We start from the raw sequence: 121,896 nt of genomic DNA on the forward strand, positions 1-121,896 counted from the left end.
TTCCTTAATGAGACTCCTATAGCACAAGAATTAAAATCAAGAATCAATAAATGGGATGGATTCAAACTAAAAAGTTTCTTCTCAACAAAAGAAACAATTAGTGAGGTGAACAGAGAACCTACATCTTGGGAGCAGATTTTTACCACTTGCACATCAGATAGAGCAATAATCTCTAGGGTATATAAAGTACTCAAAAAGCTAAACACCAAAAAAACCCAAATAATCCAATCAATAAATGTGCCAAGGACCTGAAGAGACACTTCTCAAAAGATGATGTACAATCAATACATGAAAAAATGTTCAACACCTCTAGCAAATACAGAAATGCAAATCAAAACTACTCTAATATTTCATCTCACTCCAGTCAGAATGGCAGCTATTAAGAACACAAACAGGGCTGGGGTTGTGGTTCAGTGGTAGAGCATTTACCTAGCTTGTGTAAGGCCCTTGATTCCATCCTCAGCACCACATAAAAATAAATAAAATAGAGCTGGGGTTATGGCTCAGCGGTAGAGTGATCACTTCACACATGCAAGACCCTGGGTTCAATCCCCAGTACCACATAAAAATAAATAAGTGAAATAAAGGTATTGTGTCCAACTACAATTAAAAAATAAATATTTTTTAAAAAGAACACAACAATAATTGTTGGCAAGGATGTGAGAAAAAAGGCACATTCACACATTGCTGGTGGAAATTGGTGCAGCCAATATGGAAAGCAGTATGGAGATTCCTTGGAAAGCTGGGAAGGAACCACCACTTGACCCAGCTATCCCACTCCTTGGTCTATACCCAAAGGACTTAAAAACAGCAATATTACAGTGACTCAGCCACATCGATATTTATAGCAGCACAATTTACAATAGCTAAATTGTGAAACCAACCTAGTTGCCCTTCAATAGATGGATGGATAAAGAAACTGTAGTTAAAAAAAAGAAAAAAGAAACTGTATACACAATGGAATATTACTCAGCAATAAGAGAGAATAAAATCATGGCATTGCAGGTAAATGGATATAATGCTAAGTGAAGTGAACCAATCCCAAAAAAGCAAATGCCGAATGTTTTCTCTGATCTAAGGAGGCTGATCCATAGTGGGGTTGGGAGAGGGAGTATGGGAAGATTAGACAAACTCTAGATAGGGCAAAGAGGTGGGGGCGGAAAAGAGTGGGTATGGGGTAAAAAAGATGGAATGAGATGGATATCTTACTCTAAGTACATGTATGAAGTCACGAATGGTGTGAATATACTTTGTATACCACCAGAGATATGAAAAATTGTACTCTATATGTGTAATATGAATTGTAATGCATTCTGCTGTCATATTAGAAATTAGAATTAAATAAATAAATAAATAAATAGGACTGGAATAAAGCTCTCTTGGGTTCGATCTCCAGTACCAGAAAGAAAGAAAGAACATTTAACAAGTAATTTCAAGCTGAATGTATAAATAACAAGATAATTTTTGAGCCATTATTTTTTTCTCTCTTTTTATTTCCCTCCATCAGTGAAGGTGCAGGCTCTGTTTCCTTTCCTTAAAGTTAATTTCAGGATGAAAAGCAATAGTCACCTGCAAGACAATGGTTTTCCTGGTGTCCTGGCTTGAAAATAATCCCCATGTCCCAAGAGCAGCATGGGAGAACAGTAGGCATCTCTGCAGTCATCAAGGTTATAGGGCCTCAGATGAATGGAACTGCTTTCTCATTCCTAGACCCTAGAATCTTGGCATGGGATTGGGGCAGCAAAAATAACTGAGACCCAGCTTTTCATAAAGGATACAGATTAATTTATAGAAAAAAAATTAAATAATATTTCTTGTATATCTGAGTTTATATAATGTGGTTTATATCCACATTCTAAAACAGAAAGTATCAAGCACTTGGGAAGATAGAGCAAAAGACTTTAACCTAGTGTTAAAAGCGCTTTAGGTACCTTTTCTATACTTGCTCATTCTCTCATTTAAGAACTATTTACTTGACTACGACATGTCAGGCACACTTTTAAGTCCTGAAGATAGAACAATGAATAAAATAAAGAATATATAATCCTATATATAATATAAAAACATATTATTATATATGTATAAAAATAACTGAGTGACTAGAGCAGATGCTTGAAGAAAATGAGAAGTTTGCCATGAAGATGGCAGAGGGGAAAACATTCTAAATAGCAGATACAAAGGCCTAAAGTGGGAGCAAGTTTGCAATGTTTAAGGAAGAGCAAAATCATTGACCTTGTAGCTGTGAGGACCCAGGGAAAAGAGATCATAGAAAAAGTCAAAAGGGCCAGATCATGTAGGGCTTTGGAGATCACTCTGAAGATTCTAGATTTTACCCAGAGTGATATCTTCATATCACTATTTAAAGGTTTTAGATAAAGAGTAGCATGATTCCACTTATGTTAAAAGGATCACTGAACCAGGCACAGTGGTGCATGCCTGTAATCCCAGCATCTTGGGAATCTGAGGCAGGAGGATCCAAAGTTCAAAACAGCCTCAGCAAAAAGCAAGGTGCTAAGCAACTCAGTGAGACCCTGTCTCTAAATAAAATACAAAATGGGGCTTGGGATGTGGCTCAGTAGTCGAATGCCCCTCAGTTCAATTCCCAATATTTAAAAAAAAAAAAAAAAAACATTCAACTGCTCTGTGGAAAACTGGATGCCAGGGGCAAAGACAGAAATAGACTAGTTAAGAGGCTCACTATAAAAGATTGTGGTTGCTTGGATCAGAGTGATAACACTGAAGGTAGTGAGAAACAATTACTTTCTGGATAGCTTCTGCTGGCATACTTTTAAAGCCAATATGATTTGTCATTGGCTTGGATATAAGTTGCAACAGCAAACGAGAAGGTGTGGCTGACTTCAAGATTTTCATGGATCTAATTGATTCTGGGAAGATACAAGAGATTTCCTGTTTAGAACAATATGAAAGAGAAAGCAGTGGATATTTATCAAATCAGGATAACGGCCACTTCTACTATCTTGACTAGGATTAACTCTGGATGGAGTCAGGGGATCTCTTTAGGATGTTAGAGATCATAAATACTCTTGAAGCTGTGGAGCTGACAGAACTCTCCAGAGATCCACTACCTTTGATTTCTGCTTCCTCGCAAAGTTGCCTCTCCCACAGGTCAATACTTGTGGGGATCTTTGGAGGCAGAATTTCTTTTGTTTCCTAAGAACCTTGTTTCTGTTTCTTCACACTTTCACTATTGAAAGTTTCTCTAAATATAATCAAATTATTAATTATTATCCTTTTTCACAAGTTTAATGGAAAAGACCAGTTGGTCATTTACCCATCTTCAAACAAGTAATCCAAACATTCCTCATAGGTCTTTTTTATTTTCTTTTACTTACTCTGGGTGTTGGGGATATTTCTCTTTAACATTGCCTTGTCTCTTCACATTTACATCTGTTTGTTAAAGTGCAGGGCCACTAGTTGGAAATACCACCCAGGTCAAGGTATGACCCGTGTAATATGGCAGAATTCATAGAATGTGTATAAAATGGACTCAACAATGCTTTTTGGGGAATTGGGTCCTGGTCAAATTTATTAAACCTAGATCTTCAAGCTAATCTATCCTGCTGAGCTTTTCCAAACATGGAAATAAAGATTTGTCACTTTATCGATGCATCAACAAATACTGGTTAAGCATTCTTAACATTTCAAGAATTGCATTCAGTTTTAGATACCTTTACATATTCTTGATACGTGAGAAGGGTATTATGGAAGTTTTTTATTTGTTTTGGAGAATAATCCTTTGGGTTAAGAACAAAAACATGTAATTTTAAGTCAGTTTTGAGATGTTACATTACAGAAGAAAAGAAATAAGTCCAACTAGGCCATTATCAGAATAAGGAAGCCACGTGTATATTGGTAATTTCTCCAGAAAAACAGGAAGGATGTTCACAGACACCACCAGGTACTCCTGTTCCTTACTTCTCATTCTCCAGTGCTCAGTCTTACTTGGCCCCAAACTATCCCCCCACTTGCTTATCTTTTTTTGGAAATGATATGAGTTCAAAATGAAAATTAAAATTCAATTATGTCCCTGCAAATTCCAAAAACACATGTGACAATGATAATGGCATAAACTTATTGAGCATGAATTTTGAGCCAGATTTATTTACTCTTCAATGCAACAACTCTGTGAGGTAGCAACTATTTTATAAGGCTGCTCTAGAATTCAACCACAGAATACCAGACTTCAGAGGCCAACACTTTACCCCTATATTTTGCTACATAATATTATATTACAGCTGATCTATAAGTGACAGGGATAATTTATTCGGGTCAACATTTAAGTCAACAATTTAAATAATAAAAGCAGAGTACCACAAAAGATGAAACTTAAGTGTGGCAGTGTAAATCAAAATGAAAGGGGAAAATATGAACCAAAGGGAAGGTGAACCTGAAAAGGAGAGTAGTGAGGAACACATTTACACAGCTGTCATACATACCTCCTCAAGTCTCCTTCCAAAGATTCAAATTATAAAGAAGTTTGCTTTATTAGAATCAATTTTAAATGACCCCAATACAAACAGGACATTTAACTCTCCAGCTGATATAGTTTCCTATATTTTATCTGATAATTATCATATTTGGTTTCTTGCAATTACACCGTAGTTTAAAAGTAAGACTCACACTTACCCTCCACAGGGTTTTTGCGTTTGGTGCACATGCTAGGAAGTGCACTGAGCTACAATTCGGCCCCCTGCCTAGGTTTAAACCTAGTGTTCACCTAACAAGTTCTGTCATCTTGAGCCCATTTAACCATTTGCAGTCTGAATTTCTTCAATCGTGCTTTATACGATTTGGGAAACTAAATGAGGTAGAAATATGAAAGTTCTTGGCGTGGTGTCTGTCACATGGATATTCTCAATGTTAGCTTAGTAAAAGAATCAGTTTAATTCGAACAAAACCTAATAAATGTGGGGGGGGAAGCTTACTAACTAGACTTCATATTTATTAATTGTTAACTTTTGGGGGGGCGGTTGAGGGGTGGATACTGGGTATTGGATCCTGGGTATGGTAGGGATGCTTTACCACTGACCTACATCACCAGGACCTTTTATTTTTATTTTGAGACAGGGTCTCACTAAGTTGCTAAGGCTGGCCTCGAACTTGTGATCCTCCTGACTCCACCTCCCAAGTAGCGGGCATCACATGCGTGCCCTGCCGCACCCAGCTCAACTATTAATTATCTAATAATTATTAATTTTGATTATCCTTGGCGGCCTAAATCTGATTTTTCTCATTATGTCTTTTTATTTCATATTTTCCCCTTTCCACTACCGGGAAACAACCCAAACGCAGAAGTCTCCAGGCAGGAAAACAAGAAATACACCAAGAAAGAGTATTCAGCAGTCTAAGGCCTGCCCCCGCTCCGCCCCCTTGATTTCCGGTCCTCCAGCTGATTATGTCTGAACTGCAGCCCAGGTCCCGCCTACGTAGGGTTTCTCCTCGAGGAGATTTACATATAGACTTCTCATTGGCTACTAGTAAGTGGTCGCCCTTCTCATTGGTTGATACTGTCTCGCGCGAAGTCCGCGGAGCATGCTCACCGCGTCGTTGGGCGTGAGGGTCACCGGCACCTACAGTTCCGTTTCCGGTTTTCCTCCAGAGCCATGGCTACCGTAACGACACTGAGGTTCCTATTGACAGTAGGCAGATGGCGCCGCAGCCGTGGAGTAATTTTTCAGTTCCGAGTAAGTACCTACTTCCTTTGTTCTTGGAGAGACTGGGTTTCCAGAGACAGCTCCGGTTGAAGAAGGAAAGCTCTCGGCAGCCCCTTCCTTTTAGTAAGCGTGTAAGCGCCTGCCAATTTCATTTCTGGCAATCAGCTTTTCTTTCCCGGCCTGCAGACGCTCGCCGTCCTCGTGCCCGGTGTGACCCAGATAGATAACAAGTCCGATTTTCTGGGGAAAAAGCCCCATCGTAAGCACCCCGGCATCCTACAGCTTCCGTACGTGCGGCTGCCACAGGCTCTGACTAACGCCGCCCGGGTACTACTGACTGGTGAGTATCTGCGTGAATGAAGGTCTGAAGAGAAAAGCCACTAGGTCTGCACGTGTGTGATTCCGCTTTTCATATTTGGCCCATAGAGAGCTCAATGTCCAATGTAGAGAAGGAGGTGCATGCACTGACCAGTTATCTCTGGAGCCGACGTTTGCCTGTAGAGCCAGAGGAGTTGCAAAGACGGGCAATACATCTTGAGAAAAAATTCTCGGAAAACCAAGGTAGGGTTTAAGAATAATTAACGAGTAAGCCAGTTTGAAATATTAGTGGAAAAATGAAGAGCAAGGAATAATTTCACAGCTTTTCAAAAAGACGCTGAAGTTTGTTTTGATTTTTCCTTTATCCAGGGGTGCTTTACTGCTAAGCTACATCCCCAGCCCCTTTATGTTTTATTTCTCGCCAAATTGCTGAGTGTTGTCCTGAACTGCTAAAACTGGCCTCAAGCTTGATGATCCTCCTGCCTCAGTCTCCTGAGTCCCTGAGATTACAGGAGTATGCCACTGCTCCTGGCTTACATGCTTTCTTTTTGGCAAACCATTCCTTATGATGATGCCTTACTAGAAGGTAGATTAGTCCAGTGTTTACCCGGGGAGTTTGAATAAAAGTTAAAAAATCCAGATCTTTGGGATTTGGGGTTTTGTCGCCCACCCACCCACCCACCGAAGTCCAGTGGATTAGGACCTTCAACTTTTTTTATTCAGTTGAAATAAAGTCCTTGTATGGCTCCCTGTTCAATACTGAAACCTTCAGGAATAAGAAGAATAAGTATAATTCAAATTATTTTCATGATTGTGAGCTTTTTTGGTATTACAGACCTGCCTTTTTTATTTTGTTGTACCTGGTTTAAAGTAGGCATTCAATAGATACTTGTTAAATTATAAACTGAGAACAGTTGTGAGACTTAGATTTTTTCAAGCACTTTTCCTCCCCATGGGAACATTGGAGATATCACAATCTTAAGTTTTCAGAAAATGAGCAAATCCACAAAATATCATCCTTATCCTATCCTTTTTTGTTTGTTTTAGTTGTAGAGAGACAAATGCCTTTATCTTTTTGGGGGGTGGGTACCAGGGATTGATCTCCGAGGTACTCGACCACTGAGCCACATCCCCAACCCTGTTTTGTATTATTTTATTTAGAGACAGGATCTCACTGAGCTGCTTAGCACCTCACCATTGCTGAGGGTGGCTTTGAACTCGTAATCCTCCTCTTTCAGCCTCCCAAGATGCTGGGATTACAGGCATGTGCCACCACACCTAGCTTACTTTGTTTATTTTTATGTGGTGCTACGGATCAAACCCAGTACCTCACATGTGCTAGGCAAACGCTCTACCACTGAGATACAACCCCAGCCCCTCTTTAAGTTTTTAACACACTTCTCTTTAATGTAAAATAAAACATTTTGGATAGGATTGGTTCAGTTGAATAAACTGCTGTTAGAGGCAGAATGCTATTTAATACACACTGATGTTGGTAGTCTTTATTGTTACTGTTACCTGGAGTTTCTCTCTAGGTTTGACTTCTCATCGTGAGCTTTGAAGGCTTTTGTCAGGTGGGGAATAAAGGAGGATTGAGTGGGCATTTTATTCAAATATTGGATCTGATCCCTATTCTCCCTAGGTCCTCACTTCCAGTCCTTATTCTCACCGCAGACTTACCTCAGACAGAGGAGAAACTTCGTGAAGCAGTGCTACATGTCCTACGCAAAACTACTTACCACTGGCAAGAACTGAGGTAAGGAAGGGCCAAAAAGGGTGCAAAAGAAAGAAATGTTGAACTTGAAAAGAGGTGGAGGACTGCATTTATACAGTCAATTGGTGTTTGAGAAAGCTACCTGAACCTTTCTATATTTGGAAGTAAAAGTACTGAACTGGAAGGGACAATTCCAGAGATTTCATTTCCTTAAAATATAATAGATAACCAGAGAATTCAGATCATTTCCCAGTAAGTGTGACTCTGGTTTTTGTTTTGTTTTTTGTTTTATTTTGTTTTGTTTTTTGTGGTGTTGGGGATTGAACCCAGGGCCTTGTGCATGCGAGGCAAGCACTCTACCAACTGAGCTATGTCCCCAGCCCTGATCTGATTTTTGTGACAGCTACAATAAGGAACTGAGTCTGGTGTATATGGCAGCAAGACTGGATGGTGGCTTTGCAGCAGTCTCCAGGGCATTCCATGAGGTAAAAGTCCCTCAACTTCCAAACTGAACCCTTTTACTATCAGCTTCCACATTCATAAAGTAGTCTTGTAGAGTAGATTCTTGGGACATTATATATGCTTTTGTTACGGGGGTGGTACCAGGAATTGAACTATGGCACTCTACCACTAAGCCACACCCCCAGCCCTTTCAAATATTATATTTATTAGAGAGAGGGTCTCACTGAGTTGCTTATCACTTTACTTTTGCTGAGGCTGGCTTTGAACTTGCAATACTCCTGCCTCAGCCTCCCAACCACTGTGATTACAGGCATGTGCCACCATGCCCAACTTATACATACATTTTTTTAAAAGAGGTCTTATTTATCCTCTGGAAGGATTCTGTAACCCAAGAAAAATTTAGCATCATTGTTTTAGGAGCTTTCTATTCTCTAAAGTATTTATATTGAATTTAAAACACATTCACATCTCTATCATAGTCTCTTAATGCGTATTTTCTAAAACTCTTGAGTCTCTACTACTCTTCTGTGGGCTTATATATTCCTTCAGATCAGGATTCGGATTCCAGAGTTCAAGCCACAAACCTTGATGGACTTTGGTTCTGGTACTGGTTCTGTCACCTGGTAAGTAACTTTCTTTAGCCCTGTCTTTGTCAGTTTTATATTTGATAGCCATATTTGTATGCTTCATTATCAAGAGACTGGGAAACCAAAGGGAGAATAGGAAATTTGCAAAACTAGAATGTTTCTTCCCTTAGAGTAGGCCAAGCAAAAGAAAATATATAGATTGGGGATAGAACTTACATGTGAAGTGAAAAAAGACAATATATAGAAGGCTTTAAAAGGAAAGTTATTAGTATAGGGAATAGGTTTTACATATCAATCAAAAAATTTTTTATTTTTTGCCAACAAATAAATATTTAAATCTGCCCTTTACTCTTCCATTTTCTTTTCTTATTGTGCTTTATAGCTATACATAATGGTGGGATTTATTACATATTTTTACACACACAATATAACAGTATTATTTGGCCCAGTATCACTTCCAGCACTTCCCTGCTCCCTCCCCTTGAATCTGCCCTTCTTTTCGGGAGTTATACACGAAATAAGAAAATAACTTATAGTTTTTCTAACTACTTAACATAACCCTGTTTACCCAAGGGTGGGATTGGAAGTAGATGGATCTCTTGAGGGGATGACTCTTTGTCATGACAATTGTTGAGTTTTGTTTTACCATCTCAGGGCTGCTCACAGTACTTGGGGCCAGAGCCTTCGAGAGTATATGTGTGTGGACAGTTCAGCTGCCATGTTGGATTTGGCAGAAAAGCTACTGAAAGGTGAGAATAAGCTTTAAGGTAGGAGTTTTCCATACTTGGGGCAGGGCAGTTAAGGAAGCAAAGGACTAGTAGAAAGAGTATTTTACTGGGAAGTAGAGAGGAGGGCTAAGAGTTAATATGAATCTGGTCTCTTTCCAATATTATAGTCAAGCAGAAGGTATCAGAGAAATTTGCAGGATTGTGGTTGGATGATAAAGTTAGCAGGTGAGGGGAACTCATGATTTCCCTACCCTTTTTAATATTAGCATATTGCATCTCCTGTTTCTTTCATAGGTGGTTCACAAACAGGAGAGCCTTATGTTCCAGGTGTCTTTTTCAGACAGTTTCTACCTGTGTCACCCAAGGCAAGTAGCAGTGTTTAGGATATTCTAAATATGGAATGTGGCAGATAGAAAATTGTGGCCTCAGTCTTGCCATCCAGTATTGAATATTAGAATACAAAAGAAGGAGTAGAAGAAATAAAGGGGCTAGAACTTCTTGTATTCTTAGAATTGGGAAATGTCAGGTCTGTCGCTTGTCTTGGTCCTCAGGTACAATTTGACGTGGTCGTATCAGCCTTTGCCCTAAGTGAACTGCCTAGCAAAGCTGACCGAACTGAGGTGGTTCAAACTTTGTGGCGTAAGACAAGCCATTTTCTGGTAAGTTGAAATCCCCTTTCTCCTGATTTCATGCCTTCCTTCTCTCATTGTCTTTATTAAACATTTCTCCCCTTTGTAGATTTCTGTGTCCCTCTATTAGGGTCTCATCCCCATCTTTTGTATAATGCCCAGTTCCTTTTAGACCCTTACTCCCTCTTGAGTGCTATTGATGTTTATTTATGCTTTCATGTGATTCAGGGCTTCTGCTTATTTTCCCGTTTGGTGAACAGGTATTGTTGGAGAATGGAACGAAAGCTGGGCACCGCCTTCTTATGGATGCCAGGGACCTGGTTCTTAAGGTAAAGTTCTTTGCCCTTCCTTTTACGTTCCCAGCTGTCACCAATTATTGTTACTACCTTGAAAACTAAAGAGACTCTGTTGGGGGCTGGGATTGTGGCTTAGAGTGAAAGCACTCGCCTTGCACATGTGAGGCACTGGGTTCGATCCTCGGCACCACATAAAAATAAAGATATTAAAAAAAAAAAAAAGCCAATGGAAACCTTTAAAAAAAAAGAGACTCTGTCGCCTGTTGATAAGGGTAACTCTTAGGAAATTAGACATAAAAAATCATTATGATATAGGACAGTGGTTGGCAGATGAAGGCCTGTTTTTTATGGCCCATACATATTCATGTCTGTATTGTCTGTGGCTGCTCACACTACAAATTGCAGAATTGAGTAGTTGGGACAGAGATAGATTTTGCCTACTCTGGGCCTTTAAATAAAATTTCCCCACCCTAATCTAGAGCATTGCTGAGTCAAGAACCTTGTCTCTAGGGGAGATAATGAGCCTCTGTGTAATCATAAATTTAATTGTCCTGAAGTAAGATTTTTTTGAGAGTGGAGGTTGCTGACAAGGGAGAGCACCATAATGTGTGCCAAGTTCATGCCTTTCTACTACTGCAGAGAGAGAGTTCTTTGGCACATTAGTGATATAGCCAGCTTAACTCAAGAACTTAGTTGGTCATGATTAGAATTGAATGTTAAAGAGTCCTCAGTTCACCAAGTGTAGAAATTGAAACATGAAAATAGGCCCTGCAATCCTAGCTTTATTTCTTTGATTTCAGGGAAAAGAGAAGTTACCTTCAGATCCTCGGCCTGGCTTTGTCTTTGCTCCTGTGAGTATATTACTTCTACCTGTTGCAGAACATAGATCTGAACTTAGAGTAACCAAGAAGAATAAGAGGCTAAAGCCAAGCCAAGCCACTCTCCCCACTATTTTGTGTCCATATCCACTTTCTTTTTTTGGTACCAGGAATTGAACCCAGGGACACTTAACCACCAACCCACATCCCCAGCCCTTTTTATTTTTTATTTTGAGACAGGGTCTGGCTAAGTTGCTTAGGGCCTCACTAAATTGCTGAAGTTGGTGTTGAACTTGTGATCCCTTTTCCTCAGCCTCCAAAGTCTGTGGGATTATATGCATGCACCACTGTGCCTGGCTCTCTATCCATTTTCTGCCAACTGATTCCCTTGATTCTCTCTACCCCCTTCTCTTGTGCTGCCTTCTCCCTTGTTGGCAACCCTAGCAGAGCAGATGCCTGCTTGAAGGTGTGAACCAACTGGGAAAATGGAAAGTCCGAAAGTAATCAATAAGGAACAGAAGACAGCAGATAGAAAATAGTTTTAAAAGCTGGGTGTCTGGTGGGTCTTCCAGCCCTGATAGGAACTAGAACTGAACAAGGAAAAAGGCCCAAATTGTTTAAGGGAAAATAAAGCAAACGGTTTCAGTGTGGCAGGCTTCTTGGAAAAACAGGATAAAGATGGGAACAGCAATTTGTTTGGGGCTATGAGCTAAGGTAGGGTGTCAGCTTTAATCTGGGTAATCTGCAGCCAGTGGATTCATACCAGGATTTCTCAGAAAAGCCACCCCTGCCTTGTGATGGCTCAAACAAATCCATAATTCATGTGCACCTTCCAACACTTGACCTGTCTTGACTTTATCATTCTTGAATTTTACAATTAATAGCTCTTTTATCTTTTTTGTCTTATGTCTTTATGTTCACAGTGTCCCCATGAACTTCCTTGTCCTCAGTTGACAGCCTCTCAGCCCCTGGCCTGTAGCTTCTCTCAGGCTTACCATCCAATCCCCTTCAGCTGGGTATGTATTCTGAGAATATTGCAACAGAGAGAAGATAGCCTGGGAAAACAGAAAAAAGAGTCAGAGGTGGGAAGTTTGAGAATCCATAGAATAGCCTGGAGATATTAGAGCCTGCATTACAGAATAAGAAAAAGGGGACTTCAGGAATGTAGGGGGAGGGAGGACTAAAAGTTTTTCCTCTTATCTTTTTCCTCTAAATAGTCTGTATATTCTTATCTTAGAACAAGAAGCCAAAGGAGGAAAAGTTCTCCATGGTGATTCTTGCCCGGGGGTCTCCAGAGGAGGTTAATCGTTGGCCACGAATTACTCAACCTGTCCTTAAACGGCCTCGTCATGTGCATTGTCACCTGTGCTGTTCAGATGGACATATGCAGCATGCTGTCATCACAGCCCGCCGGCATGGCAGGTATAGAAGATGTGACAAAAATTAGTGAAATCTGGCAAAACCTGCAGCATACATTGACATCTCTTTCTATTCAATAGGGATTTGTATCGTTGTGCCCGTGTCAGCTCCTGGGGAGATCTTTTACCTGTGATCACTCCATCTGAATTTCCTCTCTCCCCTGCTCAAGATCCCCCTGAGAATTCCATAAGAGTTGACAAGGATATGTAACAATTACTTTCTTCCGTCATACCTGCCAAGGCTGAAGCTACCTGGTATCCAGTAAGAGAATGCCAATACGCCTGCATTTCTGCATTTGTTTGAAGTTTTAATAATAATAATAAATTTTTAAAGAATGGTAGTGGGTTTTGTGATTCTTAAAAGAATAGGGGTCTATTGTCCTGACTTATCCTGTAATGTAGAGAATCCTGAGATTTTTCCATGCCAAGCTTAGCACACAAATCTCAAGCTCACCATCCCCTGTAAGAATATTGCTGCTTCTGCTGAAAACCAGGAATTCCCAGGAAGATTATCTGAAATAGTGGGGAAAACCACCCTCAGCTCTCTGAGAACTGGCTCAACAGGTCTCAAGATAGTTGTGTGGGCCACCTGAATAGGGGAATCAACAGCTACCTAACTTCATTTTTTTATTTATCTCTTTCCCTTCCATTTTTCCCAGGGCCCATAAACTATCCCAGAGTTTGCCCCACACATTATCCTCAAGATTGATCCCTGTCAGTACTAAGTCTTGCATTTCTACCCCTGTGTACCCAGGCAGGATCCTTGTTTGATTCATTTCTGCTTTGTCCTAGGCCTTAGGGTTTTCATAGCTAGAACAACTTTATTCACCTTAAAACTTGAAAGTCCCTCTCCCACAGTTCATATAAAGAAACATTACCAAACCCAAAATAAGATTTGTGTGCCCTATGCACAGAAGCCAACCAATCACTGAACACTAATGCTTGGAGTAGAGAAAATTTAATAGAAGGACTAACCAAAAAGGCAGGGATATACCTCAAATCTCCCTACCCCAGGAAGCATAATTATATAAGCAGGAGTCCAGTGGAGGAAACTGATTAAAAGGTTTTTCAGACTTGTTGACACTGTAGTAGACATCTGATCATTGATCTATCAAGGGGTCTGCAAATCAAACTTGTAAATTGCCCTATGTGAAAAAAATAATAAAAGTGCTTATAGAAATGGCAACAGGGACATGGGTCACCTTGACCAGAGGAAAGCAAAAATGTGCTCTGCCTAGTTTTTTTGTTTGTTTGGTTCTGTTTTTCTTAACTTTAGGGAGGATAAATGGTTTACTTTCTTAACGAGAAAAATAAGTTAATTTTGTTATGGAGACTTAGTTACAGAAACAGGTACAGTCAGAAGTCAGAGCAGTATCAGTGTTGTAAAACTAGAAATGTCCACTCCCCACTAGACATTTCCATGCCTGAAGCTATTTTTCTGGAGTTACAGGAAAGGGGAGTCCCCTCACCAGTTCCCACAGAATGCGTAACAACAGCACTACCCCTCAGCCCCACCTCTTTGCCCCTGTGGCCCCAAATCCCCTCTGAAAGGGTTCTGGTTCAGATATCAACCTAGCAACTTAAAAAATTTGAGTTGAGGTGCAGAGGGTATGGAAGGCTTAGATCAAATATACTGAGTTAGGCAGGAGCAGAATGTCCCCAACACAAAATAGCTAGGAAGTAAGTATCATAGATTGCCCCATTTGGGGTTAGAGCAACCCAAGGGATGAACTAAAGCTATCCAGAGTTCTTGGATTAGTCATGGCATTGAAGAGGAGGAGAAGACAGCACTGAGCTATGCTGGCAGGGAGTCCGGAGTTTCTGGTTTTGAAGCTCAGGAAAGCATGAGCCAGGGGAGGGGCCTCCACATAGTGGGAGGGCAGGTAGCTGGGGCAGGGCCCTAGCTAGCTAGGCAGAGCTACACAAGCAGAATCAACCCAGAACGGAAAGAAAGCAACAGGCTCCTGAAACTCTAGCAAGTGGACACTCTCCAACTTTGACCACTAAGATACCACTATTGCTCCATTTGCCATTCTGAGGCCTCTGCTTATCCTGCACCCCAGAGATGGAGTCACTCCTGGGAGTAAAAATTGGCTGCCTGTTTGCCCTGTTGGCTATCACTCTGACCTGTGGCCTTATTCCCATCTGCTTCAAGTGGTTCCAGATTGCTGAAGCTACAGGTATAACCCCACCCCATCTTCATCCCTTTACGTCTTACCTCAACCCTTTCCTATTCCTTGCTCTTGATTGTTTCACCATGCCCAAGCTCAGGACATTGGGTGCTGCCTGTTGCTCCTTAGTCATCTTTGTTTACCCCCTCATTGCCAACTGCATTGTCACTTCTTGGTTATTAGGTCGTCACCGCCGGGTCCTCAGCCTCCTGGGCTGCATTTCAGCTGGTGTCTTCCTGGGAGCGGGGTTAATGCATATGACTGCCGAAGCCCTGGAGGGAATTGAATCCGAAATCCAGAAGTTTGAGGTGCAGGTGAGCGAGCAGCTGAATGCCAAACTGCAGAGCTGCAAGGCAAGAATGACAACTAGCACCAAGAGAAGAAAGCAGGGAGAGTGATGGAGCCACGGGCATGAGTGGGACAGCAGGGAAGATAGCTCAATGTGGGGCATGATGAGAGCCCCAGACTGGGCTTTAAGGAAAGAGATATTGCTGAAGGGACAGGACAGGACACTGAACTGCTCCATCTCCCATCTAATTTCTGCTTTTTCCCCCTAGAACAGGACAGAAATTAAGGGAAATTCCTCTGATGCTACTGATTCAGCTCTTGTAAGTAATCTCCCCCCAGCCCCTATCTGGAGACTGAGGAGACCCAGAGAGTCCTTTAACCCAGACCCTTTAGAGAAGAATATATGAGGAATACCAGGAATCCCTTCTCCCCAGCTCAGTGTAGAGGAAAGGAGGACCCACCACAGTCTTCTTGTGCTTACAGAACACCAGGAAAAGCTCCTCCTGCTTTACTATTTACTGCCTTTCCAGAACCCTCCAACATACTTCATATTATCTTCCCATATTTCTAACTCTCTTGCTACTGTGTCCCTGAGCCCCTCTGATATTCTCACTGTTGCATGTCTACCCATGACTTCATCTCCATACCCTTATTTTACATTATAGAATTTTCCCATTCTCTTCAATCTCTGAATCCATGTCCATCCAATGAAGTGTCTTCCCTTCCCTTCCCTTCCTGTCTCACAGCCCTCTTTATGTCCCTAGGTGGAGTATCCTTATGGAGAGCTCATCATCTCCCTGGGTTTTTTCTCTGTCTTCCTTTTGGAGTCGCTGGCATTGCAGTGCTGTCCTGGGGCTGCTGAAGGATCAACAGTTCAGAAAGAGGAATGGGGTGGGACTCACATCTTTGGATTCCACAGCCATGAACCTCTGCCCTCACCCTCACGGGGTCCCCTTCGAGCCCTTGTCCTCTTGCTTTCACTCTCCTTTCATTCCGTGTTTGAAGGTCTAGCTGTGGGACTACAGCCAACAATTGCAGCTACCACACAGCTCTGTCTTGCTGTCTTGGCTCATAAGGGGCTTGTAGTTTTTGGCATAGGACTGCGTCTGGTGAAGATAGGCACTGGATCTCGATGGGCCCTGTTCTCCATATTATTATTAGCTCTCATGTCCCCTTTGGGACTAGCCCTAGGGCTGACTGTGGCTGGAGGGGATCCTGAAGGGGGACAAGGCTTAGCCCAGGCTGTATTAGAGGGTGTGGCAGCTGGCACATTTCTATATGTTACCTTCCTAGAAATTCTGCCCCGGGAGCTAGCTGGTCCCGAAGCCCCTTTGACCAAGTGGAGCTGTGTAGCTGCTGGTTTTGCCTTCATGGCCTTTATTGCTTTATGGGCCTGAGAGATCTCTAATGGACCTACCTAGGAGGACCTCTCTACCCCAGTAGATACTTGCTATGACTGGCCCTCGGACTTTTTTTTACTGAGACTAAATTATATTCACTATGCATTCATATGCACTGGACCTCAGCTTTTACCTACATAAGATCCCATTTCTCACTCAGAACTAAGAAAAGGAGGTTTAGGTTGAGTGCCTATGTTTGTTTGTTTGTTTGTTTTTCCCCTGTCATTACAATTTTATTCTTTAAGTTGAGTGCTTGTTGATTGGAGATTTGGTACAAAGATCATTACTCCAATTTTGATTCTTGTCACACTTATGCTACTGTGTGCAATAAAATGTCTTATTTGACCCTTCCCCTTCAGCCATATTGTATTTCATTTCTCCTAATTGCCTAGAAGCTGCCTGGAACAGGAAGTGGTAGAATGGGGAATGGGAGGGATTTGTGTTAGATGCAATGTTTTCTTCTGGAATCAAAGCCTCTAGCCATTCTGTAAGTTGCAGGCCATGACCCCACACAGGGTAGCATTGCTGAGATTCCAACTGTCCCCTCCCACCTTACCCACAGGAGTCCAGAAAATGAGCCAGCACTCCCAGCATTTAGAAGGAAAGAGGTTTAAAAATAGAAGCCAGGGGGATTGATTATTTTCCTACACTACCTACCTCACCCCACTCCCAGTACCTACTATCAGCCACTATGTGCCCAGCAGACTCATGAGATCATCAGGCTAAATGGAGCTTGTTTTCTCCAAGTCCCTATTTTTCACACAGCCCTGTAAGGCTTCAGGGACACTAGTGGTGTTCTTTGAGCCTATTCTCTTCTGGCTGCTTCAAGCTGAGGGATTAAAAAGCAGTGTGTTTGGAAAGGTAAAAAGACACCAGATAAATACCTACAATGATTAATTGGCTCCTGCATGACTTAGTGGCTTTCCTTCTACCTGCCCTATCATTTGTCCTTCAGTTTGAGTAATTCCTACAATGTGTTGCTTTCCTTAACAACTGCTAAGGACACAAATAAAAGCAGGTTACCTGATACTGAGAAGGATGACTGTTGCCCAGCCTCCTACCAATGATAAGGAGGAGGCTTACTGGAGAAATGAGGAAAGAGAAGAGTTGCTGGTTTTGCCTTCATGGCCTTTATTGCTTTATGGGCCTGAGAGATCTCTAATGGACCTACCTAGGAGGACCTCTCTACCCCAGTAGACACTTGCTATGACTTTGGGAACTAACTCACTCTCACCAATTTGCCACTTCTCTGATTTTCAGTATGGAAGCTCAAATAGCCTTAACATGACACGGACTCATTCTTTGCATCCTTTTCATTTTCTGCTCCCCACGAAGTAAGAAATACAATTATTTTGACCCTAGTTTATACACCCAGGCATCACTGATAAGACAAGCTCCAGGCAAAAATAGATACATAATTGCCAGGTCTGGTGGCACATGCCTGTAGTCCCAGCAATTTAGGAGACTGAGGCAGGACGATCACAAATTGGAAGCCAGCCTCAGCAATTCAGCAAGACCCTTTCTCAAAATAAAAAGAACAGGGAGACTGTGGTTGTGGCTCAAGGGTAGAATGCTTGCCTAGCATGGGTGAGGCGCTGGGTATAATCCCCAGCATCACATAAAATAAAAAAACTAAATAGAGAAAATAAAGGTATTGTGTTCATCTAGAACTAAAAATATTTTTTAAAAAAGCAGGGAGGGGATGTGGCTCAGTGGTAGAGGGCCCCGGGGTTCAATCCCCAGAACAAAACAAAACATAATAAATGATAGATGGATGAATGGACTGATAGACATATAAAGAGAGTGGAAGAAAGATGATACATAAATATGTCTAATACAGGAAAAAAATTCCCTGAAGCATCATCCTGTTATGTCTTCTCTTCAGTATTAAATTCAGGAACATGTTATATACTTAGAACAGTGACTAGTGCATAATAATAATGATATAGTTTCTACATTGAACACCTGCTGCATGCCAGGCCCTGTGCTATTGTCTTCACATACATTATTTTACTTTCACAAACCTGACAGGTAGATATTATCCCTGTAGGAAGTCTAGGAAAACTGACATTCAGAAAAGTTAAATAGTTTAATCACTTAGCTCTCTGGGCTTCAAAGCTCTGTTTCTATAATTTTAAGAAAATCTCAGACTGGGGTTATAGCTCAGTTGGTAGAGTGCTTGCCTTGCATGCACAAGGCCCTGGGTTCAATCCCCAGCACCACAAAACAAGAAAAACTCAATATGTACATTCTCTTCTCCTACTTTACCTTACCTAACCTCCCATCCTATATGTTAGGATTCTAGAAGAAAGCAGATAGTTGCACACTGAATAATTGTTTATTCAAGTTTAATAAAGGGAGTATTGAGTAAGGGGTGGGCAGGATTTGAACAAAGCGAGAAATGATGTGGTAATACCCTGTAGCTGGGTATTGACAATGCTATTACCTAGGCTGAAGAAAAAGGAGGAGTTACCAGAAACTAAAGAGGAAACTAAAACTCAGTAAGAGCTGGGACCTTGATAGGCCCCAACAGGAGAGGCCAAGGAAATAATCTCACCAGCCTTCTATTCTTTGATCTGTGTCAGCATCTTACTGTGCAAACCCAAACCAGCCATAGTGCCTTGCAAACAAGTCAACCTCATAGGGCACAGAGCATAATAGAGAGATGCAGAGGTTCAAAGGGAAGATTTTCTGTTGTGTTCAATTAAGTGGTCTTGACTGGACTTCAGCAGGGATGAACTGAAAGGGATATGATTTTATGGAAGCTATTTCCAAGAAAGAGTATTCGCATGCCTACAGACATTAAACTGTTAGGACTCTTCTCCATGCTTCTGGTCACTGATGCTGTCAGCATTTGATGTAAATGAGGCAGAGCTTAGGATATTTCAAGCACAAGGGAGTCACACCCTTTTTGCCATCTTCCATCCTTTAGCTTCCTTTAGCTTCCTCTGCATCCAGCCTCAATACTTTTTCTTCTCTTCAGATCTATTTCCTTTGCCCAAAATTCTCATCAATTGGGACCAGAGCCATCATTAGTATAAACTATATTGTATCAGGAGCTGGAAAAAAGCTGGAGTATGGTTCCATATAGAGAGCACCAGGAAAAGAAAACAATTTTTTGATCATTTTCAAAAGACATGCATTTCCAGCAAGAATACAAAGAAGGCTATCAGGGAGCCAAAGATGAAGGAGACCAAATAAAGAAAGCTGAAATAAGAACAGGCGTAAGAACCTGGGGATAGCGAGATAGATGGGCTATGGTGACTAGAAGCCAGATGCAGGAGTAATCTTTGATTCACTCAGCCTTAAGAGACAGGTTGTAACAGAAGATAACCAGAATAATAATAGAAGTTGAAAAATAAAAATAGGAGGGGCCAGGTGCTTGAGCTCATGCCTGTAATCCCAGCAACTCAGGAGGCTGAGGCAGGAGGCACACAAGCTAGAGGCTCATGCTGGCAACTTTGCAAGACCCTATCTCAAAGTCAAATAAAAGGGCTAGGGTTATACTGCTCAGTGGCATATCACTCCTGGATTCAATCTCCAGTACCAATATACACACGTGTGTATGTTAAAACATATATGGTGTGTATGTTTAAATATATATTTAATACATGTAATATCTTTTATATATGAGGGACAATATGCAGACTGCAAAAAGGGATGAGGGAAGCTAGCTGGAATAATCAGGAGAGAATTTATGTGGGACAATGTTCACACCTCCTCTGTGTCACCCTTCCCCACCCTTCATTCTCTAGTCCCACATGTGTATTTTTTAGACACTTAGGAAGAAAATAGTAAAATGAGGCATCCAACTATCCTTCCGGGAGGCAGCTTTCCATTCTGTCACCAGTTCATTGTTCTCTGAAGGATCCATTTGGAACTCCCTACCTTTTCTTTGCTTCAAACTGAGGGTTTGGTTTGGATATTGCCATGATGAGGTGACAATTCATGAAAAAGGAGAGATCAGAATAGATTCCAAGAGAAAACAAAGTTTAGGGGATATGATGGAGCAGAGTGGAAAGTCAGTCAGAAATCAATATACAGGGACAAGATACGTTAAACAAAAAGCAGCTCCAAGCTAATTCCCATGAGACAATTTGTGCCACTTGGCCCCCTACCTGAAGGATAATTTTGGAGTGTCTTGCTCCCCTCACTGGAGGAAGTAGTCCCTTGCTCCTGGCTCTGGCCTGATGGAGTATAAAGAACAGCTGCCAGAACTCGAGTGGGTTGCTGTGTGTGAGTGTGGCAACCATCCAGACACTTTCATCTTCCCCCATGGACCTGAGCAGGGAGCCCATTGTCACTAGTAAAGGTGAAGCAAGAGGGGTACAGAGAGGGATTACACCCTATGCACTAGTCTATGGGGATGCTTATAACATGCCAGTCACAGATTAATTTTCACAATTTTAATTGTATTCTGAGTTACTGTCTTTAGATGTGTTGGATGTCAAATACAGAGTGCATTATATTTTTACTATATAATTATTCAATATGGGGGAAATTCTGCGGTTAGTAAAGAAAGAGAGTACAAATAATTACATGGCTCTGGACACCATTTACTCTCGCCACACCCATGGCCTCCAGTGAGAACTGACACTCATTTTCCAGTTAGTCCTAAAATCTCTCTAGAAAAATGGTGTCTCCCAGTCAATGTTTTCCCTAACCATTAGAGTGCTCTCCAGTGTTCAACGTCTATCCCTTCACTGTTTTGAGTGCACATTTACATTGCTTAATGACAGGACAGGTTCTGGGAAACGTTTCATGAGGTGATTTTGTCATTGTGTGAACATCATAGAGCATACACAAACTTAGAAAGTCATATAGTGTCACTAGGCAATATAATCTTCGGGAACCATTGTAGTACATATGCTCACTTTTTTTTTTTGGGGGGGGGGTGTTGTCCCAGAGATTGAATCCAGGGAAACCTAACCACTGAGCCACATCCCCAGCCATTTTTTATACTTTATTTTGAGACAGGGTCTTGCTAAGTTGCTTAAAGCCTAAGTTTCTAAGTCTGGCTTTGAATTTATGATCCTCCTGTCTCAGCCTCCCAAGATGCTGGAATTACAGGCATGCACCACTGCACTGGGCTCAAATGGTGCATTTTTTATCAAACCATTATTATATAGTTCATGGCTGTACCTTCAGAAACTTACCCTGGAAATTCTCTTTATGATATCCAGAATTTTCAGGCTAAGACCATAAAATCTCTTTTTTCACTATATTCTTCTAGTTTTATTCTCATTCCCATTGAATGTTCTCTTAGCTCTCTTGAGTTGTAAAGTCTAAGAAGTACTCAGATTCCTTGAATTAAAAAGAAATAAACAGGAGTTCTAAGCCTGAAGCACAGGGGAAAATAGGGTGTTTGTGGTTCAGCTTCTATCAAGTTATAGAAGCAACTGTGTACATATATACACATACACACACCTACCAAGTCTCTCAGCTCTGATCTTTTTTTTTTTTTTTAGTTGTAGATGGTCACAATATCTTTTTCTTATTTATTTATTTTCATGTGTTGCTGAGGATCAAACCCAGTGCCTCATACTTGCAAGAAAGTACTCTGCCACTGAATCACAATCCCAACCTCTCAGCTCTGATATTGAGAACAGATACAAGCAGTAGAATTTGGTATCAGGACCTCCTGATATAGCTACTGTTCAGAACTACAAGAAACAGTGGAGATGCAGGACAAGACAACTGAGGAAGGGACTTGAGAACTGGGAAAAGTTACTAAGAACCATGCCAGCCAGGTATGGTGGTGCATGCCTGTAATCCCAGCAACTTTGGAAACTGAGGCAGGAGGATCGCAAGTTCAAAGCCAGCCTTAGCAACTTCACAATGCCCTAAGCAGCTTAGCAAGACCCTGTCTCAAAATAAAAAATAAAAAGGGTTGGATATGTTGCTCAGTGGTTAAGTGCCCAAAAAAAAAAAAAAAAAAAAACCGACCATGCCAAACACAGGGGGGCACTGTGTCTCCATGAGCTAGACTAGAAGTCTAGGACCAACAAAGCAGGGAGGTCAGTCAAGGACAGCAAATCCCCCTCTTTGTATCTGCTGGCAAGCATTTTTCCTTCTACTTCTTAGATTTCTTGTGCAGAGACATCTAGTAGAGTGATACAAACAGTGACCACCCATTTCATACAAATACCTACAGGATATATACACTTCACACATACATATCTACACATAAACGTAATCTACTCCCATTTCTGAAGATTATCCGGCTAACACTGTTACTTGTGCAGATGAATATGCAGAAAAGATCTGGCTTCCCTTCTATAATGCCCAATAGCACCAATTACTAGTAAAGGCCAATGCTGCTGCAGTTATTTGCCTTTTCCATGTTTTGCCTAGGAGTTAGTTGACCCTAATGATTCCAACCCTGCTGTTTTTCTTCAGTGTAGTATTTTAGCACTCTTAGCTGCCTACTCTGGGCTCAAATGGTCCAAACAATAGTTATCTCCATAGCTTGCCCTACTTCTAACCCTGGCTTACTATATTTAAAATGGACTCAAGGCCAGGCACAGTGGTGCACACCTGTAATCCCAGCAGTTTGGGAGGCTGAAGCAAGAGGATCACAAGTTCAAAGCCAGTCTAGTGAGGCCCTAAGCAACTCAGTATGACCCTGTGTATAAATAAAATACCAAAAGGGCTTGGGATGTGGCTCAGTGGTCAGGCACCCCTGGCCTCAAACCCTGGTACCAAACAAAAAGGACTCAGGGCTGGGAGTTTAGCTCAGAGGTAGAGCATTTGCCTAGCATGTGCAAGACTCTGTGTTCAAAACCAGCACTGAAAGAAAAAAATCAAGGACATATCATGTCCCTATCAGTGTGTTATCACTAAACCAAGTTGCACCAATCAAATGATGAAAGTATATAATTGCCCATGGGGTTTCTATAAAGCAAACTCATATGATCTTGTAATATTCCATCCACAGTACTCCCGCCAAAAATGCTATAAAGTGCCTTCTCAGTTTTACTTGTGCTTCAAGAGCTCAAGAATCAGCCTTCAATAGCAGTAAGATGTTTAAATTCCTGATGGTTGTTATTCACATTTGTTAAAAAGCTTCTTAGAGAATCACAAATGTAGTCTAACTAGCTCCCAGATCCCTTGTATTCAAAGAAAGGTAGAGGAATTTCCAAGAGGAATGAATCCCCTTGTGACCCTCCCGAAAGTCTTCAGAATTGGATGAACTATGAACAGCCCAAGCCCTATATAGTAACTTCATTAATCCTGTTCTACTGATTATATTGAACCATCTATAATGGACTCTGGGTGACCTCTACAAGGATCCTGCAGGAAGGTGTATTGCAAGGCATTCTCAGATAGCTTGCTTTTTTTCTCAAAGATCATGATTTTGGTGGCATCTTTGAAATTCTATTACCTTTAGTAATAATCCACAACTAACAAGGCAGTCTTCTGAGATCTAAGTAATTCCTCTCTCACAAACTTGATATTATAGGAAAAACAATACCATTCTACAGGAACTGGGGCCAGTTCCCATATAGTCATATTTTGTGAAGTATTTTTGTTACATAAGCCCTCCCCCATGATTTATGTTACTTTAAGAAGAGAATTTTAAGGGTTGGGCAAGAAGAGGATAGGAAAAGAAGCATGATGCAGAATGTAGTCAGACCAAGAATAATAATGATGCTCAGATTTCTCTACAGTTTATTGTCACAGCAGAAGTTGTGGGAGACAGGAGGCCACCTTCCACGAATAACACAGTGTGGTCAGAGCCCCAACATAGCCCTTCCCACCCCTCTGCCAAACCCCAAGCATCCTGGCTCAAGCTTGGCTTCCTCCCCATCCCACTCTAGACACACACTGACAGCTACCAAAGTTAGTGCAGCCAAATGGCCCCAGGCCCCTTCCCATTGCCCCCAGCTCCAGACTTTCCATCATATCATTCATTGCCACCATCTCCCATTCCAACTTCCTCTTTATATGCTGGACATTTTATCACATTCTGAGGACCACTAACCCACCAGCTAGCCTCCTCTGACACACATTCATTGAGGCCCATTCCCTTTAGGGCCCTGAGGAGTTAATAAGAAGCCATATCAGCTTTGGTGAATGGAACCCCAGCCCCAAATCCCCTGCCCTTGCAAATATGGGATAAGTAGGGAGTCTGATCCAGGCACCATGACAGCCACAACAGCCTCTTATCCCTCATCTACAGACAACTAGGTCAAGGAGAGAGGATACATGCCTTCTCCTCCATAACACCAAAATGGGAGAGGGGATAATTTAGGGGTCTGGGTCCCTAAGAGATATTAAGCACCTCTCCCAGGAGCTAGGGGAATCACAGGTTAAAGGTCAAGGTTAGGGTAGCAATCAAAGATCAAGGTCATCTCCCCAACAGTGATCTGCCCATTTCCCTTGCTTAAGCTAGCCCAGTGCCCTCATGCGCCTCCCAGGTTAGTGCTGTGGGAGGTGAGGGCTGGGTCCCACACCAGGGCAACAAGGGTCATTCAACAGGAGACCTCCATGGTATGCCCTGGGGGACCTGAAGAAAGAGTTCCAGATTCACTGCTCTGAGACAGGGTACGGGAGCGGGACCGGTTGCCATCAATGGATGCTGCACTGGTCAGAGAGGCTGTGCGAGACCGGGAGAGGCGAGTCATGCAGGATGAGGCCACTGTGGAGACAGAAGGATAAGAAGGAGTCAGAAAGTAGTGGGGAAGGGAGACTGGCAACTCAGTGTGGGGTGCTGATGTGGAGACCAGAGAGTCAACGAGTCTGATGGCAGATGGTGGAGTGTCCAGGAATTTACTAACATGGTTCCACCCTCTCAGTGCCCATCCCTCCCTTGTCCTCATGATAGCTTCTCTCCCCACACTCACTGTAGCCCATGCCTTGCAGGAAGTACTTGAAGGCCTCAGTCAGCTTGCCTGGCTGTGGAAGTAAGATGAGAGAGACAGACAGTGAGCTTAGAGGCCCAGCAGGAGCCCAAGGCCATGGTGGGGTGAGAACCACTAATGTCCTAGCCCTCTTCCCCATCTCATGGACAGCAGGGTACTCACCTGAGTTAGCTGGGGCTGACCTCCAGAGTCCGCCATCTGCTCAGGAAACAGCCACCAAGAAAAAATGATATACATATAAATCAAATGATCCACACAGAGAGGTAGAAAAGGGTCTCTCTTTCCTAGCTTCCTGACTCCAGTCCCTTTGTTTTAGTCTTCATTCACTCTACTTGCTCCCATGCAGAAGAATCAAATAGACTTAGACGCTGAATTTAGAGAGGCTATATGGCTCCAGACAGAGGGCCAGAAGTCAGGCTGAGCTTGGAGTAGAATTACCTTGAGGAACGAGGTCTGGGTGGGGTCCAATTTTGAGTTACATTCCACCTGTAGTAAGTAAAAGGTTGAATGAATGAGATCACTCTCTCTGGGGCCCCTCCCCTCCCAAGGACCCTAATCCCAGTTCTTTTCTCTATCAGCCCCCTACCCAGTGCCTCCTTACCAAGAATCAAAGAAATCAAATTTTTTTTTTTTTTTGCTAACGTACCTTTCTTTCTTTCTTTCTTTCTTTCTTTTTTTTTTTTTTTTTTTTTACTGGGGATTGAACCCAGGAGCACTTTACCTCTGAGTTTATTTTGAGGCAAGGATTTGCTAAGATGCTGAGGCTGGCCTCGAGCTTATGATCCTCCTGCCTCAGCTCCTGAGTCACTGGGATTACAGGTATGTGCCTCCACCCCCAGCAAAGAATCAAATTCTTAATTTGCCCCAAAGTTGACCTCCCTGTCCCAAATTGAGTAGTTTGCCCCTCTCACCACCACCCTCAGACCCCAACTCTCCCTCACTACCCCCAGATTTTCTACTGACCACTGCATCTTCATGGGGTGCTTGGTCTCCTACCACCAACATCACAGGGCATCTACAGGCATAGTTGGGGAGAAGTCAGTAAGCCCCTGACACTCCCTCACCCACCTCTTCCTAGCAAAGCAGAAGGAAAAATGTCTGACTCTAAAGAGAAAACAGCCTCTTTCCCTCTGCTAACCCCACCAAGAAGATTCAAAGAGGGAAGACTTTACCAAATATAATGGGACAAGAGATGATAGAGAAATTCCCTGACAAAAACTCTCCTTGTAAGGGATACAAAGACCTAGGGAAGATCCAGGGAGAGAGGCAAAGCCTTATTTCTTAAGTCTTACTTGAGGGTGATTTCACCTCCACGCTCAAAGTTCAGATCTCGGCGGCTAGAGAGGGGTTCAAAGAATAGAAATTTTAGACAAGCAATGTGATCCATCCAGATATAAGCTCTCCCTCTGTGAGAAAGCCATCTTCCTTCTTTATGATCAAATATTGATAATTCAAGGTAGAAACCAAAGGAGAAGAGAGCCAGCAGATCCCAAGCAAAACTGCTATGGTCACCTATGCCCTATATCCCTGATCAGAGGGCAGCAAAGAGGGAAGAAGGGCACAAGAACAAGAGATCATCTTATCTCTGAGAATCCAAAAATCCATGGGAGGTAAACAAGAGAAAGGGGACAGTGCCTCACAATTCTTCCTTCTGGGTCTGTCCTGAGCTGCCCAAGCTGCACACCAAACCCTGCCCTCCTCCCACACTGCATACTTCTCAGACTCCCCTGTCTCCTCTGTACCTCCCATGCCCCCCAGTTCCCACTATTAATTTCTCTCACATGCACACACACACAGTCCACTTACTTGTTGTAACTGTTCCAGTAGAGTTCAATGTTCTCCAGGTTGGGTGCATGTGTAATGATATTCCTGTACTTTTGTATCAACTCTGAATTTCCAGACAACTCTTCCTGAAGGACAGACAGGAGATAACTTAGGGTTAAAAAGAGAAGCAAGCAACCACTGCATAAGAGGCAAGCCTTCTTCTTTCCCCAGATCATGTACCAGCTTAAAGAAGTCATCCTAGGCATTCAAGTCCCTGCTGGTCCCCCCTACTTCCTCCATCTTCCACAACCAACCTACCTGGCTGAAAAGATGCCCAAGGATCATCTCCGGAATGGAAGAGGTGAGGCCCGTTAACTACGAGGAAAGGGCAGGGGAACAAGTTCAGGACCTTATGGGGAAAAGAGACCAGGCAAATGATACAGCTTCACTTCCCTACCTATCACCCTCTATGTGAAGCTTGAGTCCATATGGTTGCTCCATAGAGCTAGGCCCAAACAAGGGGAGCCCCACCCTAGACATCCAAACAGAAGTCTTCCAAACCTTGTGGGCTGCCCAATCCATCCAACCCTTGGCATTGGGATCAATGTTGATGAGAACAAGACCTTCAACTGTGTCCGGGTGGTTAAGCTGAGGGGCAGTAGAAGGAAAGAAATCAGAAACAGGGCATGGCCTTATCCCTTTCCCACTGAACTCCACCCATCCTGAGGTTCCCTCAGGTGGGCCTGACTGCCCACCCTTGTCCCCACTTCCTCCTCTGAACACACACTAATAAGCAATATTCTTCTAATCGGTAAGGACCCTCCTTTTCCCCACCTAGAAATTTTTTATTTCTTACAGCGTATCGCGACAGGATGTAGGCTCCAGCTCCGACACCAACTCCAATTATTGTAGAGAAACTATAAAAAGGAAATGTATGTCTCATGGGCTCAGGTGTCTAAAACCTGTCAGAGTCCAGTAGTCTCCTCAAACTCTTCACCCTCCTTTCTGAGTTAAGAGGCACAAACGAGGACAGCAAGGGACCCTCTTTTGGGGGATATAAAGGAAGGTACTAAGGAGCTAAAAGCTGGTGACAAGGTTGGCACTGGAAGCCAGTGTAGATCTCTGAAGACTAGCCCCAGCGTCCTCTGAGAGAGCTAGTATCTTGAGATAAAACACCTATCTACCAATCTACCAACTACTCTTTCCTATATGCATAGCTCTTTGTATATTCTTTAGAGCTAGTTCAACTTGTTCTGCTTTCTAGAATGGAACTTAGCAAGAGGTGAAATCAGACACAACTGTAGTGAACAACATAAGGGGGAAACAGAGGCAAGGAGGTTCTTAGAGTTGCCAAGAGCCATAGTGCCCAGGAAAATCTAAGAACAGAACCCAGGAGTCAGCATCTCCCTGTGCATGTCAAAGAAACAAGCCTGTGTGGCCTTTTCTTCCTTCTCCCACTCACTCACACACAGGGCTCGCAGAGAACCCGCAGTTCACCAGGTGTGTGTGTGGAGGAGGGAAGAGTGGGAGGGGAAGAGACAGGTCTATCTGGTTCCTCAGTGATTAGGTCACCCCTACCTCTTCCTCTCTAGCTTCCAGATCTAAGAAGCCCCTCCCCAGCCAGAGACAGGTCTAAGCACAGACCACCCCCACTTTCCTCCATTCTCTAAGGCTATTCCGTAGTCAATTTTCTAAACCCACCACACTCCTCTCAACAATCAAGGTGGGGTATGAGGGAGAAAGAATATATTGACACCAGATACTAAAACTTAGCCCAGGAACTATGGTGGGCACAGTATTGCTAAGGGCCTCCTTGTACTGGAAAGAGAACTCTGGTTTAGAGGGGTCCCCAGGCCTCTCACTTTAAGTACTGCAGGATGCAAGGGATCATGTCTGCAAGCTGGTCCAGAGACGGGTACTGGTATCTGGGGAAGAGAGGAATGTTAAGATACTAATCTGTGCCCACACTTCCCATCTCAGGTGCCCTCCTTATCCTCTGCCAGAATCACCCCTGCCTTCCCTTCCTCCTCCCTGGTCCATTCTTCCCCACACCTGCCCTATACCTTACAAGTCTGGTAAACGGGTAAGGGGTTATTCTCACCCCAAAGGGAATACAGGAGCCCCCTCTTCCATTCCAGGGGCATCCACATGAACCCGCACGAAGTTTTGAATGATTTCCTGCATATCCCCAAATTGAAACAGCGGCTGGAAGCAAGATTTATCTAAAGAGAACCCACATCACCCCAACAAGAGAATCAGACAGGCAAAGTGTCCCCACATCAGAACCCACCCACCCTCTTGCTTTGATGCCACAATCAGGCTAGGAGAGAACTTCTTGACAAGCCCCTGGGCTCCCTGCCTGCCCACACTCTCTCTTCCCTCTACAATTGTACCCTTCCCTCAGCCTCTTCCCAGAAAGGAGGAACAGGAGAAAATAAAGGTCCTTACAGTTGAGTCCCACGTCATGGTACGTGAATATCGCTGGGCGTTTGGGTTTAGGGGTGCCATAGACAGTAAAAGTGACAGAGCCGTAAGGTGTCTCCACAGAGTGAGTCTGTAGGAAAACAGGTCACCATCAGGGAGGAGTTAGGCTGAGAGGAACAGGGGCCAGAGAAGGAGCTACACAAAATCAGGAAGATGGGGGTGGCAGAGAGAAGAAAACAAATTAAAAATAGGATCAGCAGGAATTTGGGGCAACATGATGGTGGAGATGGGTTTGAGGATGGAAAAGAATGATTGGAGAGCATCAGGGAACTCTGAGAAGGGAAGAAGAAGGAAGGAAGGAAAGAGGAGAGCTGGGGAAGGGAACTTAAGTGAAAACAGGAGAAAACCAGGTAGGGGCCCTTTCTAGATCCTGGGGGAGAGGACAGCCCCTTCTCCCACCCTGGGACTGCCCTCATGCTGTTACCTGTCCCTGGTCCAGGAGGATTCGGGCAGCTAACTCAGCCTCCTGGAGAGACACACATACAGACAGATACACACAGATACACACAAACATGAAGAGTCAGATGGAGTGACACACATAGGTAGAGAGACCAACAAAGACCAAAGAAAGAGATTGACAAAAAAGACAGGAGAGGATGAAGATTAGTGCAGTGATAAGACAAGGACCTGGGTCCCAGCTGCAGCATAAGGGATGAGAGATGGGTGGAGGTGGAGAAGCAGGAGTGCGCATTAGAATGAGAGCCACAGGCTTGGAAGCCAGGAGGCAAAGGGAATGCTTAGGGGGCTAGGATTTGGGCAGGGAAGCCAGAGGGTCTCCAGTAACCTTGGCCGCCTCAGGGGTCTGTCCTGGCAACAGCGGCTTCTCCTCTGTGATCTGCACCTCCTGAAGCTCTGCCATGGTGGCCTGGCAGGGTGAGGAAACAAGACAGGGTAGTTGCCTCCTCACCCTTACCCCTCCTCAAACACTGGGCTTCCCCTGTCAGCACTGGACAATACAAAGTATAGAGGAACCCAGGAGTTGAAGACTACTCCAGGATACCCATAGGACCTTTCCTGCCTCAGCTCCATTTCCAGACCACCTGGGAGAGGGGGGTGCAGAACAGGAATCAGGACACCACTCCTCTTCAGACTGCCAGCCTCACTGCTGCCCCTTAATACAGGCACCTCCAGACCCTACCCCTCCCCTATCCTGTACGGAAATACCAGAGTAGAACAGCAGTGTGGCTCTGGTTTCCCAGGCTATATTTAGGGGACACCCACACTCCCAGTTAGGTAGAGGGTGAAACTCGTGGCTCAGTGACTGGGTACTCTAAACATACAAAGGAGTAGGGTGATGAGAGTTCACGGTGGACTATAACCTTCAACTAAAGCCCAAGGTCAGCAACTCAAAGGAAAGGGGATTAAAAGTAGTCAGAGCAATGAACAACTGAGGAAAGGGACACTACAGCACAGGGACCTGAGTATCCAACCCAACCAATGCCTCCCTTTGTCCCAAGACTCAAGACTCCCTCCTGATTACATTCAACATCAGGGGCCAGGAGGGGTAGAGCACCAGGGCAGACCTGCAGAAGAAGGAGTTTACAGCTTGTGGGTGGGGTCACTTACTGGGCTCCTATTGGCTGGATTCAGTGGGATTAAGGGTCAGGGTTCTCACTCCTCCTGACTCTGGGGTCTGAGAAAACACAGTTACACGAGGTGAATGACATGGGAAACAGACCCTGGGTCTTTTAGGGACAGGAAGCATCAGCCAAGACCCAGACTCCCAGGGTCACTAACCCTCCCCAATCTCTACCCCTGAGTCCAGAGAACGCGTCCTCTCTAGGCTTCAATCAATAAAGGTTGGAGGGACCTGCAGGACAACACGGAGCTGGCTTCTGCCCAGGCTGGGGTGGGGGCTGGCTAGAAGGAAGTGCTGATGTGGAGGAGGAAAAAGCATATCTGTCAAAACCTCTGGATTCTAACCCTGGCTCTGCCACTACCAGTGTGACCTTGGCCCACTGGGTTACTACTCAAATCTCCTCCTGTAAACTAAAAGCGGGGAGTAGGGGGCCTCCAAAATTTCTGACAGCTCTCGTTTAAGATGAGGGTTTCCCTCCACCATATAAAAACAAAAAAGTCTCCAGCCTTCAGCCGGCCCTCTGTAAATCCTGTGAGTGGAGAAAGGGGAGGGTGGGGAAGGCGGTCCCATAATCTCCCAGCCTCCCCCGACGGCGAGCCAGGGCAAGCGCCAGCTGGGAAGGGATGAGTAGGATTTACGGCACTGGCCGGGCCCAGCACCCAAAGCCTGTCCCTACGCTGCCAGTCCGCGTGAGGATCGACACCTTTGGGCTGCAGGCGCCAAGCGTCGGGCACCGTGGACACAATCTCTCGCACACCCCAAACACGCCCGTCGGCTCGCAAAAGCCTCCGCCTTTGTGCGCAGCAGCCCTCTCCTTGCGGGGCCCCTTTCCCGGAGCCGCCAGCTTCAATAAATCGGGATCAAACCGCCCACCGGCCCGGCGGGCGCCTTCCAGGCCCGGCGGCCCCTCGCCTGCCCCTCCCCCTACCTGCTGCCGCCGCGGTTGCTTCCACCTTCACTTGCCTTTGACTCGGGCCCGCCCCGGCTCGGACTCCCCGCAGACCCGCCCCCGGCCCGCCCCGGCCCGCCCACGGGCCGACAGCTCCCAACAGATCCGCCCCAGACCCCCAGTAAACACACCCCCCTTTACCCCGCCCCAGACTGTCCTCGGCTCAGGGAGGGGCTGTGCTGGGGCAGAAGGGAGTACAAGGAAAGCAAACTGGGGGATGCTTCCAGGCTCCACTTGCGCTCCACACAACATCCCCCGCAAGGAGCGGTGTGGGGCGTGCGTGGGGACCCCTTAACCCTGCAAGGGATCCCTACGCCCGCTTTCGACACCGCCTCTATCCGTGGCCTGTATCTGCCTGTGGTACTCTAGCCCCCTTCGCCCCTAGACTCAGTTATGGGTTGGGTGGAGGGAGACCTACAAGGTACTGGCACCCCAAATTTTCAACTGCCGCCCCCTGGAAACAGAGAGCTAGGTAAAGGGAGGAGGAGGAGGGCGAAGCCGGCCGCTGAAGAGGATGGGGTCTCGCCGGCTGGGAGGGGTCGATGTGCCAGCTCCGAGCAGGGTTGGGGGCGTCGAGGACGCAGGAATTTCGACTCCCGGGTGCCCAGGGTCCTAGTACCTCCTTTCTTTGCTGCGTCCGACGCCTGCTCTCCGGCTGCTCTGCGAGAAGTTGGACAACAAGGAGCGGGGGCGGGGAATGCTGGGGGCCGCTATAAATAGAGGGTGTTCGCTGGAGGGGAGAGAGGATGGCCAACAGGGACTCCCGGGTCAAGGCCCCAACGAGGGAGGGCGTTGCTGAAGGAGGGGCCGGGGACCCCCAAGGGCTCTGACTCCTGGGTAAACAGGGGCGGAGGTGGAGTTGACCCTGCGGGGGTGGAGTGGGGGCTTGGGGAGGACGCAGTGTCCCGGGCTGGGACCCAAGAGACCCTGTGGCTAACCACTCCCAGTCCGGCCCAGGAAAGGAGGGCGAGACCGGCTCAGACTGGCTGAACGCAATCCCTACAAGATGGTGTCTGAGGGACTGCTGTGACTCTCCGTGCTTGGGTGGGTTTGTCACTCTACACTTCCACACACAGACACACCATAGATGGACCCTCCCTGTGCCCCTCAGAGGAATGTCGCCTGGAATGGGATAGTTGATGTGGCCAAGGAAATTCAAAGTTGTCTTATGCAAAAGGAAACCAGATTGAATTTCTCCCCACCTGCCCCCCCACTTCTATCTACCCTCCCTCCTAGGATCATCCCCACCCCATCCCCCTTCAGCCTGGTTCCTGAGCTGCCATTTCGGGGGCTGGGCACCAAGCCAGTTGGAAACAATGGCCAATGGAACCCGAGCTGCCAACTGCAACACCAGCATAGACTGCCCCCCCAGACCCCCAAACTGCTTTCCCCCTCCTGCTTGGGAACCACCCTCCCACCACTTCCCTCACCACTGGCAACCCCCTCCCATCCAAGGAACATCAATGCCCCTTTCATCCCCACTTGGCAGGTCTATTGGAAAGAAGGAGATGCCAAGAGGGAGGAGGGGACCCAGATTAAGAGAACTGGTTGGGCTCAAACCCAGGCTTCAAAACCCCCATATCCAGGGGCTCCTATGTTCCCGGATTTGGAGACCCCAGTTTTCCTGTTTCTTTCTCCCATTCCCTTCATAACTCTTTCTGTAGAAACTGGCACAAAAGGTTGGCACCATGGCTCCCTGCCTAGCCCCCTCAAGTCTCTGGATGCTGTTTAACACTACCCTAGACACGGAAGAGTCTGCTGAAATTAGGGTCATAATTTCAGAGGTATAGGACAAAAGACAAAGATCTCAGCTGCAATGATGGAACTTCAGTAGAAAGAGAACTTAGAGCAAGAATTTTGCCTGCAATTTTCTTTGATTTATCTAAAGTCAGCTTACTTGGAATGGGGGAGGGAGAGACCTGAAGGTTCCAGCATCTAAATTCGTCTCTGGGTCAGGATGACTCAGGGGGAACCTGATAAGGGGCCTAGGCAGGGGCTTGGGCCAGGCAGGAGGTGGGAAATTTCCACTGAGATCTATTTGCTTCCCATGCCTAGGGGTCCCATTCAGCCTACTGCAGGCAGCAGGAAGAGCTTTCAGAGGGTTCTTTCCTATTTGGACTGCTCAGAGACAGATCTGGGGGTAATTGTCCCAACAAAGACAGTACATTCTATATATTCAACTATACATTCAACTAAGCAACCGCTTTTAAGCACCTGCTATATGCAGTTACTGCACACATGGAATTCGAAGATGTGTGAAGTCTGGTCACACCCTCACTAGAAATTTGATCCAGTGGTCAGCAGATGGTATAAACACGAAAAAGTTTAGGGAAAAGTATGTATATATATATATAAGATCAACCTTTTGGAGAATAGATACTAGAGAATAGTTTTCCACTCTTTTAAGTAGATTAGAGACATATTCTTGTCTATTACATACCAAGACCCCCACTCTTTCCCTGTTGGGTCCAACACCCGGAGTCCTTCGAAATTGAGTTTGAGGTTGATTGGCCAAAGCTGGTGGGATTCTCCATGCTTGTTACTACACAGACTAGACAGAAGCACAGAGTGGACTGAAGTCGACCTGTTTTCATTTATCACTATTGTCTGAATGTTTATGAACCCCCAAAATTCATATTTTAAAATCCTAAATCCTAAAGTGATAAATTAGGTGGGACCTTCGGGTATCATGATTAAGTTTCATAAGGGCAGAGTCCGAATAAACAAGGGAGCTGTTTTCTCCTTTACCCCATGGTGTGAGGACACAGTAAGAAGGCATCATCTATGAACAAGAAAGCAGCCCTCACCAGACACCTAATCTGCTGATGCCTTGATCTTAGACTTTCTGGCCTCCAGAAATAAATTTCTGTTATTTATATGACAACTAGATTATATTTTGTTAACTGTGAGAACAAGCTAAGACACCTCCTCTGGGCTCTCCTCAGCTCTTTATTGTGGGGCAGAGCACCAGGCACTTTGATCAGGACCCAGAACTAGGCTGAAATGATGAAAATCTGAACAAGCCAGAAGGTTGGCAATTTGCTCAATTCATTGTGCAAGGTAAAGAGACCAAAAGCCCTTCTCCTAAGACAGGGATACAGCTGGAACCAGCAGTGATGTCACATAACCACTGAGATCACAGAAGCTTTCCTTCACGCCCCTTCCTGTCTCTTGGTTGCCACAGTCTCCCTAGCCCATTGACTCCCACATATCTGCACACACTTGCTTAAAAGGGTAGGAAGGGTCAGTGTACCATCCAGGCACTTTCAGGTACCCAAAAATGGTGGGAAAGGGGAATGTTCGGTGTGGAGTATTCCAAGTGCTGAGAAGGATTGACTCCTGCTGTTGCTGAGGCAGATGGAATGGAGAGGGGATGAAAAGAGAGGAGAAGGAAAGAGGGGAATTATTCCTGTGTCTGGTGAATATTAACCCCCATCCTCATTTTTCTTAAGTCCTCCCTTCCCCTCTTCCCTTATCCCCAAGGTTCCCCCTACTGCCCTCCCCCACCTTCAGCTGCTCATGGCATCAGAAGCAGAGAAAACGTTTCAGCGATTTGCTGTCTTTGGAGAATCATCAAGCAGTGGCACTGAAATGAACAACAAAAATTTCTCTAAACTGTGCAAAGACTGTGGCATCATGGATGGCAAGGCAGTCACCTCCACTGATGTGGACATTGTGTTCAGTAAAGTGAAGTAAGAAGACAAAGGTGGGGGTTGGGGCATAGCCAGAGCAAGGCAGTTGGCCATAAGGTGTTGGTGTGGACCAGCATTGGTACTGGGCTTACCAAGCAGCCTGTGAGGTTGGGGAGGGGACCTGCCCAGGCTGTTCTCTGCCCTCAAGACATTTGGTGATAGACAGGACAAAAGAGGCCAAGTCTGAGTAAGGGAAAGGTAATGAGTTCATATTCAAAGTCCCTGGATTTCTGTCTGACTCACCAGGGCCAAGAATGCCCGAACCATCACATTTTCAGAGTTTCAAGAGGCAATGAAGGAGCTGGGCCAGAAGCGGTTCAAGGGGAAGAACCCAGATGAAGCCCTGCAGGCTGTTTTTAAACTCATGGAAGGCAAGGACCCTGCCACCACTGGAGTTACTGTGAGTGAGGTTCTTCATCCCTAGCCCTTTATTCTACTTCCCTAAATCCCTACTGCTGCAGTCTCCCCTCCCATTCCTCAATGTCCTAAATCCAGTGCAACTATAGGAAACAGAGCATTAAGTCTGTGATGCACTGTTGGTACTGGCATAGACTTTACAGACCATGTAGTCATTCCAGAGGTGACCCAGAGAAGGGAAGTAATTTGCCCAAGGTGCGTGGCAATTGGGGGTTGGAGGTGAGCCACACCCCTAGCTGCAATATAGCTATTTTAATAGTAGAATTTAGAATCATTCCCAAGTCTCCAGGATCTGAGTCAGGCATCTAAGGCTTTGGGGGGACATTAACATAGAGGGTTTGGAACTTGATCCTCAGTCGTCCTGCTATTCTTACTTAAGATTTAATCTGAGATCCCTGCCAAGTTTGGTGGAGTATGCCTGTAATCCCAGTCACTAGGGAGGTTCAGGCAAGATTACAAATTCAAGGCCAGCCTCAGGAATTTAGCAAGACCTTCAGAAATTTAAGGAGACCCTATCTCAAAAAATAAAAAGGACTGGAGGATATAGTTCAGTTGTAAAGTGCTCCTGGGTTCAATCCCTAGTACCAAAAAAAAAAAAAAAAAAAGAGAGAGAGAGAGAAAGAGAGACCTCTTACCTGTCACCCACCATTTTACTTAATTGTACCCTCTATATGAAAAGCTATTTCTACTCTGTCCATTGGGTCAGAGGCTGAAGTTCTTTGGCAGCAGTCTGGTCAGAAAAACTCCACTGGAAACAGAAGCATCCACGCCCCCTCCTCACAGACCACACGCACTCTTACACCAGATTCCTCCTGCCTCAGAAGTAGATGGCTCTTGCCAGAGGTCCTGCCCACAGCTGCTTCTGGGCCATGAGGAAGCAGTACTGTGCCAGAGGCATAGCAAGAGCTGTGTGCTCTTGTTCTGAGGATCTAAAGCCATCTTTGGGGAAGGGCTGTGACAGTGCAGGGGAAGGAAGAGGGCTCAAACCCCTCCTCTGGCTTGCAGAAGGCAACAACAGTGGGTGGAGTAGATCGTCTCACAGACACCAGCAAGTACACCGGTACCCACAAGGAGCGCTTTGATGAAAGTGGCAAGGGCAAGGGGATTGCAGGACGGGAAGAAGTGACTGACAACACTGGCTATGTGAGTGGCTACAAGGGTGCTGGCACCTATGATAAGAAGAAGTAGAGAAGAGGCTCATCTTAGCCTGCCCTGACCCTTCATCTTTAACACCAGGGAGCTTGAGAAGCAATAAACATCTGTGTGTGCAGCAGTAAATAAGCTCAGTCTAATGAGGGTGAGGGACTAATTGTTGCACTGGTGGAGAGGGGGAATAGAGAGAGTCCAAGGAGTCAAGGTATAGCCATATGTCCTTTTACCCTGTCTAGTTTCATGATTATCAGCTGTAAGTTAGCACTCCCCTCAATTTCTAACAACAGGACAAGGAATATACTTGGAGATAAGAGATGAGCAAGATGTGGAAGCGTAAGTATTTATGTGTTCACATATCACTAGTATCCATCCCTTCTATCTCCAAAGGGGAATAGCATTTTCTTATTTGACATAATGTGACCTAGCTGACAATTATAGGAGCCCCCCCCCCTTTTTTTTTGGTACCGGGGATTGAACTCAGAGGTGCTTAACCACTGAGCCTAGCCTCATCCCCAGCCCTTTTTATATTTTATATTTTAGAGACAGGGTCTCGCTGCTTAGGGCCTTGCTATGTTGCTGAGGCTGGCTTTGAATTCAGGATCCTCCTGCCTCAGCCTATTAAGTCTCTGTGCCGGCTAATTATTTGATCCTTTCTTATCCCTCTAACCTTCCACATATAATGCAATCCAGGTTTTGTTGGGAGAGAAATAGTAACCAGGTAAGGCAGCCTGACTCCTATTACAAATTTGTTCCAGAGCTGGGGGAAAGGAGAATCCATTTTCAACACCCAGGTTACAAGTGAGTTTTACCCACCCCAACTCCATCATGGTACCCATGGAACGGAAGACCTCTGTGTGTATTAGGGGCTGGGAGGTTCTAGGGATCAAACCCAGGATCTTGCACATACTGAGCAAATATGCTCTGCTACTGAACTACATCTTTTGATTTCTAAGGGTAGCTGGGCAAGATGGCCAGAGATGGGTGGTCACTAGGACTTGGAGAGCAAGAAAAAAAGAATTAAATCAGGACTGATTCAGATGTGTTTTTAACTTTTTATTTTGAAATGATTACAGATCCACAAGAAGTTGCAAAAATTGGTATAATGAGGTCTTATGTACCCTACACCCACTTTTCCCCAATGGTCCTATCTTAACTCAGAATGTGGTTTTAAAACTCTACATGGCCAGAACCAGGCCCACCTCATCCACCTCATGCTTTATTAGCAGCAGACCCTGGAGTTTGGACAATGTTGGGAGCTACTGAAAATAAAGGAATGGATGAGAGAAGATAACTTGAAATCCCAGTGGCCCTCGATGAGAAGGAAGGCAGGTTGACAGCAGTGGGAGTGCTGGGAGAGATAGCTCTGGACTCATGAGGAGGAGAAAGGAAAGGGCAGGTGATGTAAAGGGAACTATCAATGATTTCCCAGAGGTGCAGAACAGAGACTGAGGAGGATTGTAGGGAAATGAGGCTAAAGTGGGTCTAAAGGTCTCAGGGAGGTTCCTATAGCTAGAGATACCCACCAGGTAGGTTTGGAAGGGAAGAAATTGTCAATTTTAAGTTCTCTTGTAGAGGCCAAGGATACCTATCGGTTGGCCCTCATACTTGCTGGAGCAGAGCAGGTAGAGCTTTCGGTTGGTTTCAGTGCTTGAGTAGCGGCAGCTGGTGGGTGGCTGTCTCTTGTTCACTCTGCAGATTGTGATGGGGAAGGGCTTCGTGGTGAGTGTGCAGTATTCATTGTAGTTCTCACAGAAGCTCTCACTATTCTTGCAGGACTTCCAGATGGTATTCCAGGGGGTGTGCAACACGTAATGTGTCTTAGGACAATACCATTGCTCCTTTCTGCCCCGCACGTAGGACATAAAACCATTACAGTAGCCCTTGAAATCATCCGGGAATTTCGCCTTGGGATAGTCCATGTTTAAGGTGCGGAAGTTCTGGACAGCAATCTCCAGCTGAACGGCCATGACCAGAGTGGGCCCTAGAACAAGCTGGAGGAAGAGAAGCTGGGCCACAGCTGGTGCCATTCCTCCTGCTGGCAGAGTTAAGGTGGTTGGAAGTAGGGTGGGCCTACAGTGTCTGTATGCCCCTTCCCAGAGCCTCCAGTATTACCCAACCTTCCCCATATGCCTTCCCTGCTCTTTTAAAGGTGGCCGTTCAGCCCAAGTCCTCATGACCCAGAGAGGGGAGGCAGGTGCCCAAGTCCACCCAGGTAATCTGCCATCTCCACCATCCCTCCCTTGGTCCACCACCAGGTCTCAGTCTCACCCAGTCTGTGAGCTGCAACACTTGTAGAATGAGCTTCAGCCAGCTTATGAGTGAGAAATGCTCCCAGTGGTCCCTGGCCCAACACCCTTTGCTAAAAAATGCAGAGCACTAAGAGGAACAAACTGGGCTGATGAGTCTAACAGTTCTGGAGGAAGAGCAGGAACTGAAGACAGCTGGGCGTGCAGGGATGCTTCTTGCCTGAGGCCAAGAACAAGCTAGAGGTAAGATGAGGCTAATAAAAAGTCTCTGGGTAAAGACCAACCTGGAAAGAATGAGTGGGCCCTGAATTTGGGGACCCCCTGTGCTGAGGGGGTTGGATGGGTGGGAGGAAAGAAACATTGCTCTCGGGTCGTCTCTTCATTGGTGTCCTCAGAACACTGAGTTCCAGCCTCCTTGCCAGAAGTTTCGAAGTTCCTGGGCTTGCTTTGATGTTTGCTCAGGCTCATCAGCCCTGCTCTCTCAGCAAGGTGAAAAGGAAAGCACCATCATGTTTCTGAGACATAAAGTGCTTCTTATTCCTGACCCTCAGAGAACGGAGGGCCCAGCACTCCCTGGTCCCGCTCACAGGAGCCCCCAAGGCCATGTGCACAGGGACCTCCCACCAAAATGCCAGGCTGAGAGTCAAGGACTACCTCAAGGACTCCCCACCGTCCCTGTCATCAACCAGTGCCCCTAATGTGTGATTCAGGCCCCGTCAGAGGACTCCTGGAAATCTATGCACGATAACTCTAAAACCCAAAACTTGACAGATTGTTTCCAACAGTATAACCTGGACTTAAAAGGTGGTGGACCCACTGAGCCTGGTCTGATCAGATTCTCACTCTCAGTTGATCTTTGGGTGGTTTGTTGTGCTGGAGAAAGGGCCAGGTTTCCTATTTCTCTTTTTACCAAATATCTGCCCCCTTCATCAAAAAGCAAGCTTCCCGGAGCCTGCCAGCCCTCGACCTTGATTTCCACAGGCCCCTCAGCCTCGTGTCGATGCAGGGTGTTGTCAACATTGTGAGATTTCGCTTAGAAATGAAAGTGAAAACCTTTTCACTTTCACCAGCAGGAGAGGAAGTCAGAAGGCTGAACACTGAGTACTCTGAGGCCCACTCTGCAGCCCAGGGGGGGGACAAAGGGAGACCAAAGAAAGAAGTTGCTGTTCTCTCTATGGCCCCTTATCCACGGCTTCCCAGACTTACCTTTCCTATTGCACAAACTCGAGTCCAACAGAAGTTCATCCTTCTCACAACTCACTTCTGTGTTTACCTCAGTTTCCCCAGTTACCTGTGCAAGAAACCTGAGAGTGATCCCAGGCTTATCTGTCTCCCTAACCCACCTACTGGGGGGTCAGGACTGTGTGATGGCTAAGATCATGGCTTTTGAGTAAAACAGACCAGGAACTGAATTCTGGCTTTGCAGATTACAGACTGTGAGCCACCAATCCCAGCTTACTCAACCACCATGCACTTCCAGGTCTTGAGGATACCATGTTATATCTCATGGCAGCATTCATATTCATTAAAATGTACATCAAGAGCTTTCAGGTCAGTGTCTGACACCTGGTGAATACTCATAGTGTGAGCGCGAATCCATCAGTTATGCAGCCCTCACAATCTTAACCTCCCCCCATATTTGCCCCCCTCCCCCATTCCTATTTTTTCCTCTGTTCAGGCTCTCTCCTCTCCTGGATACCACACAAAAGAGGCTCAATTCAAATGTATTTTTCATACAACTGTCAGAGTAAAAATGTAGTCTCCTCTTTTGTCTGACACACTGCAACGGCTCCCTCCTACCTCCCAGGCCTTGCTTGTGCTTCTCAACCCCGAATGTTGCCCCTGCTCCCCCTCTTTGAGAGATAGGTCATACCAACACTCAGCCCTGAGGTCTCATTTCAGAAGTCTCTGCTTGGTTATGAAGGAAATGCCCTGATTCTTCTTAATTTATTTTGGCAGTACTGTGGATTGAACCCAAGGCTAGTTAAATGCTCTACCACTGAACTACATCCCCAGCCAGAAGTCTGTGCTTGGAAGACCTCCCCTATTGTGCACATCCAAGAAAGTGAGGAAAAAGCCCACCAAAACAGGTGGCTCATCACTCAAGACAACACTGAATGGGAGCCAATGAACTGTGTGGTTCCTGAGCCTGGCTTTGAAGAAGCCGACCAGAAAGGCTGTGATCTCAACCTTGAATCATGCTACCTCTTCCCTAGTCCCTCATGGCTGCAGCTTCCCTGAGAAGAGAGAGGCTTTTTATGCCTCTTGGACTTCTCTCCCTCCATTCCCTACTCACCATTACCACTTTTACTCCTCCCCACACCTCCGCTCACCTGTGCACGCAGGACTGCAGAGCTGCAGAACTGAGCAGCATGTTCAGTTCAGGACTTCATGCTTGATGACCAACCCACAGAGTTTGTTTCCTCTGCTGGGAGGTGGGATACCTTTTTCACCTCAGAAGGCTGCAAGAATAAAATCAGCAAACATGAAAGGGCTTTTAAATCATTAAACAATACATAAATGGAAAACCAGAAGACAGGTCTCCAAAGTTTACACACGAAGTCACTTTCCACATTTGCAAAGTCTTGTTTATTCCCTAAACAAGCACTCCCACCATCCCCAACCCCTGATTTGCCCACATAGAACCCCTTCCAAGTCCTATCTTAGAACTCATCTCCATGAAGTTTTTGATAATTTGAGACAATTTTTTAAAATAATCAGATGCCTGAAAACACTTTGACAAATATTGTGGACTTATCTATAATTCAGTGGGAAAAGCACACATAAAAACACATGTTACAAAAGCATGTGTGCAGGGCCAGAGGAGTCCTGGCTGGAGACAGAGCAATGGGCCTTCCGATTCCCAACTGTGGTTTCTGGTGTACTGGTCTCTAAAATTCTATCCTAAGCTGGATGCCATGGTGCATGCCTGTAATTTCAAAAGAACTGCTGGGAGGTTGAGGCAGGAGGATCACAAGTTTGAGGTCAGCCTCAGCAATTTAGCAAGATCCTCATCTGAGTTTAGTGAGACCCTGTCTCAAAATTAAAGTCCTGAGAATATAGCTCAATGGTCAAGTGCCCCTGGGTTCAATCCCCAGTATAATAAATTAACTTCTATCCTGGAAGTATGTATCCACACTATTACTTCACCCATTCTGACATTCTTCTCATGGTTTTATGTTCCCTACACCTGGGATTTTGGGGATTGTTACTCCATTACACTGGATTTTTTTTTTTTTTTTTTGAGAGAGAAACTTTAATATTTATTTTTTAGTTATCGGCGGATACAACATCTTTTGTTTGTATGTGGTGCTGAGGATCGAACCCGGGCCGCACGCATGCCAGGCGAGCGCACTACCACTTGAGCCACATCCCCAGCCCCCCATTACACTGGATTTTACATATAAAGAATTATCCTAAAGATGAAGAAACAGTTCTAGATAGTAGAACTTAGATATATGACTGTTCAAGATCACATTCTAATTCACTGGTTCCCAACCAGGGCAATTTGGTAGTCTGGAGATACTTTTGTTTGTCCTAACTGGGAGTTGCTACTGGAATGAGGCCAGGGATATTGCTAAACACCCCACATTGCACAGGAAAGCTCCCACAACAAAGAATTGTCCAGACCAAGATGTAAATGATGCTGAGATTGAGAAGCCCTTATCTAGTTAATGGCATAATCAAATTTCCTAACAAGAGCAGACTTAATTGTACCTTGTATATTTAAAAGAGTTGATTAAGCCAGACACAGTGGTACATTCCTATAATCCCAGCAACTCAGAAGACTAAGGCAGGAGAATCTCAAGTTTGTTGTTGTTGCTGTTTGTGGTGCTGGGGATCGAACCTGGGGCCTTGTACAAGTAAGGCAAGCACTCCACCAAATGAACTATATCCCCAACCCAGAAGAATCTCAAGTTTGAAACCAGTCTTGGCAACTTAGCAAGACAACTGTCTCAAAAAATAAAAAGGACTGGGGGTGTAGCTCAGTGGTGGAGCACCCCTTGGTTCAATCCTCAGTAATAAAAAATAAAAATTTTTTAAAAATTGGTAAACATCTGGAATTTACAATTACTTTTATTAAACCCATTTTGATTGTAACAGTGCTAATTCTTCTATCAGCAAAAGTACTGATGGTCAGCCAGGTGCTGTGGTACACAACTATAATACCAGTGGCTGGAGAGGCTGTGCAGGCGGATCTCAAATTCAAAGCCAATCTCAGCAATTTAGTAAGGCCCTAAGCATTTCAGTGAGACTCTTTCTCTGCATAAACCATAAAAAAGGGCTGGGGATGTGGCTCAGTGGTTAAGTGCACCTGGGTTCAATCCCCAGTGCCACACACACACACACAAAGAGTACTGACAGTTCACCCTGGAAACGATATAACCTTGAGGTCTTTTGGGAATCAATGATCTAAGTTGGAGGAAAATAATAAATACATATGAAGAAATAACCAAAGATTCAAAGCAGAAAATAATACTTCTTGAAGACAGTAAGAGCTATAGGGATGTAGAGATAAGAAAGATCTCCCTGAATTGGGGAAGGTCAGAATAAGTTTTACTGGGGAGGAGGGTGATAATCCTAGGGCCTTGGGACAGGTCTCACAAGGTAGTTAGGAGTTAAGTGGAGATAAAGAAGATATGAAAAGCATGTTTAAAGCCAGCTGTGGTGGAACATGCCGGCAATCCCAGAAACTCCAGAGGCTGAGGCGGAAGGATTGCAGGTTTGAGGCCAACTTGGGCAACTTAGCAAAACCCTGTCTCAAACTTTAAAAATTGAACCCAGAGTCCCTGCGTGGATGTGGGGGGGCGGAGGGAGAATGAGAATGAGAGAGACAGGAGGGAGGAGGAGGGTGGTGCAGGGAGGAGGGAGAGAGAAATTGTGTTTGAGAAAAGAGAGAAAACCTGTCTGATTTTCTCTCACTAAGTGTGAGAAAAGTCAGAGAAAAAGACAGGTTTTCCAGATCATGGCAGGCCTGAGTTTCAGGCTAAGGAATTTATACTTTATTCTGTACATAAATGGGGAGTGGGGGGCTGGCGGGGGCTCATGAGACTGAGCCAACTGGTGAAGCGTCTCACTCCCAGACCAGGTCCCTCTCTCCTTCCCCCTGGCTTGTCTAAAGGCCTAGGTCTGGGAGCCAAGGATTGCAACCTCCTGTCAGTGCTGCCTCCTCAAACCCACAGCTGTTCCAGGAAAGGTCATGGGAATTCAAAGACCCGAACAGAGTCCCGCATCTGACCCCAACTTGCTGTATGTTTCACTTTCCCCAAATATGAAAATGATCCCATTACCCTTATTTATCCAAGCATCAACAAAATTAGGATAACAGAACTTGGATCTGCTCCTGTGTGGAGGGAAACTCCCTCATGGCTTTCTATTGGTATCCAGAGGCTGTGTGGAACTCCGGAAGAGAGAGAGGCCTGGCTCTGAAGGGTGGGCACCCGTCCAGGCCCAGCCCTCTCTCCCCTCCTCCTGGCTCCTTCCCCAGGCAGCCCAGAGGAAACAGCAGCTGTTGTCCTGTGGGGGACACAGGCAGAGGTCCACCTGGCACTGTTAGGATTTTCACAACACCCATCCCAACTTACATATACAGGAGCCTAGGGACAGGTTAGGCCAACAGCAATGACCATGATAATAGAGGGAGAAGGAAGCTGGAGTAGAGGTTGCTCTCATGAAGGACTTTCTTCCCATCATCTTCTCTCCCACCATTTTTTCTTCTGTTCTAAGTGTCCCTTCTCCCTCTGAAAGACTCCCTGACCAGCGCTGGTCTTATATCTAATCCTTCATCTTTTCCTTTCTCCTATGGATACAGTGAAGGTAAAATAGCAAAATTATTCCACCAAGCACAAAGTGAAGCAGATCTTGCAAGCTGGGTAGTTTAGGTAAACAAACAAAAATCCTCTTTCTGACCAAATAACTGAAGCAAAGCAAAGGTTTCAGCCCGAATTGTACAGATGGTAGGTTCAACTCTTCTACTTCGATTTTCATGTGCAAACTTAAACCTTTACTCCCGCTTCCCTTTGACCTGAGACAGTGGGACCTTGTTTACTTCATCTGCACATAGCACTAAAGCCGCCTTCTGGAGAGACCAGCATAATGGAATTGAAGAGCAAGCTAGGACAATTATAATGACAGGAAAACACAAGAGCAGGGGGCAGTTCAAATCGTGGTTTGGAAACATCTCACTTTAGGAGAATGGGAAGTAGAAAGGAGACTGGGCTAGGAATTCAAATTAGCTTGAAGTCTTCTACCCCCTCCTCCCACCCCAGCCTCCACTTCAAGGGCTGGACTGGCCAGAGCTAATATGCATTTGGCCCAAAGTCTGCTTTAAAACATGGATTTTATCCCCAAGCATGTGTGTTTCCACAGCAGCAGGGGCATAACACTCTACCCAGAAGTTCAGCCTGCAAAGATTCAAGCACCTTTACAAAGAAGCTAAGGCCTAGCTGAGGGCAAACCGGCAGAGCCCAAGGCCTATGTAAACTTGTTCTTGATTCTCTTTTGCCACCTAGTGGCATTTCACCTCTCCAACACTATTTTTTTTCTTCCAGAGTTCCTTCGTCCTCACCCATGCAACCTCTCTACTGTTATAATCTGCACAGCAGCCACGTGGCGCTTTAAACAGGCCCTCCCTGCCTCTGCTTACAACCCTGCGGGGCTCCACATTGTACTCGGAATGGAAGTCCCAGCCCTTCCAATGTTCTCTAAGGCTTCCTACAGTCTGTCTCTGGCACCTCTCTTAACCCCTCATTCACTTTCTCTAGCCACACTAGTCACCTTGCCATTCCTCCAGCCCACCCACCCCCACTCCGGGGGACACTTGTGTGCTTTAACACTGGTATTGGACTCCTCTCTCTCTCCCTCCCTCCCTCTGTCTCTCTCTGGAACAGTTTTCCTGCAGCAGAGGGTGACTGACTCTTCATCTTCAAGTCTGTGTCCCAGAGTCACCTACTTCAATGACCCTGCTCAAAAATCACTGCCCACCAACCCCTATCCTGTTCTATATTTTTTTCTTAGCAATTATCACTTTGAGCAAAGTGTAGTTATTTATTTACTTATTTTGGTACTGGAGATTGAACCCAGGGGCACTTTAACCACTGCACCATATCCCCAGCCTCCCCTTTTTAAAAAATATCTTTAGTTTTAGATGGACACAATACCTTTATTTATTTATTTATTTTAATGTGGCACTGAGGATCGAACCCAGTGCCTCACAAGTACGAAGCATGTGTTCCACCACTGAGTTACAACCCCAGCACCCCCAGCCCTGTTTATATTTTTATTTATTTAATTTTTTAAAAATATTTTTAAGTTGTTGATGGACCTTTATTTTATTTATTTGTATGTGGGACTGAGAATCGAACCCAGTGCCTCACACATGCTAGGCAAGCATGTTACCACTGAGCCACAACTCCAGCCCCTGGAGTCTCATTAAGGGTCTCATTAAGTTGCTTAGGGTCTCCCTAAGTTGCTGAGGCTGGTTTGAACTTGAGATCCTCCTTCCTTGGCCTTCCCAGCCACTGGAATTACAGACGTATGCCACCATGCCTGGATTTATTTATTTATTTATTTATTTACTTACTTATAGTGCTGGGGATTGAACTCAGGGGCATTGGACCACTGAGTCACATCCCCAGCCATATTTGTATTATTTAGAGACAGGATTTCACTGAGCACTTCACCATTGTTGAGGCTGGCTTTGAACCTGTAATCCTCCTATCTCATCGCCCTAGTCGCTGGGATTACAAGTGTGTGCCACCACGCCCAGCCTATATTCATTTTTTTAATGTCTTTCCTCAATGGAATGTAAGCTCCAGAAAGTCAGGGACTTTAATCTTTTTTGTTCACAGAAGTATCCCAAGTACCTTGCCACATAGAAGTAAATATCAGTAAATATCTGTTGACAATACAAATAAAACTGAACCTGAAAATACTCTTTTTTTTTTTTTTTTTTTTTTTGTACCAGGGACTGAACCCAGGGGTGCTTAGCCACTGTCACTGAGCTACATCCCAAACCCTTTTATAATTTTTTATTTTGAGACAGGGTCTCACTGGTGACTTTGAACCTTCGATCCTCTTGCCTCAGTCTTCTGAGCCACTGGGATTACAGGCGTGTCCCACCACACCTGGCTGAGATTACCTCCTATTTACAGGTGAACTCTGAAAACAAAAATACTATTCATCTTGGTTTCCCAAGCCTTCTCCTCCACAGATGATGATGCTTCTCTAACTGACTGACAGTTTTCTGAAGTGTCATACTGTCATGGAAGTCCCTGGAGCAGCCCCTACCCAGGCTGTAACCATCACGAGGAATAGGAATTACTCCGTGAAGGAAGGGCTGGGGCAGGGCAGCATTTCAAATGTAATCACTTGGGTAATGATTAAGTTTTGCAACTTTCAATGAAATAGGGAGGGAAAGAGAAAGAATGAGAGGTGTTGGGCACCTTCTCCCATAAAGTCAGGTGCCCTTGGTCAGCACCTGGAATTGCAGAGGCCCAGAGAAATGAATCACCTTAGCACAGCTGAGTTCCAGGGGTGGTGCTGAGCATTGTGACTGGGATGAGTCATCCACTTCCCTTGTCTCCTCCAGCATCTCCAAAAGATAAGCCATACACCTGCCTGACATGAAACCATACAAACTGACCTTCTAAGCTATTCTACCTGTTCCTCAGGTCAGAGCAAAAACAATCCTTAACACCACTGATGGACTCTTCCCCGAATCATGAACCAGAGGAAGAGATGACAGCGCTCCCTGAAATTCATTTGGGTTGACACTTTGATCAGGTGCTTTATTAAACAGTCATTAAAACCAGGTGGCCAGGGTCCAATTACTGTATACTCTTTGAATTTGTGGACTCAAGCTTCCTCATTGCTGAACACGTTTAGGCAGGTTCAGCAGCTCTATAGGCATGCACTTATTTAGGATATGTAAGTGGAGAGGCATGAACCTGATTCATTTCCTGATCTCACCCCAGGGAAGCTCCCCAGTCCACCCCCAAGCAGAAGCAGCATAGCTCAGATCATCGGCTCTTAAGGAGTTGGCAGTGAGCAGAGGCTCTCAGAGGTCTGACAGCCCAGCAGAGTTGGATACAGCCTCAGCCCCCTGAAGGGGAGTCACCACGCAAGGACTCAGTAGGGAGGTGAGGCCTGCAGCAAGATACTGTGACAAGAAAGGATGGAGAAGGAAGGATGGTTCTGACCAGATGAAGAATGAGCAGATGGACAAAGGAGGGACTCAGGTTAGAGGAGATGAGGATACACGGAGGTGGGGGAGGTAGAGTGAGGGACAGTGATGTTAAAGATGGAGGTATGAGACAGAAAAACAATGGGGACATGAGGATTTGGAATTGAGGATATGGAGGGGATGAGACACAGACACAGAAACATGAGGACACAGGGAGGATGAGGCCTGAAGAAGAGAAGGCAGAACAAAGAAAGAAAGGCAATGGGGACAGAATGCTGGAAGGTAGGGATACAAGGGGAATGAAACCATAGGATTAGGGGATGGGGTCACAGTAGCTGTGGGCACACAGAGGGAGAAGAAGAGATGAGACAGAGTGAGGAAAGGAGACACAGTACGGTAAGCAGGGCCTGGTGGTGCACACCTGTAATTCAGTGGCTTAGGAGCCTGAGGCAGAAAGAATCACAAGTTCAAAGCCAGCCTCAGCAATTTAGTGAAGCCTTAAGCAGCTTAGTGAGACTCTGTCTCAAAAATTAAAAGGACTGGGGATGTGGTTCAGTGGTTAGGGGTCCCTGGGTTCAATCTCTGGTACCAAAAAAAAAAAAAAGAAATAAAGAAAAAGAAAGACATGGTATGGTAGAGAGATTAGCTAGAATAAGCAGATACAGGAAGGCAATACTCTCAACTGCATACTTCTGAATACCTCTGCTGTCTGTTCCTAGCAAACCCAGCCTTCCATCCTGACAGGTCCTCTCAGGAGAGATGACACCAGCCAGACCAGGATTCTACCCCCTGCTGCTGCTCCTGCTGCTGGGACTGTGGGTTCCTGAAACCCCAGTCAGTGCCAAGCCCAAGAACATGACCTCATCTCAGTGGTTTGAAACTCAGCACGTGCAGCCCAAGCCGCAAGCATGCAACTCAGCCATGGGTCACGTCAACAAGTTCACAAAACACTGCAAAAACCTCAACACCTTCCTGCATGAATCCTTCTCCAGTGTGGCCACCACCTGCCAGACCGCCAACATAACCTGCAAGAACAACCATGAAAACTGCCACCAGAGCTCAGGACCTGTGTCCCTCACCATGTGTACACTCACCTCAGGGAAGTATCCGAACTGTAGGTACAAAGAGAAGCATCTGAATGCACCTTACATAGTAGCCTGTGACCCTCCCCAGAAAGGGGAGTCTGAGAAATTTCAGTTGGTTCCGGTGCACTTGGATGAAGTCCTTCAGGTTTCCAGACTTTCTGACTCTTTGGTTGGGTCTTAATGCCTTCTCCAGGCCTCTGCACCGATCCTCCTTGGCTCCTTCTCCACCCAGAGTGTTCTCTTCCTTTCATCTCTGAGGGCTCTTCCTGGTTCAGGCTCTTTGGAGAAGCTGACAGGGAGCTGAGGCTGATACGTTGGTGGGCTGAGCTCCGAGAAGATGGTCTTTCATCTTTTTATTGCTGTTTTCCCAGAAACTTATCTCCAAGAGAGGGGCTGAGCAAACTCAGGTTCATAGGTTCCCTGGTCTATACCTTTAAACATCTCTCCCTCATCCCATCTTGTCATGACAGCATGATAAGAGAGGAAATAAATGGAGAAGGGGTGAGTAGAATTTATAGACAGCTCTGTTTCCATTCCTAAACCAGAAGTCTTCCCAGCTCTGATGTGGAGGTCACCTGTTATGGGGAGAGGGGGTCGGAAGGAAAGAGGAAGACAAAGAAATGCCACATGATATTTATGTAACACGTCACACTTTTCACAATATATCCACAGGAATCCTGACAGGGATTGCTTGCCTCCTTTATGGACGAGGAAATTGAGATTTCAGAAGGCTTAATCAATTAAAGAGCTTGTCTGATTGGTTAGAAGCAGCACCTGGAATTGAAAATTGATGTCCTGAATCGCAACACAGTGCTACTAAACCAACTGGGTACAAAAGCAGACCAATACAGGTACAAGAGGAGAAGTAGGTTAGAGTTCACCCATGCCGAAAGGAGTACTGAGAGTCCTACAGAGCCAGTTACCCCATGTTGGCTGCAATCAAGGTCATTACCTCTCCAGCCAAGAGATCTTTTTATGAGGTGCCAGGGGATCTTGATTCATTCTCTCTCTCTCCCTCTCTAACTGCCCCTCCCCCTTCTCTAGCCCACTGCTATTCTGACCTGGGCTCTGGGCCTGGTTCTGGGTAGATCCCTTTGGCCTGAAGGCATAGGGTAAGGGGAGTGTCCCAGCTTCATCCCTCTGTTCTGGGATCACATTTCCCTTGACCTTAAGGGACTTCCGTGGCCCAGAGCCTGCTTGTCACAAACAGCCTGGTGGAGCTGCCGGAGCTTCCTTCCTCGTGATAATGATCTCCCTGCCTCAGTGCTGCCCTGGCTCTCCCAGCTGGCAGCCTGCCCAAGACCGAGGGGCTGAGATGTGGAAATGCTGCCTCCTTGTCCCCCTTGGCTGCAGACACCATTGCTGCTTCTAGTGAACAGAGCTACAGAAGCTCTGGCTTTATATTGGCTCAGTCCTAAAAGCCCCTTCGGCATTGCCTGCATCCCTGACCATTACCAGCCCCTTCTCTCTTCCTTCATCACAGTCCCAAAAAAACTGCACTGTGTCCCCTGCCCACCCTGTTTCAGACCCAATCACACTGCTAGACCTTCCCAGCCCTGTAGAGGGTTCTACTCATCCCTCCCCAGCCCTGCTCCATCACTCCTAACCAGAACCCGAAAAACTTTGGGTCCTGAAAGAAGTGGGTGTACATCCTGTCCCAGTTGTTCCTGGCTATGTGACCTTGAGCAAATTACTGAACATTTCTGCAGGTCTGTCCACAAAGCAAAATGGGAATAGTTCTACCTACCAAACAGGATTGCAGGAAGATTTAGAAGTGATATTTAAGAAGCTCTTAAATGGGTAATGGCAACGAGTCATAGTGGTGATAGTAGCAATATCCACCTTTGACAAAGAGCAGACCAGGGCAAATACCCCATGCAAGTCTCCCAAGGACTTTATTCTGCTAAAGTAAAGCCAATGCATGAGCTAGAGGATGACCTCTGAAGCAGGGTCCTGCTAGAGACCAGGGAGAAGATAGAAGGAGGATGATCAAAAGAAAGGAGAGGCTGGGCGAGGTGGTGTACACCAATAATCCCAGTGGTTGGGAAAGCTGAGGCAGGAGGATAGCAATTTCAAAGGCAGCCTCTGCAACTTAGCAAGACTCTAACCAACTCTGTGAGACCCTGTCTCTAAATAAAAATATTAAAAAGGGCTGGGGATGTGGCTCACTGGTTAAGTGCCCCTGGGTTCAAGCCCTAGTACCAAAAAGAGAGAAAGAGGCGGGAATAATTACAGCCTTGGGGAACAGAACACTGAGCAATTCAGACAGAATGTGAGGCCAGTAAGTTGAGGAGTTGGCCTTCACAGGCTGGAAAGTAGAGGAGCACTAACTGCACATTGTGGCCAAATGCCACACAACTGAGTGTGAAAGTCTATATTTCCTGGAAACAGAGCATTGCCATCATAGAATGGGCTTCTGGAATACTCACATAAATCTGAAGATTCATCCTAAATCCTTATTTTGTAGTCTTGTAGTCACCATACTATACATTTATCATTCTAAATAGATAATTTGCAACTAAAATGCATAAAAAGACAAGATATTTGTGGGCACCTGATTTTTTTTCTCTTCATTTTATTCTTTTTTTCACATCTCTTTTTATATTCTTTACTGATGCTTGTTCTTATGGATATTATAGTTTTGTATATAGACATCCTCCTTACAAAATTTTGAACTTGCTAAAATTATGCTTTCAGTGCATCCTAACAGAATGAAAAGACATTCAATTGGGGCTGGGGATGTGGCTCAAGCAGTAGTACGCTCGCCTGGCATGCGCTGGTCGCTGGGTTCGATCCTCAGCACCACATAAAAATAAAATAAAGATGTTGTGTCCACTGAAAACTAAAAAATAAATATTAAAAAATTCTCTCTCTCTCTCTCTCTCTCTCTCTCTCTCTCTCTCTCTAAAAAAAAAAAAAAGGCATTCAATTGGACTTTTTTCTTGACTCACTACCTAAATACTATTAAATACTTTAAAGCAGGGCTGGAGTATACCTCAGTGGTAGAGCACTTACCTAGCATGCACAAGGCCCTGAGTTTGATCTCCAGGAACACACATGGGTGCACACAAGTGTGCACACATGCAAAAAACCAAAGTTCTAAGGCAATCTGTGGTGACAGAGGCTGAAATAATTACAGCCTTGGGGAAGTACTAACTGGGAAGTGGTATGGGGGTATCTTCTGAGAAGCTGGAGATTACAGTGTGAAAACTCATTGAACTGTACACTTAAGATCTGAGTGCTTTACTTTATGGAAGTGAATTAAAATCCTCCAAAATACATAGTTATTAAGGATTCTTAAGGGTGATTTATTTACATGATAAATGCTAATACACTATTGTATTCTAAAAAGTTTATCAATGGGGTGCTCACACCTGTAATCCTAGAGACTCTGGTGTCTGGGGCAAGAAGATCAAAAGTTCAAGGCCAGCCTCAGCAACTTAGCAAATTCCCAAGCAATTTAGCAATACTCTGTCTCAAAATAAAACATAAAAAGGGCTGTGGATATGACTCTGTTGTTAAGCTCCCCTGGGTTCAATCCCAGGGACTAAAAATATAAAATAAAATATTATCATATAATTAAATAATAGAATTACAACATAATTTCTATTATTCTTCCATGCACTCTTCATTAAATTAAATAGCACTTGTATCATTTATTAAATTGTTATAAATACTTTGGGCTCAAGAAATACATAAAGTTCCTCCTCAGGTTATATAGCTAGCATACTTTCCCCTATTATTTATATTACCTGTGAACTAATTTTGTCTTTTTTGATTATGTGAAAAATTTTAAGAATTATTTTATATATAATATTATTATAGGCTTTTACAGCCATTAATTATTAAAATAATTTTTCTTTTCTTTTTTTAATATTAGTTTTTTAGTTGTACACAATACCTTTATTTTGTTTATTTGTTTTTATGTGGTGCTGAGGATCGAACCCAGGGCCTCGCATGTGCTAGGTGAGCACTCTACCGCTGAGCCACAACCCCTGCCAAAATAATTTTTTTTTATACTAATAAATATGTATTTATACTTCCAGTTGATGACAGATTTTCAAAACTTTTAAAAGTTCATAAGGGGAATTTCACTCCAATATCTCACCAATATTTCACCAATAGTTGAAAGTGACACTTTGATGTTAACAGTGAATCCAAATGTCCTGCCTTGTTCTCAAAACTGCTGTTTTAGCTCATTGTATTTCACAGTTACCCATTCCCTCAAATGATCTTGATCAAAGTCAAGTTTAGCGATGCCAGGTATAATGCTGAAACAGGCATTTGGCTAGTGAAGTTCAAGATAAAAATAATTTGGGCCAAAAACCCAGGTTGGCTGAACCTCGATGCATTCTTACTTGAAAGTTAAAGAATGGAGGGGAAAGTTAAAGAAATGAAAAAGTAGACTGATGAGTTATGAAAGATTTCTGTTTCAGGGGTGGGATCCTGGAGGTGGGTGGAAGACAGGGGATCCAGGGGACTGAGACCCACCCTTGACTAGATAATTTTATTTTATTCTATTTTATTTTTTTTTTAAAGAGAGAGTGAGAGATGGAGAGAGAGAGAGAGAGAGAGAGAGAGAGAGAGAGAGAGAGAGAGAGAATTTTTTAATATTTATTTTTTAGTTTTCGGCGGACACAACATCTTTGTTTGTATGTGGTGCTGAGAATCGAACCCAGGCCGCACGCATGCCAGGCAAGCGCGCTACCATTTGAGCCACATCCCCAGCCCCGACTAGATAATTTTAAAGAAAATTGTTTCAATCTGGATCCAAGGAGCATAAATGAAGTCCAGTAAAGAACATAACCCTAGAAGTAGAGCAGAAGTGAGCTGGCTTTCCTAGGAAAGCAACTAACTACCTGAGACAGATTAGGTAGGAGACTTCTACAGCTCCTTAATTCCCAGAAGTCTCCACATACTGCAGTAAAAGAGCCATTGACATTATGAAGAGAACTAACAGGATGAATGTAAAGAGAAGGCTTCTGACTGAAAGGGCAGGGTGTCGAAAGAGGAAATGCCCTTGAAATTGGGACTCTTCTCTTCACATTGATTTCTTTGGCCCTTTTTATGTTGTCAGTGGCTCCGGGAGAGAACACTTGAGCTGTGGTAGCAAAAAGTGCACCAGTAGCAACACCCAGGGGTTTCTCTTTGGGAGAACTTTGACCCATTTCACCATATTTCTTCTGAGCTCCTGTATGACTAGGTTTCAAAGTGCTCCAAAGACTTTAGATTCTCCTCCTTCCCCCATTCCACCATCAAGAAGCAAAAAAAGGGCTGGGCTTGTGGCTCAGTGGTAAAGCCCTTGCCTAGCATATGTGAGGCACTGGGTTCCATCCTCAGCACCACATGAAAATAAATAAATAAAATAAAGGTATCATATGCATCTACAACTAAATATATTTTTTAATTAAAAAAAAAAGAGGCAGAAAGAAGAGCAATTACAACTTTTGCCTAGATGTTAACCTCTGGGAGACTCCAAAGCCAGTAAGCTTGTAGCATCCATGAAACCACAGAAGCATGAGAAAGCCCACAGTTTACAAAGGAGAGGTAACAAAAGATATCACCATAATTAAAAAATATATACACTATGACAGAAATGCCTCTTAACTTAGGGAGGTGGGAGTTTCCTCATCCATAGATACCACCTTTCTAAGAGTATTATATGGATTAAATGCAATGAGGCATATAAAGCACTTAGTGGCTGGCTTGTAGGGAAAGTTGGAGAAGCATTAGCACTTTTTAATAATGTACTTATTACCATGGTGTCAAATGTGGAGAGGTCAAACCTGTGATGAGAGGAGTAGGCCCAACTTCTAGGACAGAACAAAGGATTGAAACAAAGTAAGCCAAATACTTCTTCATGGTCCACTTGCCCAAAAATCTCCTATTCAAAAAAAAAAAAAAGTAAGTTTCAAGATCAGATACAAAAAGACAATATGCGTTAATTTTTCTAGGTAAGATCATTTTCAGAGGTTGAGGGTGCATTCAATGGGAAAGGGGGAAAATGTCTATCAAGAATTTCTGTTGGGCTGGGGATGTGGCTCAAGCGATAGCGGGCTGGCCTGGCATGCATGCAGCCCGGTTCGATCCTCAGCATCACATACAAATAAAGATGTTGTGTCCGCCGAAAACTAAAAAATAAATATTAAAAAAATTCTCTCTCTCTCTCTCTCTCTCTCTCTCTCTCTCTTAAAAAATGTTTTTTCTGTTAAGGCCTGGGGATATAGCTCAGTTGGTATAGTGCTTGCCTCACATGCACAAGGCCCTGGGTTCAATCCCCAGCATTAAAAAAAAAAAAAGAAGAATTTCTGTTAAGACAACTTTACTTAAGAGAAGTTTTTCTTAGCTCTGCCCTCCATAAATCCAAGAATCCAAAGATATGAAAAGAAGTCAGGAGACTGAGGGCCACTAATTTTTGATGGTACCCTCTGTGACCACTCCTATCCAAAGGGTTCAATTATCACAGCAATTGATGGAGAGCAGGCTCTGATGACATTTACAACTTCCCCTCCTGAGATATTTAAGCCTTAAGTGACTTTAGTATCCGCTCACCTCCATCATGAAAGACCATTTATATTTTTGTCTCCCTCTGATTCAGCTCCATTTTCTAGTTCATCTTTTATTACTAAAACTCTCCACCAATGTTCATGGCTCATGATCCTCCACTGCTTTCATCGATAAATAACTTTGGGAAAACATCATGGTCATTACTTTCTATAGCTTTTACATGAAAACTTAATTGAACCTACACATTTAAAACATGAACTGAACCTAGCATGAATTAGTACAAATTCTTGCTTGGGCCATGGCATTTGTCACAAAATGAAATATCACATCTGCATGGCTTGAGACTCTTTTAGTAGATAGTCATAAAATTACGATGTTGCAAGATGTCTTGTCTAGTGACTCAGAAATTATCTAATTCTGCCTTTCTCATTTAGAAAATGAGAAAAATAAGACACAGTTAACTTAAACATGTGCCCAAGATTGCATGACTAGTTTAGGCAAGAATTTAGATTTTTAAAATTAGTCTAGTGATGTTTCCAAACTGGAACTCTAATTAATGATCCCAAATAAATTATTTCCCAAGGTCAAATTCACCATACATAGACAGCAAATCAATCTGCAAATGGGCAGACTCCCAGATTTGAGGGGAAAACCCTGCTCATCCAAAAAAGTGTTGAGTGCCCATGATCCTGACATATTTGCATTTCCACCCTGCACCTGAATACTCCTATTGTATCAGTCAGAAGGCAAAGAAAACAGCACTCAAGGACTTGAGGACTGTGTTGGTCAGTTTTCATCACTGCAACCAAAATATCAGACAAGAGCAGCTCAGAGGAGGAAAAGTTTATTTTGGACTCATGGTTTCAGAGGTCCAGTCCATGATTGACCAGATCCATTGCTCTGGGCTGGAGGTGAGATAGAACATAATGATGAAAGGGCATGCTGGAGGAAAGCTGCTCACTTCTTGGCAGCCTGGCAGCAGGGGGAGAGGAGTGTGGAGCCAGGTACAAAATATAATCCCCAAGACCTACTTCCTCCAGTCATGCCCCCACCTGCCTTTAGTTACCACCCAGTAATCTATTCAGATTATACGTCGATTAGGTTACAGCTCATAACCTAATCACTTTACCTCTAAAAATTCCTTCATTGTCCCGTGAGCTTTTCAAGAGACATCTCATATCCAAACCATTAACAATGATAAACTAGCCAAGGATGATCCTGGCTATTTGAGATATAAATGAGGACATACAGCAAGAGTAATAGCCTTCACCTCCGTCTGCTGCTCAAGGACGGGAAGAACCCATCTGGTAGTGCTCAAGGTGGGCCTGACACATCCTGAGGCATTGTATCTGAGGTAAGGGTCCCCATTCTCTATCCTCAAGGTTGGCATATCCAGCGTTCAGTTTTTGTGGTAAATTAGAGCGATGGTTCCCAGACTTTTCCCTGAAGTGCTAGCAATGGCAAAGGAAAATTAAATAAAATATCCAAAATCATTCCCCCAAAGCATGACTTTCCTTGAAGTCTTTCTTTCACTTAAATAATATTTATAAAATAAGCTTATGCATGGATATCATAGATATTGTCTTAAAATTTCACTTGTTATCATGATGGATTTATGTTACTTTCCTAATTTTCATAGCTGCACTGTGATTATGTATACAACAGTGCTTGTAATTAAGGAATAGTCCCTGAAGTATTAAGGAGTCATGGGTATCGAGTCTGTAATTCATTCTCAAATGGCTCATAAATGTCAACAATTGGGGAATTGAGATGATGCATGTAGGGGAGTTTTATGTGCTATTTCTGAAACTTTTAATTTGAAATTATTTCAACATAAATATATTTAAAGTTGTAAAAAATATATAATTTCTTTGAATTTTTCAATATTCCCAAGCACACAGTTTTATTTTCTATGAATATAAATATTTTAAATCACTTCCCATACTGCCGTCCTCAAAAAAATAGTTTAATTAAATATAGAAGGCATTTATCTTGTGACTTTGTGTTTATCTGTGTTCTAGAGCCCAGGATAGGAGTACACTGGCCTTAATGAGGTTCTTCATGTGATCTTTGTGGATTTGTATCTCTGACCAATATTTCTCTTTAAGAATAAGGTGAGGCCAGGCACATCAGGCATAGTGGTACACAGCTATAATCCCAGCTGCTCAGGAGGCTAAAGCAGTAGATTCACCAGTTGGAGGCCAGCCTCAGCATCTTAGTTAGACCCTGCCTCAAAATAAGCATTTTTTTTTAAAGGGCTGGGGGTGTAGCTCAATGGTAGAGCACTTGCCTAGCATGCACAGGCTCTGGGTTAAATTCACACATACACACACACACACACGCGCCCACACACAAGATAGGCTAGTCATGGGACTAGTGTATTAGGAAAGTTCCTTGCATGCCAAAAAATTAGAAATAGGCGTAGAGAATTTGGAATAGTGACTGGGACAAAGAAAGCCCTTAGGAAATATTACCTCTGATTGTTTTTATCATTGACATCATGGTCATCCCCGGGAGGTCTGAAGGTTGTGTGCAGGCTTGTAAATTAAAGGCTGCAGCAGGAATGTGAGGGTAGCCACATGCTTCAGCTCTGGTCAGGTTGAAGACTATGTCCTCTCCCTCGTGAGGACAAATCCAGGAATCTGGAACAAAGGAAGACGGTCAACACATGGAAACAAGATCATGGTGGGAATGGGTACCTGAGAAAAACCCAAAGCATTGCAAAGTAACAAAAATAGATCTAACAGGACAGAGAGAGTTATTGGGAAGAGAGTTGGGCTCCCAGGAGTGTGGCAACTGGATTCCATGAGATGTATCTCTAAGACTCTGAGCTTATGAACCAGGGTCCAAGGTATTCCCATGAATCTTTAGAGCCAGGAGCCCCTCTTAGAAGAGAATCCCCCTTAAAGGAATTTGTTATAACTTCTGGAAGCTTCTGACAAAGCTTCTGCCTCAATCTGAGACTCACCTAACTTGCCTACACTGATCACTGCCTCTTTGCCAAGATCCCAGGCAAACAGACCAGAGACACAGAGACAGATCAGCCTGTTGTCCTCCAGAGCTGCTCAGGGACAGGACACTGACCTGAAGTCTTCACATGCTTCTGGTTTCTCTTTTGGCTTTTCCAACCCAAGCTGGCCTCTACAGTTTCCCAGACTTCTATACTGTCTGTATTACTGTTTTCTATTCTGTCTTCTTTTCCCCCAAATATATTGCTATATATGCTCACAAAGTAATTGGGAATGTAAATATAACTGTTATGGTTTCAATATTAGGTGTCTCTCCAAAGCTCAGGTGTGAGACAATGCAAGAAAGTTTAGAGGTGAAATGATTGGGTTATAAGAAGTTCCACCAAATCAGTGCATTCATTCCCTGATAGGGATTAACTGAGTGGTAACTATAGGCAGAGAAGGTGTGGCTAGAGGAGGTGGGTCCCTTGGGGCATGCCTCTGAGGTATATATTTTGTCCTTGCTGAGTAGAGTTCTCTCTGCTTCTTGGTGGCCATGTCCCCAGCTGCTTTCTTCTGCCCCATCCTTCCACCATTTTGTTCTGCCTCGCCTCAGGTCCCAAGGAAAAGAGTCAACCATCTGTGGATCTTTGAAACCATGAACCCCAAATAAACTTTTCCTCCTCTAAAATTGTTCTTGTCAGGTCTTTTGGTCATAGAGGTGAAAAAGCTGACTATAACATATAAACTCGTTCTCATTTATGAATTAGCATTGCAATCGATGTTTCATAGCCAGAAAACAATGATGGGAGCAACTGGCCAGTTAAATGCCAGGACCATTGACAGAAGTAGATGCTTCTTGCAGTCACCTGTCCTGACCCCAAGCAGTCCACCATGAATGTGTAAATTGTTTGGCATAAATTTGGCTAAAAAATATCCTATGCTGTGTCCAGAGAAACAGGACATTTGCCTCTGAAGTTAACCTTGATCCCTTCATTCAGTTTGGCTCTGTGTGAATTTTATTTCCAGCCTTCTTAGCCCAGCTTGTCTCAGTCTTGGCGCCTCCAGAGAGCAGCAACAGCAAGGTGCTTCTCACACCCTATCATAAAGACTTTTAGCTTTCAATTTATCATTAGAGTTTTCTTGTATATAATCTTTATAAATACATCCCATCATTGCCCTCTACTGGGGCAATGCAGGACCTAGAGCTAATTCTGGTTCTAAGAAGAGATTTGAAAAACATACACCCCACACTGCCCTCAGCAATAGCACAGGAGTCCCCTTTAGAACCGTCCTTCCTGAGGTCAGTGTCTCCCTCCCAGGGGCCTTTTAGAGGGTAAAGCCTGAAGAACCCTACTAGGGTGGCTCTAATAGTTCAAAGATTGCGTTTTAGTAGCAGCATTGGTGCTGGTCTGCTTCACTCCAGTAACCCATATAGAGTTTTCTGGTATCCTTGCCTATCCCTCCTGGGGTTTCCTGAAAAAAAAAAAAAAAATGGTCTTTGGGGAGGAAGTTGCTTAATCTCCATTCCTCTTCTTTCAAGCTACCTCAGAGTCTTCTATTAGGCCTCTCCTTGTATTCTACTGTAGCTGCTAAGACTTTTTTTTTTTTTTTAATTTTTTAAATAATAACTTTATTTAATTTATTATGTGTTGTGAGGATCTAATTCAATGCCTCATATGTGCTGGGCAAATGCTCTAACACTGAGCCACAACTCTAGTGACCCCCACCTTTTTGTATTGGGCATTGAACCCAGGGGGGCTCGCTCTACCACTGAGCTACATCCCTAGCCCATTGGTTATTATTTTTTATTTCATTTATAAGTTGACCAGACTGGTTTTTAACTTGAGATCCTCCTGCCTCAGCCTTCTGGGCCTCTGGGATTATAGGCATGTGCCAGCCTGGCTGCTAACACTTTGTTTTTCCTTGTTCCATAGAGTTTTGGAGCCAGAGGGCATTTAATAAATTATTCAACTGAAAATCTTTGTGTTACAAATGACAAGGAGACGGAGAGGACCAGCATAGAGAATGAGGCCAGCACATAGTTCCTGTGTGCCCCTGTGAGCTAGCCAAATGCCAGGTCTCAAGGGAGAGGGAAAAACAGAAAGCAAGTTGGAGACAAGTTATTGTGGAGATAAAAGGAAGTCCAGTCTCATTAGAATAGTATTTTGTTAGAGTAGTTTGTATTTGGAGAAGAAGTGGGAGAGTACTGGTAAGGGATGGGTGGACTGGACATAGGCTGAGTAGAAGAAGGCTTTGATGCCAGGCGGAGGAAGTTGAATTTTGCCCTGTATGAAAGGGAACCACTGGGGATTTTCTTTAACAGGGAAAAGATATAGGGAAAGGAGTATTTTACCAAGATCTATCCAACAATATTATATATGCTCAATTAGACCCAGGAGAAAGTGGGACACATAGGAGATGATGACAGTCATCCAGATAGGGGGTAGAAAGGGAAAGAAGAGAAGCAATAAGGTTGGCCTCACGTGCTCCAAGGCTTTGAGCATGCTAGGTATTCAATAAGTTAGCTACCTAATTGATACAAGGATGAAGAAGGGAAAGTCAAAGGGGAATACTTTCAATTGAAAGTGTCAAAAAAACCCAAGGGTTTTTCTCACACCCTATCATAAGACCCTATCGGAACAATATAGCTTTCAATTTATCACAAGAGTTTTCTCACACATAATCTTTATAAACACATCCCATCATTGCCCTCTACTGGGGCAATGCGGGACCTAGAGCTAATTCTGGTCCTAAGCAGAGGTTTGAAAAACATATACCCCCCATCACCCTCAGCAATACCAGAGGAGGTGAATTCTGAGACAATAGAACTGGCTGCATGAAAGGTAGTAAAGATCCATGTCAGTGGAGGTATTCAGGCTCAACTCCATTTGGGGGAACATTATAAAGAATATGCTTATGAGCTTCCCTGGTGGTGCACACCAGAATATACCTCCAATCAGTAACAGACAGACCTCTGAAGTGCCTCCTAGCTTGGGTATCCTACAAAGCTGGGTGGATGTAAAGTCAGCAACGTGCCTGACCCAACCTCATGCAATTGACTAGAACTTAGTGTTTTTAATGTCGGGTTCAGTATTCTTATCACTTCACTATTTCACATTTGCATCTTGAGTCATCTCAAGGGAGGAAGTTAAGTTACACTCTGGGACTGGCCAGAAACACCCATATAAAAACAAAATCAGTAAGAATTGGATCTTAAGTGCATTTAACCCTTTAAATGCACTGCCTGCATAGAGTGTGAATTGGGGAATGGAAGTGAACTGGTTCTGTTCACTCACTACTCCATTGCTTTGCATGTTACTCAAAGACAGAGACATTGTCTCCTCAGTTGGAAAATAAATGTAAATATTTCTGTCTCATGTGGGTGCTACAAGATAAATGAGGAGATGCTGTTTCTATCAACAAATAGATCGATAGACACGCTCTGCTTAACTCTGTCAAGAACACAGTACACAATAGTGGTGATGTTCAATCTACTTATGATCTCGTGGGCACAGGCACCAGTCACTCAGAGCCACAATGGCTCATCTGCCAGACCAGTGACTAACAAGGTGACTGTAAACTCACAAGACAATTATCAATAATCAGGAAAGTAGTGTGGGAGCCAGATAGGCCTAATATTTTTATTATTATTTTTTTAGTTGTAGGTGGACACAATATCTTTACTTTTATTTACTTTTATGTGGTGCTGAGGATCGAATCCAGTGCCTCACACGTGCTAGGCGAACGCTCTACCACTAAGCTACAACCCCAGGCCCCCTAATCTTTAATTCTGGTCCTACCTCTTAAACATGTGACCTTAATCTTCCTGAGCCTTGGTTACTTTTCTGTAAAATGGGGATAATAACATGGGACAGATAGCACATATCTGTACATAAAGCACAATGCCTTGACCCATGAAACACTTTTTATGATGATGGCTATTTTTTTTTTTTAATACCAGGGATTGAACCCAGGGACACTTAGTTACTGAGCCACATCCCCAGCCCTTTTTTGTATTTTTATGTAGAGCCAGGGTCTTGTTGAGTTGCTTAGGGTCTCACTAAGTTTCTGAGGCTGGCATTGAACTTGCAAGCCTCCTGAGCCAATGGGATTACAGGCATGTGCCACTGCCATTGAGCTGTTATTTTTAACAAAGCACCTAGAACATATTAGATGTTCACTAAACAGCAGTCCGTAGTATCCCTTTCCTCCTATTGCTGTTGTAAATCCCTGTACTGACTCAAACCTTAAAATGGGGTGTATATTTTCCTGGCTACTGTTAGTAGTCAACATTACACTGTGCACCATCGGATTTACCAGATTTCAACATTTCACTACACCACATTGAATATGTAAAATCCGGCCTCTCATTTAAGATCACTTTTGCAGGAATGTATATAAAACATGTTTAAAGTTTTACATTGAAATTATATGACTACAAGTAATTTGTGATCAATGCTGTGCCCTTCTTCATTCGCAGTGCTTGGGAATTCCTCCAAAATGAGAAAAATCTAAATAAGATCATTTTCCAATGTAATGTACTTTTTATGTATGCCAAACTTCAAAATAAATAAAATTGACTTTGTTACTTTTGTAATAGGTAAGCAAATATTTGATTTTATATTTGCCTTTTCCTGTATTGGAGCCAGTACATTTTTTCCCAGTCTCAAAGACCGTAGGTCCCTGGAAATCTCCCAGTCCCTAAACACAAAGCCTCTAGTGCTTAATGGATAAAACAGCCCTAAGACTGTGGCAGTTGAGAAGGTTCATGATGAATGACTAGGATCAAATACACAATCAAAGGAACCCCTTCCCCAGGCTGCCTGAGTGAAGCTGGTCAGCTGCAGGGCCAGCACATGTTTGCAACTTAATTGGATTTGAAGCTTGCAGAGTCTGTGGCCAGTCATTTGGTCAGCAGGAAATGTTTAGGCCAGCCCTCGGCTTCTGCTGCCATCCCCACCCAATCACTCCAAAGCCTGGTGGCTTGGATTATAATTGTTAATGAATAATCACTTGGTAATCTTTTCATCCCAATGGGAAAGGCTCAGATGAGGGCCTGCAAGAAAGAAATGACATTCTGGGGGAAAAACAAATAAAAGACATAAAGAGGGGAAAGAAAAAAAATTCACAGTGGTGCTCAAGCCAAGTGCCTGCTGGGTAATTTTTTTCTTGGGTCCAAAAATCAGTATTTTGTTTGCTTTGTAGGAAGAACTGCATGAAAGGATTCTTACCATGGAAAGGGGGAGTTCTGTTGGTGAACCAGGCTCCACCTTGGGACAAAGAGACCAACCCCTCAGAAGTTTCACATTCAGAAATGGAGAAGAACATATTTTCTCGAAGGCAGAGGAGTCATATAAATGCCAGTGGTTGGGATGCTGGATGGAATTCCAGACACCAACACGGATCTGAGGAGCTATTGCACAGATCAAGTCTGGCCAGCTGAAGTTATTTGCTTTTTTTCCTTGACAATTTTTGCAATATCTACTTACTTCATTACTATAATTTACCAGATACATATTTATTCGTTTATTTCAAATAATTCTTTGAAAATGAAACTGTCCAGTACCATCTTTCACAAAGTACTTGTGTTATTTAATAAACAGAAATAAAAATAAACATAATGAATGTCATCTGTTAGTTTAAAAACTCTCTTCTAATATTATTTTCAGCTGAAGACTCAGCCTGAGGCCTGTTGTCTCTTGAAAGGGAGGAAAAACAAATCCTAGTGAGTATAACAGAATGTTTCCTTCTTGCTCTAAGAGGAAACTTTCTCCCAAATGTTATCAGAAAGGTTAAGAGAAAGTTATTTAAGGTAATGTTCTCACACCACCTAAAACCACAAACAGAGACACGCTATGCTCTGCTTCTCTGGGAAGCTCTTTCCCCTTCCCTAGGCAGCTGGCGCTGGACCAAAGGGAAGGGTTGAAAGTCAGGAAGCTCCCAGTCCCTGTGCTGCCACTCACTCAATGGCCTTGGGAAGGGCACTTGCCCTTTCAGGAACTTGAGCTTCATTCTCTCTCTAAAATGAGGCAGTCAATTGAGGTGACCTCAAAGATCTCTTCCAGTTCTGACCCTCTATCATTCCAAGGCATTGCCCAGCAGGGCAAAATGTCAGACATGGAAAGAACCCAGTCACTGTACAGCTTTACCAGCTGGTGCAGTGATTCCCTGACTCAGTGGGACCATTTTTCTGTAACTTCAGTGAGAAACAGAACTGCAGAGTGGAGAGGAATGAGTCTAACTCCACAATCCCAATCCACCTTTTCCGGGACACCTAAGCCAGACTGGGAGATCTTTGGCCTGTTTTTCTTCAAAGACTGGTTTCCCTTCATGACTACTTCTCAGAGAGTCAAAAAGGAAACAGGGGCATACGCAACGAACAGAAGCAGTGGAAGCTTGATTAAAATGTTGTATTTGACATTCTCTAGTAGTGTGGTGGATGGGGAATTTCCTTAACTTTTTAGGAGTCTCAGTTTGCTCATGCATATAGAGAGGGTAATTATATTCACTTTATACAACTATTGTGAGGGGTAGACAATAAAACTATTCATTGAAGGCATAAAAAGCACATTAGCTGCTGGGATCAAAAAGTAAAGTGCAGATGGTCTCCTCAAATATCTTGGGCTGCAGGAACCCTGCAGTAACTGACTTAGGGTATGAAATTCTTGGAAGGACTAGCAGGACTCGCATGATTACCTACTCACCCATCTACCCCTCCCCTCTGTTCCACTTCCCCCTTAGGAGAAATGGCACCAGCCAGACCAGGATTCTACCCACTGATGCTGCTCCTGCTGCTGGGACTGTGGGTGCTTGAGACCCCAGTCAGTGCCAAGCCCAAGAACATGACCTCATCCCAGTGGTTTGAAACTCAGCACGTGCAGCCCAAGCCGCAAGCATGCAACTCAGCCATGGGTCACGTCAACAAGTTCACAGAACACTGCAAGAACCTCAACACCTTCCTGCATGAATCCTTCTCTAATGTGGCCACCACCTGCCAGACCCCCAAAATAACCTGCAAGAACAACCATGAAAACTGCCACCAGAGCCCAGGACCTGTGTCCCTCACCATGTGTACACTCACCTCAGGGAAGTATCCGAACTGTAGGTACAAAGAGAAGCATCTGAATGCACCTTACATAATAGCCTGTGAACCTCCCCAAAAAAGGGACTCTAGGAAATTCCGGCTGGTTCCTGTGCACTTGGATAAAATTGTCTAAGGTCTGGGATCCTCTTCCGAAGCTCTGCAAACACTTTTCATTGCTGAGCATTTCCTCCCTTGAGTTCTTTACTAATCCTTACTGTCTTTGCAAATACCACTTCCCTCCTACCGACCAGAACTCATATTCTCTGGATTCCTTAGGGGGTTTTATGGATGCTCCAAAGGAGGAACAGAGAGGGTCCTTCTCTTTATCCTTCACCGCTGCTTACTTTTCTTTCTCAGTGTTTGGTACTATGTGGCTCTTCCAGAGTCAAGCACTGGGGATCTCAGAATGGTTGGATCCAGGCTTTGTGGAGCAATGGCTTATGTAATTTTGGAGACCTTCTTCTTAAAGAAAAAGAATCTAAAATTACAAGCACAAGATAAGTTAAGGACCTTGGAAGGGCTGTGGTTGGACAGCCTGGAGGAATCCCAGACAGGGGCAATTATCTAAGGAAAGTGGTCAGCAGATCAGTGCTGGGTTCCCTGTGTCAGACAAAGAAATGTGTCTGATTTTGCTGAAATAAAAGACTATGCTGTTCCTGATTGAGTTCATGTTACTGTCTGGAGGGAATATGAAAGATTTGTAGCTCTTGTTCAGAGGCCCATTATCTATCTATCTATCTATTTATTTTGGTACCAGGGATTGAACCCAGGACACTTAACCACTGAACTACATCCTCAACCCATTTTTATATTTTATTCAGAGACAGGGTCTCGCTGAGTTACCAAGTGCCTCCCTAAATTGCCGGCTTTGATCCTCCTACCTCAGCATCCCGAGTTGCTAGGATTACAGGTGTGTGCCACCATGCAGGTCAGAGGCCCTTCTTAATCCTGTGGACATCAGCTTCATCTGCGCCAGGTAGGAGGAAGGGTAGCATCCTAATCAAACACAGTCAGGGAGGCCTTGATACTGTCATCCATTTCCTTTAAAGTTATTTAGAGGTCCCATCTCTTGCAAAGGGGAGGAAGGAAAGGAAGAATAGGCTATGCCCAGGATGCTGAAGCCTGAACCCTTGTTTGTGGTCAATACCTGAGTTCTTGCTTCACTAATATAACCCAGATCAGAAGCCTCAGACTTCTAAAGTGAATTTCCCTTCCTTGGGAATTTCAGAATCAAGACTTACCAAAACTCTTAATCAGTGCTTGTCTACTAGCTATAGTAAAGGAGCAGTTTTATATGTAATCTGCCTAGACCAATACTCTTATAAAATACAATCAAATGAATTCTAGGAAATGAATAGAACATATAGACAAAACAAAATCCTCAAATTTTTATTACTAGATTCAATTAACATAAAATTACTCTGTCAACTTGTTGTAAAAGTTTGTTTCTTCTCAATTTCTGTACTTATCTTAATAGATATTCAGAGAAAACATACAGATTATACACATTGACACGCATACAAACCAACACAAGACATATATAATACACTTCCATACATATATGGGAACACAGGGACACATGTTCACACACATGTATGAGTATGTACAACACACACATACACATGCACACACACTCAATAGCAAGGCACCTCCTCTCCTTTTCTCTACCATTTCTGTTTTTTCTTCACATCTCCCTTCCCATATTTGTAAAGATTTTTCCTACACAGGCTATGATTCAGAATAAGGAAAGGATGTTTGTTGAAACATGAAGTGGCAGAGAAAGCATAGAATTCAGAAATTCCAACTCCCAGCCTCCTTCCAAGCTTTCTAGGATTCGAGCTCATTACCAATACCAACACCATCCCACCCGCAACTGCAGCTTCTCTCACAGCTTGCACAGCCCGTCCACACCACGCTCTGCCCATCACCACCACTTAATGTTGATCACTCCTGTGCTTGGGACCAGGGACGAAGACACACTGGAAGTGAGAGAGAAGCAATACTCTCCCACCACTCTGGCATCTTCCCAGGGTTGTAGGCAGCTCCCTTTCCTGCATCTGCACCTTAAATGATAGTGTTTCTCAGGGTCCTATTCTTAGCTCTGTTTTCTTCTCACACTGTGCTCAATGAACTGATTTTGTCCATGTCTTCAACTGCCATTTACCTGCTGTTAAAGGCATTTCTCCAGCCCAGATCTCCCATGGTCTAGGCATGTATGTCCCTGTACCTGTTGTTTCTGGCCTCAATGTCCTGCAGGCATCTGTACACAGAACAGTTTGTGATCACCTGGCTACCAAATGCATCCTCCTCCTGCAGTCTCTTGGGCTTACTTAGTGGAATCATCATATTCAATCATTTAAGGTTATAATCTAAGACACATCATTTTTTGTTTGTTTGTTTGTTTCCTAAATAATTACCCATTTATCCCAGTACTGCCTCAAGAGAGCACAAAAATTCTTGAGTTTTCTCTTTTGGTACTGGGGATAGAACCCAAAGGCACTTAACCACTGAGCTACATCCCCAGACCTTTTTATGTTTGTTTTTTGTTTTGTTTTGTTTTTTGGTGGGGGGGGGAGTACCAGGGATTGAACTTGGGAGCACTCGACCACTGAGCTGAGCTGCATCCCCAACCCTATTTTGTACTTTATTTAGATACAGGGTCTCACTGAGTTGCTTAGTGCCTCACTTTTGCTGAGGTTGGCTTTGAACTTGTGATCCTTCTGCTTCAGGCTCAGGAGCTGCTGGGATTATAGGCGGGTGCCACCACAACAGGCTTTTTTGTTGTTGTTCTTGTTTTATTTTAAGGAAGGTTCTTACTAAATTGCTGAGACTGTCCTCAAATCTGCAATCTTCCTGCCTCAACCTCCCAAATCACTGGGATTTCAGATGTGCACCATCAAGTGCAGCTTAAGTTTTCTTTTCTCCTCTCTTTTCTACCAAATAGCATTGGGTTCCTACATATTATGGCCTTCAAGTGGGCTGTAGTTTGGAAGGACCTAGGCAAACACACCCAGGTTATTGTGATGGCAGATTCATTATCTTGTTGAAGAGGCAATAATAAAAATACACATGAAATACTCTCAAAAGTAAAACAGGAGAGAAGAAAGAATTAAAAATGGCTTCTGTAACCTTTTTCTCCCACTGCCCCAGGCTTTCATTTTTCTTGACCTTAAGTTAACTCTCTATTTAGTGTTAACCTTTCTGTTGTATATCTCTGGCTAACATTAGGTCTAGAACCACAGTTAGGCAACACAGGAAAAATTCAACCATTCACTATCTATAAGAGTTGTGGCCCCAGAAGCTGGGAAGCTTCCAGAATAGAATGAATCCTTAACTAGACTAATTATATCCAACAAGTGGTGTAGCAACCCGGGTAGGAGTTTCTGACTTCCGTGTGTAGGCTAAAGAATTAGGTGGAATGTAATTCGAATCTAGGAACCATGGGCTATAAAACGGGCCCATTTGGAGAGTAATGACACAGCATACATGAAACTGGGCTCAGTGGGGCAGCTGGGGGCCTGAGAAGAGCTATCCCAAAGTCTGGGGACAAAACCTCTACTGACTGTGCTCTCCAAGCCACCGAGAACAGGCTTCTGAAACATAGCTTGGGAAGGGGCTCCCAGCCATTTGATTCAGCCATTATTTTCTAATAGGTAAGTATGTTTTAATTCCAGAAGATTTAGAATTAAAGACAGAAATATTTATAAGAATGAAACACATAGCAATAACATGTTTAAGGAATTTGTATATATTCGGTATTGTGGGTATTTGTAATGTTTAACGGAATTTAGGGGCTGAGGATGTAGCTCAGTGTTAGAATGCTTGTCTCGCATACAGGAGACCCTGGGTTTGATTCCCAGTACTAGAGAGAGACAGAGAGACAAAGAGAGAATTTAGTCTATTACCCTAACAAGATGGACTTGTAATTCTAATTTAAAATGTGCATGATTTGAAATAAAACTTTTCTTTAAAACTAGTTTTGGGCCAGGTGCAGTGGTGCATGCCTGTAATCCCAGCAGCTTGGGAGGCTGAGACAGGAGTTCAAAGCCAGCCTCAGCAAGGGCAAGATGCTAAGCAATTCAGTGAGACCCTCTCTAGATAAAATATTTTTAAAAAAAGGACTGGGGATGTGGCTCAGTGGTCAAGTGCTCTTGAGTTCAATCCCGGTACCTTCCCCACAAAAAAAAAAAAAAAAACTAGTGTTGGAATGCCAGGCATGGTGGCACACTCCTGTAAACCCAGGTACTTGGGAGCCTGAGATAACTTGGTAAGAACCTGTCTCAAAATTTAAAAAAATAAATAAAAAGGGTTGGGATATAGCTCAATGGTAGAGAACCATTGGGTTCATTCCCCAATTCTACTGCTTACTACTATAACTACTAATACTAATATGAATGATAATAATAATAAAATTGGTGTTAGAACACAAGAAAATTGATTCACCCTATTTATAAATCATTAGATTTATAATTTTTAGGTATTCAAGAATGTTTTGCTGGTTGGCTCAGATGACTGAATTACTTAATAAGGACATGAAATATATTAAATTTATAAAATATACTTTAACTATTTTAATTTATATTTAATCATTAACTACATTTTTTTAAATTCTGTAAACAGCATGCCTTTATTTCATTTGTTTATTTTAATGTGGTGCTGAGGATCGAACCCAGTGCTTCCCACATGCAAGGCAAGCACTCTGCCACTGAGCTACAATCCCAGCCCATCATTAACTACATTTTTAAAGGCCCAAATAGTCATTAAATTCTTTAAAGTGAATATTTAATTTATTTCTTTTTAAGTTACATATAAAAGATTAAAAACTGGACTTCTGATCTATAGCCTAATATAAAGAACATAATTTTTCTTTTTCCCCTTTTTTGATACTGAGGTTTTAACTCAAGGGCACTTAACCACTTGAGCCATATCCCCAGCCCTTTTTATTTTTTATTTTGAGAAAATCTCACTAAAGTGCTTAGGGCCTTGCTAAATTGCTAATGCTGGCTTTGAACCTGTGATCCTCCAGTCACCGGGATTACAGGCAAATGCCACCATGCCCAGCCAGGGACATATTTTTTTTAAGTATTTTTTTAGATGTTGATGAACGTTTCTTTTATTGATTTATTTTTATGTGGTGCTGAAAATCAAACTCAGTGCCTCATACATGCTAGGCAAATGCTCTACTACTGAGCCACAACCCCAGCCCAGGGACATAAATTTTTAAAAGCCAAATAGCTAAGACTAAGGATATAGTTCAGTGGTAGAATGTTTGCCTAGCATATGGCCCTGGATTGGGTCCCTAGTACTGGAAGGAAAAAAAGGGCCAATGGTTCTCAATACTCAGCACAAAAGGGACATATATATGTGTACATATCATACACCTGTGTGTGTGTGTATATTTTTTTAATTTTGTGTGTGTGTGTGTGTGTGTGTGCGTGGTGCTGGGGATCAAACCCAGGGCCTCACATGAGCTAGGCAAGCACTCTATCACTGAGGTACATCCCTGGCATCCAAAAGGGACATTTAAAAAACTCACATTGAGTCCATTTTTTAAATAATTTTTTAATAAAATAATTTTTTAGTTGTAGATGGAAACAATATCTTTATTTCATTTATTTTTATGTGGTGCTGAGGATCAAACCCAGTGCCTTACACACTCTCAAGAGTTTGTGAAAGATGGATGCTGCTATTTCTCCCTGAGATTTGTGAATGTACAGGTTTATACTTTCTTTGGGTTTCATCCCGTTCTTGAAATGAATCCTGGCAGTGGCCCACATGCTACGACCTCCAGCTTACTTTTGTGTTGTTCAGAGAAGAGTTGTGGTGTGATTTCATCTTTTAGACTTTGTCGAGATTTGGTTCCATTCTATGGTCAACTTTGGTAAACATTCCGTATTCACTTGAAAAGAATGTCTGCTGTGTAGTGGTGGCCTTGTAGTGTTCTGAACATGCCCATTAGGTGTGGGTTGTTCGTGATGTAGTTCTGCTGTCCTTTGTTCCTGATTATTTATGTATGGCCTAAGTCGTCGTCAGCTGCTAAGGGATGAGTGTTCTCATCTCCTTGCCATAATAGATTTATCCATCTTGTCCTTTAATTCTCTCTGGTTTTCATGCAGGTATTTATTTATTTAGTTAGTTAGTTAGCTAGTTAGTTAGTTAGTTAGTTATAGCTGTAGATGGACACAATGTCTTTATTTTTGTTTATTTATTTTTATGTGGTGCTGAGGATTGAACCCAGGGCCTCACGAATGCAAGGCAAGCACTCTACCACTGAGCTACAATCCCAACCCTCATGTAGGTATTTTACGTGCTAGGCAAGCACTTCACCACTGATCCACAACCCCAGCCCTTGAGTCCATTTTCTACACTTTACTTCCCAGTTGGCTTTAGGATGTATTTTCTGGTGTTCCCATGCTTGTTGGTTTCATTGGTGATTACAGAAGGGAAAGAAGTTGCTGTGGTAGAGGAGCCAAGGCTCAGGCTCATGAGCTCATAGTGGTGCCCTTGGAACTGAACCCAGACCTGTATCTGTCCTTGGCACTCTTCTCCCTCTGCCCAGTGCTGCCTCCCCGTAGGTATTCTTCTGAATTGGGGAGATTTTTACACTGCATTCTGGAAGAACCAAGAAAGGGAAGCAATGCATCCCTGAGACTAGTGTAGTAGTGTCCAAAGAATTCACCAAATTATACTCCAAGAAAAATTAAAACTCAGAGACTGATTGAGTCTCCATCCTCAATAAGGACTTTTCTTCCTTAGCCAAACATGGAGATTTGCGACTACATTTTACTAAGCGAAGTGGCTTAAAAAATTGTTAAGCAACAGCTTCTTCAATAAACAAGAGTGCAACCATGAAAGTGTGTGTGTGTGTGTGTGTGTGTGTGTGTGTGTAAATATACATGCATTCATGGTAATTTAAATATTCATGCATTTATGTTAGTAAAATTAGGAGCACTATATTCTACCAATTGCTGATTCTTTGGGGTTCCAAATTCCTCATTTAAAGTGCAAATATCCCCAAGCAAAAAGAAAAGAAAATAGTATAATTTGTTACAAGGACTTGTCCTTGAAATCAGTCACTTAGGTGCTCAGGTTGGCTTGGGAACAATTTGGAGGCATGGTATACACAGCATACATAGTCTTGTAATATAGGACTCATTGAGTAGGTACAATATAGGCAGAGACCTGGAAGTAGACAATGAAGATGTCAAGGAACTGGAGACAAACTTTGACCCATCTGCTTGGCAGTTCTGAAGATTAGGGAGGCCAGGGTGATTCATGCAGTCCTAGTTTCCACACTGCCTGCCCCAGGAGACTGGGACTCTAGATAGTCTGCCAATGAGGGCTCAAGGCTACTGCTAATGTAATTGGCACATGTTACCTCTTAACAAATGTCCATTTAACATAATTTATTTGGGGAGCAAATGAATGCAGATATACAGATGGGAAGATTCACAGATCACAAATCTGGAAAGCTTATAGAATATTTTTTAAAAATTCATTTTTGCAGGGCTGGTGTTGTGGCTCAGTGGTAGAGCGCTTGCCTAGCATGTGTGAGGCACTGGGTTCAATCCTCAGCACCACATAAAAATAAATACAATAAAGGATCACTGACAACTAAAAAAAAATTCATTTTGCTTAAAACTTTACAGCAAGTGGAGATTTGTGACCTATAGAGAAAAACTGTCCCATTTTCAGGCTGCTCTAAATATTAAAACTCCCTTACATAGAACCTAATCTACTTCTCTATATAACTGCAACAATTCACTAATGCCCCACCACTTTGAGACTCTCAGAATAGGTTGAACTCTCTTCACAACTAACCTTTTAAATATTTTAAGAGCATTTCACGACTTCTGTCCTCCAAATATTGCCTCATCTGGCAATAACAAGAACTATAAAATGGCTCCTGCTGTTTGACTCAGTAATTTCACTTTGTGAAATATACCAAATAGGAATAACGCAAAGTGTGGAGTATATTTGCACAAATTTGTTTGTACCTTTTCTTTGTAAAGCAAAGAAAAGTTTAATATAATACAAATGCCCTAAAACTGACAGTTACTAAGCAAATAGTGGATAACTACTCAAAGCTTTCATTGAAGAAAATGTATACAAAAATGACCTTGATGCACAGAAATGTGTACAGGCAAAGCTGCATGAAGAAAACATTACATAAAAATGGGCTATGAGCTAGGGGTGTAGCTCATTGGTAGCACATCTGCCTAGCATGTGAGAAATCTAGGTTCAATCCTGGGCACTGCAAAACAAAAAACAAAACCTCAGTCAAATGAGTTAAACTGTAGAAGAGATTCTGAGTTTGTACCTAAATCAAGTCCATAAATGAATTTTCCAAGCCATGCATTTTCCAGACTCTCACAGCACAATAAACTTGCATCTGATCCAGATGTTCTCATTTGTTTTTTGTTTTGTTTTTTAGTTGGAGATGGACACAATACCTTTATCTTTAGGTGGTGCTGAGGATCAAACCCAGTGCCTCACCCATGCTAGGGGAGTGCTCTACCACTGAGCCACAACTCCAGCTACTGGGGGTGGGGGGTGTCCCTCTGTTTTTAATTCTATCCTGTGTATTCATTTGCAAATATCCTCCAGTGGACAAAGTTAAGCAGCTGATTTCTTCTCTCTACCTCCCACTCCGGCCAGGTTTCCCCCTCTTCTCTCTCCCACCATCATTTCTGTTTCTGTGGGGGGTTTTGTTCCTCTTACAGTTTTTACCTTTGATAATACCTTTGAAGACCTGGTCAGACCCTAGCTAGAAAAGAGCAGTGACAAAAGAGACATGACTTCATGAAAAGTTTCTTTTTAGCTTACAGGTAGTTTGTCATGAGAGACAGAAAAACAAATAAATACATAATCAGAGACGAAGAAATAAAAACAGAGTTGCTATGAGACAGCAACATTTTAGTTCAGGCCCAGAGGATGAATTGTGGAAAAAGGCTCCATGTATAAAGAAAAGAGAACAAAAAGGTGCAGAATTAGGAGTAAGCAAAGTGTGTTTAAAGGTCACTGGTAGCTTACCACATAAGAAGAGTGGAAAGAAATGAGGCTGGGGGGGCTGGAGTTGTGGCTCAGTGGTAGAGTGCTTGCCCCTTGTGCATGAGGCCCTGGGTTCAGTCCTCAGCATCACAGAATCATAAATAAATAAAATAAACACAAATAAAGATATTTTTTTAAAAAATAAATGAGGCACAGAAAAGGTGTCATGATGCAAATGGGAAGCTCTTAGAAGAAAAGGTTGACAAGATGGTCTCATTTGGGGATATTTTAATTTACGGGGTGTGTGTGTATGTATGTGTGTGTGTGTGTGTGTGTGTGTGTGTGTGTGTGTCTTGATCAAACCTAGAGCCTTGCCCTTGCTCTATCAGTTAGTTGCACCTCCACCCCCGAGTTACATTTTTAAAATTTTACTGTGACTGTGGTGCAGAAACTGGCTTTTCAGAAATGGAGCTGGTAGACTAGCATGGAAACTAAGACACTGGCAGAGACAAGATGTTAACAGTTTGGGTTTTGAAGATACCTAGTTCAGAGAAGACAAATTGTAAATTTTTTGTTTGTTTTGGTTTTGGTTTCTGAGACAAACTCTCCCTAAGTTACTGAGGCTGGCCTCAAATTTGCAATCCTCCTGCCTTAGCCTTCCCAGTCATTAGGATTACAGGTGTGCACCAACGTGTCCAGCTAAATTGTAATTTTTTAAAGGAAAATTACCAATCTAATAAAACAAATCTAATGAATAACTAAACCAAAAATAAAATTTATATATTCTCCAGATTTCTTATGCTAAAATAACTAAGATTTGACCCCCTGTTTCTTTGGAAGGCACAATTAACATGTTCTCTAAAGTCTATCCCTAAATTGTCCCTTGTAGTCTTTCCTTAATTCCCCCTTAACTTGAGGTATGGACTAAAGCAGAGCCCTAGTCACTGCTACTCTCTAGGTAAATAAATAGTGAGCAGTCTAAAGCCCCAACTATATATAGAAGGCAATTGGAGATCTTGGTTCACATTAACCAGGCAATAAACTTTACAGATACAGATATTTTTTTCTGCTTTCCTCCACTTTAGAATAACACTACTTCTCCATAAAAACCATACTGGAAACTTCCTGGAAATTATTTTGACTATTACATATTCTACAAGAAGTCTAAGAAAAAATGAGTTTTCTTCTCTGACCCACAAGAACATATTGAACACTTTTAGAAACTCTTTCAACACTGGCTATTACAAAAACAAGTTTAACATTTTTTAAATGTGATGTTTCATTGGTAAAAAAGATGATATAAGTGTTCAAAATTCTCTTTTTATGAGCTTTGATAGCTTAGGTGAAGTTTATCACTTAGTGGTTGAGAGGGAAGACTCTGGAGTCAGACTGCCTGGGTTCAAGTTCTTGCTTCTTCATTTACTATGTAACTTAGAGCAAGTTACTTAACTTAAATAAGCCAGGATTTCATCATAAAATAGGAGCTTGATAAGTCCCACAGAATCTGAAATTGGTGAAATATGATGAAAAATATTTGTGAATGCAGGAGAGGGCCTCTAAGCTTGGTCTCTTCACAGCCTCGAATTTCTCCATTTAAACCTTACTTCTGAGCCTGGTGCTATGGCACAGACCTGTAATCCCAGTGGCCTGGGAGGCTGAGACAGGAAGATTGCAAGTTCAAAGCCAGACTCAGCAACTCATTGAGACCCTGTCTCTAAATAAAATACAAAATAGGGCTGGGAATGTAGCTCAGTGATAGACTGCCTGCCCCTGAGTTCAATCCCCAGTACCCCAGCCCCCAATAAATAAATAAATAAATAAATAAATAAAAATTACTCCTGGACTGGGGTTGTGGCTCTGTAGTAGAGTACTTGCCTAGCACATGTGAGGCACTGGGTTCAATCCTCAGCACCATAAATAAATAAATAAATAAAGCTTACTCCTTCATATGCCTACCAAAAGCACACACAATGGATTATTGTATACAAATGCACATGTACACACACACGCACACACACATACATTCTTTCATGTAAGAGGTTCATTCTCTGGACAAAGTGGTATTTAACCACTTTAAGCATATATATCACTCGCTTAAAAAAAAAAAAAAAAAAAAAAAAAAAAAAAAAAAAACTTTGCAATTTAACACAGATTTTTAAATTCCTGAAAAGAATGGGTAACTGCATCCCAGACCCTGCATCCAAACTCCCTCATCCCACCAACTCAGAAGTTCTCCTTTTTCCCATGGGTGGGGTGATCCACTCCTTTTTAAAATATATATTTCACTGCTTAGTTGTGGGAATCTTGGACTTTACCAAGAGTTCCCCAATTTGCTTGAGTATAAGAGATGTAAGACCCAGTAAGGGAAGGTTCACACTCAGTACTGACATGGGTGTGCTGGGTTTGAGACAAGTGATTTATAAGGTTCATAAAACATCCTCTGAGAAAGTTTCCCAAGTGCTGGACCCTACAACCAGCCACAGGGCAGTATTTACCCAGTGGACACCAGGGGGTAGCAAAATCTTACTCTCTTAGCTCCCTGGAACTAATTACAAAGAAGCTGGAGAGCTTAGGTGACTGGAGGGTTCACAACCTGGGACTGGAAAGAGCTCTGTCTCCATGGTTCTCCTTTGCTGAGAAGATGGTCACAGGGGTCTGCTACCCTAGATTGTTTTTAGACACTATGGAGCAGAGGTTTCTTCTCACCATCAAGGAGAATTAACCATTTTTTCTCTTCCTTTTCCAGAACAAGACAGCAAAGAAGGGGTGGAGTTTAGCGTCCTGAGGAGGTGAGAGAAGAGCCTGTCACCTTGGCAACGACCTTGCTTTCCCTCAAGCCTCCCAGCCTCAGGAACTGCTTTCAAGACAGGGCGTTTTCTAAACATGTCCCCCCCACACCCCACCCCCACAACTGCAGTGGGCATACCTGCACACCTCTCTCCGGGGACTATTTGGCCTTCCTTTCTCCTCTCCAATGCCTACCCTTTGGAAAAGCCCATAGTTCTGCCTTGGCTCCCCCGTGCCTTAAAGAGGCAGGGCACCACCCTGCTGTGCAGGACTCGGCCAGTACTCCTGGGAGACCCCCAGGGCAATTATTTCTCATCTAGAGGCGATGGAGAATGCTTGCGGTTTGGTAGTGAAGTAGAGTGGATGAGGCTACAACTTTTTAAACTAGCCTAGCCCCCTTTGTCTACTGCGTCAGATACTGGTCCCCATTGCCAGGAGCCCTAGCTCTGGGTCACTACCAACACCGCACAAGAAGGACGGGTCTGGCATCCAGTACCGAATCGTGGGTGTCTAACCCGGAGTGCCTTCCTTCCTCTAGTCCAAGAGGGATAGGCAATGCGGTGAGGAAGGGCCAGCTAAGAGAGAATGCCGAAAATGTCCACCCTTCTGCACGATTCTACAGAAAAATCCTGATCCCGGGACCCTGCCCCCAAAGCCACACTATCCACCCCCCATCTCAAGCCTTTACAGTTCCATAATTCCCCCCACGCCCCCGCCTTCCTCAAGCAGCACAGAGGAGCCCATTGTAGCCTGGAGGTTCGAGGCCCGAGGAGATGGGAGGGGAAGGAGAAGGGCGGGCAAGCCCCCGAGAACTTAGGGGAATCCCCTGATTTCCAAGCTCTCGGTTCTACCCAGAGGGGACAAGAGCTTGAGGATCTCTTCTGAGTCCCAGAGCCTTCCAAGGCTGACAACAGAGGGGAGAAGGGAGTCCTAGGCGAGTTAGAGACGGAGGTTTCCGGCCGCTGACGACCCAGTCCTAGACAGGGGACCTAAGGGAATTACGCACGCCCCAGACTTTGGAGTGTCCCATGCAAAGGCTAAACTGATCCCTCAGTGAGAAAGGCGACGGCGGGAATATAGGGGCGTCCTCGGCCGGGCAGGCCTTCGAGGGTCAGGGTCCGGGCTACCCACTGGAGGGCGGGGCGGAGAAGGCAGAGAGTTTCGAGTGAGACTGGTGGATTGGCTGGCGATGTCGGGGGAGCAGCAGCCCAGAAGCTTGGCGACGGAGTCTAGTCAAGGGGTCCCGCGCCCAGGCGGGGGCGGGCGCTGAAGGGCGGGGCGGGGCGGGGCGGGGCGGCCGTCTCGGCCCTCCCTGGCTGGGCCCCGCGGCCTGGGAGCCGGAGCGGGCCGAGCCGCCACCGCGGCCGGAGCTGTCCCCCAGCCAGACCCGGCGAGACGCGAGAGGCGGGAGGGAGGCGGTGGCGCGCCCAGCCCCGCCCGCCCGACCGACCTAGCGTCGGACGCGGCCCGGCGCCGAGCCATGGTGAGTCCCGCGCCGCAGCCCCTGTGTCCCCTCCGCCTTGGAGCAGTCCGCTCTGGGTCCCCAGGCCCCAGCCCAGAGCCTCCTGTGTGTGCCTTGCGCTGTTCTGCGCTCCTGAAACTCTTTTCCCTCCCATCCCCCTGCCTGCCCCACTGCCTAGCTCTGTCCCCACCGGTGTTGCCTTTACCCTTTCTTCCACTCTCCTACGCCCCCTCCCCCAACGTCCCCCTTGTCTCTCCCTTAATCTACACACCTCTCCCCCCTCCTCTGTCCAGACCTGTGCCTGCCTTTGCAGGATCTCCCCCGCCCCCCTCCGGATCCTAGTTTCTTACCCGCGGGAGACCCCTGCGGGTTGGTCCTGCAGCAGTTCTGCAAGGGGCACCGCCTCGGGTCATGAGAACTGACCTGCCTGGAACCACCATTTTCCATCCGAGTCCCCAACCCGGTGAGGCGGGCCCACCCATCCGGCCCTGGGGGACCAGCCGCAGCTGTGGCTGGGCCAGGGCCAGGGGCTTGGCCAAAGAGGGAAATTCCCGCGGAGAAAAAGGGACTGCTTTAGGGTAGTGGATGGGGCGCGCGGGGAAGGGGGGGTCACAGTACCAGGGGGCGTGACGCTGCCAGAGCCGACCAAAGATCGTGGGGGAAAGTGCCCCAGAGCTCACGCTGCAGAGAAGCGCTCAGAGCACTCTGCAGAGCCGAGGAAGAAGGGCGGGAGCTCCTTGCCAGAGGCAGAGAACCTTGGAGCAGCACTTCAGGGCCCTGGAAGCCCACATCAACAGGAGTGAACACTGTCCTGGGAACTTTCAGTCCAGAAGTATTCTTAAAGATCCATTGCAAGAATGAGCACTGCCAGGGAGAGCGCTCTCTGTAAGGGGGAGGGGGCAGGCAAGGGGGCTCTCTCTGCAGTGTGAAGGAGGGAGAGAGGCCCTACCAGGGGGTGCTCCCTGCAGGGAGTGGAGGAGGGTTAGGAGCATTAACGGGGCCCTTCCTCTACTGAGGGAAGGGCACCCCCTGGTAAGGATATTGGAGCTAGAAGAAAGAGGAACTGGGCCAGGGAGAGCTGACTCAGTCTCTAGTCTCTTCTTCAGTCCCGGCCTGCAGGAGGCCGGGTCTCTGGGCTCCCGCCCGCAGCCTCCCGCCCCAGACCCCTCCTCCCCTCCTCCCCTCCTGCCGCTGCCGTTTCCTGTGGCTGAGACTCTCGCTCAGCCATGAGCTCACCGCCCCTAATGGGTTGCAGCTGCCTTGCTACTCTAGCTCTATCTCCCCCTCCCGGTCTTGGAGTCGACGGCCCACTCTGTCTCACCCCTGCCCATCTCCACCTTATCCCCACCCACGCGCCCAGTGCCCGCGGAGTACTGAGAACACTTGGGGGTCTGTCAGCTCGCCTACACATCTCGGGGCCGGATCTGTGCGCTGACGCACGGAATGTCAGTCCCCGGAGTAGCCGCCTAGCTTGGGACCAGCAAGCGACTCCAACCAGAGTAAAACAGCAGTTTTGTCTTGGGGCAAAATCAGGACGTGGGGGCCGGAGCGGGCAAAGAGCTAGGTAAATACTGCCTGGAGCATACCTTTCCACATTTACAGCAAAAGAATCTGATAAAAGGAACTTCAAAGGCCATCTTGAAAGCGAAATAAGCTTGCAAAGGAATAGCCCAAGGGGCTGTTGTTTAGGGTGTGGGATGGAGAAGGATGTCCAGTTGATTCACTTAGGATGAAGTGGGGCTTTTTAGATGGTGACTACAGGTCCAGGTTGGCAGACTCAGGTCCCCCTAGAATCAGAAAAGATTTCAGCTGGAATGCATACCATCAAGGCCTCCTCCTCGCTTCCCCACATGTTCCTTTTGTGCCTTTTTTCCTCTTTCAAATGCCCACCCCATTCTTTTGTAACCCAATCCCACATGCTCTGGGAATGGATGATTGCTTTAGAGCCACTCTGGAAGAAAGAGTACTATAAAGTAGTGAGATAGTCGCAGTCTTTACATCTCTTTCTTTCCACCCTTGACCTTCTCTAGGGTGAAATTGTGGATGGTGGAGCCTTCACTAAAAGTGGGGATGTCAGGATGTTGGGCTCTGGGAAAAATGATTTTCAGAATCATTTCTGAAATGATTGTATGGCAGCACCCTCCCCCATCCTCTGGTATTCTTGACTATTAGCTTAGTCCCTGACAGCCCAGTAGCCTCTCTGTCTCCTGAAGAGAGCCTATGCAACCACCCCCAATGTACAAGCATCAGTATTCACAATAAATTCTTCCTGGACTTCCAAAGCCAAGGTCTCAGAGCTTAAGTGTAGAGACCTGCTAGGCCTGTGCGCTCTAACTGGTTCTGCCCCATTTCCATCATGGACTTATTCAGATAGCATTTCCTAAGCATCACTTGGGCACACATTGTACATTGGGGTCCTGGGGGATGCAGCTGCCCATAGTCCAGTACAGGCCCTAAAAAAGTCATGCTTGGGTGATCACTAGGGGTCTGTAGCCTGGTTTTGTCTCTCCCAGGAGCCTGAGCCAGTGGAAGATTGTGTGCAGAGCACGCTTGCCGCCTTGTACCCACCGTTCGAATCCACAGCCCCCACCCTGTTGGGTCAGGTGTTCCAGGTGGTAGAGAGGACTTATCGGGAGGATGCACTGAGGTACACACTGGACTTCCTGGTACCAGCCAAACACCTGCTTGCCAAGGTCCAGCAGGAAGCCTGTGTGAGTAGCTGTGCATCCCATTTCTGACTCTCCTAAGATCCACTGCCTCTCCCAAGGCTCACCACTAGATTCATCTCCCCAACACACACACAGCCACCCCTAATACTGATCCCCACAGAGACACTCAACTTTGTTTGCTGACTTTCCACAGTCTTTGACCCTTAAAGATAGTGACTTAGATACTAAAACATGTACATGTGCATTTATCTTCCCCAAATAGCAATCTCTAAGAAATTTTGATTCCCAAAGACCCTGGCCCTCTAGACCCAATACTAGACATTTCCCCCCTCCTGTGAATTTCTCAAGATACTAAACTCCCCCAGATATGACTCAGCAAATACTTCACTTCTGCAGATGTAGAGACCCAAGAGTCTTTGATTCCTCTAAGACAATGGCATCTGCTGACCATATCTTTTAATGATTCAGTTCTTACCCACCCACACATGGAACTAACATCCTAGAGAAGCTTCTTACTATTTAAAGACATCCCTTCCTTGGCCACATGAACACTCCAAAATCTCCCTTCCTGTTCCCCAGGGATTGTAGCCCACCATGCATAAGGCCATACCTGCCCAGTGTGGACCCACTCTCATTGCCTCCTCCCACTGGTCTCTTCAGCAAAGACCTGAGTGCAGCCTACCAACCTCTTTCCCCAGGCCCAGTATAGCGGATTCCTCTTCTTCCATGAGGGCTGGCCCCTCTGCCTGCACGAGCAGGTGGTGGTGCAGCTAGCAGCTCTGCCCTGGCAGCTGCTGCGCCCAGGAGACTTCTACCTGCAAGTGGTGCCCTCTGCAGCCCAAGCACCCCGTCTGGCCCTCAAGTGTCTAGCCCCAGGGGGTGGGCGGGTGCAGGAGTTGCCTGTGCCCAATGAGGCCTGTGCCTACCTGTTCACACCCGAGTGGCTACAAGGCATCAACAAGGACCGACCAACAGGTCGTCTCAGCACTTGCCTACTATCTGCACCCTCTGGGATTCAGAGACTGCCCTGGGCCGAGCTCATCTGCCCACGATTTGTACACAAAGAGGGCCTCATGGTTGGACATCGGCCAAGCACAATACCGCCAGAACTGCCACCCGGACCCCCAGGGCTTCCTAGCCCTCCGCTCCCTGAGGAGGTGCTGGGCACCCGGAGTCCTGGGGATGGGCACAATGCTCCTGCCGAAGGACCAGAGGGTGAGTATGTGGAACTATTAGAAGTGACGTTGCCTGCGAGAGGAAGCCCCACAGATGTTGAGGGCCTTTCTGGCCTGTCTAGAACCCGGACAGTACCCACCCGCAAGAGTGCTGGAGGGAAGGGCCGGCACCGGAGACACCGGGCATGGATGCACCAGAAAGGCCTGGGGACTCGGGACCAGGATGGAGCACGCCCACCTGGTGAGGGAAGCAGCACCAGAGCCTCTCCCGGGTCCCCGCCTGGAGCTGAAGCTCTCCCAGAGGCAGCAGTCCTGGAGGTGTCTGAGCCTACAACAGAAGCCTTGGGAGAAGCCTCTGAATCTTGCCCCCTTCGGCCAGAGGAATCTGGAGGAGGAGCAGGCCAGGGAACTGAAGGACCAGTTGGTACACCTCGGAGAACAGGCAAAGGAAACAGGAGAAAGAAGCGAGCTGCAGGCAGAGTGGCTCTTAGCCGAGGAGGGGATAGTGCCCCACTCAGCCCTGGGGACAAGGAAGAGACCATCCACCAGGAAGCCCTTGTCAATCTGCTTTCACCAAATGTACAAGAGCTTCCAGAATCCGGCCTAGTTAAGGAAGAGAATGAAGGCTCTGGAAAGCCAGAATGTGAATCAAAAGAGGAGCTCACACCAGCAGATGAAAAAGAGCCTTGGCTTTCAGAAGATTGTGGGCCTAAAGAGGGAGGGCCCCAAGAGAGAGTGCAAGAGGGATCAAACCTGGCAAGTATGGCAGGTAAGATGACACTGAGATCCAAGACAGAGGGTGGGCTGGAAGAGGATCAGGGGTTAGGCTGGGGCCAAAACAGCCAGACCCATCCTCACTTTAGGCCACAGCTCTGCCTGTGTCTGTGTAGGATCCACAGAGGGGCTCCTGTCTGACCCCCTAACACAACCCCTGGAGACAGTGCAGGAAGTAAAAGGGGATAGCATCCCAGAAGAGGCCCCTCCAGTCTCCATCTCTGATGACCCTGATGTAGCTTGGGACTTGATGGCATCTGGATTCCTCATCCTGACTGGTCAGTGGACATCAGTATATAAAGGGAGAGGGACTTGGGGAAAGAGAAGCAGTTGAAGTGGGCGTGGAAGGGAGGTAGGGTGGAAGGGAGGTAGCCAAGGACTGCTCCCAGCCAGGACAGCCTGGCCATTTTGTGTCTTCAGGAGGGGTGGACCAGAGTGGGCGAGCTCTACTGACCATTACCCCACCGTGCCCTCCTGAGGAGCCCCCACCCTCCAGAGACGTGCTGAGCACTACTCTTCATTATCTCCACTCACTGCTCAGGTAACTGTGGTGAGCACGAGGACCCTATACAGTAACCTCCTGAGTCCTGAGGACCTGACCTCCTTCTCAGGACACTGACCTTCTGATTTTTAGCACACCTACTTCTTCAACTCTCAGCTTTCCAAGCCTTTGACATTACTGACTCCTGACTTCTAGACACCATGCTACAGGCTTGTATTTAATTCATACCTTTCCAAAACATAGAATTCTTACTTCCAGACCTTAGTCCCTTGGCCCTGTCAGTAAACTCCAGATTACTGGTCACCACCTCTTGGACACCCATCCCAGACTTTGGCCCTTTGCTTGTTGTTTCCCAAAGGTACCAGGAACTGACTTCTCCTAAAGACTACCAATGCTAAATCAGACCTGTGCCTCTGCCCTTCCCTACCTGCTATCTCCCCAATATGCACACACACTGCAACCTCCTTAGCTCTTCTGCCTCCATAGGCCTGATCTTCAGTCATTGGGACTGTCGGTTCTGCTAGACCTTCGCAAGGCACCTCCACTGCCTCCAGCACTCATTCCTGCCCTGAGTCAACTTCAGGTAACCAATCCCTCTAGACAGGCTCTTCCCCTAGATCCTCACTCTCCCCTGGTGCCATTCCAAGCCACCCAGTTGCCCACAGTTTTAGAGTTATTCTTCTTACTCTCAGGACTCAGGAGACCCTCCCGTCATTCAGCGGCTATTGATTATCACCCAGGATGACCCTCCGGCTGAATTCCATGGACTTCAGGTTTGATCCCCTCGCTCCCACCTAGTATCCCATCAGAGTGGAGATAGGCTATCAGGAGCCTGAGGCTGGTCTCTGAATTCATGGGTGCCTGGTTAGAAACCCCTGCCTTTACATGTCTACAGGGTGCTGAGTTGCTGTCTGAGAATGATCTGAAAAGAGTGGCCAAACCAGAGGAGCTACAGTGGGACTTAGGAGGTCACAGGGACCCCTCTCCCAGCCACTGGGTAGAAGTACATCAGGTAAGCTTTCACTCTACCACTTAGGACCCTGGGACATAAGAATGATCCAGCTGAGGACATTCTAGGAGAGAAGGCAGATCCAGGACACAACCCTGGGGGCGGGAAAAAGTGATTTCCACTCCTTTCAATTCAGCAAGTATTTATGGTTTATAAACTATGATCAAGTAGCAATGGGCTACTGGGGGGATGGGAAGAGTATTTTAAATCTTTATTTATTTATTTGGTACCAGGGATTGAACCCAGGAGCTCTTAACCACTGAGCCACATCCCCAGCCCTTTTTATATTTTATTTAGAGACGTCTTGTTATGTTGCTTAGGGCTTCACTAAGTTGCTGAGGATAGCTTTGAACTTGTGATCCTCCTGCCTCCGCCCTTCCCAAGCTGCTGTGATTACTCACACACACCACCGCACCTGGCTTAAATTCTTTTTTTTATTTTTTTGATGATGTTATTGCATTTTTTATACCTTTATTTTATTTTATTTTTTATGTGATATTGAGGATCAAACCCTGTGCCTCACACATGCTAGGCCAGTGCTCTACCACTGAGCTACAACTACAGTGTTATTTAATATCACATTAAATAACATGACTTTATATAAAATAGTTATACTTTATAACTATTTTAAGTTATAAAATAACTAGAGAAGAATGCTAGATAGTGTCATTGGATTTCTGGAAAGCGCCAGAGTCAAAAGGCTGGTTTTTGTTCCATATGACCTTGAACAGGTTACCTTATCTCACTTCCAGAGATGGTGCCCTTTCTCTATCTGCTCCCTGCACCAATATCCAGGCCCTCAGGATTCTCACCCCAAAGTACAGCAATTGTGATATGATCTCTAAAGCTCCTTCCAGCAATTATCTGCAAGGATTTTGTGAATCTAGGTGCTCCAAGTGTTCAAGAAGAGAGGAATAATCATGATCCAAGTGTGAAATCGGAGGTGAAACATGGTCTGTGAGCTGTGCATCAAGAGGGAAGTGGACAGGGGCTCAGGGGCACACACCTAAAATCCCAGCAGCTCTGGAGGCTGAGGCAGGAGAATAAGTTCAAAGCCAGCCTCAGCACCTTAATCCCTAAGCAACTCAGTGAGACCCTGTCTGTAAATAAAATACAAAAATTAAAAGGGAGAGGGGCTAGGGATGTGGCTCAGTGTTAAGTGCCCCTGGATTCAATCCCCAGTACCAAAAAAAAAAAGGAAGTGGAACTGGAGTAAGGTATGTAGTACACCTGTGATCCCAGCTGAGAGGAGGCTGAAGCTGGAGGATCACAAGTTCAGGGCCAGCCTTGGTAGCCTAGGGCCAGCCTTGGTAGCCTTGGCAACTTAGCAAGACCCTGTCTCAAAATAAAAAATAAAAGGGCTAGGGGTGTAGATCAGTGGTAGAGCACCCTGGGTTTCAATCCCTGTTACCTCTACACATACACACACACACACACACACACACACACACACACACACGTGTGTGTGTGTGTGTGTGCATGCGTGCCCGCACGCCTGCACAGAAAAATGGGTCTTTTGAGGCAGACAGGAGGGTTATCCACGGTTAAGACCCAGTACAGCAGGAAAGGAAACTCAGGTTTACTAAACTATAAAATGCCAGGCCATGGTAGGTACTGGGCTGGTATTACCTCTTTAAAACTCATAAAATCCTGTCTTATCCCAATTTTACAGCTGAGAAAAATAAGGTTCAGAGTTTTGGGACCCACCCGATGTTATCCAATTTGTAAGCAGCAGACAGCATGCTGAAATAGAGCCCAGCATTACCTCCATTAAAGTCTCTGGGGCTGCCTCAACCCACCCTAGGACTTAGGTGCCTCATCCCAAACTCTGATCTTTGACTCCCTGCTTGTGGGTTTCAGGAAGTGGCAAGGCTGTGCAGCCTGTGTCAAGGTGTGTTGAGCTCTGTAAGGCAGGCCATTGAGGAACTGGAGGGAGCAGTGGAGCCAGACGGAGAGGTATGAAATGAGAAGGACAATTGGGGATGGGATAGGGATGGGACTGAAGTGGGCACTCTAGTAGAACCCCAGCTGTCAATTGCTCCTTTTCCCTAGGAGACGGTGGGAATGCCCGAGCCCCTGCAGAAAGTGCTGGCAGATCCCCGGCTGACTGCACTGCAGAGGGATGGAGGAGCCATTTTGATGAGGCTACGCTCCACTCACAGCAGCAAGTATGATATGGATGTGCAGAGGCAGGTAGAAGTGGGAGGGGGAAACACAGCAGAAGGCTGCCAGCAAACCTTAGCTACCTCATAATTCTTACTGCACATGTATCTGGGTAGGATATTGTGTTTTTAAATTTATTATCTCATAACCTTCACAACATTACTGTGTGCTAGTTACAATTATGAATAAGGACTTGGAGGATCAGAAATGTTAAATATCTTGGCCAGGCTAATTCAGTGAATGGGAGAGTTAGGATTCAAGTTCAGGTAGTCTAAGTCTGGCCCATATCTGATCCACAGTGTTATGCCACCTCTCATGTTTATGTCTCTGGAGATGAAAAGACAGAGTCAAGGGGCTTGACAAGGGCAAAGGTTTATTCTGCCCCAACCTTCCCTAGGTTGGAGGGCTCAGGCCCAGCTACACTATATCAGGAGGTGGACGAGGCCATTCATCAGCTTGTGCGCCTCTCCAACCTGCACGTGCAGCAGCAGGAGCAGCGGCAACGCCTGCAACAACTCCAGCAGGTGAGCTAGAACTCTAGACTGTTCTTACTCAGTCTGGGAACCTGGTCTCTGGTACCCACTTCTCTGGATAGTTAGCATTCATGACATTCTTTTTTGCCAGGGACGCTGAATGCCCCACCCTTTCACCTTACCTGCCTAGGAGGTTGGTTATTAAGTATGAGATTCAATCACAGGGTGGAAGCATCTCAGCACCAGCAAAGAGAAGCCAGGTCTCCTCTCTGTTGATCAGGGTCTTTAGAGATTGTTAGAGATGCTCAGTTCCCTAGGGAATTCAGGGGAAAACTGATTGACTCTGGAGTGACTTCTTCCTTAATTTAAAAATAATCTCTCGATACCAGCTCTTTAGCTACACGGCCACAAATGCCACCTTTACTCTTATGCAGTGTCATCCCCCAGATCTGAGGCTGGAAGTATCCTATCTTCTTCCATCTTAGGAGAGAGCATTACAGGCCCCTGGGGGGAACCAGGTCCTCTTTGTGGGGAAGATTCAAGAATAAGACTAGCTCCTCTGAACCTTGACTCTTTTTTCCTGGGATTAAGAGCCCCACAAGGATTTGCTCTCCACCCTACCACTTGGAGTAGAGGGGGCTTTGATATCTGGTTGTTCTGCTTTAGTCCCAAGCATGATGACAGCAGTGTCATGAACCTGCCTGTGGGCATCAGGGGAAGGCTCATCTCAGGGTCAATGCTAAGTAGGGGTCAGAGCTTTTTTGTTTGGGGATTGCTGTATTTTAATTTCTGCTATTCCAATATCCAAGGGATCATCTCTTACTGTTTGTTGGCTGGTTGATTAGCTGTCTCCCCTCTCCACTCCTGATTTTAAAACCTATTTAAAAATAGGATTTAAAGGTTAAAATGGTCTATTTGAGTTCTAGCTCTACTATGTATAAGGTGTTGGACAAGTCATGAAGCTTTTCTGAGATCCTAAGTTCACCTCTGTCAAATGGAAATACTTATAATTAACACATAAGGTAGTTAGGATAATCAAATTAATTCGGCAAAGTACTCTATTAAAGTGGTTATTGTTGGCACTGACTATGAGGAACATTCTCAGACTTCTCAGCCTCAGGCTGCCCTACCCCAGTTTCCAGCCTTGCTTCAGAGGGAAAAAAAAAATGCCATTTCTTTTTGGTCAAACATCCAGAACTAGCACATGAGTTCCTTTCCATAATAAGCAACTAAATCTGGGCACACACATTCACACACATGTATCCACCTTCTCCAGGCATGGTACCAGGACTCTCACCCATTAGTTGCCAGACACAGGACCTGTGACATTTCTCCTGGCTGGCCGTTGGTTACTCAGATGACCCTCATCCTGCCTTTGGTTCACCTAAGTTCTGTTTCACTTTCCAGGCCTAGCCCTGGAACTCTAACCCGCCTCCATCAATGCTTCCTGCCAGCTCAGCCTCATCTGGCACTTTACTAAAGGCTCCTTACTCAGTTTTTCACCTGATCCTTGTGGAAACTATTGTCATTCATTTTTACCAAATGCAATTACAGATGAGATAAAATGGGTTACCCAAGGTTCTACAGATCAGGGTGGAAAACTGGAGCTGGATTTGAATCTTTTCTTACCTTTCTCCTCCACGGTCTCCTCCCTCATGGACCCTGTTCTCCCACCCCATCTGCCTCAGGTGTTGCAGTGGCTCTCGGGCCCAGGGGAGGAGCAGCTAGCCAGCTTCACTGTGCCCAGAGACTCCCTGTCTACCCTGCAGGAGATAGAATTGCGATTCCGAGCCTTCAACACTGAGGTTCAGGTGAGAAGGGAGAAGAAACGGGTTGGGATTGTGGCTCAGTGATAGAGTGCTCGCCTAGCATGCAGGGACACTGGGTTCGATCCTCAGCATCATGTAATTGTAAAATAAAGATATTGTGTCCATCTAAAACTAAAAAATAAATATTATTAAAAAAAATAAAAAAAGGGAGAAGAAACACAGGGCGGTAGGGTGTTGACTAATTGGGAGTGAGGACCAGGTCTGAGCGTGGTCTTCTTTCTCCAGGAGCGCCTATCCCAGGCACGGGAGGCTGTTACTCTGGAGGAGGATATGGCCTCCCAAAAGGTTCTGGATATCTTTGAGCAACGGCTGGAGCAGGTTGAGAGCAATCTCCATCGGGCCCTGCGGCTACAGCGCTTCTTCCAGCAGGTGCACACAGAGCCCCTTCCTTCTGTGCCCACCATTTCCTCTCTTTGGCCTGGAGAGGCTGAGTAGGCAATTTTGTTAAGCACAGGGACTCAGGAGCTCATCTCCTTGGCTTTGACTCTTAGCTTGGCCACCTACTTGAATGATTTGAGATAAGGTACTAAACCTGAATGTGCCTTGGCACATTCTGCCTCACAGACCTGCTATAAGGATATCAAGAAACAATATATAGAAGCACTTCATACCAAGCCTGCCACTTATAAACCCTGTATAAGTTTTAGCTGTTCTTTTATCTAGGATCCTGTCTCCATCCCATCTCCAAGTGACATGGTTAGGCAGTAATGCTAGGACAAGGAAAGGACACGGGGTGTTGGGATGGTTTGGGGCATTGGGAGACCATCAGCAAGAGGAACAGAGGTGTTGCATGCATTTGAAAGTAGCACAGGTCCTCACCCTCATCCCTTTGTCTTTTAGGCCCATGAGTGGGTGGATGAGGGTTCTGCTCGGCTGGCAGGAGCTGGGCCAGGTCGGGAGGCCTTGCTGGCAGCCTTAGCCCTTCGACGGGCCCCGGAGCCCAGTGCTGGCACCTTCCAGGAGATGCGGGCCCTGGCTTTGGACCTGGGCAGCCCAGCAGCCCTGAGAGAATGGGGACGCTGCCGGGCCCGTTGCCAAGAGCTGGAGAGGAGGATTCAGCAACAGCTGGGAGAGGAGGCCAGTCCTCAGGGCCAGCGACGACGACGGGCAGACAGTGCCAGCAGTGCTGGGGCCCAGCGAGGCTCCCACAGTCCCTCACCCAGCCTCAGCTCCCTGCTGCTCCCCAGCAGCCCTGGGCCACGGGCTGCCCCATCCCATTGCTCCCTGGCCCCATGTGGAGAAGACTACGAGGAGGAAGGTCCCGAGCTGGTTCCAGAAGCAGATGGCAGGCCCCCAAGGGCAGTGCTAATCCGAGGCCTGGAGGTCACCAGTACCGAGGTGGTAGACAGGACGTGCTCACCACGGGAACATGTGCTGCTGGGCCGGGCTGGGGGACCGGATGGGCCATGGGGAGTAGGCACCCCCCGGATGGAGCGCAAGCGAAGCATCAGGTGAGAACCCAACCCAATTAGTGCCCAAAAGGCAGAGCCAACTTGCCAGCAAGAAAAAAACATGACATTGTTAGGGATAATAGCTCCCTTTTATGCACCAATGACACTTTCTCTGCCTCCTTGTCCCTTGTCCCTACAGTGCCCAGCAGCGTCTGGTGTCTGAACTGATTGCCTGTGAACAAGAGTATGTGACCACCCTAAGTGAACCGGTACCATCCCCTGGACCTGAGCTGACCCCTGAACTTCGGGGCACCTGGGCTGCCACTCTGAGTGCCCGGGAGAGACTTCGAAGCTTCCACAGGACACACTTTCTACGTGAGCTTCAGGGCTGCGCTGCCCACCCTCTGCGCATTGGGGCCTGCTTCCTTCGCCATGTGAGTGATCCTCTAAAATGTCTTTTAGGTTCCTTTCCTTTCCCATGATCTAGCCCCATCCACCCGTTCCTCCTTCACATCCACTACCCACTGCCCGCTTCCTCCCCAAGTAGTCTAGCAGTTTGGGGCTCAACCCCACTTTCTGGGCACCTCTGGCTCTGCTCAGCCTCTCCGTCCTGGCCCTCCAGGGCTACCTGGGCTTCACTCTCTTCCTGGAAGGATGAGGGTTCCCTGGTGACCTATCTGTCCTTGGGCTGCAGTGAGGATGAAGGGGAAGGGAGAGTCTGTCTGCAGGAGCCTCACCAGGAATGAGTGAGAACTTGTGCCTTCCTTACTTGTGCAGGGGGACCAGTTCAGCCTCTATGCTCAGTATGTGAAGCACCGACACAAACTGGAAAATGGTCTGGCTACACTCAACCCCCCAGCCAAGGTAAACTCCGCTCGAACCCTCATGAGAAGAGGGTCTGAGAAGACCTAAAAACCCACCCCACTTCAACATCCGTCAGGGATAAAAAGCTTTCTTAAATGTACCCAGGAATGCCTTCTACCTGTCATGTCCCAGAGTTGCTGAGGGAGGGACAAGCACTGGACTAGGAGCCTGGTGAGGCTGGGTGTTTATCCAGTTCCCCCAACTGAGGAACTTGGGTAAGATTCTTGATTCCTCAGGGCCTCCATTTCAACGTCTGGTAAACCGAGGGCAATATTCCCTCCATCTTGAGCTCTCACAGAGAGTTCAAGGATCAAAAGACTTCGCATCAAAAGATATGAAAGTGATTTCAAAAGCTAAATGCCAGAGACTATAAGGTGTTATTCCCCAGGTTTCTTTTTCAACTTCCTTTAGAATGCAGAATAATGATTGTATTTCCTACAGGCCTCCTGCCTGTCTTCTTTCTGGAGGAAAGGGTTTTGCTTTACCTTTGGGGGTATCTGGGCTTCATCTATACTCTAAAGCCTGGACCCAACCTACTACCCACCTTCCCCCAAAGTTTGCCCCCCACAGGCACCAGCTCCTTCCCTCATCCTGTCTGTTTCCTCACCTAGGGCTCCATGGAGAGTGGCCCTTACCTGCCCCGGGCCCTGCAGCAGCCCTTGGAGCAACTGGCTCGGTATGGGCGGCTCTTGGAGGAGCTCCTGAGGGAAGCTGGGTCTGAGCCGAGTTCTGAGCGCCAGGCCCTTGGGGCTGCTCTGCAGTTGCTCAGAGAACAAGAGTCCCGAGGCAGAGACCTGCTAGCTGTAGAGGCAGTGCGAGGCTGTGAGGTAAGGCCCTGGCTCTAGTCCCTCTTTTCAAACTGCCTAGCCCTGTAGCCTCAGACAGGGTAGACTGATGAGAAGAAAACCAGAGTTAAGGCCAGAGGGCCCTAAGCTCTAAATTTGTGTGTGTTGGGGAGGGTGGAGGGGGCGCATACCAGGGATTGAACTCAGGGGCACTCAGCCACTGAGCCAAATCCCCAGCCCTATTTTGTATTTTTTATTCAGAGACAGGGTCTCACTGAGTTGCTTAGCACCTCACTTTTGCTGAGGCTGGCTTTGAATTCACGATCCTTCTGCTTCAGCCTCCCAAGCCGCTGAGATTACAGTCATGCACCACTGCATCCAGCTCTATTTTTTTTTTCTTATTCTTTTGAAGTTGTAGATGGACAGAATGCCTTTATTTATTTATTTATTTATATGTGGTGCTGAGGATCAAACCCAGTGCCTCATGCATGCTAGGCAAGCACTCTGCCATTAAGCTACAGTCCCAGCCCAATAAGCTCTAATTTTTAATCAGCTGGATGGATTTCATTGTCACTGAAGTTAAGTGGTCCTTTGTTTCCTCATCTGTAAATAAAGAAGCTGTGTCCTGCCCTACATCCCCTACCTACAATCTGCCTTGTGCTCTCCTATTCCTTTCCTAATTCTTATCTTTCCCTTTCTGGTCTACACTTCTACCTGCATCTCAACACCCAACACATTCTTTATTCACCTCTACCAGGTCTCTTTCCTGCCCTGAGATTCCAGAACAGACTAAATAAAATCTTCATTGCTCTGAGATAAACTTATTCTAGTTCTTTGCTGGCTCTCTTCCTCAGTCCCCAAAATGCAAAGGTTTTCCAAGGGGAGACTTTAAGTTCTAGTGTGCAGTGCACCTTCCCATAATGAGAGGCAAGATTGTGCTGGTAGACCAGCTGTACTGTACATGGTGACCAGTGAATGGATTCTAGGCTGAGGGCTTTCCTAATTTCCTGACTCTGCCTGAGAACCAGTGCATTAGGCCCCCGTGCTCTATAAATCTATTTTTATTCCTTGTAAAGTACATACAAAAGGATCCAGAGCCAACCACCTTTCCTTTTCCTCTCCCCAGATAGATCTGAAGGAGCAGGGACAGCTCTTGCATCGGGATCCCTTCACTGTCATCTGTGGCCGGAAGAAGTGTCTTCGCCATGTCTTTCTTTTTGAGCACCTCCTTCTGTTCAGCAAGCTCAAGGGCTCTGAAGGGGGTTCTGAGACTTTTGTTTACAAGCAGGCTTTTAAGGTACATTGCCTGGAGTTGGAGTAGGTGAAGGGGACAGGAAGCTATGCTGTACTTGAGAACTCAAGTGTTCTAGAAGTTCATCCCCAACCCAGGTTCTGAATAGGCTTTGACCTATAACCAGTCATCAAGTTAAGGTATCAGAGGATGACAGAAGTCCCTGCCATTGGTCTACCCCATGGGGTTTTCACATAGTCCATGCAGATTTATGAAGTATTCTAAGTCAGACTTGGAAGAGGATCTTTCCCACCAAGGACACTTATGCCTTTTGAATTAGGAGTGGTCCCTGTGGTATGAGAGGAAAGGACACTATCCATGAAGAGGGAAAGCTTGCTTTAGGGAACCAGCCAGATAAATGTCCATAGCAACCTATAGTCTTGGATCAGGCAGTGTGGAATGATTCTAAAGATTTCTTAACTCTGTCCCCTACACTAGTTCCAGCTCTTTAGGGGTAGTTATAGTACAGAGAAAAAGGCCTAGATTTGGAATAAGACATGGGTTCAAGTCCTTACTCTAGTAATCTACATAAATTCTTGGGCAAGTTGCTGCCTATCTCTGGGCCTCATTTCCCCTTCTGTAAATTATGGTTGTTGTGAAGACTGCATGGAGTGCATTTGGCACCTGGTGAGAGTTAAGCAAATGTTTACTGACCATCTATCTACCAAATGCCAGGCTAAATGTAGTACTTGCTCATGTGATACCATCCAGCTAGAATTCATGCACCTTCAACCATTCCCCCTACTCTTCCTCAGACTGCTGACATGGGGCTTACAGAAAACATTGGGGACAGTGGACTCTGCTTTGAACTGTGGTTTCGGCGGCGGCGTGCACGAGAGGCATACACTCTGCAGGCAACTTCACCAGAGATCAAACTGAAGTGGACGAGTTCTATTGCCCAGCTGCTATGGAGACAGGCAGCCCACAACAAGGGTACTGGACAGAGCTGTGGGAAAACGTACTTGGAACCAGGGTTATGGCAGGAGGTTTTCTGGAGAACATGGAGATTGCTTAGGAAAATGGTGTAGGATGCAGAAAAAAAGAATGACTTAAGATTCAAGATCTGGCCTGAGAGAGAATTGCTGAATAGAAATTAGCCTAAGATGTACCAAAATAGAAAGAAAAAGCTAACACATGTCAGGAAAATGAGAGTAAATGGGTGGGCAAGAGAGAAAATATTTGAGATTAAGAACCGGTACCACTTATTTGCTGGATTAGTTTTTGTTTTTCTTTTTCTTTTTTAGTTGTTCTTTTTAGATATACATGATGGCAGAATGTATTTTGACATATTTTACATACATGGAGTATAACTTATTCTAATTAGGATCCCATTCTTGTGGTGTGAACATCATGTGGAGTTACACTGGTTGTGTGTTCATATGTGAACATAGGAAAGTTATGTCCAATTTATTCTACTGTCTTTCCTATTCCCATCTTGGTTTTTGTTTTCATTTGATTCTGTGAATCTCATTCTATTCTACTCATCTGAAAAATCAAATAGTAATTATTTTTTTATTTCATTTTATTTTTGCTGTATTGGGGATGAATCCAGAGCCTTGGACATACTAGGCAAGCACTCTACTAAGCTACGTCCCCAGGAAGCAGGGAGGGTTAAATAAGGTGATATATATGGAAGCATCTTATAAAATGAAAAGATTATAAAATTGTGAGTTTTGCTCTTAATGCCCAACAGAAAAGGAAGATTAGAAAAGTTGGTGGGTAGCCAGGATGCCACATATGTGAGAACAGATAGATATAAATTGGAGGAAATCAACAACTACCATCACCATTCCTGTAGTGATAGCCAACAGGAAGAGTAATGAGATACCAGAGGAAGAGAGGGAGTAATGAGAGTTGGGAAGAAGCAAAATAAAGGGTGAACCAGTGATGTGTTAGAGCTGGAGCCGAGTAGTTTGCTAACAGGGTCTTTGTTCCCTAGAACTCCGAGTACAGCAAATGGTCTCTATGGGTATTGGAAATAAACCCTTCTTGGACATCAAAGCCCTTGGGGAACGGACCCTGAGTGCCCTGCTCACTGGAAGAGGTAAGGGCCAAGGTGCTGGGGGTGTCCCCGGAATCATACCTTGATCAGCTCCAAGCACGATGGGGAGGCATGGAGGAAAGTCAGGAAGGGTAATGAGTGGGCATCTCTCTTTCCAAAAATCTGTGGGACTACCTGGGAGGCCCTCTATAAGACAGTTGTTCTGGGAAGCCAGGAGAGCTTTCCCACACCAGCACCCCACCCCCACCCCAACTCCCCACTCTCTACAGCCGCCCGCACCCGGGCCTCCGTGGCCGTGTCATCCTTTGAGCATGCCGGCCCTTCCCTTCCCGGCCTCTCGCCGGGAGCCTGCTCCCTGCCTGCCCGCGTCGAGGAAGAGGCCTGGGATCTGGACGTCAAGCAAATTTCCCTGGGTGAGGCACCTCTCAAGGGGTGGCTCCCAACAGCCGGGTCATCATGGTGATGTTCAGGCTGCCTGCTGCTGAGCAATTCCTTTTTCTAGCCAAGTAGCCCAGTTGCCATGACAATATGTACAGCTTCCCCACTGCTAAAAGAGCTTTCCATGTGGTTGCTAGGGTGATGCTTACAGCAGCCTGTTGCTAAGAAGCACTTCCTCTGTACCTCTCTTTCTCTAGCTCTCCTTGGGTTTCTATGGAAACTGCCTCAGCTTCCTGTTGTACCCTCCTGGTTCACCACGGCAATCCTTATAGTTTCCTGTCGCTTCTTCCCTGGTTGTTCTAATGATGCTGCTGACAATTTCCTGCCTCTTGGTAGGGGGGTTCTCTTGCAACTGGATTGCTATGGTGACACAGCTTCCTGTTGCTATGGAGCTTTTTCCTCCTTGACGGAGCAGCTTGGTTGCTTAAGGTAATCTGCAGGAGTTCTATACCCTACTCTCACCCTAGCTTCCCCTCTAGCCCCAGAAACACTTGACTCTTCTGGAGATGTGTCCCCAGGACCAAGACACAGCCCCAGCCTGCAACCCCCCCACCCTGGGAGCAGCACTCCCACCCTGGCCAGTGGAGGGATCTTAGGGCTATCCCGGCAGGTAAGTACCTGCAGTAAAGCTGGGAATGGGTGATCTCTTTGGTCACTTTCTGGGTGGGCTTTTCTGATCATCCAGCCCACTGGGGGAGTGGGAGAACCAATGATCCCAGCTGAGGATGCAGAGTGGATTTATTGCACAGTCTACCTTTCTCCTCTCCCCTAGGCCTGGCTAAGAGGTATCAATGCCAGAGGTGAAAAAAAAAAAAAAAAAAAATCTTTAATAAGAAGCAGGCTTGAGAGAGAGAGAGACAGGAAATATCTCCAAATTCATTGCAGTTTCTCTGCCCTCAGAGTCATGCCCGAGCCCTGAGTGACCCCACCACACCTCTGTGACCTAGGTGAGTTCATATCCCCTTTCTCTCTTCTGTCCTTCAAGTGCCCTTCTTCCTAGCCTAAGCTGCTTGACAGTCAGGTTCTTCCCTTTCCCAATCCATCCTTCTTTTCTCCTGGCTTCTAGAGAAGATCCAGAACTTGGCTGCAGCCCCTCCTCTCCACGTGTTTTGGGCTGAGATGTCAGTGGGACATAACAAAGGACTAGAAGAGCACTGAATTCCTTCCCTCTGCTCCCTGAACAGAAAGGGGATTCAAGGACCAGAGCATCCTCCTGCTACTGCTATCTCTAGCTCTCCCCTGCTTGGTGCCTTATCCTGCAGGAACCAGAATGGCCATATCTGCTTCCCTTCATAGCCTGGAAAAGGGAAATTATCCCTTTTCTAATTTTCCTTCATCCTTGGCCACTACGCAACCCCAGGACACCTCTCTGATAGCCTGTTTCTCCTCATCCCGATTCTCCCAGAGAAGACTCATCTCTGCCAGGTCAACTGGTTCCTGGTGACTCCATCCTTGGATGTCACAGGAAATGGAGCTATGAAAACCATTACTACAGAGTGGGGCCGGAACTGCAGACTTTTTATGTGTAATTATTGTTATTATAATACTATTATTATATTAAATGTATTTACTCACACTTTGCCTCCCAAGAGCCAGAACAATCCTCTGGATTAAGGTATTGCAACTAACTTGAGCACCTCCCTAAACCAACCATTAACTAGAATACAGAAAATAAAACCAAGGCTGAAGTACCCTTTATCCTTTACTGTCCAAAAACTATGCAAGAGTCTGGGAAAATGTGCTTCCTCCACAGTGGCTTCCAGAAGATCAGTGAATTTTTGGAGGTTCCTTCTCCCACATCTTGAGGCTAACTAAGCTAGTCACAGACAAACTGGGGTCTAGCACAGCCCAACAGTTTTCCAAAGAGGTCCTCAAGCTACAGTGCATGAGAACCACCTAGCCTATTTCTTAAATACTACCTTTTGGGCACCACCCAGAGATACTAAATCTGAAGACTGGTTTAAAGCCCAAGATTCTACATTTCTTGTCTAGCTCTCTGAATGATAACTTAATGCCTGAAGAGGTTAACTATTTCTAAAGCAGAAGAGCCCAAGGAAAGAAACAGGACATAGGCAGACAGGACACAGGGCCTTGTGCCTCAAGACACCTGTTTATTGGGGACACGACTCTGCAACAGGGATGACAGGAATCGTACCAAAAATAGCAACGTCTACAGGGCCCCTGATGGGGCTAGAAGGGTACAGTGCCCCCCACCCCCACCCCTTGTACAAAAATAAACTCTCACGCCTATGGACCAGCAAAAACTGGCAGAGCGTCTCCTCAACAGGGACACAATCCTCTCTGCCAGACCTGGGACCCCGTTCTTTGACCCTCACCTCTGCCACTTCTAAGGCACTGTGACTCCCCTGGGCTGGATGGGTATCGCCTGCCCATCCTCCTTTGCCCACTGCCCCTCCACCTCTGGTCCGCCTGGGGCTGGGATTTGGGTCCCATACTGCCCCCTGCTGGCTGCTCTACCCAACTACCTCTAGTGCTCCCCCGCTCCTGCGGGGTAAGCTCACTAAGCTAATCACCCCTAAGAGGGATCCCTACCTTTCTTGCCCCCCAGGCCCCGCTTCTCCAGATCTCGACAACCCGGGGCCCTCCTCCCCTTCCAGCGAAGGACTGGGAGGGGTCTCTCCTGATGGTGCTCTGACATAAGGAGGAGATGCATCAGCCTGGGGAGGCCGGCGACCCCGAGCCCGACGGCTGTGGTGCACTTGCAGATGCAAGGCCATAAGCTCAGGGGCTCCAGTGGCAAAAGGGCAGAAAAGGCAGCGGTGGAGGGCACCCCCTGGCCCAGCCTCGCCTCCCGGCCCCGCCCGCAGGGACAGGTCCAGGGGTTCGGCCTCACCACCTCGCCCATTGCGCAGGGTCCTCCCAGGGCTAGCCGGCTTCCGACGGGACCCGGGCCCAGCGCCACCTGAAGGAGGCCGGGGACTTGCAGCACCCTCCACCCAGGTCGCAGACTGCTGAGCCGGCTTGGCTCCTGAGGATGGGGCTGAACCCCGCTGGGTAGGTGGTGGCGGCTCTGGGGGTGGCCCCGGGCCTGCACCACTCCTCTGCTCCCGGTGGTGACGCTGCAGGTGATACTTGAGTGAGCCAGACTGGGTGCCCGCGTAATCACAGTGTGGACACTTATAAGGACGCTCACCTGGGGAGAAGAGGTGGGATAAGGTGATGAGGTCAGAATCACTGCATACCCTCATTTGCATTCTGCTCAATTTACTGACTTCATCCTCAGGACTGGGAACAAGCCCTGTCTTTCTCACTAGCTCTGATTTAATAAAGAACATTTTCGAACTAATTTCATCTGACCAGTATGAATGATATAGTGGGTCATCTCTAAGACTATTGATAGCTCTCATCTTTTTCTCCTCCCCTTCAGTCCCTACCTACTCAAGAAGCTGCCTTCCTTACCTGTGTGCACTCGAAGATGCACTTTGAGGTGATGAGCTGAGCGGAAAGATTTTCCACAGAAGGGGCAATCCTTGCCAGTGGCCCCTCGGCCCCCTTCAGGCCGGGTCCCTCCAGTCAACAGCCCATTTTCTTCTGCAATGTACATATTAAAAGGAAGTTATGAGGGTTGCTTTGCACCTCCACACCCACCCCACAGGCCTGTTTCCCCTTGGGTTTCACAAGGTTACAGCAAGTTTGGGAGAACATAAGAGGTTAAGAATTAGTGCCATTGGAAGTGGTAACACCTTCAGGAGAAAAAAATAAAATGAGAAGAAAAAAGGCTCTTTTTAAAAAGAAGCTACAAGAGTGGTGACCACAGAGTTGGACAGGAAGAAAGACAGAAAACCCAGAGAGGAGTCCCTACATACCCTGTGTGGCTGTAGATCTTGCCTGGGCCCCCACAGAAGGCGCCGAGTGCCCTGGTCCCTCGCCTGGGCGTGGGTGCAGGGAGGCCAAAGGGCCCAGTGACCTGCCCCGGGCCCAGTTCTCCTCCTCAGCCTCTACCACCTCCTCTTCCTCCTCAGGCTCCTCCACACGGTGCCTTCGAGCCCGCGCTGGGACAGCTGATGGCAGTGGGCGGAAGCCTCCAAAGCTACGGCCGGCCCCAGGCTCAGCCCCTTCTCCATTGGGTCGGGCTTCGCCAGCACGGAGGCTTAGATAACCCAAAAGGCTCGGGGGCTCCCGACGCTCAGCTGGAGTGGGTGCCGGGGCCAAGAGAAGCGCAGGGCCCAGTGGCTCATAGGCCAGCAGCCCCAAATCAGGAGGTTGGGGTGCCCGGGCAGGCCCTGAGCCAGGACCTGGGGCACGGAGAGGACCCAGCTTGCTGGCATGCACTTTCATGTGGTTCTTTAGGAACCAGGGCTCCTTGAAGCAGCGGCCACACACGGGACACGCGTGATCGAAGGAGGCCTTGTGCTTGCGCATGTGGCCCTTGAGAAACCACGACTGTGTAAAGCTCTGGCCACACACTTGGCAGCGGAACTCTGGAGGCGCCGGGGGCTCCTCGGGAGCTGCAGGAGCAGAGGCAGGGGTTGCCTCACGTTCAGGCTCTGGTTCTGGCTCGGGAACAGATCTGGGTTCGGGCTGGGGTGGAGGCTGAGGCTGGGGCACAGTGGAGGTAGCCGCCAGGGGGCGCTCAGGAGCCCCGTGGGCCGTCAGGCTATGGTGTAGCAGCTCCTCCTCCTGGCTGGAGCCAAAACTGCACAGACTGCACTTCCAAGGCCTGTGCAGGATGTGCAGGTGGCGTTCGCGCTCCGCTGAGGTGCGAAACTTGCCTTTGCAGAAAGGGCAACGGAAGGCAGATGACGAAGGAACCTGAGGCCGTGCCTGGCCCTCAGTGGCAGGGTTGGCCTGCATGCCTCCTGAGCTTCGGGCTCTTCCTAGGCGAGCCTCCCGCAGCAGTGCGCGCTCCTCCAACTCCAGCAACAGGCGCGCAGCAGGGCTACGTGGACGCTCAGGCTGATGTGTTCGCAGGTGCGAGCGTAGCAGGGCCCGCTGTGCTGCGCGATGGCCACAATGTGGGCACTGGAAGGCCTGAGCCCCTGGGTGCGCTCGCAGATGCAATGCCAGGATGGAGTTGAAGCGGAATCGCTTCCCGCATACAGGGCAGGGAAAACGCCGTTCGCCTGCTCGACTTTCAGACCAGCCCACAGCTCCCATCCCAGGCGACCCCGTGCTCACACCTGGCCCGTTGGAGTAGCGCTGCAGATCCAGCTCACCGTCAAAGGCCGGTGGTGACGGGGCTAAATGGCCACCAGGGACGCGGGGACGTGAGCCCTGTGGAAAAAGAAGCACGTAGAGCAAAGGATGGAGAAGGGCGATCAGTGGAGAAAACAAAGGCAACAAGGACCAGAACAAAACGAGAGTAGGTTTGGGCTTGACCCAGGGTGCCATTCACCACTACAGGTTGGAGGATGGATGGGAATTGGATGCTGGGGCCAAGGAGATAAGTTATAATAGGGACGCAGAGCCAGGGTTAGGTTAAATAATAGGTTAAAAGAGAAAGAGGTAGGAAGGGGAGATAGCACCGTTTTAGATATTTGTAGGTTCAGTCCATGTCTCCACTCACCTCCATGGAACCCCTTCACATTCTTTGGTTCTGGGGAGTGCAGGGAAGAGGAGGAAAGGCTGCTAATGAAGGCAACAGGTGCTGAGGAGCTAAAGAAAGAAAGATTTGGAGGAAAGATGAGTCCTGATTTTCAGCAATGGAAAGTATCACCCCCAATCCCAGACTCTTTAACACCCTATAGTACTTAAACCTTTCCCTTCCTATTTGCATCTTGAGTCACAAGGGGGCTGCTTTCCTCAAAGACTCCACCCCTTAATTTGCCAAATCCAAAAGGCTCTCTGATAACCCCATTTTTTTCCCAAAAATTATGTTTTAAATGCTCCCAGAAACACTACCACCACCACCTCACATCCTGGCAGTGGGGAGGGAGGGAACATCACAGTATGTGCAGCTTGATAAATGAATGGAGAGGGCTTGCCATGTTCCCCGGTTATCCAAGTGGGGTCAGTCAGTCACTCTCCGACCCTAACTGACCAGGCAGCCAAACATCCTTCCAGGTTCCACGGTCCTTGCTTCTGCCCTTACCCTGTCTTTCCGTCTTTCCCCCTCACTCTCCCTCCCTCCGCCTGGATTCCTGATCCATTCATTTCCATTCATTACAGAGACTCATTCATGCATGGGAGAGAAACACCTCCCAGCAGCAGAGTCTGGAGACAGACAGAGGGGGAGGGGCATGAAGGGGGAGAGAGTCAGAGAGGGAATGGAGAGAGTTGGGGGAGGAGTGGAAGTTAAGGGGCACTGCCAGTCTGGGGAAGGGGTTAAAAACTGCAAATACCGTCTAAGATTCATCCCCTGTTTCAAACCTTGGAGCCTGCAGTTTGATGGGGCATCTCAGCCCCTTTGTCCAGGCTGTTCCGAAGCAGGCTTTCCTCCTCTCTGCAGGGGAGAGGCTTCCTCACACAAGAGGAGGATTACACTGGCTCTGAGCTCAAGAGGCTGGAGTGAGGGACGGGGGGCGGGGCCGGGCCATCTGCACAGATAGGGGCTCCCGCACAAGCTCTTAACAGGAAAGGGTTAAAATTCTCCAGCTAAAATTCCCTAGGCCTGAGATGTGCAGAGCTCCAGGGCCGGGAAGAAGAGCACTGAGAAGAGGAGGATAGGGGGTGGGGGGGTCCTGGTTCTAAGCTGCAGAAGAGGTCAGATTTAGGACTCAGAAGTAACCTCAGAATTAAAATTCATGGAAACAGGGCTGGGAAGATGACCAGAAGGCATCCACTCTACCTTCCTGCCTCCATACAGAATTGTATCTGGTCAAGGCCAGATGAATGTGGGCCTAACCTTTTTCTATTTTTCCTCCCCTCCGCCTAAGATAGGAAGAATATTTGAGATATAAAGAACTTTCTTACAATAAGCTTTATGTTACTGAGAAAGAAAAGAACTCGGCATTACCTTGCTTACAGATCTTTAATAGAAGAGAACTGGGCCAGGAGTCAGCCCTGCTTATCAGCAGAGAAAAGACTCTGGAGGTCCAGAGCTTCCTTAATTTTCAAGGTTTAGTGGATGTGGTAAGACTTCAGTATGGGGCAAGTACCTGTTACATGCAGAATCAGGGCTCTGGGAATATTAACAGGAGATTAATTAACAAAAATATCCTTGTCCAAGGTCCATTAGATGTCGTCTGTCACCATTTAATGTGTTCTTCTATAGCTCCAAATTTGGGAGTACACCTTCCTCCTCTGGATCCTCCAAACAAACCCCTTTCCTGGGGCCAAGAGCCTAGCCAGGTTCACTGAATAATTTCACAGAAGGTGTGTCAGAATAGGATTAAGGGGTACAAGGCTATTGTAAACCTAGTTTTACCATTATTAAACCCTACAACCTTCAGTGAATCATTTATCCTTTGTAATGTAAGTAGGTTGAACTAATTTTTACTGATGTTGCCTTCCAGTTTAAAAGTTTTGTGGGTCTAAATAACAGGACTCTTCTGGACCCGAGATGTTGAAAAAATGGTCATTCCTTCAGTACCATGGAGAGTGCAGTGGGCTACCAGAGAAGCCACTTTGGCCACCTCAGTACCATAGATGGAACTATGAAGTCCTAGAGAGGCCATGTTTGCCATTTTAGCATCACAGATAAAGCACTGAGAAAAGCTGGAGGATTTTCTCCCCCTATCTGGGAACCACAGAGGGTCAGGGGAGAGTGGTACCAGAGGATTATTTTGGCCTTTTGGATGTCACTGAAAATAGAGGTATTAGAAAATAGATGTAACCAGAAAATTTTTAATTAGCTATAAGGAGTGTCCTGACAGTTACAGTTTGTACATCCTGGAATGAATTACTGAGGCATCGTATTTGGGTCCCTCACATTCTGTTGCTCTCCTGGGGATTCCCGGAACATCCTGGTGTACAGCCAATCTGGTATATTCAGAGGAAGCAGATGGCCAGGAGGGAGGGGGGGTGGAGGCTGGGAATACTGCATGGTCATAGCTGACTAACCTATGGGCACATATTCTGATTCTGAAAAGATTCTAGGGCCCCTAAAACTGCAAGCAAAACATCTCCTGAGAAGCTGGACTCATATCCAATGCAAAAATAAAATAAAACATAACAAGGCAAAACTTCCTCCCAAAAGAAAACACACACACACACACACACACACACACACACACACATTGCACACAGCAGTTTTCAGAATGGAAATATGGTGATATAAGAAGACCCAAACTGAAGCTAAATTCCCCAGCAGAAGAGTTTCTCCAAAAGAGGCCTAAAATCAACAAAATTCACTGAGACCTTCTAGACCCCATCAAGATCTCCTCAATCATATTTATTCCAATCAGGCCCAGACATCTGATCTCATGGCCGTAATCAATAAAGGGGAGCACTGACAGGTTTTATGAAGTGGCTTGTAACTTAAGTCATACATGTATTAACTGTGGACAATAATCATAGATTTTTCTATACTCAGGCTTAAACACCATCCATGATACTTGGCCAGACTTGGTCAGAGAGTAGCAGTGACCTACTTTCCACCCCCTCTGAGAATCAGGGGTTATCTTGCCCTTATTTGGATTCTATAGGGATACAGAGCCAAGGTTAGGGATCAGAAATATTTCCAAAGCAACAGGCCAATTACTCTTACATGCTAGGACAACTGGTATAGGCAGTTTATGGAACATCAAACCTTAAACCTTACTAAGTAAAGATGGATGGTTAATAAAAACATTTATAAACAACAAAGACAGATACACAGAAGCATCTGCCAAATGGAGGACTAAGAAGGTTGTCCCCAAGCCTAGTGGTCCAAAGATTTTAGGATCAAAGTGTATGGAGCACCGATTCAGGATCTCTGGGGTCTAGCTGTAACTAGGCCTCTGTCTCTGGTCATTTCTAATACTTGAGTTTTCCCTCTGCTGAGAATCCTATACCTCCGAAGTCAGCTAACAATTATGATAACCGCTGCACTAAATGGGTTTTTAGGAAAGGGAGCTTCTTAAGTGGTCCAGAATGAAGACCACCTCAATCACAGAGACATGCCAATAGATCACTTTTGTGGTCTCCTCTCCATATTAACTTCACTACTCGGCTCCTTTAAACTCTCCCTCCAGAGCAGTTTGCCACCTTTCAGGTTGAGTTCTTGGTGAAGACAGCATTCCCTGGGTCCCACTGTCCTGAGTTAGGGGCAAGCAACCTCAGTTAAGGACTCCAAACGCACAGTAGGAGGTGAGAAGATACACCTGCTGCCACCCCACCATGGTGAATTTTATCCCAGAGTCATGTCCTAACTTGACCCCGATTTTCAAAGTTCTGAAGGATCTGGATTTGGGGAAAGGAGACATGTAGCCATCCCTAAGTCTACTTAACTGGAGCTGACCCTAGAAAAGTCAGTCTAACCGCCCACATGAGCCTCAGTCCTCAGACTGGGAGGTGGGGGAAAGAGGGAGGTGGGCAGGAGAGCTTCTGGGAAAATACCCCTCCCAGAAATAGGTCAGCAAGTAAGGTAGGACCTGTGATCCTGCACAAGAGGTTCTTCCAGCAGCACCCCAGACCCCTCCCTGGGAAGATAAGCAAGAAGGATGATAGGGGGCAGGGTGGGAGATAGGGAGGCCAGGGCTCTGCTACCCCCGGCCGGGAGAACAAAAGCTGAGTTACAGCCGCCTCCGCTGCTGCCGCGGGCCGAGCTCTTTGTGACACTTTGTTTGGGACGCAGAGAGGGAAGCACCCCCCATCCTCTCCCCTCCCCCCACCGTCCCCACTCCGGAGAGTTTGGGTTCCTTGCCCCCTCCCCCACGGGCCCTACCTGGGCCGGGGGGCGCGCATCCACTCAGGCTCGCGGCCACACCGCCCTGCACCCCCAGGCCCCTCGCGCCCTGCCTTCGGGCCCCTACAAAGACGCTCGCCACCCCCGCCCCCACCCCACCCCCGTTGGCCCTTCCCCTCTGGTGTCCGCTCCCCCGGCTCCCCCACCTGGCCCCCCTCCCGTGGGCCCCCCCCCAGCTCTTCTGGCTTCCCAGGCCGCCACCCCCACCCCGCCCCCCCAGGAGCTCTGGGCGAAGTTTGCTTGGGGCCGAGCCGGCGCCCCTCCCCCGCCCCCGCCCCCTGCACCTGCTCCGAGCCGGGCGCGCGGAGCGGCCCCCCCTCCGGGATGGGGGGAGGGGGCCGGGGGCGGGGGCGGGTGGCGGACGGGGGGGGGGCCGGGAGTGGGGGGAGCGGCTACTCACGAGCCCCGGGCGGGCGGCGGCGGAGCGGGCGGGCGGCGGCGGTGGCGGCGGCGGGCGGCGGGCCGGCGGCGCGGGCGTCAGCGTTACGTGGGGCCGGGGGAGATGCGCCGGGCCCCGGCCCCCCCGCCCCCGGCCCGGCCCCCGCCCCCTCCCCGGTCCCCCCGCCCCCGGCCCTGGCCCGCATTGTGTGCGGCGGGAGGCGGCCCGGCCATTAGCATGCGGGGGGCGGCGCGGCGGGGTTGGGAACCGCGCGGGAGCGCGGCTACGGCTCTGGGGACAGGGAGCTGGGGACCCCGGGAGCCGCGAGAGGCGGCCGCCAGGGGCGGGGTGCGGGCAGTTTGGAGACGGGGGGCGCTGTCGGAGGGAGGGAGAGAGGAGGGAGCGGGGGTGGGGCGCACAGACGATTCCAACAGGAGACTGGAAGAGATTTTGAAAGGTCATCTCGTCCTTCCCCCAGCCTCCTAGCAGGAGTGCCCCTCCCACCCTAGACCCGGACATACCAGGGAAGGAGTTGGCTCTGCCGCTGTTTCTGCCCCAACATGCACAGACTCGGAGAAGTTCTTCCTGGGGTTTTATCTCAAAGCCTCTCCCTTACAATTTCTGTCTCTTTTTGGGGAGGAGGAGGGGCGATTATAGAGATAGTTAATGTCTGCCGTATAAGAAACATTATTAAAGTTACTCTTCCGTCCTTTCTGTTCTTGATAAACAATTCTCGTTCTTCTCTCTCGAATTCTATTTTCCATTCTTTAAGACACTTAAATGGCTCTTCAAAACAACAAATATTTACTGAGTGCTTACCAAGTACCAGGCACTGTGCTCAGAGCTGTGGGGGATGCCCAGATGAGGGGGATGCGATATGTTCCCTTGAGGAGACTGTAGTCTGGGCGATGGCTACAAACTTGTAAGTAGTATATTCAGATTTGGTCAATATTTACAGAATGCCTGTTCACGTATTTAATAGTATAGAATCCTTAACAATTACGTTCTAATATAATTAGTTCTCATTTGCAGGTAAGAAAAATGAGGCTCAAGGAGTTTCTTTCCCCACTGGCCTGCAAGTTTAAGGATCCTCATTGCAAGCCCAACATCTCACATCACCATTAAATAAAATTAATTCATACGGGGATTGAAGAGGTAGAAATAGACAACAGTTCTCTAGATTCTTTTAAAATGTGATTCCCACTTCCCAAGAAAGAAAAATAGATACAGTGTTCCAAGGATATTGGCCCAGCACTGAGTAGGGCAGGAATGGCTTATAAGGAAGGCCATGTGCTTCCCAGGATCCTGTCCAAGGAACTACCTGCCAGGGTTCTTCTGGCTCAGTTTCTCCTATCATCAATAATAATGATAATAGCTACTAAGGATTATGAATACATAGTGTTAGGTGTTGGGTTAAGCTAGCTAATATGCATTTTCTCTTCTAATGCTCAAGGCAACCCCTTGAAATGGTATTAACTTCCCTTTATAGATAAGGAAACAGATTAAGCAACTTGTTCAAGGTCATCCAGGTGGATCTGGGACTGGTTCTCTCCAGACCTCAGGCTCTGTGCCAAGATGGGCCTTTCCTATCTTTGAGTTGTATATATTCAGGCCCAGCTTTTTCTGCTGTACAAATAAATATCCCCATCTTAGGTTCTTTAGTAAGTCCTCAGGCACATCAGTATGACCTCATCAGCAGCGTTAATGGTTATTAACCACTCACCCTGAATCAACAACCTTTCACGGGGCACGGGCACGTTGTTACCTTCCTTTTATCAGTGAACAAACTGAGGTTGAAATAGGTAAAATAATGTTACAAGAATATGTCCAAGGTCACACAGCTGGGAAACTTGCAGAACTGAGGCTAGCCCAGGCTGCAAGGTACCTACTCTTTCAGAAATATTGTTTTAATAGTATCTTTCCCAAGAAAGGTACACGAGACTTGGGGACCATCTACATATGTCTAAGTGCAGCTTATCACTGAGTCAAAACCAATCCCCACTAAAAACAGTGCTCTCTATGCACTTAGCGTCCAATTCAGAGTAAAACTTTCAAGAAATTACAAAGAGAAAAGAGTGAGAGACAGGAAAGTTAGGGGAAATAAAACTTAACTGGGTTAGGGACAAAGCTGTAAGTAGTAATAAGCAGTCCAAAGAGTAATATGGAATCTTATTAGGGCAGAGTAAGTTATTTGATGAAGAAACCAAAGAAAGAAAAAAAGATGATGGAATATAGGGAAATTGAGGTCCAGGATTGAAAGTATCCAAAGGGATGTGGTGAGTGAATGAATCCAAAAGAAGAAACCAGATGGGCAGAAATGGGAGCAATAGAAATAGGAACAAAGTGAGATAGGACTGAGTATCTTGTGAACTAAGGTTGGTGTCTACCCAGGGCCACTCCCTAGATCCTTAGGCCCTTACTGGGACCTTTGCCCAACCACAGCCCAGCTCTGTCAGCCTTTCTCAGACAGGACAAGTTTTTCATCTGCTCTGAAATACCAGGCCCCTAAAGAGTCCCAGGACCCATCTGAATCCCATCCCTTTGGAGTAGCTGCTTCAAACTAGGTAGGTGTAAGGTCCTGGGCCTCAATTCCCTTAATTTTGGTAGTGGGTAGAGGGGTAACTGGGAGAGATATAGCATGTCCTATCTCCTGAAGGACAAGCCCATAATGAATTTTTCCAACCTAGGAAGCACCCAGCTCTTGTGGTCAAGGGAACGATGGAGGATGGAGCCAGTCTGCAAGAGCAGGAGAGATCCAGCCTTCGTCTGGAAAAGCTACAGCACTGGGCAAGGCACAAGCAAAATGGACAACTTTTGGTGCTGGCGGTGAGGCCAGGCTGTCCCACCCCAGGTCTCAGCATGTCCACTTGTATCCAATTCAGTTTTATCCATGTTCAGTGAGCACCTACCATGTGCCAGAAATTGTGCTAGGCTCTTAGTGGGAGGAGGGTGGAAGAAACAGACCAAAAAATAAAAAGCAAGAACCTTAATCTCCATGTAGCTTCTGTCCGATGGGGAAAACAGAAGTAAGTAAACTGCAACATGAGGCAGAACAAATTAAACAGCACTTAATTTTAAATCTTACTTCCTTTGCTGCCCTTGGTTGACTACTTTCCTTCTGCCATGTATTTATCCCAATTATGGATCTTTAGAAGAGGCAAGGTTTTCCAGGAGGGAAAAGAATCCTTGACAACTCCCCACTAAAATACCCTGCTCTGGTCTCCAGGTGACCCAGATATGGCTGGCAATAGCTGTGGTACCCTTTGCTGTCTCAGTCGCTTGCCTGAACTCTGCTTGTCACGTGGCCACAGCACTGCCACTTGGGTCTGGAGTCTCAGTAAGACCTATCACAGGGAGGGTAGAATGAAGGTTCTGGGGACACCTCCCTAATGGGAACAGAGTTTAAATTTGTGCTTATTACCATTTAGGGTCTCCTAACTGGGACTGTCACCCTTGAGCTTCGCAGAGCACCCCGCCTCTGGAAGGTGAGTGGGAAGAGCATGCAGTACTGTCCTCCCACCCCACCCCCCCAAATACACACACACACCCCTCAACTCAGGAAGTAAGTGATTAAATGTTGACTATTCCTCTCTGCTGTCTGTCCCTGGCTGGCCTAAAAGACTATGGAGAGAAAGCAAGAAAGTTAGAGGGCTGGTGATCCTGTCCCATTTGGAGAAGAAACAAGAGCTGAGCTTTGTTTTCAGCTAGGCTTCAGGTGGGGATTGATGTTGGAATGAGTCCCCTAGGCTGGGCAGTGCTGAACTGGTTCACTGGCAGGTACGGGCCATGATGATATTCAACACCTTCAACCTGATCTTGGGCTTCATTGCGGTGGTGGTGGAGGTGATGAAGACAGCTTTGGGGCCTTCTCCGACAGCCTCCTCCCAGGTACTGGTGAATGAGGAGGTGGGAGGAGGAGGAAGCAAGAGATGGAAAGGGAAAGGGCAGGGAAAAACAGGTGTTGGGTCCCCACAGCATCCTCAGCCCTGTCTACCTGCAGCTGGTGGGCTTGCTGGTGCTGGAGCTCAGCGCTGAGGTCTTCACCCTAGGGGGTGTGCTGTCCTCGGCATATGCCCTATTCTTGCTGAGCCAAAGGAAGCCAGGATGCTTCAGGAGCCAGAGTCTGCACTACCAGGAACTGCAAGAGGTATTGGGGGCAGGAAGGAAAGCATGGAGCAGGTAGCTGCCCCCTAATTTTTCCATTGGCAATCCAGTGGCATTTAAGGGGAGCAGTGGGACAGAAGGGAAACGAGGGATCCAGGATTGAAACTGATTGGCTTTCTGGCTTGGGACATCTTTTCCCCTAATGGTGGGTAAGAGGGAATTGGGTATCCAAATGACTGGGACTAGAATAGACAAGCAATAGGAAGCTACCCAGATTTATTGGAAGAACTATGAGGAAAAAAATGGGGGAGGAGGAAGTTGCTTCCGTCTGGGCTATCTCCTTTCTCATCCCCACAATTCACTTACACTTTTATCTGCTTTTCAGGGCCTCTCTGAGGTCGAAGAGGTTCCTGGTTTGGAAAATGGTACTATGGTGGCCAGCACAGGAAACCGAAATGAGTGAGCTGCGAGAGCAAGGGGAGGCAGACAGGATCTACAGCCCTTCTCTCTTGAGGGAGCACCCTCCAGATTGCCCCGCATGCCACCCCAGCAAACTCAGAAGGTAGCGTGAGGTCTAGTGGAGTTCTTTCTTGTCCCTTCCCCACTAGATGAAGATATACCTGGACCTGGGTCCTCCATCTCACTTCACCGCCCTGTAAAGGGGCTTCCTCCCTTCCATCCTTGCCCTCCTCTCCCCACTGCTTCTTTCTTAGATTCGGGTCTGGTCCACTCTAACAGAGCCTACAAGTCCCAGGATGCCCCGCTACCCCGTGACCTTCTGGGAAATAAAGAGCCTTCCCTCCGCAGCAGGGGCGCTATGCATCTGCCGAGTGACGCGAGGCGCTGCAAGTCAAGGCCTAGCCGAGAGTTTCCTCGGGCGCGACCACTGGGCCCGCTAGCGGGGAGGAGCCGGGCGGGCGGTCCTGCGCCGGGGCGCCACACAGCAGCCACGCAACCGCGAGCGGACTCTGGGCCCTCGCCCCTCCCTCTGTCAGCTTCCGAGCCCGTCGACGGCTGGGAATGGCGCTTGGCAGAGCTGGGGGTTCGCAGGTGCTATCGCCGCGCCCCCTCGCACGAGTGCTCAGGTCCAAAGTCCTGAGACTTGGAGCGCGCGCGAGAAGGGGGTTGGAGATGATGAGTCAGGAGCGCAGGGCCTTTCTCTTTCCCCTCCCCCACGTCCTGGGCGTCTGCGGATAACAGGCTCGCTGGGCAGGCCGGTGGACCCGGCAGGCAGAGGGAAGGACGTGGCGACCCGACTTTCCCGCCTATTGCTAGCACGCGGATGTAAAGAGCCTTTCCAAGGCGGGAGCGGTACTGCGCACACTCAGCCTCTGCGCAGCTCCGCGGACCTTTGATCCCGGGCTGCTGTCTGGTTACTGAAGGTCTTCTTGCACTCAGCCCTCACCGTTTATGACCTTTGCAAGTGTACAAAGATAACAAACTCGGGTGGGCCTGGGGAAAAGCCAGAAAACTGAGAGTCCCCGTAGCACAGTCGGGCAGCTTAGCCGCTAGCACTAGAAATTGATCAGAGCTGGAGTACTAAGAGAACTCACCCCAAATCACATAGTGCCCAGGATGGGTATTCTCCTCACACTCATTTTTGTTCCCACTTGAGAAGGCTTCTTTCCCTAGAGAATGCTGCTTCTCAGGGCTCAGCTAAGCCCAAGCACCAGTGAGGGTACAGCGCAGCCTGGCTGTCTTGTCTTGACATTGCAGTGGCGCCAGCTACAATTCCTTTCTGTTTGTGACACCTTGGGAGTGGTAATAGTCGCCCTATGAAAAGTTAAGTATGAGTATTAGTGGGTGGGGACAGTTCTGGGATCAGCTCTGGAATAGAGAAAAAAAGATCTGGGCCTCTTCTTCCTCCCCACAATCTAACAGAATAAAGGAGGGTTCATGAGTGAAAGGCTCCAAGGAAAGAACTTTTTAACGTCAGAAGGTGGTGGTAGATTAGGAAATTGGAGGGGGGGGGGGGGCGTCCGTATTCAACAATTTGCTCTGGCTTTCAGCTTTTATAATATTATCAAAAGTCTAGATATTGCTTTCTAGTTCTTAGAAAAACTCAAACACCATGCAAATGAACCTTGTGCCAAGTTACACTAGATGATGCTGTGGTAATAACGCTAAAACTTCCATGGCTTAAAACCGGAAAGGTTTATTTCTCATATTACATGTCCAAAGTATATTGACAAGGATCTCTGCTCACTGTAAGTTATTTGGATACTCAAGCTCAAGAATCCCACCATTTTGAAGCCCTACGGTGTCCCTATGAGGTGTAGAGTTACTCCCTCCAAAATGTGAATTAAGCATGAAGAAATATTCATGTCCCTAAAGGGATATATGTTACCTCCACTCATAGTACATTGACCAAAGTAAGGCATGTATCAGTCAACTTTAAGGAAGCAGGAAGGGCATTTTTATCACGTGTGGAAGGAGAAGGGAGGTAGAAATACTTCATTAAGAGAAAAAGGGTTAGTCGTTTGTGGTGATTCTTGAACAACTTAGCACTTGGAACTCATCAGTTCTAACATCATGCCCATTCTTGCATTACTGATTTGGTTCCATAAAACTCCTAAATGAAGTTTTATATATATAGTTAATGGATCTTTATTATTTTATTTACTTATTTATATGTGATGCTGAGAATCAAACCCAGTGCCTCACACATGCTAGGCAAGCGCTCTACCACCACAGAGCCACACAACCCCAGCCCCCTAAGTGAAGTTCTTAATAGAACTTTTCCTTCAAATAATAATAGGATGGGGTGTAAGGAAATCTAGGTTCTGATTCTGTTGCTTGAGCAAATCAAATCTCTAAACTACATTTTGTTCACATGGAAGTCATAATGATATTTGTCCTCAGATTACTGAAGAATCAAGGCTACAATAAAAATCACAAGGAAAAATAAACTATAAGGTGTGCTGGTGCTGGCTCAATGGTAAAACATTTGCTTAGAATGTGCCCTGGGTTCAATCTGAGCACAGGAAAAAAAAAACTATAGAGTACTTCAAGAGTTGAAAATAAATTGCCTATATTGGTTTAAATGACTGAAACAGATGGTTATGAGGGAATAGGGAGTAGTAGGAACTGTAGCAAACTAGAGGATACACTTTTTTTTTTTTTTTTTTCCCAGTTATTGGGGATTGAGCGCTGGGGATATAGCTCAGTTGGTAGAGTGCTTGGCTTGCATGCACAAGGCCCTGGGTTCGATCCCCAGCACCAAAAAAAAAAAAAAAAAAAACGGTACTGGGGATTGAACTCAACCACCAAGCATATCCCCAGCCCTATTTTGTATTTTATTTAGAAACAGAGTCTACGAGCTGGGGATGTAGCTCAAGCGGTAACGCTCTCATCTGGCATGCGTGCGGCCCGGGTTCGATCCTCAGCACCACATACAAACAAAGATGTTGTGTCTGCCAAAAACTAAAACAATAAATAAATATTAAAATTCTCTCTCTCCCTCTCTCTTTAAAAAAAGAAAGAAACAGAATCTCACTGAGTTACTTAGCGCCTCACCATTGCTGAGGCTGGCTTTGAACTCACAATCCTCCTGTCTCAGCCTCCTGAGCTGCTGGGATTACAGGTGTGCACCACTGCACCTAACAAGGATACACATTTTATTTAAATGAATGTTTCCACTCATCTCTATCAATTATTGCCATGTAGGACTGTGGACTTCATAATGCCATACCTTCAGTGTTCCTACAGAAGACAGACATTCTGACTTGTAAAATATGAAACATTCTGATTTTAAAATATTTATAACTTTTTTTTTTTTTTTTTTTTTAATTCAAGGGCGAGATTCGGCCTGTAGTCCTTCAATTGTCATTCTCCACATTACACAAACATATGGTAGGAATTCAGGATTTGGATGTACAATATGGTTCATGCAGACTTATGAAATATGTGTCTTGGAGGGAAGAAATGAAATTCTTGGTTTTCAGGAAAGGGTCATTTTTGCACCCCTGAGGATATTGTGCAATATCTTGAGACATTTTTGATAGTTACAACTAGGGGAGGGGAGGGCAAGGAAATATATAGCAGAAGGACCATTAGAAGAAAAAGATTTGGGGCATACTCCCATGCTACTAATGCCCTTTCTCTGGACAATACCCTTTGTCAGCTGCAAGCAAAGAATGTTTGAAACTTGTCCTGTGTTTCTCATGATCTCCCCCACCCACCCCACACATTATTGCCAGAGTCCTTGACTGTTCCATGACAGCATTCTGCTTTGCTGCATTCCTCCCCAGCAACCACTGTATCTGCCCCATTCTTCATCAATTTGGCAGCCTCTGTGGAGATCTCTCATTTTACTTGAATTAGAACTTTACAGAAAGAAGGGACTGTGACAAGGCTCCTGCTGACGTCAATTTTTAAAGGCCATGACCCCTATCTCCTACTTTCAAGCAATGGAAAAATAACCCATTCATGATATGTGGCTTCATATGCAGTTGAATTCTGTGATTGGAAGAGTCTTCAGGTTGATTAATTTTACCCTCATTTCTTTAAAATCCAGTCATTTATGCCGAATGTATGATTATAGACAAATGACAACATTTTCCCAAATTGTCTTCAGTTTCTCGACCTGTTTTTTTGCAAGATGGCTCGGGTTTTTTTGTCCCAGGCTGCGTCCTCTGCTGCCATCTCGTGGCCTTTTTTGCTGCCCAGGTCGAAGTCTCACGAAGTGCTTTCCTTCAAGGTAATGGCGTTTAGTGGTAGTTTAGTTGTGCAAAGAATCCTTGCACCCTCTGGGGCCTCAGCAAATTCTTCCCTTACAGTGGGTCCGCAGAGAGCTGCGACGTCCGCAGCCCGGGCATGGACCCTGGGCATAGCGCAGGGGCAGGAGGCGCAGGTTCCCTTCTAGTCATCTGTGCCCTCATGGGCCTCTGGGACTGTTATGCAATCCTGGCCAGGAGCCACGAAAATCAGTGAACTCAACTGCCCAGCAGTAATCGGAGCTGACCTCGCCAGCTTGGCCTTATGACGCTCGTCAGCCTCTTGTCACTGGCCACCTGAGGCTAGGATGCTGTTCAGTTCAGTGAGAAGTGAAGACACCCCCCATCGGGTTTCCGGATTCTATTTTCATGTGTAGGCGGGGTTAGTGTTCTCTATGTCTACGAGCTTTCTCTTGGTGGGCCTTGGTGGGCCTAACTGGTGCTGCCTCAAATTCGACAATGAAGTGGTGGACCGAGCAGGACAGTGGCAGTGCTGCAGTCACTACTTCAATACGATGGGATCTGTGCTCTAGGGATCGGAGGTCCATCTCCAGTGGACAGGGAATCTAGGAACTGCCTTGAGCTGGAACGCTTGCAACTGAGCAGTGACTCAGCACAGAAGGACAGGCAGGAAAATGTTTTTAGTTTGTGCTTGGTTTTTGTTTGTTTGTGTTATAATAATGCCTACCTCTTATATGTATACAGCTTACAATCTTCCAGTTGCTAACAAGAGCTTGTTGTAGAACCATGGCCTCCCCTGAATACATTCTTGCCTTGTAATAACACCCATAATAACACCTAACCTAAGAGGAAGCAAGGAGGAAGGGGACTGACTACCTTGATTATCTTAGCCTGCATTCCCCTTTATAATAATTCAGCGGGAAGGACCTGCTTATATAATTTGCTAGGTCAGGAACAGCCATACTTGGAGGTAGATTACTACTAATGTGGCGTGTGCTACTTCATAAAAATCAAATAAATGCCAGCTGGCATGGTGGCTCATGCCTGTAATCCCAACTGTTGGGGGAGCCTGAGGCAGGAGGTTTGCAAGTTCAAAGCCAGCCTCAGCAACTTAGCAAGGCCCTAGGTAATTTAGGGAGAACCTAAAAATAAAAAAGGCTGGGGATGTGGCTCAGAGGTTAAGTGCCCCTGGGTTCAATCCCAGTACCAATCAATAAAATCAAAATCAGATAATTAGAGGCCATTTACCCTTTCTCCTTCTCCTCCTCCTCCTCCTCCTCCTCCTCCTCCTCCTCCTCCTCCTCCTCCTCCTCCTCCTCCTCTTCTTGTGTGTTTGTTTGCATGCACACTCTGGAATGAGACCTCTTGCCTGCTAGGGAAGCACTCTACCACAGAGCTACACGCCTGGCCCCATATACTGTTTACTTCATGGGAGTCATCTTCTATTTCTTTTAATGTTCTTTAGTCTTTGCTTACTTTTTTTTCTTGCCTAATTTTATTAATATTTTTTTGTTGTGTGCTTTTCTGTTTGTTTCTTTCTTTCCCCCCCCCTCCCAGTACTAGGAATTGAACCCAGGGGTGCTCTACCATTGAGCTACATCACCAGCCCTTTTTATTTTTTATTTTGAGACAAGGGCTTGCTAAGTTGTCCTGGAACTTTTGATCCTCCTGCCTCAGCCTCCCCAGTTGCTAGGTTGCTAGGATTAGAGGCATGCCACCAAAACCAATTGGTTTATTTTTCTTATCATAAACTTTTCCTAAGTTCTGTCCAGAGTCAATTAATTTTCTTTATTGATTCTTTTCATTTTCCTAGTCACTGTAAGATTGTACTGTTTATAGTGTTTTCTCCTATGTCCAAGCTCCCAAGATATAATTTAGTTTGTTTTGTTCTTTTTAATTATGTGCTCCCAAATGTTTTATTTAAAAATGCTATGTTACCACTCTTACGCATTAGGTATAAGTCATGGCATAGAAGAAATAGAATTTGTGCCTTTTTAAACCTGAAAGAAAATTATGAAGAAGAGAAACTTTTTTTTTGGTAAACCTGAGAAGTGAAACCAAGTCCAATTGTTACTTGCTATCAGAGGCCAATTTTAGACAGAGAGAGAGAGAGAGAGAGAAACTGAACACATTTCTAAAGGCAAGCTGCTTTGAAGTTGGACTCTCAGTTGGACTTTGATGTGTTAGGGTTGTTTTTTGCAATGTACTTTTTCATGCACCGACAAGTTGTTGAAGCAACTATTCAAATACCAGCTGAATGGTTGAATTAGATGACAGTTATTCTCTTCAAACACTCAGCTTTCATTGGTTTCTCAGCAGTGGTGATGTTTTTTTAATTGATCCACCCATATTCTCGAATCTGAATGACTAGCCCTGGACAATATTGAAAATTAAGGTGGTTAGTATTCTTCTAGTTTATAGAAAAGAATTTATCAACCTTGCCATTTTTGATTTTTGGGCCAGGTAATTCTTTGTTGTGGAAGGCTGTTCTGTGCATTGTAAAAAGCTGAGCATATCCCCTGCCTCTACTGGCTTGATGCCAGTATCCCCCTTCCCCTCTATTATAATAACCATGGCCCCTGGGGAGCAAAATCATCACTCCCTCCAACCTTAGAAAGCAGTGCACTAAAAGGATATGACTAGAAAAGTTTTAAGAACTTAACATCTAACTTCTCAAGATTCTTGTATTTCAAGAGACCTCTAAGAATCAAACACCACGTCTAAAATCTAAATTTCTCCCCATGTTTACTTCCTACTCCTCTTTCTGAACTATTTTAATTTTGTGATCACTCAGTCACACAAGTTGAATTTCCCTCATTTTCTATAGCCAAACACTCACACCTACATTCCACAATTTCCTCCTGCTCTTGAATCAGTCCTCTTCTCCCCACTGCCATCCCACACCTCCTAACTAGCTTTTGTACCTCTGGGTTTATCCCCCTCAGAGGCATCTTCCACTTCCCTACATCACTTCCTTGCTTAAAAGCCCTTTGATCCTCCCTATCAACCACAAGATGAAGTCTAAGCCTTTTTAAAAAATTTACTTATTTATTCTAATTAGTTATATATGACAAAAGAATGCATTTTGATTCATTGTACACAATTGCAGCACAACTTTTCATTTCTCTGGTCCCACACGATGTAGCATCACACCGTATGTGCAGTCATACATGTATCTAGGATAATAATGTCCATCTCATTCCACCATCTTTCCTGCCCCCATGCCCCCTCCCCTCCCCGCTTTCCCCTTTGCCCAAAGTTCCTTCATTTTTCCCATGTTCCCCACATTATGGATCAGCATCCATTTATCAGAGAGAACATTTGATTTTTTGGTATTGGCTTATTTCACTTAGCATGGTATTCTCCAACTCCATCTGTTTACCTCCAAATGGCATGATTTTATTCTCTTTTAAAAGGGTACCTTGACCTTTGATCTGGCTCCTGCCCAGCCCTCCAGCATCATCTTCCACATCCTTTCCCTTGCACTTCACAGTACAGGGACAGCAACTTGAGGAAGGTAGCACTAATATATGGACTTTTAAAAAACATTTTTTAAAAATTATCAATATGTATGACAAACACCTCCACCCCATCCTTGAGGCTTCATCTTCTTCCTCTCCTTCTTCTTTATGATTAGCCTAAGGATGATGCTGATGATGACAGCAATGACTCAGTGGTGGGCTGGGTGAGGGTCAGGGATGTTTGTTGTACACATTAGTGAGATGTCAAAGCAAAACACTAGAGGGCTGGAGGTCAAGCGCAATGTAGAGTGCTTGCCTACCATGTGTGAAACCCTGGATTCCATCTTCAGCAACATACAGCTCACGTGCATGGGTGCACGCACGCGTGCACACGCTCACACACATTCAGAACCATTAACGGGAAGTCAAAGTCATATCATGTTAAAATGGCTGAGTCAAAAAATCTTACTTTGCATATATATTTATTCCCATGCCCTATTCAGTTGTTGCATCCAGTATTAGCTCCACCTCAGTCCCATGTGTTGCTAACTGCTGCCTTGTCCTTCAAGAGTCATCTGCTCAGTCCTCACCCACTTTGGGAAGTTTTTGCTGACCTCTCCCACCAACACAATTGTGTTCTTCAGCGCTCTCTTTGTGCTACATATACAGTTCTATACTCTTAACATTTTACTGAAATTATCATTCATTTGTTGACCTTTTTTTTAAATATTTATTTGTTAGTTTTTGGTGGACACAACATCTTTATTTTTATGTGGTGCTGAGGATCGAACCCAGCACCCGGCACATGCCAGGTGAGCGCGCTACTGCTTGAGCCACATCCTCAGCCCCATCATTTGTTGACCTTTAAAGCAGGAACTGTGTTTTATTCTTTGGGAGTCGGGGGACTGGGACTCTGTACTGCTGAGCTATATCCTTAGCCCTTCTTATTTTATTTTGAGACAAGGTATCACTAAATTGCTGAGACTGACTTCAAATTTGCAATCCTGTGGCCTCAGCCTCCCAGGATTATAGATATGTACCACTAGGGATTATAGATGTGTGCCACTGTGTTTATCTTTTTGTTGTTTTTGTTTGTTCATTTTTATAACCTTAGAACCTAGCCAATAGATGGAATATAGGAGACATCTAATAAATGATGAATGAATGAATAAGTAGATTCAATCAAAAGGTACCTGCTATGGTTTGAATGTATGTGTCTCCAAAATTCATATGTTGACACTTAAACTCACAGGTGATGGTAATAAAAGGTGGGGCCTTTGGGTGGTGATTAGGTCCTTTTACGACCTTTCAGGTTAGTACCCTTACAAAAGGACTTGAAGTAACTAGCTAGTCCCTTTTTGCCTTCTGTCCTTGGTGCCGCATGAGGACACAACACCCTTCCCTGCAGGGGTGCATGCAGAAACAAGGAATCATCTTGGACACAGAGACCAGGCCCTCACCAGACACTGACTGAACCTGACAGCTCCTTGATCTTAGACCTTCCGGCCTTCAAAACTATGAGAAATAATTGTCAATTATTTATAAATGACTCAGTCTCTCTACCTAAGTTTTTGATGTAAATTCATTAAATTCAAAGAGGAAAAAAATTACTTAGTCTTTGGTATTTTGTTAAAACAGAACAAACAGACTTTCTAACAGTCATCACTAGTCTGCTTAAACGTTGAAAATAACGGTACCACTGGAGAAAATCAACTAGGAAGCTGGTGCCACAACAAATTCATGGTCTCAGATTGTCATAAGAACTTAAAAGCTGTATCATGGTACACTATTAGTGGACTCTCAATTTCCATATACTTCAAGTGGGGTTTTGTTGTTGTTTGTTTTTGTTTTCCTGGTGCTGGGGATTGAACCCAGGACCTTATGGCAAGTACTCTACCAACTGAGCTATATCTCCTGCCTGAGTTCAAGGCCAACCTCAGCAAAAGCAAGGCACGTGTGAGGCCCTGGGTTCAATTGTCAGCACCACATGAAAATAAACAAACAAAGATAAAACAAAATGAAAAAACAAAACATTGTGAACTTAGTAAATGATACACTGACATGTACACTTTAAAATGATAAAATGGTGAATTTTATGTTATATGAACTTGATCAAAGTGAAAAAGCAGATTAGAAGTCAATAGATATGATTGGTTTGTTTTTTCTAGAAGTATATGCATGTCAGCTGCAGGGCAGGCTGAATAAATGTTAGCTGCAGGGTGGGCTGAACACTGGACCCTCACCTGCCTGGTTCTTTGTGGCTTGTTTGTCTCAAGTCTGAACACTCAACCACACTCAATGAACACTCAACCCCCACCCACCTGGTGCAATGGAAACTCACCTCGACCCCTGCCCGGTCTGCCTTAGCAACTACTATAAGATCCGATCACTGTAAGCCAACAAGGCAGCTTGCAGATCCAGA

The 121,896-nt window shown here is 45.8% G+C and overlaps 10 protein-coding genes across 29 annotated transcripts; 7 read left to right on the forward strand and 3 right to left on the reverse strand.

Moving 5' to 3' along the window:
- The first annotated feature begins 5,596 nt into the window (after positions 1 to 5,596).
- Positions 5,597 to 12,981, forward strand: Mettl17 (methyltransferase like 17). The gene is made up of 14 exons (XM_076848135.1): positions 5,597 to 5,705; positions 5,862 to 6,015; positions 6,102 to 6,236; positions 7,668 to 7,749; positions 8,111 to 8,192; positions 8,719 to 8,792; positions 9,411 to 9,505; positions 9,779 to 9,849; positions 10,036 to 10,143; positions 10,374 to 10,442; positions 11,210 to 11,260; positions 12,151 to 12,243; positions 12,465 to 12,649; positions 12,727 to 12,981. The coding sequence occupies exons 1-14, from the start codon at positions 5,625 to 5,627 to the stop codon at positions 12,854 to 12,856; spliced, it is 1,410 nt and encodes a 469-aa protein (XP_076704250.1). The 5' UTR covers positions 5,597 to 5,624; the 3' UTR covers positions 12,857 to 12,981.
- A 1,562-nt stretch (positions 12,982 to 14,543) lies between these two features.
- Slc39a2 (solute carrier family 39 member 2) lies at positions 14,544 to 16,501 on the forward strand. Its single transcript, XM_076848136.1, has 4 exons — positions 14,544 to 14,825; positions 15,000 to 15,130; positions 15,374 to 15,424; positions 15,869 to 16,501. The coding sequence occupies exons 1-4, from the start codon at positions 14,711 to 14,713 to the stop codon at positions 16,499 to 16,501; spliced, it is 930 nt and encodes a 309-aa protein (XP_076704251.1). The 5' UTR covers positions 14,544 to 14,710.
- A 7,657-nt stretch (positions 16,502 to 24,158) lies between these two features.
- Ndrg2 (NDRG family member 2) lies at positions 24,159 to 32,832 on the reverse strand. Of its 7 annotated transcripts, none has more exons than XM_076849938.2 (17): positions 32,764 to 32,832; positions 31,183 to 31,249; positions 30,401 to 30,481; positions 30,041 to 30,082; positions 29,581 to 29,686; positions 29,234 to 29,354; positions 28,995 to 29,057; positions 27,989 to 28,049; positions 27,694 to 27,780; positions 27,451 to 27,507; positions 27,175 to 27,278; positions 26,661 to 26,705; positions 26,332 to 26,383; positions 25,807 to 25,854; positions 25,531 to 25,566; positions 25,351 to 25,402; positions 24,159 to 25,145 (listed from the first exon to the last, which is right to left on the reverse strand). In XM_076849938.2, exons 3-17 carry the CDS (start codon positions 30,473 to 30,475, stop codon positions 24,979 to 24,981), a joined length of 1,116 nt encoding a protein of 371 aa, XP_076706053.1. In that variant the 5' UTR covers positions 30,476 to 30,481; positions 31,183 to 31,249; positions 32,764 to 32,832; the 3' UTR covers positions 24,159 to 24,978. The 7 variants fall into 7 exon arrangements, with proteins under 7 accessions (XP_076706053.1, XP_076706052.1, XP_076706054.1 ...); XM_076849937.1 differs by lacking the exon at positions 32,764 to 32,832 and adding an exon at positions 32,124 to 32,208; XM_076849939.1 differs by lacking the exon at positions 32,764 to 32,832 and adding an exon at positions 31,899 to 32,106.
- A 2,831-nt stretch (positions 32,833 to 35,663) lies between these two features.
- Positions 35,664 to 37,441, forward strand: Tppp2 (tubulin polymerization promoting protein family member 2). The gene is made up of 3 exons (XM_076849285.1): positions 35,664 to 35,836; positions 36,083 to 36,236; positions 37,259 to 37,441. Exons 1-3 carry the CDS (start codon positions 35,664 to 35,666, stop codon positions 37,439 to 37,441), a joined length of 510 nt encoding a protein of 169 aa, XP_076705400.1.
- A 1,046-nt stretch (positions 37,442 to 38,487) lies between these two features.
- Positions 38,488 to 80,125, reverse strand: Rnase13 (ribonuclease A family member 13 (inactive)). Of its 2 annotated transcripts, XM_077109133.1 has the most exons (5): positions 80,053 to 80,125; positions 58,902 to 59,069; positions 49,930 to 50,495; positions 41,985 to 42,113; positions 38,488 to 40,942 (listed from the first exon to the last, which is right to left on the reverse strand). In XM_077109133.1, exon 5 carries the CDS (start codon positions 39,430 to 39,432, stop codon positions 38,962 to 38,964), a length of 471 nt encoding a protein of 156 aa, XP_076965248.1. In that variant the 5' UTR covers positions 39,433 to 40,942; positions 41,985 to 42,113; positions 49,930 to 50,495; positions 58,902 to 59,069; positions 80,053 to 80,125; the 3' UTR covers positions 38,488 to 38,961. The 2 variants fall into 2 exon arrangements, with proteins under 2 accessions (XP_076965248.1, XP_076704253.1); XM_076848138.2 differs by lacking the exons at positions 58,902 to 59,069; positions 80,053 to 80,125 and adding an exon at positions 55,679 to 55,771.
- On the forward strand, positions 49,595 to 50,101 carry LOC143394584 (ribonuclease 8-like). Its single transcript, XM_076849286.2, has one exon. The coding sequence runs from the start codon at positions 49,595 to 49,597 to the stop codon at positions 50,099 to 50,101; it is 507 nt and encodes a 168-aa protein (XP_076705401.1).
- On the forward strand, positions 66,116 to 66,595 carry LOC143393718 (ribonuclease 7-like). The gene has a single exon (XM_076848139.2). It carries the CDS (start codon positions 66,125 to 66,127, stop codon positions 66,593 to 66,595), a length of 471 nt encoding a protein of 156 aa, XP_076704254.2. The 5' UTR covers positions 66,116 to 66,124.
- Positions 79,591 to 98,759, forward strand: Arhgef40 (Rho guanine nucleotide exchange factor 40). 3 transcript variants are annotated; one of them, XM_077109131.1, is made up of 24 exons: positions 79,591 to 79,723; positions 82,216 to 82,413; positions 83,070 to 84,315; positions 84,437 to 84,598; positions 84,741 to 84,861; positions 85,309 to 85,405; positions 85,515 to 85,595; positions 85,718 to 85,834; positions 87,692 to 87,787; positions 87,884 to 87,999; positions 88,392 to 88,518; positions 90,156 to 90,278; positions 90,522 to 90,665; positions 91,137 to 91,747; positions 91,887 to 92,121; positions 92,465 to 92,551; positions 93,163 to 93,378; positions 94,463 to 94,633; positions 95,383 to 95,560; positions 96,567 to 96,671; positions 96,899 to 97,042; positions 97,535 to 97,677; positions 97,968 to 98,014; positions 98,134 to 98,759. In XM_077109131.1, the coding sequence occupies exons 1-23, from the start codon at positions 79,721 to 79,723 to the stop codon at positions 98,007 to 98,009; spliced, it is 4,563 nt and encodes a 1,520-aa protein (XP_076965246.1). In that variant the 5' UTR covers positions 79,591 to 79,720; the 3' UTR covers positions 98,010 to 98,014; positions 98,134 to 98,759. The 3 variants fall into 3 exon arrangements, with proteins under 3 accessions (XP_076965246.1, XP_076706060.2, XP_076706061.2); XM_076849945.2 differs by having other exon boundaries at positions 97,547 to 97,677; XM_076849946.2 differs by lacking the exon at positions 96,899 to 97,042 and having other exon boundaries at positions 97,547 to 97,677.
- Positions 98,760 to 99,142: 383 nt separating this feature from the next.
- Znf219 (zinc finger protein 219) lies at positions 99,143 to 113,039 on the reverse strand. Of its 6 annotated transcripts, none has more exons than XM_076849948.2 (6): positions 107,255 to 107,310; positions 103,398 to 104,148; positions 102,595 to 102,683; positions 100,895 to 102,302; positions 100,488 to 100,619; positions 99,143 to 100,221 (listed from the first exon to the last, which is right to left on the reverse strand). In XM_076849948.2, the coding sequence occupies exons 3-6, from the start codon at positions 102,598 to 102,600 to the stop codon at positions 99,617 to 99,619; spliced, it is 2,151 nt and encodes a 716-aa protein (XP_076706063.1). In that variant the 5' UTR covers positions 102,601 to 102,683; positions 103,398 to 104,148; positions 107,255 to 107,310; the 3' UTR covers positions 99,143 to 99,616. The 6 variants fall into 6 exon arrangements, with proteins under 6 accessions (XP_076706063.1, XP_076706064.1, XP_076965247.1 ...); XM_076849949.2 differs by lacking the exon at positions 107,255 to 107,310 and adding an exon at positions 104,899 to 106,754; XM_077109132.1 differs by lacking the exons at positions 103,398 to 104,148; positions 107,255 to 107,310 and adding an exon at positions 112,891 to 113,039.
- On the forward strand, positions 107,645 to 114,253 carry Tmem253 (transmembrane protein 253). Of its 6 annotated transcripts, XM_076849954.2 has the most exons (10): positions 107,645 to 108,155; positions 108,266 to 108,388; positions 109,676 to 109,793; positions 109,917 to 110,059; positions 110,460 to 110,570; positions 110,662 to 110,718; positions 111,011 to 111,121; positions 111,234 to 111,380; positions 111,723 to 111,899; positions 112,051 to 112,215. In XM_076849954.2, the coding sequence occupies exons 4-9, from the start codon at positions 109,952 to 109,954 to the stop codon at positions 111,798 to 111,800; spliced, it is 612 nt and encodes a 203-aa protein (XP_076706069.2). In that variant the 5' UTR covers positions 107,645 to 108,155; positions 108,266 to 108,388; positions 109,676 to 109,793; positions 109,917 to 109,951; the 3' UTR covers positions 111,801 to 111,899; positions 112,051 to 112,215. The 6 variants fall into 6 exon arrangements, with proteins under 6 accessions (XP_076706069.2, XP_076706068.2, XP_076706071.2 ...); XM_076849953.2 differs by having other exon boundaries at positions 107,645 to 108,388; XM_076849956.2 differs by having other exon boundaries at positions 107,645 to 108,388; positions 109,690 to 109,793.
- The last annotated feature ends 7,643 nt before the right edge of the window (positions 114,254 to 121,896 follow it).

This window comes from Callospermophilus lateralis, chromosome 3 (assembly GCF_048772815.1).
Source record: "Callospermophilus lateralis isolate mCalLat2 chromosome 3, mCalLat2.hap1, whole genome shotgun sequence".
Lineage (NCBI taxonomy): Eukaryota > Metazoa > Chordata > Mammalia > Rodentia > Sciuridae > Callospermophilus > Callospermophilus lateralis.

Coding starts and splice junctions, on each gene's coding strand:
- Mettl17 (XM_076848135.1), top strand. CDS start 5,625: ATGGCTACCGTAACGACACTGAGGTTCCTATTGACAGTAGGCAGATGG. Junction 6,016..6,101: donor CGCCCGGGTACTACTGACTG/GTGAGTATCTGC, acceptor TTTGGCCCATAG/AGAGCTCAATGTCCAATGTA. Junction 12,244..12,464: donor ATCCAATCCCCTTCAGCTGG/GTATGTATTCTG, acceptor TTCTTATCTTAG/AACAAGAAGCCAAAGGAGGA.
- Slc39a2 (XM_076848136.1), top strand. CDS start 14,711: ATGGAGTCACTCCTGGGAGTAAAAATTGGCTGCCTGTTTGCCCTGTTG. Junction 15,131..15,373: donor TCCAGAAGTTTGAGGTGCAG/GTGAGCGAGCAG, acceptor TTTTCCCCCTAG/AACAGGACAGAAATTAAGGG. Junction 15,425..15,868: donor ATGCTACTGATTCAGCTCTT/GTAAGTAATCTC, acceptor TTATGTCCCTAG/GTGGAGTATCCTTATGGAGA.
- Ndrg2 (XM_076849938.2), bottom strand. CDS start 30,475: ATGGCAGAGCTTCAGGAGGTGCAGATCACAGAGGAGAAGCCGCTGTTG. Junction 30,083..30,400: donor AGACCCCTGAGGCGGCCAAG/GTTACTGGAGAC, acceptor GTGTCTCTCCAG/GAGGCTGAGTTAGCTGCCCG. Junction 27,781..27,988: donor ACATCCTGTCGCGATACGCT/GTAAGAAATAAA, acceptor ACTGCCCCTCAG/CTTAACCACCCGGACACAGT.
- Tppp2 (XM_076849285.1), top strand. CDS start 35,664: ATGGCATCAGAAGCAGAGAAAACGTTTCAGCGATTTGCTGTCTTTGGA. Junction 35,837..36,082: donor ATTGTGTTCAGTAAAGTGAA/GTAAGAAGACAA, acceptor CTGACTCACCAG/GGCCAAGAATGCCCGAACCA. Junction 36,237..37,258: donor CTGCCACCACTGGAGTTACT/GTGAGTGAGGTT, acceptor TCTGGCTTGCAG/AAGGCAACAACAGTGGGTGG.
- Rnase13 (XM_077109133.1), bottom strand. CDS start 39,432: ATGGCACCAGCTGTGGCCCAGCTTCTCTTCCTCCAGCTTGTTCTAGGG.
- LOC143394584 (XM_076849286.2), top strand. CDS start 49,595: ATGACACCAGCCAGACCAGGATTCTACCCCCTGCTGCTGCTCCTGCTG.
- LOC143393718 (XM_076848139.2), top strand. CDS start 66,125: ATGGCACCAGCCAGACCAGGATTCTACCCACTGATGCTGCTCCTGCTG.
- Arhgef40 (XM_077109131.1), top strand. Junction 87,788..87,883: donor CAGTGGAGCCAGACGGAGAG/GTATGAAATGAG, acceptor CCTTTTCCCTAG/GAGACGGTGGGAATGCCCGA. Junction 92,122..92,464: donor GGGCCTGCTTCCTTCGCCAT/GTGAGTGATCCT, acceptor TTACTTGTGCAG/GGGGACCAGTTCAGCCTCTA.
- Znf219 (XM_077109132.1), bottom strand. Junction 100,620..100,894: donor AAGATCTACAGCCACACAGG/GTATGTAGGGAC, acceptor TGTACATTGCAG/AAGAAAATGGGCTGTTGACT. Junction 100,222..100,487: donor GCATCTTCGAGTGCACACAG/GTAAGGAAGGCA, acceptor TCTTCTCCCCAG/GTGAGCGTCCTTATAAGTGT.
- Tmem253 (XM_076849953.2), top strand. CDS start 109,952: ATGGAGGATGGAGCCAGTCTGCAAGAGCAGGAGAGATCCAGCCTTCGT. Junction 110,571..110,661: donor CACTTGGGTCTGGAGTCTCA/GTAAGACCTATC, acceptor ATTACCATTTAG/GGTCTCCTAACTGGGACTGT. Junction 110,719..111,010: donor GAGCACCCCGCCTCTGGAAG/GTGAGTGGGAAG, acceptor GTTCACTGGCAG/GTACGGGCCATGATGATATT.